General features: G+C 41.5%; 4 protein-coding genes across 8 annotated transcripts in view; 3 read left to right on the plus strand and 1 right to left on the minus strand.

Moving 5' to 3' along the window:
* The first annotated feature begins 2,538 nt into the window (after positions 1 to 2,538).
* Positions 2,539 to 22,906, plus strand: entpd3 (ectonucleoside triphosphate diphosphohydrolase 3). Its single transcript, XM_062992222.1, has 9 exons — positions 2,539 to 2,658; positions 10,018 to 10,135; positions 12,198 to 12,339; positions 14,134 to 14,293; positions 15,202 to 15,429; positions 17,282 to 17,554; positions 19,343 to 19,453; positions 20,745 to 20,876; positions 22,715 to 22,906. The coding sequence occupies exons 1-9, from the start codon at positions 2,539 to 2,541 to the stop codon at positions 22,904 to 22,906; spliced, it is 1,476 nt and encodes a 491-aa protein (XP_062848292.1).
* A 3,581-nt stretch (positions 22,907 to 26,487) lies between these two features.
* On the plus strand, positions 26,488 to 75,062 carry gask1a (golgi associated kinase 1A). The gene is made up of 7 exons (XM_062992324.1): positions 26,488 to 26,515; positions 27,631 to 27,820; positions 27,993 to 28,098; positions 53,470 to 54,756; positions 71,007 to 71,129; positions 73,093 to 73,196; positions 74,864 to 75,062. The coding sequence occupies exons 1-7, from the start codon at positions 26,488 to 26,490 to the stop codon at positions 75,060 to 75,062; spliced, it is 2,037 nt and encodes a 678-aa protein (XP_062848394.1).
* A 21,886-nt stretch (positions 75,063 to 96,948) lies between these two features.
* On the minus strand, positions 96,949 to 110,996 carry pomgnt2 (protein O-linked mannose N-acetylglucosaminyltransferase 2 (beta 1,4-)). Of its 4 annotated transcripts, none has more exons than XM_062992223.1 (4): positions 110,606 to 110,996; positions 110,270 to 110,499; positions 110,064 to 110,151; positions 96,949 to 98,981 (listed from the first exon to the last, which is right to left on the minus strand). In XM_062992223.1, the coding sequence occupies exon 4, from the start codon at positions 98,947 to 98,949 to the stop codon at positions 97,189 to 97,191; it is 1,761 nt and encodes a 586-aa protein (XP_062848293.1). In that variant the 5' UTR covers positions 98,950 to 98,981; positions 110,064 to 110,151; positions 110,270 to 110,499; positions 110,606 to 110,996; the 3' UTR covers positions 96,949 to 97,188. The 4 variants fall into 4 exon arrangements, 2 of the variants coding, with proteins under 2 accessions (XP_062848293.1, XP_062848294.1); XR_010011324.1 differs by lacking the exon at positions 96,949 to 98,981 and adding an exon at positions 109,872 to 109,946; XR_010011323.1 differs by lacking the exon at positions 96,949 to 98,981 and adding an exon at positions 109,872 to 109,951.
* Positions 110,997 to 119,339: 8,343 nt separating this feature from the next.
* Positions 119,340 to 144,179, plus strand: part of snrka (SNF related kinase a) — a 62,090-nt gene continuing 37,250 nt past the window's right edge. The window contains exons 1-2 of one of the 2 annotated variants that reach the window (XM_062991441.1): positions 119,340 to 119,397; positions 137,093 to 137,800. In XM_062991441.1, coding sequence (XP_062847511.1) covers positions 137,212 to 137,800 — 589 coding nt within the window. In that variant the 5' untranslated portion in view covers positions 119,340 to 119,397; positions 137,093 to 137,211. Of the gene's footprint in view, positions 119,538 to 137,092; positions 137,801 to 144,179 lie in introns of both variants that reach the window. The other variant, XM_062991440.1, reaches the window with a different exon arrangement.

Below are 144,179 nucleotides of genomic sequence, written 5' to 3' on the forward strand. Positions count from 1 at the left end.
CACCATTTTAAGTAGGGAGCGACGCTTCATGACTACACCGGAAGCTGGCTGGGACATTTACACATTGCGTGTGTTGTGGGTTAAGACGGCCGGAGCGTTATTAGAGAGCAGAAAATGACACGATCAGAATGATGTCGGATCATATATACAGTATATATAATTGTCACACGTAACTAATGTTAACACATGCTGACGCTAGGGACTCTTGTTGTCCACAAGTCATTTTATGCGAGTCACGAGTCGAGTCCGAGTCATTTGAAACGAGTCAGAGTACGTGCGACTTGGACTCGAGTCCCCATCTCTGCGCTGTAATAATGATTTTATTTCTACAGATAGAACACCTTTATTTGTCATATATACAATATATATATATGTTTGTATATATATGTATATATATGTTTGTTTGTTTGTTGGTTTATTAGGATTTTAACGTCATGTTTTACACTTTGGTTACATTCATGACAGGAACGGTAGTTACTCATTACACAAGATTCATCAGATCACAAATTTATATCGACAATTGGACAATTTTGTATCTCCAGTTCACCTCACTTGCACGTCTTTGTACTGTGGGAGGAAACCGGAGCACCCTGAGGAAACCCACGCAGACACTGGGAGAACATGCAAACTCCACACAGAAAGGACCCGGACCACTCTACCTTGTATATATATGTGACCACTTGTATATATATGTTTATATCTAACCTTTGCATGGGGCGGCACGGTGGCTCGATGGGTAGCACTGGCACCTCACAGCAAGAAGGTCCTGGGTCTGATTCCCAGGCGGGGCGGTCTGGGTCCTTTCTGTGTGGAGTTTGCATGTTCCTTCACAGTCCATAGACAATCAGTCAGGTTAACTGCGAATACAAAATTACCCTGTGATGGACTGGGTGTTTCCTACCTTTTGCCCAGTGAATTGCACCCACCGTGAGCCTGACCAGGATAAAGCAGTAGACAATGGTTAAATGAACCTTTGCATGTGTTTTCTTTCACTTACTTTATTAAAATATCTATTAACTATCTATTAAAATTAATTTTTTCTTTAAGTATCTAGCCCCACCTTTACCCACTGTCAGGTTGCAACTGTTGGACCCTTGAGTAAGGCCCTTAACCCTTAATTGCTTAGACTGTATGTCACTTTGGATAAAAGCATCTGCTAAATGTTGAAAATGTAAATGTAAATCAATATAAGAATCAGTATATGAATGAATGAATGAATGAATGTGCATTAAAAACCATTATATGCATTTTAATGCGTTTTTAATTTAATAATGCCTCATTCAGCAGTTGGGTGAATGCTGCTCGGGTTCTTGCTTTCACTCGACTGTGTATAGAGGTTTTTTCTATGTCTGCAGATGTTTCCCTATGGCACATTAGTAGAAACATGCCGGTAGGTGAACTGTCTGCTTTATATTGCCCTTTTAAATTAATAATGCCCACGATGAGCTTGATTACATTCTTAGCTTTTGTAAGCAGACATTGTATGACGCCCCTGGAGCAGACAGGGTTAAGGGCCTTGCTCAAGGGCCCAACAGTGACTGCAAACATTATGACCATCCATTTTATCAGCTTCACTTACCATATAGAAGCACTTTGTAGTTCTACAATCACTGACTGTGGTCCATCTATTTCTCTGCATGCTTTGTTAGCCCCCTTTCATGCTGTTCTTCAATGGTCAGGACCCCCACAGGACCACCACAGAGCAGGTATTATTTAGGTGGTGGATCATTCTCGGCACTGCAGTGACACTGACATGGTGGTGGTGTGTTAGTGTGTGTTGTGCTGGTATGAGTGGATCAGACACAGCAGCACTACTGGAGTTTTTAAACACCTCACTGTCACTGCTGGACTGAGACTAGTCCACCAACCAAAAATGTCCAGACAACAGCGCCCTGTGGGCAGCATCCTGTGACCACTGATGAAGGTCTAGAAGATGACCGACTCAAACAGCAGCAACAGATGAGCGATCGTCTCTGACTTTACATCTACAAGGTGGACCAACTAGGTAGGAGTGTCTAATAGAGTGGACAGTGAGTGGACACGGTATTTTAAAAACTCCAGCAGTGCTGCTGTGTCTGATCCACTCATATCAGCACAACACACACTAACACACCACCACCATGTCAGTGTCACTGCAGTGCTGAGAATGATCCACCACCTAAATAATACCTGCTCTGTGGTGGTCCTGTGGGGGGTCCTGACCATTGAAGAACAGCATGAAAGCAGGTTAAAAAAGTATGTAGAGAAATAGATGGACTGCAGTCAGTAATTGTAGAACTACAAAGTGCTTCTATATGGTAAGTGGAGCTGATAAAATGGACAGTGAGTGTAGAAACATGGAGGTGGTCATAATGTTATGTCTGATCAATGTATATTAACAGTTTATTGTGTAGTATCTTGCCTGAAGGTTTTCATCCACCTTTGAGTTTCTTCCTTGTTTATTTAAACACATTTTATTGGCAAAGCTCAGCAGAAATCGTTTTAGAAATCTATCAGCTCTTGATATTCACCTCACGCTGTTTCTACACTTTGTAGGCGATGACGACTAAACTGGGAACGGCTCTGGCTGCTTTCTTCCTCTTGGCCGGCATAGCGGTCATCATAGCCATAGCTACGGTTCAGGTGAAGCGAAGGACGTACGTCTCCTCCGGATTAAAGGTAAGGTTCTTCACCTCGGCCAAACAGTTTAGAGTGTGTCAGAGTAACGTAGTAATATCACATCCCAGACATGTGCTCGTTACTGGCAAGAAAGCATGAAATTACACAGGAGAACCTGACCAGGTGTATTTAAGACGGGAGACGAGGTGGGAATGAGGGTGTAGGAGCTCCTAGAGTCATGTCATACTGAAACCACACTGTTATTACACTACGTTGAAGTAAAACTCTAGGAATAGGTGAGCAGCACTAGGCGAGGACTGCTAGAGAAATGCTTTTAGAACAAAATAAGAGCAATTAAATGTTCGTGCAGTTTGTCTTCCACGTCTTTACGTAACTGGTAAACAGTTACATAACGGGTGTTTTTTTAGCACACTTTGAATACACATTATTATCACTTAATCCCACGGACACAGACATAAAGGGTTTTTAAATGTCACGAAGCTAATTCTCAGAGGAGCCGAACGTATTCCTGTTAGTGCTGCACATGTCGGTGCAGGTAGTGCAGATCGACCTGCTCTGACATGTGCAATATGTGTGACATGAGACATGTGAACACTAAGATATACAGTCAGGCAGGATACTTCCCTTTCACCTCCACGTTTTATTACATTTCAGACTCATTCTATAATAGATTGAGTTCCTTCAGCCTTAAGTGAAAGCAGTTTTTTAAGCATTTGTTCTAATTTATTAAAAATTAGAATGTAAAATATCATACTGTATGTACACAAGTGTGCACACCCTTCGATACGACACCCAAAATTGAGCTGAGGTGCATTTTGTTTTCACTGATCCGGCTCCAGATGTTTCTACAATGTAATTAGAGTCCACCTGTGGTCAATTCAATTGATTGGACATGATTGGGGGATTGCAAACACCTGTCCATATAAGGTCCCACAGTTGACAGTGCATATCAGAGCAAACTCCAAACCATGGGGTCAAAAGAATGATCTGCAGACCTCAGAAAGAGGACTGTGTGGAGGCACAGATCTGGAGAAGGGTACAGAAAAATTGCTGCAGCTTTACGGGTCCCAAAGAGCACAGTGGCCACCAGCATTCCTAAATGGAAGAAGTTTGGAACCACCAAAAGTCTTCCTAGATGAAAATGAACAATCGGGGAAGATGGGCCTTGGCCAGGGAGGTGCGCAGGAACCTGGTCGTCACTCTGACAGTTTATGATTATGGTAGAGTGGCCAGACGGAAGCCACTCCGCAGTAAAAAGCACATGACAGCCCGCTTGGAGTTTGCCAAAAGGCACCCAAAGGACTCTCAGACCATGAGAAACAAGATTCTCTGGTCTACTGAAACCAAAATTTAACTTTTTGGCCTGGACACCGAGTGTCACGTCTGGAGGAAACCAGGCACTGGTTAATGCCATCCCTACAGTGAAGCATGGTGGTGGCAGCATCATGATGTGGGGATGTTTTTCAGCAGCTGGACCGGGGCAACTAGTCGTGATAGAGGGAAAGATTAATGCAGCTCAGTACACTGAGATCCTTGAAGAAAACCTGCTTCAGAGCGCTCTGGACCTCAGACTGGGGTGAAGGTTTACCTTCCAACATGTCAACGACCCGAAGCACACAGCCAAAAGAACAAACAAGTGACTTCAGCCTAGCCAGAGCCCAGACCTGAATCCAATCAAACATCTGTTAAAGGAGCTGAAAATGGCTGTGTACAGAAACAAGTGTGCCAAGCTTGTAGCTTCTTTCTCAAAACGCCTTGAAGCTGTAATTGCTGCCAAAGGTGCATCAACTAAGTATTAGACTGAGGGTGTGTACAGATATGTAACCCCTAAATAAACCTTTTTTTCCAGTAAAATAAAATTGCAGGAATATAAAACAGCATTGTGTTTTGAATTTTAAAAGGTTTTGTTTACCCTGTTTTCCAACCTACTAGAAACTACAACTAATATGAAACCAAAACTAAAATAAAACCAACATTTAAAAGTTCCCACTATTTAACACACATTCATGGATCAATAAAATAATTAACACGCAGTGACATCATGAAAATGTATTCACACTAAATGGGGAAAGTATTGGGACACCCCTTCTGATTACTGAATTCATGTGTTTACAGGTGTAATAATTTGAAGAAAATTACATGCTTCCAACTTTGCAGCAACAGTTTAGGGAACGCCCTTTCCTGTTCCAGCATTACTGTACCCCAGTGCACAGGGCGAGCTGGGGCGAGCTACCCCAGTGTCCTGCTCAGAGCCCTGACCTCAGCGCCACTGACAGATGAACAAATTCAAAGCCTTGTTTTTGTTATTTTATATATATTTCAGTGCTTATATCAACCTCACAGAATTACACACATTACGTCTTACTGAATCTTTAATGTAATATGAATAAAGAGTATAAATTTATGAGCATTTTCATTAGTTTCATTATAAACCACGTTGCCATCAGTTGGGAAGATACAGACCCAATTGCATTTTGCTTTCTCTGTTACTGCTGTCCTTCACTCCACTTCTTATTCACCTACATGAGGCAGGTACATATACTGTTTATAACAGTTTATCACAGGGCATACACAAACACAGGCCAGGGGATCGAACCCAGGCCCAGCGCTACACCCTGCACCACCGTGTTCATAGTGCCAAGTCAAAACATATTAAGTGTGTACGTTTGAGAAGATCATGCACTGATGAAATCTGTGGTTTTCTTTAACAGAGGAAGAATTTCAAGAATGTAAATTTACTGCTTAAAACACTCGTAATTCATTCTGGTTATCAGCAGCTCTGACATGTAGACAGCAGAGAGAAAGTTGTGATAATCACAGCAAGATTGATCTTTTTTCCCCAATTTTCTCCCTAATCTAGTCGTATCCAATTACCCTGATTGCGTTACGCTTTACCTCCACCGGTACAACCCTCCACTGCTGACTGAGGAGCTTCGCAACTGACACACGCCCCCTCCGACACAAGGCGAGTTCATATGCGGATCAGCTTTGTGTATGGAGAGCCACACCCTGATCAGCATTATTCCTCGCCATCAATCAGCCAGCAGAGGTCGTAACTGCACCAGTTATGAGGTACCCGGTCCGGCTTTTCTCACCCTGTGAACAACAGCCAATCGTGGTTCATGTAGTCGCCCAGCCCAGCCAGATGGCAGAGCCGAGATTCGATTCGATGTACTCGAAATCCCATCTCTGGTGTGCTAGCGTGTTTTACCGCTGTGCCACCTGAGCACCCTCAAAGCAAGACTTATGAATGACCAGGATGATTTAGGACAGGTGTGCACTCTTTAATTGCATTAAAAGTGAATTCTTATACTGAGTTTACACGTGCACTCTGTAAACAAAACGTTATCATTTAAGGTGGTAGGTTAAATTATAAAATGTTAAGAGAAAATCTGACTCAGACATTAAACTACTAACAATAAAATAAAAGGGCTTAACTTTATTCTTTGGAAATATATTTAAAATAAAACTTTTTTAAGGAAATATGGAAATACTTATTATTTGCAGACAACCACACTGAGAAAACTTAAAGAATTAAAAAATACTTTTATTAATACCTTATACTGTATATTTATTCCATGGATTATATATCAAGAAATGATTGAGGCCTGAGTATTAGAAGGTTTTTACATTTACTTTAACTAATAACTCATTCATTCATTGTCTGTTTTACCATCACTTCATCCTGGTCAGGGTCAAAGTGGGTCTGAATCAATGGACAAAAAATAAGAAACACCCCGGACAGGTCGACAATCTATCACAGAGCACACACACACACACACACACACACACACACACACACACATACACACATACACACTTAGTATCTCTAATCAAGTCAAGTCAAGTCAACTTTATTTATATAGCGCTTTTTACAATAGACATTGTCTCAAAGCAACTTTACAAAATCCAGGACCAACAGATACAAAAACCCCTGTTGAGCAAGCCGAGGGCGACAGTGGCAGAAAAAACTCCCTGAAAATGACAGGAAGAAACCTTGAGAGGAACCAGACTCAGCAGGGCCCATCCTTCTTGGGTGGTCTGGAGGATACTTTAAATAAATAGGATTTACACAAATCATACAAACACAGAATTAAATGAACTAAAAGTTATAACTGGCAATAAATAAAGAAATAAAGAAATAATAATAATAGCGTTTTAATTGTCTTGATTGTATGTCTGTGGACTCACAAAGTAGAATCAGTTCATCTGGACACAAGTTTGTTGTAGAGATACGTTTCATCACTCATCCAAGTGACTTCTTCAGTCTGAGCTGGTGGTGAATACCCCAACCTTATATGCAGAAGATTTGCATAACAATGGAACCGGTGATCAGGTCCCTATGCAAATCACAATGAGCATTAATTACAATAATAATAATAATAATAATAATAATAAATTTTATTTATAAGCGCCTTTCATAACACTCAAGGACACTTTACAAGAGTTTTTAAAACAAACATACAAAAGGACACCAAACATACAAAAGGACACAAAACATACAGGGACAATAAAGTGGAAATTACAGAGAATAGGCTATTTTGAACAGGTGAGTTTTGAGTCTAGATTTAAAAAGAGGAAGAGAATGGATGTCGGGTGGGAGGGAGTTCCAGAGTTTGGGAGCAGAGCGGCTGAAGGCTCTGCTCCCCATGGTACTCAGACGAGCAGTAGGCAAAGAGAGATGAGTGGAAGAGGAGGATCTGAGCGAGCGGGAGGAAGATGCGATACTGAGAAGATTTGATATGGGGGGGCAAGATTATGGATGGCCTTGAATGTATAGAGAAGAATTTTGAAATTGATTCTATATTTAACAGGAAGCCAGTGGAGTTGTTGAAGGGCAGGTGTAATGTGATGAAATGAAGGAGTTTTAGAAATAATACGAGCAGCTGCATTCTGGACCAGCTGAAGCTTATGGAGGGATTTATGAGGAAGGCCAAAGAGGAGAGAATTGCAATAGTCAATACGGGAGGTAACAAGACTATGAACAAGAATAGAGGCAGTATGGGGGGTGAGGGAGGGGCGTAGACGATTAATGTTACGGAGATGAAAATATGCAGACCGGGTTATATTACTGATAGTGAGAGTGAAAGGATAAAGAGCTATCTAGGATGACACCCAGACTCTTAACCTGAGGTGAGGGGGAGACTGAGGAGCTGTCGATCGGGATAGAGAAACTGTCAACTTTAGATAGTGTGGATTTTGAACCGCAAAGCAATATTTTAGTTTTATCACTATTGAGTTTTAGGAAGTTAGAGGTGAACCATGTTTTTATTTCAGATAAACAGTTTAAAAGGGATAAGGGTGGGAACATAGTACTTGGTTTACTAGATAGGTAGAGCTGGGTATCATCCGCATAGCAGTGGAAATCAAAGTTAAATGTGCGAAATATATTACCAAGGGGCAGAAGGTAAATGATGAAAAGATGATGAAAAGGAGGGGCCCCAGCACAGAACCCTGGGGCACACCAGATAAAACAGGAGAAAACTGAGATCTGAAGGATTTGAGTTGAATGAACTGAGTGCGGCCTGAGAGATATGAATGAAACCAGTCAAGTGCGATATGGTTAATGCCTATGGAAGATAGTCTATTTAGAAGAATAGTATGAGAAATAGTGTCAAAGGCTGCGCTCAGATCGAGAAGAATGAGAATGGAAAATAAACCGGAATCAGCTGCCATAAGAAGGTCATTTGTGATCTTAATAAGAGCAGTTTCTGTACTATGGAGGGGGCGAAAACCAGACTGGAATTGTTCGTAGAGGCAATTTTGGGATAAAAAGGTATGGAGTTGAGTGGCAATAACTTTTTCAAGTATTTTGGAAATAAACGGGAGGTTAGAAATGGGACGGAGGTTATTAAAATTATTGGGATCAGAGCCAGTTTTTTTCAAGATAGGAGTAATAGCTGCTGTTTTAAAGAGTGTAGGAACAATTCCACTAGTAAGTGAGGAATGAATAATGGCAGTTATGAGGGGGAGCAGAGAGGAAAGACAGGATTTGACTAAAACTGTAGGGAAAGGATCAAGCTGACATGTAGAAGGCTTTGATTTGATAATAAGATCGGAAATGATAGATGTATCTGGGAGTTGAAAACAGGAGAGAGACTGACTGTGTGAAAGAGGTGCAAAAGAAGAGAGAGGCAGAAGATTGGGACAGATGTTCTGGTGGATTTTACAAATTTTTCACTAAAGAACATCATTAGAGAATTACAGATGTCAGTTGAATAAAAATGGGAGGGGAGGGGGGCTATGGGTTGAAGAAATTTGTTAACTAAAGAAAACAGTGTTTTAGTGTTCCCTTCATTAGAACTGATTAGACCAGAGTAGTATAGCGATTTTGCTTGAACAATTGTATCCTTATAATGTAGGATGTGAGTTTTGTGCATTTCTTTGTGGATAGTTAGACCAGATTTTCTATAGAGTCGCTCGAGTTGACGAGCTTTAGCTTTCATTAGCCGGAGTTCAGGGGTGTACCAGGGGGCAGAATGAGAGAAGGAAACAGAACAATGGCCATGTGTGCCTTTCACATATGATTGGGGTATAGCTCCTATTGTAAGATGGTGATGGATGTACTCTCAGGTCCCCGCCTTGGTTCAGGGATGATCGTTCCCTCTTCACATAGATGACTCTTTGACTCCTCTGTCAAACCAGCGTTCCCCCTTGTCAAGGATCTGCACATTGTCATCATTAAGTGATTGGCCGCTGGTTTGCAGGTGAGTGTAAACAGTGGAGTCCTGGCCAGAAGAACTCGATCTTCTATGTTGGGCCATCCGTTTCACCAGTGGCTGTTTAGTTTCCCCGATGTACAGTTCCCGGCAATCCTCCCGGCACCTAACAGCATACACTACGTTACTCTGTTTGTGTCGAGGCACCTGATCAGGGTGAATTAGTTTCTGGCGTAGCGTGTTTTAAGGTTTGAAGGCAACTGAGACGCTGTGTTTGGAGAATATGCATCTCAATTGTTCTGCTACTCCCGCCACATACGGAATCAACACTGGTTTGCACTTGGACAGCGGTCGTTCTTGTCTGAAAGTTTTAGAACAGAACAATGCTATTGACAGAGCTTTGTACTACAAATTATATCCGGGGGAGGTTACCGCCCCAAGGAATGAACTGTGTTTCTAAATGAAAGGTTTATTCACTTACATTTGCAGTTTTACACAAATGTAAATATGTAAATATACAAATTTAAATGAATTTATATACATATTATGGACATTTGGTTTATTAGTGTCTGCTTTCAGCTTCACACAGTAAAATAATACTCAAAAAGCATCTTTTAGTGAGCAGATACTTTAATTATATCAGACTGATAGAGCTAATGTGCTGCAAATAAATGGGACTGTGAATGTAAAAGCATTTGAATGAATCTCTCTCTCTCTCTCTCTCTCTCTCTCCCTCCAGTATGGAATTGTATTGGACGCCGGTTCATCCAGAACTACCGTGTATGTTTACCAGTGGCCAGGGGAGAAAGAAAACAACACCGGAGTCGTGAGCGAGACCACCAAGTGTTCGGTTAAAGGTGCGAACCACAGGAACCAGCGTTCCCATCCTAACATAGCTTAATGCATCGTTCAGAGCTGTGGGGAGAGAGTGCATTTTTTAGTGGGCTTCCGCCCAACACTAAAACTGATCCTCCAGGCCTTTCTGATGGAGGTGGATATTAAACAGTGAAATAAGACTTTGCAATCTTTACAAATTCGATTATTACCTGATACAGCTAATGAACAAGGATTGGATTCCCGCTGAACTAAGAAAGCAGGAGTTTTTCACACCATACTGGCATTTTCAGCATTATAGTCAGTTCCGGGAAAGCTAATTGGATAAGAGCAGCTCGCTGCTTTTAGACCGTATGAAGGCGTCAGCTGAGGAATTAATACAACAGAGATCTGGATGAAAATTTATTAATACAAAGCTGAAGTCCTCTTATTGACCCTATTTATATGTTCCTACTTATTATTGCTTCTGAACAGTGGCGCCCCCAGAAATTTTGCATGGGGGCGCCAGATGGGGCCACTGAAAATCTTGGGGGTGGCACACCAAAACGAATATGGTACAATTAACATTTTACTGTACAACAACAATCCTGTTTTATTGTGTAATGTATCTGTATATACACCAATCAGCCATAACATTAAAACCACCTCCTTGTTTCTACACTCACTGTTCATTTTATCAGCTCCACTTACCATATAGAAGCACTTTGAAGTTCTACAATTACTGACTGTAGTCCATCTCTTTCTCTGCATGCTTTGTTAGCCCCCTTTCATGCTGTTCTTCAATGGTCAGGACCCCCACAGGACCACCACAGAGCAAGTATTATTTGGGTGGTGGATCATTCTCAGCACTGCAGTGACACTGACATGGTGGTGGTGTGTTAGTGTGTGTTGTGCTGGTATGAGTGGATCAGACACAGCAGCGCTACTGGAGTTTTGAAGGTCTAGAAGATGACCGACTCAAACAGCAGCAATAGATGAGCGATCGTCTCTGACTTTACATCTACAAGGTGGACCAACTAGGTAGGAGTGTCTAATAGAGTGGACAGTGAGTGGACATGGTGTTTAAAAACTCCAGCAGCGCTGCTGTGTCTGATCCACTCATACCAGCACAACACACACTAACACACCACCACCATGTCAGTGTCACTGCAGTGCTGAGAATGATCCACCACCTAAATAATACCTGTTCTGTGGTGGTCCTGTGGGGGTCCTGACCATTGAAGAACAGCAAGAAAGCAGGCTAAAAAAGTATGTAGAGAAACATATGGACTACAGTCAGTAATTGTAGAACTACAAAGTGCTTCTATATGGTAAGTGGAGCTTAGGTGGTTTTAATGTTATGGCTGATCAGTATATATATATATATATATATATATATATATATATATATATATATAATATATATATATTAGGTGATTCATTGTTCTTCAAATGGGCTAGTTAGACCCAGATCAACCAAACAGCAGTATAAAATTATAACTGCTGCTTACCTGAGCTTCTCTTCTTCAAATTGAGATCAAATCTATACCCGTGTGGTATTTCATTAAGGATAAAATTCACTTTTTTCTAAATGTTTTCCTTTATGTTTCCAGAATATTTCCAGAATATTTATATCCATATTTAATGGATAATTTATTCTCTTAACTGTTTAAACTGATTAAACACCGAGACTGGTCATTTGTTAACTAAGCTGTCACTTATAATTCTACAACCAATGAAGAGAGAGTTTTTCACTGCCAGCCCACCCGAATGGAACAACTGAAATCCCGCCCAAAATCTGAATTTGGAAGCTCTGAATAGTTTGAGTGTAATAGGTGGCTGCCTGCATTTTTATTTTTACATGAACTATTGTAAAAATATACATTATTGACTGAAATAAACAGCACCTATTGAAATATATCAGAAAGAAGCATATTATGCATATGTGAATCAATTCTCAGAGGGGGGGGCGGGGGGGGGGGGGGGGGGGCACGGCCACCCTTACAAAATCGCTGGCTCTGCCTTGACGGCGCCACTGCTTCTGAAGTAAACTACTCAGTCATTGTTATGAATAAAATATAACATTATTATGATGTTTGATGGCAGGTCCTGGTATCTCAGACATGGATGCAAAAGCCTGGAGTAGTCTTAGAGAGTGCATGGTGGAGATAACCAAGACCATACCAGCCAACCAGCACAATTCCACACCAGTCTTTCTGGGGGCCACTGCTGGAATGAGACTGCTCCAGTAAGCTCCTTTATTCTATTATTTATTTACTAATATTATTTACAAATTTTTAGCTTAATTATAAGGATGGTTTGTATTAATTAATGTTTGTCATACATTGACGTTACCTTCATTTGGACCAGTTTATTCAATAAAGCAACTATACTGGGCGTTCAGGCTAACTCACAATCACATTAGCACACCAGAGCTGACATCTCGAACTTGTCGGTTCGAATCTCAGCTCTGCTACCGGCAGGCTGGGCGCCTACACAAACAACGATTGGATTCATCAGACTGGGTTCATCATAACTGACGTAATTACGACCTCTGCTGGCTGGGTGATGGTGCTGCACACAGACGAGACAAGGGATAACGTGGACATGGTGGGATTCTCCGTACACAAAGCTGATCCACATATGAACTCACCTCATGCAGGTGAAGAGATGCAGTCGGGTACTGCACACGTGTCAGTCACAGCTCTCCTCAATCAGAGTGGACGTCAACATCAGTATAAAGGAAGCGTAATGCAATTGGGTAAATAGATACGATTAGATTTGGAGGACAATTGGGGGAAAAACTACTATATTTACTAAATTATTATATTTTACAGTTGCAATCAGAAATATTGACACACCCGCCCCACATACACACCTTAAAGGTGTTATGATGATGTGAATAGAATTAAAATCTACAACAAGAAGTCTCAGTAATCTGAGAAATACAATTTATTGATACAAACAAGCAATTTTAATAATAATAACTACTTGATGGATCGTAATTTTACCTTGATAACCACTAATAAGTGATTTCTGTAAGTGCTAACAAGCTTCTGAAGCCTCTCTTGAGGAACCTTCACCCATTCCTTCAATGCAAAAGCTTCCAGATCATTGAGGTTTGATGGCTTTAGTGCTGCAACTGCTTTCTTTAAACTCCCTCAAGCAGCCAGTAGAGGTCGTTATTGCAGCACTTCACAGACAAGCCTACTGTAGTCAGCCTCGCGAGTTTAAAATCTCTGCTCTGGTGTGCCGGGTGTTTTACTACTGCGCCACCCGAGCACCCAAGATAGTGGGTGGTACCTCTTTCAACAGGAATGTGTTAAAAAAACACACAGCAGCGGGATATTCCACTAGCACACCAGCGCCGAGATTCTGAACTCCTCGGAAACTCTGTGTTGCCACTGGTCGGCTGGGCGCCATCTAACGGGCATAATCGGCAGTGCCTTTAGCAGACACTAATTGGCCACCGTGTCTGCTAGGGCGGAATGACCGGACTATGTGGGTGGGGTCTTCAAACGCTGTGTAAGGACCCTGGTTAACAGATAGAGGCGCCTGTGCAGAATGCATGGGCGTAAATAAGGAGTCCGCAAGGATTGCGCACGGGTCGGAGGAGGCAGGGATTCCCCAGCAGCGGAAGACAAATTGACTACGCTAAATAAGGGGGAAAAAATGGGAGAAAAGGCAAAAATAAATAGAAAAAAAAACTACTTTTTAATTTTTAAATTATTTTTGTCAGACATTAAACCCCTTGGATAAATTATAATGCAATATTATTTATTTAGACTTTTTCTGCAAAATTGTTTACTTCTTGTATTATGTATTGACCAAAGACGTGCTCAGAATTTTTATTTATTTATTCATTTATTTAATTAAATTATTATTGTGCTGTATGTCCAGCCTTACAAAATGTAATTTATAAGTTAATCAGATTTTAGATAATTAGAACCTTTCTTACTTTTGATGAAGTAACTCTTGTTTATCACATTCAATCTTTATTATGCACAAATAACAAGCAATATATATAATTATTTCTCCACAGCCAAAAGGATGAACAGAAGTCCAACACTATCCTGTATGAGATCCAGGAGTATCTTCGTTCCTTACCCTTCGTCTTCCACAATGCCTCCATTATTTCGGGCCAGGAAGAGGGGCTGTACGGGTGGATTACAGTCAACTACCTAATGGGAAACTTTCTGGAGGTCAGATCAAGAATCTTTACCTGTTATATTAACGTTTTTTTTTTGTTCACAGATGGAAGAAAAGTATATACACTGATCAGCCATAAGATTAAAACCACCTCCTTGTTTCTACACTCACTGTCCATTTTATCAGCTCAACTTACCATATAGAAGCACTTTGTAGTTCTACAATTACTGACTGTAGTCCATCTGTTTCTCTACATACTTTATTAACCTGCTTTCACCCTGTTCTTCAATGGTCAGGACCACCACAGAGCAGGTATTATTCAGGTGGTGGATCATTCTCAGCACTGCAGTGACACTGACATGGTGGTGGTGTGTTAGTGTGTGTTGTGCTGGTATGAGTGGATCAGACACAGCAGCGCTGCTGGAGTTTTGAAATACTGTGTCCACTCACTGTCCACTCTATTAGACACTCCTACCTAGTTGGTCCACCTTGTAGATGTAAAGTCAGAGACGATCGCTCATCTATTGCTGCTCTTTGAGTCGGTCATCTTCTAGACCTTCATCAGTGGTCACAGGACGCTGCCCACGGGCGCTGTTGGCTGGATATTTTCGGTTGGTGGACTATTCTCAGTCCAGCAGTGACAGTGAGGTGTTTAAAAACTCCAGCAGCGCTACTGTGTCTGTGTCTGATCCACTACAAAGTGCTTCTAGATGGTAAGTGGAGCTGATAAAATGGACAGTGAGTGTAGAAGGAGGTGGCTTTAATGTTATGGCTGATCAGTGTATTATCTGTCTCTATTGTGATAAGATACCGTTTACATTGTTCTGTTTGCACTATTCAACCATGTGTAAAAATCCATCTTGGTTTCGTGGGTGAGTCAGACCCATTAAAAAATAAACAACACCAGCACATTAGCATTGTTTAAACGTAACTGAATTGTTTCCTTCGATCTGTTCTACAGAGAAACGTGTGGAACGCTTGGATTCATCCTCACGGAGCGAAGACGGTCGGGTCATTAGATCTAGGCGGAGCGTCCACTCAGATCGCCTTCATGGCCCCCGATGATGCCAGAGGACAAGATCTGATCAGAGTTTCACTGTACGGTTACGAATACAACGTCTACACACACAGTTTCCTGTGCTACGGCAAGAACGAGGCAGAGAAGAAAGTTTTGGCGGATCTTGTGAAGGTAACGTTCGCTTATCCAGTAATCCTCCTGGCCTTTACGGTTCTTTGTTAGAGATCCTCACATGTAGAGGCACGTGTGGGTGGTGCTGAAGCAGTTAAAGGTGCATTAAAGCATTACTGTATTGATCAGTCCATTTGTCGTCTTGTTTTGATCCTTAGACTAATTACAAGTGCAGACTGGAGCAAAGCACAACGCTAAATCCCTGTCAGCTCTCTTTCACTAATATAATAATGTGCACAGTCCATTTTAACCAGCGGCGTGAGCTTAAAGTCCAGTAATGATGCTGCTTCCTCAAGACTGTCATTAGCAAAGTGTTGCTGAGAAATAGGAGATGAAATTCCATTAGAGATCATTACTGTTCCTTTATTTTTAACATTTCTTAGCTAAAAAGAGTGCTTTATATTACATTCGCTGTATGGGCAAAAGTATTTGGACACCTGACCATGAGCTTGTTGGGCATCACGTTAAAAAAAATGAATATTAAAAAAATTAAGTGACCTCTTAAGTAATCTTTACAGCTCTAACAACAGAATAATGTCTTTTTCTTTTTGTTTAATTATATAGTACAACCCCAAATCAAAAAAAGTTAGGACAGTATGGAAAATGCAAATAAAATAAAAAGACACAGAGTTTCTTACATTTACTTTGACTTTTATTTGATGTCAGACAGAATGAACCTGAGATATTTCATGTTTTATCTGCTCAACTTCATTTCATTTATTAATAAACATCCAAAAAAAACTAAATAATGATGTGATTCCAAACAGGTGATTGTAATCATGGTTTGGTACAAAAGCAGCATCCAGAAAAGGCTGAGAGTCTCTGATGAGTAAAGATGATCAGAGGATCCAGTTTATCCACAAATGTGTGAGAAAATGATTGAAATGTTTAAAAACAATGAACCTCAAGGAAAGATTGGAAGGGATTTGCATATTTCTCCCTCTACAGTGCAGAATATCATTAAACTGTTAAGGAATCAGGAGGAATTTCAGTGCATAAAGGCCGAGGGTGCGAGCTTAATCTGAACGCCCGTGATCTTCCATCCCTCAGACGGCGCCGCATCAAGAACCTCCACTCAAGCCGCTCAGGTGGCGCAGCGGTAAAAAGAAACGCGCTGCAACCAGGGCTGGATTCTGAGAGCGTGGTATCGAATCCAGCCTTGCTTTACCGGTTCGAAGCTGAGTGGCTATATGAGCAACGATTGGCCGGTTGCTCATGTGGGGGGTGGGACAAAGAACCGGATGTGGGTCTCTCTCTGTCAGAATGCGATTGCGTTCTCTGCCGGCTGATTGGAGGCGCTTACACAGAGATGGGAGAGGGTGCCCTTAGGGTGTGTCTCTCCGCATGCAACGCTAGGTGGCGCCAAACTCGTCAATGTGTGGGTGGCAAAGATGCATCTGGCTGCTGCTCGTGTTTCGGAGGGGATACGGGTTAGCTTCAATCACCTCCGTCAGGGCAGGGTTCGGCATAGACAGAGAGGAAGCACGATGCTAATTGAACAATTGGATGCGCTAAAAAAAAAGGGGAGAAAATGGGGTGAACATTTATAAAAAATAAAAAAAAAGAACCTCCACTCAACACTAGCTGATATAACCACATGGGTGAGGGATTAGTTTATCAAACCTTTATCAAGCTCTACAATACAGAGTTATTCATGAACACATGAATTCAAAAATTAGAAGGGGTGTCCCAATACTTGTGTCCATACAGTGTACCACATACTGTATATAGATGATGAATCATCTCATCCCGAGTTAACACGCTGTGCCTTTTCTAATTTAATAAAACACTCAGTCAGGATTTCTCAGAGTGTAAAAATTGTAATAACTGAATTATCTGTTGTGTGTCTCAGCGCTCTCCTGACTCACAGCGTATTAACCACCCGTGCCTCCCCGATGGCTACAACACCACCATCCCCGGCAAAGACATATTTGACAGTGAGTGCACGAAGAACACGAGGCCGTCTCGCTTTAACCCGGACAGGAACATCACTTTCCTCGGACTGAGTGACCCGGCTGGATGCAAATCCCTGGTCAAAAAGATTTTCGACCTGAAGTCCTGCAAAGGAAAAGCAAACTGCTCGTTTGATGGAGTTTACCAACCACCAGTTACGGGCGACTTCATGGTACGCACTTTTATTTAGTGTAAACAGATTCTATACTTATATTTACATACAGTCATGTGAAAAAGTTAGGACACCCCATGAGAACCTTTGTCTTTTTGAACATATTTAAACATACAGACATTTGAGCTTCATTTGAACAGTACTGAGAGATGGAGCTTATATCATTAAACAAATAAAACTGAAAACATTACTTTTAAACACAAGTTGTAAAATGTAATGAACAAAAATGGAAATTTATCGTGAGGAAAAAGTTAGGACACCTTATACCCTAATAGCTGGTATTTCCCTCTTTGGCTGAAATAACCTGAATTAGACGTTTCCTATAACCATCTACCGTCTCTGACATCGACTGGGAGTAAGTTTTTCCCACTCCTCCATGCAGAATTTCTTTAGCTGTGTGAGGTTTGAGGGGTTTCTTGCATGCACAGCCGGTTTCAAATCACCCCACAGCATCTCAATATGATTAAGATCCGGGCTTTGATTTGGCCATTCCAAAACTCTCCATTTCTTTCTTTTGATTCATTCCTTGGTGGATTTACTGGAATGTTTTGGGTCGTTGTCATGCTGCATGGTCCACCTCCGCTTTAGCTTCAGTTTTTGGACAGATGTTCTTACATTTTCCTCAAGCACCCTCTGATACAGTGAAGAATTCATCGTGGATTCTATAATGGAGAGCTTGCCAGGCACTGCTGCTGCAAAGCAGCCCCAAACCATGACATTTCCACCTCCATGCTTCACAGTTGGTATGAGGTTCTTGTGCTCAAATGCTGTGTTTGGTTTGTACCAAACATGTCTTCTGTTACTGTGCCCAAATAATTCAGCTTTGGATTCATCTGTCCAAAGCACATTGTTCCAGAAGTCCTGGTCTGTGTCTAGGTGTTCTCTGGAAAACTTTAGTCCTGATGTTTTTTTTGACAGTAAGGGTTTCCACCATGCTCACCTCCCAAGAAAATCAAACTTGTGCGTCTCTTTCTGATGGTAGATGCATGAACCTTGACATCAACTGTGGCAAGAGCTCCTGTAGGTTCCATGATGACATTGTAGGAGACTTCTTTACACATCTTGCGCTCTGCTCTGGGGCTGAACTTGCTAGGACAGCCTGACCTGACCATGTTGGCAGTTGTTTTAAATGTTCTCCACTTGTAAATGATTTTCCGGACAGTGGAACGGCTGATTTCTAATTGTTTTGAGATCTTTTTAAATCCCTTCCCAGACTCATATGCATCTACAACCTTCTTTTTGAAGGCCTCAGAGAGCTCTTTAGATCTCACCATGGTGATAACACTCAATTTAATAATTGAGAGCAAACCAAACTAATGTCTGAGGTTTAAACTCCAATGTCCTAATCATTGCAGCTGATGTGGTGACCGGATTCTAATTTTAGACATTTTAAGTAGTAATAAATGTGGTGGGTGTCCTAACTTTTTCCTCACAATCAATTTCCATTTTTGCTTATTACATTTTACAACTTATATATATTTATACTTTTAAATATATATATATATATATATTAGATATATATTTTTATAACTTTTAAAGTTGTTATTAATGTTTTCCTAATTTCCATTGAATCATTTGCATTGTGTTTAACGTTGGTGTACTCCAGCACTCTTAGTACCCACAAACCCACACCCTTTTCTTTACAACTTAATCTATTTCTTTTAACAAGGGTTTTAATACCTATAACTCTTTACTTAGATTGGAGTAGATCACTTTATTTTTTAGGTATTTTTAAATCACTTACTTAGCATCACTGGAATTAAAATCGCATCATTTGTTGGTTCTTAGGCCTACGCAGGGTTCTACTACAGCGTTTTACCTCTGGATCTTCCGGGTTCCAACAGCCTGGAGAAGTTTAATAAAAGCATGTGGTCGATGTGCTCCAAGTCCTGGAAAGAAGTGAGTATCTCTGTCATACACAGACGAAATGGCTCATTTTATATATACACACTGATCAGCCATAACATTAAAACCACCTCCTTGTTTCTACACTCACTGTCCATTTTGTCAGCTCCACTTACCATATAGAAGCACTTTGTAGTTCTACAATTACTGACTGTAGTCCATCTGTTTCTCTGCATGCTTTGTTAGCCCCCTTTCATGCTCTTCTTCAATGGTAAATTTTAAAGCCATTTTCAAATTGGTGTTTTAAACCAGGTATTATTGTGGTTCTATTGTATGGCTGCAAAAACTAAAGTAACTCTTACCCTGTAAACATACCTAAACTAGTGGTGTGTGATAATGCAAAATTTGGTATCCATGCAATACCAAGTAAATACAGGGCCAGTATCGCTGATACCAATACCAATAACGATACTTTTTAATAATTAATGTAGATGCACCATTAAACTGCTAAAACTGAATGAATGTTCATGACCTTTAAGTAAGTAGCTGCTCTCAGTAGGGTTGTAAATAAATTCAGATGTTTAAAGCTCAGATTTCTTGTTTCTGGTGCTTTACTCTCACAACATTACCATCATGACGTATCACCACAAAGCAGCTAATTCATACCACACGTGTCCTTGTTAATTTAAAATAAAAAATCAATGCTATTCTGTTTACATTTATAAGCACAAAGTCAAAAGTAAAGAGCTCTCATTCACCAAAACACAAACACACAGGGCCGCTCAGGTGGTGCAGCGGTAAAAACGCACGCTGGAACCAGAGCTGGATCTCGAATACATCGTATCGAATCCCAGCTCTGCCTGCCGGCTAAGGCTGAAAGGCCACATGAACAACGATTCATTTGTGCAGGGTGCTCAAGGTGTGTCCGTACTTTAGTTTACACTATTATTTCCATAAATTGACCCTATTTCTGTATCTGCAAAGCAAAGTATTCAAAAACTTACAATCTTCCAATGCCTACTAATGTACAGTACTGATGTACAGTATGTTAGGATTATAACAACGTGACGGTACCACAGCAAAACACAGCAGAGCAGGAGGAGAGGAGCGAGGTGAGCATGTAAGATGTGAGAAGAGCGGAGACTGTCTGTACACACATGATCTTTATGTTCTGATTAAACAGGAGAAACGTGCTGAATGTAGCGGAGAAAAACTAAAGTATCAATCCCATCACACTAGTATCGATCCGATACCAATACCAGCGTTGGTATGGATAATATCTATATTTGGATCGATCCTCCCACCACTGACCTAAACTAACATCCCACGTTTGTTCCTCTTCTAGCTTCGGAGTGGAAACACCCCAGAGAAGTTCCTAAAATCCTACTGTTACTCTGCAAACTACGTCCATACACTCCTCGCTGATGGATACAAGTTTAATGCTGCCAACTGGGAGAGTCTCGATTTTCAAAAAGAGGTACAGTTTTATATCGAGGTACACAGTATAAAGTACAGCACAGTGGTTTCATTTATTCTACATTTGCATATCAGTAGAGAACAAATCATTCTAATGTCCAGATATTTACTGGAATGATACACTTACGCACTTACTTTCTTAACCGCTTATCCAATCAGGGTCATGGGGAGGGGGTGGCTGGAGCCTATCCCAGCTTTTTAATGGGCACAAAGCACACAGTAACACCCTGGACGGGGCAGCAGTCCATTGCAGGCTAGACACACACACACACATACATACACATTCACCTATAGGGCAATTCAGTGTCTCCAAATAACCTGACTGCATGTTTTTGGACCGTGGGAGAAAACCAAAGCACCCGGAGGAAACCCACACAGACACGGGGAGAACATGCAAACTCCACACAGAAAGGACCCGGACCGCCATGCCTGGGTATTGACTGGGTATTCTTGCTGTGAGGCGACAGTGCTACCCACCAAGCCACCGTGCTGCCCTGGAATGATACACAAATCTACACAAGTGTATTTATTTTTTAATATATATGATGTATCCTTCTGACAATAACAATCTAGGAGTCAAACCTTTTACTAGACTTTCGGCACACTGTTCAGATAATTCCCCAGTTATATATTGATATATTGATATATTTATATATTGGTATAAAGATAAAAGTACCTTGACATGTTTGACAGCTGTTAAATAAATTATATCAGGGAATCACGGTGGCCTAGCTGGGTTAGCGTTGGAAATGCACAGGTCCTAGGAACCTGCATTCGAGACTTGGACAAAAAGTAGAAAACACCCCGGACAGGTCACCAGTCCATCACAGGACACACACACACACACTTAGGGCAGTTTCTGGTATCTCCAGTTTTTCTGACTGCATGTCTTTGGACTTTGAACTCTTGAGTTCGAACCTCCGCTCTGCTACAGGTCGGCTGGGCGCCCTCTAGCGGGCAATGCCTTCAGCAGTCTGCCGGGTGGGAAAAAGCGGGTGGGGTCTTCGATGCTGTGTGAGGACCTTGGTTAGTAGCTCGAGGCGCCTGTACAGAAAGTGGACTGTGTACTCGTCGGAGGGAGCGTGAGGTAGGCGAATGTACCCTCCTCGGACACGACCGGAGTCTCCAGCAGCGGAAGATGAATTGACTATGCTAAACAGGGAGAAAAGGAGAAACATGCATAAACAAAATAGCAAATATATATACATACTGATCAGCCATAACATTAAAACCACCTCCTTGTTTCTTCACTCACTGTCCATTTTATCAGCTCCACTTACCATATAGAAGCACTTTGTAGTTCTACAATTACTGACTGTAGTCCATCTGTTTCTTTGCATGCTTTTTTAACCTGCTTTCATGCTGTTCTTCAATGGTCAGGACTTCCACAGGACCACCACAGACCAGGTATTATTTAGGTGGTGGATCATTCTCAGCACTGCAGTGACACTGACATGGTGGTGGTGTGTTAGTGTGTGTTGTGCTGGTATGAGTGGATCAGACACAGCAGCGCTGCTGGAGTTTTTAAATACCGTGTCCACTCACTGTCCACTCTATTAGACACTACTACCTGGTCCTGTGGGGGTCCTGACCATTGAAGAACAGCATGAAAGGGGGCTAACAAAGCATGTAGAGAAACAGATGTACTACAGTCAGTAATTGTAGAACTACAAAGTGCTTCTATATGGTAAGTGGAGCTGATAAAATGGACAGTGAGTGTAGAAACAAGGAGGTGATTTTAATGTTATGGCTGATCAGTATATAGGGTAAAAGGGTTTTTAATGAGTCATTATGAACAGACAAACTCTGAACTGTTTGTATTTGCTGTTGTGTTTTTAGGTTAATCATACTAGTGTAGCCTGGTCGCTGGGCTACATGCTCGCCCAGTCAAACATGATCCCTGCAGAGGCCAAACTTCTGAAGCTTCCCATCTCCAACAGTTTGTTCGCCGGGCTGCTCTTCCTCTTCTCGGCTCTGGTCATCATCACCCTCATGTTCCTCATCATCGCGCTGGTGCGCTTCTGTTACTGAAGCCTCTGAAAGCCCTGCTCAGGAACCCGGCTTTGCCCTTGAAGCACTAGAGAGGCGCACGAATCGAAAAGTGGGGAGAGAGACGTTTGTTTACCTTGCTGTCTGTGCCACTGTTTGAGCAGTTCCTGACTGGGCCTGCAGACAGGTTCACACCACGACATTCACTGCCTGAAGTACAGCCGAAAAGATCAAATGCACAATAGCACATGTAGCCTCTGATGTATCATAGCAGCTAAACGAGGGGTTCCTCATTATTTTTGGAATGCAGTGTATCATAGGATGGTCGAAGGACTCGTAAGGTTGAAGGCTTTGTAAAGAAGATGTCTGAACAGTCCGTTACTGGCTATTTTTGTTGACCGCTTTAGATTTTGTTAGAGAGTTTGGAAAGAAACAATATTAAAGTTTTACAAAAGATTTTACACTTAAAGCACAATAAAATGTGACCGAATTAATGTAACTCAGTCTTAACAAACTGGTTCAATACGACAGACGACATGGTGTTACATCCAGAGATCTGGATTCATAACCAGTTTGCCAAAATAGCACATTTTAGTCTTAATAACGTTGCACATTGAACAGATTTTTCTTCAGGAGCGATGCACTATTCCTTAAATAAAATAAAATGCAATGCACTGTTTTTAATATGCAGTTTACACGACAGTAGAAAGATGTGGTTCAGAAGTGTAAGATTGTGCTAAATAGATACCGAAGCCTCTTTAAATGTGTGCATATTATGCATAATACATATCGTAGCTCATGTACATTAATACTCCTACTAAAAATAATAATGACAACAATAATAAGAAGAATTTAAATAGAATAAACAAATGTAAATAGTATTTACAAATGCATTTGTTGAGATATAAACTGCTAACCTGCTCATCTGTAACCAAAGCACTTCTATATTCCCCATAAGTCGCATAACTTTTCTGTTTTAAACGTATTAAAGTGCAAAGACCCTTAGCCAAATTCATAAATGACGACTTGTAAATATCTACAATAATGTTTGAATGTAAAATCCTATGCAGTTTACACCTAAGCCTCCCATTGAGCACAAAATATGTATCCCTTAATCCTAAATGATAATACATCAATCGGCCTCCTTGTTTCTACACTACTGTCCATGTTATCAGCTCCACTTACCATATAGAAGCACTTTGTAGTTCTACAATTACTGACTGTAGTCCATCTGTTTCTCTGCATGCTTTGTTAGCCCCCTTTCACCCTGTTCTTCAATGGTCAGGACCCCCACAGGACCACCACAGAGCAGGTATTATTTAGGTGGTGGATCATTCTCAGCACTGCAGTGACACTGACATGGTGGTGGTGTGTTAGTGTGTTGTGCTGGTATGAGTGGAGTTTTGAAATACTGTGTCCACTCACTGTCCACTCTATTAGACACTCCTACCTAGTTGGTCCAACTTGTAGATGTAAAGTCAGAGACGATCGCTCATCTATTGCTGCTGTTTGAGTCGGTCATCTTCTAGACCTTCATCAGTGGTCACAGGATGCTGCCCACGGGGCACTGTTGGCTGGAAATTTTTGGCTGGTGGACTATTCTCAGTCCAGCAGTGACAGTGAGGTGTTTAAAAACTCCAGCAGCGCTGCTGTGTCTGATCCACTCATACCAGCACAACACACACTAACACACCACCACCATGTCAGTGTCACTGCAGTGCTGAGAATGATCCACCACCCAAATAATACCTGCTCTGTGGTGGTCCTGTGGGGGTCCTGACCATTGAAGAACAGCATGAAAGGGGCTAACAAAGCATGTAGAGAAGCAGATGGACTACAGTCAGTAATTGTAGAACTACAAAGTGCTTCTATATGGTAAGTGGAGCTGATAAAATGGACAGTGAGTGTAGAAACCAGGAGGTGGTTTTAATGTTATGGTTGGTCAGTGAATCTACATAATTAAAATCAGCTCCACTCGTACTGATCCATTCCTTCATTTAGGAAATATTTAAGGGTTCATGCAGGTTGTATTGTTGATTCAGCATGACCACATGAAGGCCCGTCGGTGCTGTGGGAGATGATATTGTTCCTGGACATGGACTCACAGGCCCAGGCACTCGTACATATCCTCATGGTACTTTTTGTTTATTGAAGAATTGAATGTGCACTGATATTTCAGGATTTTATTGTTCTTGCCGTTGAAGTACATGAAGATGAAGATTATTGTTGTATGACTGAGCAGAGTTTGTCTGGCTTGGTTTCGTTCCTCTCACTAGAGCCCAAATTCTACCCCCCTGCACCCTGTACTGTCATGCATTACATGTTTAAAATTAATGACTGCATGTCATCTTTCACAACACGTATTTTGGGTGAAATATGAAGTTGTATTCCCAGTAAACGTAATGAATGTTAATAAACAGCACCGTTTCACCAAAACGTTCAGAAGTTCTTTTTTTAACAGACATAAAAGAATAAAAAAAATAATGGACAGACTGAAAAAAGGAGGGAGGGAGGGAGGGAGGGAGGGAGGGAGGAAAGAAAAAAGAAAGAAAGAAAGAAAGAAAGAAAGAAAGAAAGAAAGAAAGAAAGAAAGAAAGAAAGAAAGAAAGAAAGAAAGAAAGAAAGAAAGAAAGAAAGAAAGAAAGAAGTTCGAACCTCCGCTCTGCTACAGGTTGGTTGGGCGCCCCCTAGCGGGCATAATTGACAGTACCTGCAGCAGACAAAATTGGCCATTAAAGTCTGCCGGGTGGGAAAAAGTGTTTGTGGTCTTTGACGCTGTGTACAGACCCTGGTAAGTAGCTCGAGGCGCCTTTACAGAAAGTGGAGGAGCACGGACATCAGGGCGTGGCTCTTTGCACACAAATACCGGCCTCATTCACGAATTCACAGAATGTGTGGCCGAATAAAAAGGGGTGGGTGCGCTCGGCAGCATGAACAAAGATTGGCTGTTGTTCAGGGTTAGAGGGTAAGAAAGTCGGATCATAGGTCCTCATAACTGGTGCAACTGCGGCCCCTGCTGGCTGACTGATGGCGCCTGCACAGAGCTGAGGAATAATTCTGATGGGCATGTGGCCCTCCATACACAGTGCCCGTCGGTGTATGAACTCGACTCGTGCAGGTGAAAAATGCAGTCTGTACTGACTGTATGTGTCGGAGGGGGCGTATGTCAGTTGAGAGGCGTCCTCAGTCAGCGGTGAAGGGTCGAATCAGTATAGAGGAGCAACCAGGGTAACTGGACACGACTAGATTAGGGGGGAAAAATTGGGGGAAAAAAGGGGTCGGTGGACTGCGCACATGTCGGAGGGAGCATGAGGCAGGCAAAAAATACCCTTGGACACGACTGGAATCTCCACCAGTGAAAGACGAATTGACTACTCTGGGGTATTTGGAGGCCAAGTCAACACCTCAAACTGGTTGTTGTGCTCCTCAAACCGTTCCTGAAGCATTTTTGCTTTGTGGCAGGGAATAGCGTCTCCATGAGAGGGTGAACACGGTCTGCAACAATGCTTAGGTAGGAGCTACGTGTCAAAGTGACATCCACATGGATGGCAGGTCCCGAGGATTCCCAGCAGAACGTCACCCAAAGCATCACACTGCCTCCGCCGGCTCGCCTTCTTCCCATAATGCATCCTGGTGCCGTGTGTTCCTCAGGTAAGAGACGCACACGCACCCGGCCGTCCACGTGATGTAAAAGAAATCGTGATTCATCAGACCAGGCCACCTTCTTCTATTGCTCCGTGGTCCAGTTCCGATGCTCACGTGCCCATTGTTGCTGCTTTCGGCGGTGGACAGGGGTCAGCATGGGCACCCTGACTGGTCTGCGACTATGCAGCCTCATACACAACAAACTGTGATGCTCTGTGTATTCTGACACCTTTCTATCAGAACCAGCATGAACTTCTTCAGCAGTTTGAGCTACAGTAGCTCGTCTGTTGGATCGGACCACACGGGCCAGCATTCGTCCCCCACGTGCATCAATGATCCTTGGCTCCCATGACCCTGTTGCTGGTTTACCACTGTCCCTTCCTTGGAGCACTTTGATAGATACTGACCACAGCAGACCAGGACACACCCCACAAGAGCTGCAGTTTTGGAGATGCTCTGACCCAGTCGTATAGCCATCACAATTTGGCTCCTGTCAAACTAATTTTTCCTGCTTCTAACATCAACTTTGAGGATAAAATGTCACTTGCTGCCTTATATATCCCCCCCACTAACAGGTACCGTGATGAAGAGATAATCAGTGTTATTCACTTCACCTGTCAGTGCTCATGATGTTATGCCTCATCGGTGTATAGGTAGGTAAGAATCATTGAATTTCAACAATAATGCAAGTTCACAACTTTACCTGTAGAGAGCAGTATGGTACCGTATTATGTATAATATTTACACAGGTTATAACGTACTGCTCAATATGGTTCTAATAGAATAGCTACTGGGTTTGTCCTTCATTCTCCAGCCTTTCACAAGTATGTATGCATTTATGCATTTATGTATTAGAATCAGAACATCGTGCTTGCATGCCTGCTCCCACACAGTACTGTTTATATTCTGCATATTAATATAATCATATTAACAAGCTGCTCACAGGGTACAAATCCAAATTCAGATCCCAGTATGAGCTTTGGTGAGGGACTGCAAATTCAACTTTGCCCCTGCCAGCATAACAAAAGTATTTATGGGTGAATTAAACAGCACACACATTGGGCTTGTTTATTCTGCAGTCTGTAAGCAGGCGAGTTCTGTTCTCTCTGGAACTGGTGCAGAATTTCGGTCCCTCCTGCAGAATCCTGGATCCTCGTGTGGATTAAAGCAGGACGCTTGTGTGCAGCTCTCAAATTTCACTCTTCACCAGGAACCAAGGGATCCGGGGGGGATTGTCTTTGTGCAGCAGTCCAGCCTGTGTGCTGAGGCTCAGTCCTTCAGGAGGAATGTGAACTTGTGGAAGCTGGAAAGGTGCACGGTGCAAAAAAGGTGCGCTGCACAAAAGCGCAGTGGAAGCGAGCGCGGTTGTGCAGCCGCAAAATTGCGTTTAGATCCCGCACATGCACAGAGAGAGTGTGGGGTGGTGTGGACCGGTTGGCGTGCGTGGACCGCGGTACTCTGGTGCTGCTGCTTCATGCCACAGGAATGAGGATGATGATGTGGCGAAGAGGGAATATGCGCGGTGCATGAAGGAATGCGTGCACATGAGAAACCAGTGCAAACACCAGACCAGCCGCAGCACCATCATGGTAAGAATGGAAAGCCTGATCGTTTCTGCACCTTATTAATCCTTGCTTAACTTTTTCTAAACTTTCTCTTTTTTGTGCAAAGTGGTCTGCTTCTCTCTGCGCCCAAACGAAACAAAACCTGCAATAAGTATCTAAAAATGTGCATGTTTGCAGTCCAGGTCTGTTGTTTTGTTTGTTTGTTTTCGTTGTCGGGTTGTGTCTCATATTGCATCTGCTCTGCATTGTTTTGCACACTTGCATGTATACTCATGTTGCACATTATTACTGAACATAATAAACACATCAGTTATGCGTTTCCATCATATGCACGCATCTGTTGCACTGCAGAACAACACACACTTGACACAAACTTGTTAGGGTCTTGTTGAGGTTCCTTTCCATTGATAAATGGGGTACAGGGGCTGCGAATACGCACCGAAGGATTGTTGGTCTAGCCTATTACAATTATTTATTGTATCTGTCAGATATATTGCATATATTCACATATGCATACTAAAATACACACTATGCATAACACACATAATTACACATGCATACTAAATACACACTCCCACATGCACACCTCATATAGTTAAATATGCATATTCCACGTAATTACACATGCCACACAGTCTCACAGTCACTTATGCATATTACTCATATTTACACATGCATACTAAACTACACTCTTCCACATGCATACCATACGTAATTACACATGCCACACAGCCTCACAGTCACTTATGCATATTACTCATATTTACACATGCATACTAAACTACACTCTTCCACATGCATACCTCACATATAGTTAAATATGCATATTCCACAAACCTATACACACATACAAATCTACACACTGATATATACACATATTAAACATACTTTACACATGCATACGATACTACACAGTCCCACTTGCATACCTCACATCGTCACATATGCATATTCACCCTACTATATGCATATTCTACATACTTGCATATGCGTATCAAAATACGCACGGTGGCTAAGTGGGTAGCACAGTCGCCTCACAGCAAGAAGGTCGATCCCCAGGTGGGACAATCCAGGTCCATGTTCTCCCCGTGTCTGTGTGGGTTTCCTCCGGGAGCTCCGGTTTCCTCCCACAGTACAAAGACGTGCAAGTGAGGTGAATTGGAGATACTATTGGAAATTGTCCATGACTGTGTTTGATATAACCTTGTGAACTGATGAATCTTGTGTAATGAGTAACTACCGTTCCTGTCATGAATGTAACCAAAGTGTAAAACATGACGTTAAAATCCTAATAAACAAACAAACTGTGATTACTTGATTACTGTATGTTCATTTACTGTTGCCATTAATTGCTTAACTAAGATGATGATTTATCAGTGACAAAGCATACTTCAGATATTAATAATCTTAAAAGACTCCAATCTTTTACACCAGACTACAGTGACTTGACTTATGAATGTAATTGGTTCTGAAGGGCTGTTCTTAAGTCAAAATGTTCGTTAGTTAAACCTGTTTTTCCCATAAGAAATAATGTAAATAGAATTAATTCGTGCCAGACCTCCCAAACCCCCCCCCTTACCTAACCTTTCTAATGTCTTAAATGCTCTTTTTTGTTATAAATACAAGTATATTTTCCCTTAATCTTAAATTATAGAATAGTTACATTACTGTAATAAACAATAATAAACAACAATACACAGAAGTACTGTACATAAACACACATCACATTTCAGTACAGTACGTGTGCTGTACCATACACCATAATACATTTCCTTCTTTTTATATAAAATGTATCTACCAGAAACAACAATAACTCTCATATTTCTCTATTATTTCCTTTATTTCAGCAGTGTTGTATTTTGTAAGTGTAATTGCACGAAAGAAAGAATACTTTACTGAGCCGAGTTCCTTCTTCTCTCTCTCTCACTGTCCCCTCTGTCTGATACACAGTGACACCTACTGGCAGGAGTAATTATACAACAACAAATAGTAATAGATTTGTTCATTTTCTCACCACTAAGCTTTCTCTGCACATTCTTTGGGGACATTTTAATATAGAATTTTATAAATATAAAGAAAACACCAGAAAAACACCGTCCACTGTCCGAATGTTTGCTTATTGTATATATATATATATATATATATATATATATATAGAGAGAGAGAGAGAGAGAGAGAGAGAGAGAGAGAGAGAGAGATGGTTGGAGTCAACTTGTTCGTCACGTGTTTCACGAATTTCTGTTCGTAATCTGAAATTTGTTTGTACGTTAAGTTGAATATGGTAAAACGTTTGTAACTCAAGGGTCCACTGTATTAAACACAAAACTAATGAAGAAAAACTCCAACTTCAGGGGTTCTGAATGCATCGAATCGAATCTCGACTCTACCTTTCCGACTAGGCTGGGCGGCAGCATGAACTGTTTGTTCAGCAGATTGGCTGTTGTTCAGGGCTAGGGGTAAAAAGTCGGATCATAGGTCCTCATAACTGGTGCAACTGCGGCCCCTGCTGGTTGACTGATGGCGCCTGCACAGGGCTGAGGAATAATGCTGATGGGGGTGTGGCCCTCCGTACACAGCGTCCATTAGTGTATGAACTCGACTCGTGCAGGTGAAAAATGCAGTCTGTACTGATTGCGTACCGGAGGGGGCGTGTGTCAGTTGAGAGGCGTCCTCAGTCAGCAGTGAAGGGTCGAATCAGTATAGAGGACGCAATCAGGGGAATTGGACACGACTAGATTAGTGGAGAAAAATTTGGGGAAAAAAGTGGAGAAAATAGAAAATTAAAAAAAAAAAAAAAAAGCATCAAATCCGGGCACAGATCCGGATCAAATGCAAAACACAAATGTTTTTAATTCTGATTTTTATACAGTCCCCCGGGGGATGAGATGATCACCCCTATTTTCTCTTACAAAACAGTTTTTTAGGTTAACCACAATTATATTCAAAACTACTCAAAAGAACGTTGAGGACACTCTCGTAATAAGCTAATTCAAAACTGTCCAGTATCAGAAAATCGGCCTTAAAGCTTTTACAACCGATACTGAAACTTTCCATTCCATGACTGAGAAACTCTCCACTCCAGGTCTAAACGTTTCTGATACTATTTTATACAGGCTATAATAAAAGGGATTAAAAAATAGTCTTAAGTTACTGATCTAGTAATCAGAAGGCTGTCAGTTCAAGTCTCACCAATGCCAATTTGCCACCATTGGGCCCCTGGGCAAGGCCTTTAACTCTTAATTGCTCAAATTATATTCAGTCAATTGTAAGTCACTTTGAATAAAAGCGTCTGCTAAATGCCGCAAATAAATAAACAGGTCAGTGCAAATATTTAGCTGTTCCTCTGTGTTTGTATTCAAAAGTGCTACAACACTTAAGTGCTTCAAGGCCCAACCTATGAATTCAGTCTCTTACACAAACAAGTTGCTCTCTTATAAAAACTCCTGCATGTGCTACACACACTTACACATGTGATATTACTAGGGACGTAACGATGCACCACAAGACAGTTAAAAATCGGTGCACATGTGCCACGATTTGAATCGGTTATTCATTTAAGATGAATTGATATTCACTTTAAACAGCAGAGGGCGCTGGCGCTATTCACCTCGCCTGGTTGACGGCACTACAGGGTTGCCAGATAGGGGATTTTCCAGCCAAATGTATTTATGTGAGGATACTGTCTTTATTTGTATTATTCATTTATTTATTTAATGTTGGATTTGTTTTACATTTCATTTCAGTTTTTTTTACACAATAAGCATTATTTGTCATAGTTTGTACCTACCTCAGAAATAAAAGGACATTCATTATTTAGATAAATAAAAGATAAGCACAAATACAGTTTTTTATTTTATTTAATAATAAAATAATAAATAATAAAAGGAAACTTTCTCATAAAAAAAAATCTGGAAAAAATCATATTGTGAACCCAGTATCGTGACTCACATCACATTGCATCGTGGGTAGAGTGCATCGTTACATCCCTAGTTATTACTGTGTGAATTTATATGCAAAACAAAGATCTTCATTAACGTTTTCATTTCAGGGTGTCTGGAACAGCTCACAAAGCAGGAATGCACTCCAGACAGTGTGCCAGTTAATCACAGGGCATAAAACACATACCCTTATAGTTAATTTTCTGTATAAACAATGTCATGTCATGCTTTGGGGCAGTTGTAGCCTAGCAGTTAAGGTTCTGGACTTGTATTCACGAGGTTGCCAGTTCAAGCCCCACCACTACTAGGTTGCCACAGTTGGGCCCTTGAGCAAGGCCCTTAACCCTCAATTGCTTAGTCTCTATACTGTTATAGTTCTGTAAGTCACTTTGGATAGAAGCGTCCGCTAAGTGCTGCAGATGGTCCAGCTTTCTCCGATGCCCTCTGTCTGGTGTCGCTTGTGCTGGACGCTTGTAATAATGCGATCCACTGCGTCATGTTGTCAATCCAGCTTGTTTTTGGTCTCATGTTTTTGGATTTTGCAGAAAAGCAGAGTACCCACTCATTTAATGTCAGGCAGAAATCCCACACATTTATGAGAAGAACATTTCTTACAAACTCCTCACAAACGTTTAGCCAAAGGCGGTGATTCATGTGCTCTGTGTTTTCATCTTTATTTAATATCATTTTACTGGAGAGTTAAATTCCACCGGCTGATTGGACGGAACATGTTGTAAGATCAGAACCTGTTTCATCATGTCTCGTTTCATTCGTTCTCTGAAGAGTAAAATGATCGCTTTGTTTTTTACATGAACGTATATGATGGAAGTTTAATCACATGAGTTCAGGTTTGTGCACGTTTGGGTATAAAAAGAGGATCCACCAAAAGTCTAAATGTTAACAAGAAAAGGGTCACGGTTCAAATCATTTAAAAAAGTCCATCCGTCTGTCTATCCATCTGTCTGTCTATCTGCCTGTATATCTGTCTGTCTATCTATCTCTCTATCTGTCTATCTATCTGTCTGTTTATCTGTCTATCTGTCTGCCTGTCTATCTATCTATCTATCTATCTATCTATCTATCTATCTATCTATCTATCTATCTATCTATCTATCTATCTATCTATCTATCTATCTATCTGCGTCATGTTGTCAATCCAGCTTGTTTTTGGTCTCATGTTTTTGGGTTTTGCAGAAAAGCAGAGTACCCACTCATTTAATGTCAGGCAGAAATCCCACACATTTATGAGAAGAACATTTCTTACAAACTCCTCACAAACGTTTAGCCAAAGGCGGTGATTCATGTGCTCTGTGTTTGCATCTTTATTTAATATCATTTTACTGGTGAGTTAAATTCCACCGGCTGATTGGACGGAACATGTTGTAAGATCAGAACCTGTTTCATCATGTCTCGTTTCATTCGTTCTCTGAAGAGTAAAATGATCGCTTTGTTTTTTACATGAACGTATATGATGGAAGGTTAATCACATGAGTTCAGGTTTGTGCACGTTTGGGTATAAAAAGAGGATCCACCAAAAGTCTAAATGTTAACAAGAAAAGGGTCACGGTTCAAATCATTTAAAAAAGTCCATCCGTCTGTCTATCCATCTGTCTGTCTATCTGCCTGTATATCTGTCTGTCTATCTATCTCTCTATCTGTCTATCTATCTGTCTGTTTATCTGTCTATCTGTCTGCCTATCTATCTATCTATCTATCTATCTATCTATCTATCTATCTATCTATCTATCTATCTATCTATCTATCTATCTATCTATCTATTAATCCATTCATCTATCTATCTATCTATCTATCTATCTATCTATCTATCTATCTATCTATCTATCTATCTATCTATCTATCTATTAATCCATTCATCCATCTATCTATCTATCTATCTATCTATCTATCTATCTATCTATCTATCTATCTATCTATCTATCTATCTATCTATCTATCTATTAATCTATCTATCTATCTATTAATCCATTCATCTATCTATCTATCTATCTATCTATCTATCTATCTATCTATCTATCTATCTATCTATCTATCTATCTATCTATCTATCTATCTATTAATCCATTCATCTATCTATCTATCTATCTATCTATCTATCTATCTATCTATCTATCTATCTATCTATCTATTAATCCATTCATCTATCTATCTATCTATCTATCTATCTATCTATCTATCTATCTATCTATCTATCTATCTATCTATCTATCTATTAATCTATCTATCTATCTATTAATCCATTCATCTATCTATCTATCTATCTATCTATCTATCTATCTATATATATATCTATCTATTAATCTATCTATCTATCTATTAATCCATTCATCTATCTATCTATCTATCTATCTATCTATCTATCTATCTATCTATCTATCTATCTATCTATCTATCTATCTATCTATTAATCTATCTATCTATCTATTAATCCATTCATCTATCTATCTATCTATCTATCTATCTATCTATCTATCTATCTATCTATATATCTATCTATCTATCTATTAATCTATCTATCTATCTATTAATCCATTCATCTATCTATCTATCTATCTATCTATCTATCTATCTATCTATCTATCTATCTATCTATCTATCTATCTATCTATCTATCTATCTATTAATCCATTCATCTATCTATCTATCTATCTATCTATCTATCTATCTATCTATCTATCTATCTATCTATCTATCTATCTATCTATCTATCTATCTATCTATCTATTAATCCATTCATCCATCTATCTATCTATCTATCTATCTATCTATCTATCTATCTATCTATCTATCTATCTATCTATCTATCTATCTATCTATCTATTAATCCATTCATCTATCTATCTATCTATCTATCTATCTATCTATCTATCTATCTATCTATCTATCTATCTATCTATCTATCTATCTATTAATCCATTCATCTATCTATCTATCTATCTATCTATCTATCTATCTATCTATCTATCTATCTATCTATCTATCTATCTATCTATCTAACTATCTATTAATCTATCTATCTATCTATCTATCTATCTATCTATCTATCTATCTATCTATCTATCTATCTATCTATCTATCTATCTATCTATCCATCTGTCTATCTATCTATCTATCTATCTATCTATCTATCTATCTATCTATCTATCTATCTATCTATCTATCTATCTATCTATCCATTCATCTATCTATCTATCTATCTATCTATCTATCTATCTATCTATCTATCTATCTATCTAACCATCTATCTATCTCTGTCTCTATTTATTTATCTGTCTGTCTGTCTATTTGTCTGTCTGTCTGTCTATCTATCTGTCTATCTATTCGTATATATATATATATATATATATATATATATATATATATATATATATATATATATATATATACAGGTCCTTCTAAAAAAATTAGCATATTGTGATAAAGTTCATTATTTTCCATAATGTAATGATAAAAATTAAACTTTCATATATTTTAGATTCATTGCACACCAACTGAAATATTTCAGGTCTTTTATTGTTTTAATACTGATGATTTTGGCATACAGCTCATGAAAACCCAAAATTCCAATAAAAGAAAAGTGTTTTTAATACAAAAAAAGTCAACCTTCAAATAATTATGTTCAGTTATGCACTCAATACTTGGTCGGGAATCCTTTTGCAGAAATGACTGCTTCAATGCGGCGTGGCATGGAGGCAATCAGCCTGTGGCACTGCTGAGGTGTTATGGAGGCCCAGGATGCTTCGATAGCGGCCTTAAGCTCATCCAGAGTGTTGGGTCTTGTGTCTCTCAACTTTCTCTTCACAATATCCCACAGATTCTCTATGGGGTTCAGGTCAGGAGAGTTGGCAGGCCAATTGAGCACAGTAATACCATGGTCAGTAAACCATTCACCAGTGGTTTTGGCACTGTGAGCAGGTGCCAGGTCGTGCTGAAAAATGAAATCTTCATCTCCATAAAGCTTTTCAGCAGATGGAAGCATGAAGTGCTCCAAAATCTCCTGATAGCTAGCTGCATTGACCCTGCCCTTGATAAAACACAGTGGACCAACACCAGCAGCTGACATGGCACCCCAGACCATCACTGACTGTGGGTACTTGACACTGGACTTCAGGCATTTTGGCATTTCCTTCTCCCCAGTCTTCCTCCAGACTCTGGCACCTTGATTTCCGAAAACAGTACTTTGGACCACTGAGCAACAGTCCAGTGCTGCTTCTCTGTAGCCCAGGTCAGGCGCTTCTGCCACTGTTTCTGGTTCAAAAGTGGCTTGACCTGGGGAATGCGGCACCTGTAGCCCATTTCCTGCACACGCCTGTGCACGGTGGCTCTGGATGTTTCTACTCCAGACTCAGTCCACTGCTTCCGCAGGTCCCCCAAGGTCTGGAATCGGCCCTTCTCCACAATCTTCCTCAGGGTCCGGTCACCTCTTCTCGTTGTGCAGCGTTTTCTGCCACACTTTTTCCTTCCCACAGACTTCCCACTGAGGTGCCTTGATACAGCACTCTGGGAACAGCCTATTCGTTCAGAAATTTCTTTCTGTGTCTTACCCTCTTGCTTGAGGGTGTCAATGATGGCCTTCTGGGCAGCAGTCAGGTCGGCAGTCTTACCCATGATTGCAGTTTTGAGTAATGAACCAGGCTGGGAGTTTTTAAAAGCCTCAGGAATCTTTTGCAGGTGTTTAGAGTTAATTCGTTGATTCAGATGATTAGGTTAATAGCTCGTTTAGAAAACCTTTTCATGATATGCTAATTTTTTGAGATAGGAATTTTGGGTTTTCATGAGCTGTATGCCAAAATCATCAGTATTAAAACAATAAAAGACCTGAAATATTTCAGTTGGTGTGCAATGAATCTAAAATATATGAAAGTTTAATTTTTATCATTACATTATGGAAAATAATGAACTTTATCACAATATGCTAATTTTTTGAGAAGGACCTGTATATATATATACAGTGTATCACAAAAGTGAGTACACCCCTCACATTTCTGCAAATATTTTATTATATCTTTTCATGGGACAACACTATAGAAATAAAACTTGGATATAACTTAGAGTAGTCAGTGTACAGCTTGTATAGCAGTGTAGATTTACTGTCTTCTGAAAATAACTCAACACACAGCCATTAATGTCTAAATAGCTGGCAACATAAGTGAGTACACCCCACAGTGAACATGTCCAAATTGTGCCCAAAGTGTCAATATTTTGTGTGACCACCATTATTATCCAGCACTGCCTTAACCCTCCTGGGCATGGAATTCACCAGAGCTGCACAGGTTGCTACTGGAATCCTCTTCCACTCCTCCATGATGACATCACGGAGCTGGTGGATGTTAGACACCTTGAACTCCTCCACCTTCCACTTGAGGATGCGCCACAGGTGCTCAATTGGGTTTAGTCCATCACCTTTAGTTTTCGAAGGGAGGGGATCATGCTCTGTTTCAGAATGTCACAGTACATGTTGGAATTCATGTTTCCCTCAATGAACTGCAGCTTCCCAGTGCCAGCAACACTCATGCAGCCCAAGACCATGATGCTACCACCACCATGCTTGACTGTAGGCAAGATACAGTTGTCTTGGTACTTCTCACCAGGGCGCCGCCACACATGCTGGACACCATCTGAGCCAAACAAGTTTATCTTGGTCTCGTCAGACCACAGGGCATTCCAGTAATCCATGTTCTTGGACTGCTTGTCTTCAGCAAACTGTTTGCGGGCTTTCTTGTGCGTCAGCTTCCTTCTGGGATGACGACCATGCAGACCGAGTTGATGCAGTGTGCGGTGTATGGTCTGAGCACTGACAGGCTGACCTCCCACGTCTTCAACCTCTGCAGCAATGCTGGCAGCACTCATGTGTCTATTTTTTAAAGCCAACCTCTGGATATGACGCCGAACACGTGGACTCAACTTCTTTGGTCGACTCTGGCGAAGCCTGATCCGAGTGGAACCTGTCCTGGAAAACCGCTGTAAGACCTTGGCCACCATGCTGTAGCTCAGTTTCAGGGTGTTAGCAATCTTCTTATAGCCCAGGCCATCTTTGTGGAGAGCAACAATTCTATTTCTCACATCCTCAGAGAGTTCTTTGCCATGAGGTGCCATGTTGAATATCCAGTGGCCAGTATGAGAGAATTGTACCCAAAACACCAAATTTAACAGCCCTGCTCCCCATTTACACCTGGGACCTTGACACATGACACCAGGGAGGGACAACGACACATTTGGGCACAATTTGGACATGTTCACTGTGGGGTGTACTCACTTATGTTGCAGCTATTTAGACATTAATGGCTGTGTGTTGAGTTATTTTCAGAAGACAGTAAATCTACACTGCTATACAAGTTGTACACTGACTACTCTAAGTTATATCCAAGTTTCATGTCTATAGTGTTGTCCCATGAAAAGATATAATGAAATATTTGCAGAAATGTGAGGGGTGTACTCACTTTTGTGATACACTGTGTATATATATATATATATATATATATATATATATATATATATATATATATATATATATATATATATATATATATATACTGTATATATACGTATATATATAGGCTACGGCTTGGTTAAGGCACAGGACTAGTAATCCAAAGGTTGCTGGTTCAAGCCCCACCACTGCTAGGTTGCTGCTGTTGGGCCCTTGAGCAAGGCCCTTAACCCTCAGTTGCTCAGACTGTATACTGTAGCTGTAATGTAAGTCGCTTTGGATAAAGGCGTCTGCTAAATGCTGAAAATGTAAATGTAAATATATATATATACAGTGTATCACAAAAGTGAGTACACCCCTCACATTTCTGCAGATATTTAAGTATATCTTTTCATGGGACAACACTGACAAAATGACACTTTGACACAATGAAAAGTAGTCTGTGTGCAGCTTATATAACAGTGTAAATTTATTCTTCCCTCAAAATAACTCAATATACAGCCATTAATGTCTAAACCACCGGCAGCAAAAGTGAGTACACCCCTTAGTGAAAGTTCCTGAAGTGTCAATATTTTGTGTGGCCACCATTATTTCCCAGAACTGCCTTAACTCTCCTGGGCATGGAGTTTACCAGAGCTTCACAGGTTGCCACTGGAATGCTTTTCCACTCCTCCATGACGACATCACGGAGCTGGCGGATATTCGAGACTTTGCACTCCTCCACCTTCCGCTTGAGGATGCCCCAAAGATGTTCTATTGGGTTTAGGTCTGGAGACATGCTTGGCCAGTCCATCACCTTTACCCTCAGCCTCTTCAATAAAGCAGTGGTCATCTTAGAGGTGTGTTTGGGGTCATTATCATGCTGGAACACTGCCCTGCGACCCAGTTTCCGGAGGGAGGGGATCATGCTCTGCTCAGTATTTCACAGTACATATTGGAGTTCATGTGTCCCTCAATGAAATGTAACTCCCCAACACCTGCTGCACTCATGCAGCCCCAGACCATGGCATTCCCACCACCATGCTTGACTGTAGGCATGACACACTTATCTTTGTACTCCTCACCTGATTGCCGCCACACATGCTTGAGACCATCTGAACCAAACAAATTAATCTTGGTCTCATCAGACCATAGGACATGGTTCCAGTAATCCATGTCCTTTGTTGACATGTCTTCAGCAAACTGTTTGCGGGCTTTCTTGTGTAGAGACTTCAGAAGAGGCTTCCTTCTGGGGTGACAGCCATGCAGACCAATTTGATGTAGTGTGCGGCGTATGGTCTGAGCACTGACAGGCTGACCCCCCACCTTTTCAATCTCTGCAGCAATGCTGACAGCACTCCTGCGCCTATCTTTCAAAGACAGCAGTTGGATGTGACGCTGAGCACGTGCACTCAGCTTCTTTGGACGACCAACGCGAGGTCTGTTCTGAGTGGACCCTGCTCTTTTAAAACGCTGGATGATCTTGGCCACTGTGCTGCAGCTCAGTTTCAGGGTGTTGGCAATCTTCTTGTAGCGTTGGCCATCTTCATGTAGCGCAACAATTCGTCTTTTAAGATCCTCAGAGAGTTCTTTGCCATGAGGTGCCATGTTGGAACTTTCAGTGACCAGTATGAGAGAGTGTGAGAGCTGTACTACTAAATTGAACACACCTGCTCCCTATGCACACCTGAGACCTAGTAACACTAACAAATCACATGACATTTTGGAGGGAAAATGACAAGCAGTGCTCAATTTGGACATTTAGGGGTGTAGTCTCTTAGGGGTGTACTCACTTTTGTTGCCGGTGGTTTAGACATTAATGGCTGTATATTGAGTTATTTTGAGGGAAGAATAAATTTACACTGTTATATAAGCTGCACACAGACTACTTTTCATTGTGTCAAAGTGTCATTTTGTCAGTGTTGTCCCATGAAAAGATATACTTAAATATCTGCAGAAATGTGAGGGGTGTACTCACTTTTGTGATACACTGTATATATATATGTCTATCTGTCTAAATATCTGTCTGCCTGCCTGTCTGCCTGCCTGTCTATATATCTGTCTGTCCATATATCTGTCTGTCTTCATATCTGTCTGTCTTCATATCTATCTATCTGTCTGTTTATCTGTCTGTCTATCTCTCTATCTGTCTGTTTATCTGTAAATCTATCTATATATACAGTATGTCTATCTGTCTGTCTGTCTAATCTAATGAGAAATTAAATTAGCTTATTATAGATTATAGATAAATTAAACTAAGATTATAGATCTTTTTTACACCACCACGTTATTTATCCACTTTGCTTTATGTTTTCTTTTAACACAGCAGATTTTTTTTTCCCCTGAACATTGATTAAAATCTCAGGACGATCATGACAAACGTTCTTTATGATTGTGTGTAAATCTTTGACGTGAGCTGTAGTTTTGGAAGCTGATGAGCTCTGTACACGCTTACCACAGAGGTTTGGTGAACGACTAACTTTGAGTGATGAAGCTTAAGTGAAGCTGTAGTTTTGGAAGCTGATGAGCTCTGTACACGTTTACCACAGAGGTTTGGTGAACGACTGCAGGAATTTGAGTGATAAAGCCTGAAAACGCCGAGGCGGTACTCAGCTGGAACGCCGTGCATCATTAATGACACGTGTGTTACTCACCTCTCGGACTGGAAATCACACTTAGTCACATAGCTGCTCCAGCGATGTGCTCATTTACTGGAAATGCATGTTTTTAGATGGAAAATAATAACATTTTATAATGTGTCACGCTAATGTTTTGTAGTAAAAATTAAACTGAGAGCAATTTAAACGTGCCAAAGCAAAAAAATATCCATATTTAGTGAAATAAAGGATGACAATAATAATCGAGGCCAGATAGGACGCCTTTATCAAATTCTTTATTCGCATATCTCAGCTGGGATCAGTCATTATACAGCGAGGTTAAGGGCCTTGTTCAAGGGCCCAACAGTGGCTGCATAGCAAAGCTGTGATTCAGACCCACAAGTTTCTAACAGCTTTGCCCACTAGGCCACCACTGTCCCGTCCACGATATATTTACATTTACATTTTTAGCATTTAGCAGACGCTTTTATTCTAAGTGACTTACATTATACAGTCTAAGCAATTGAGGGTTAGGGGCCTTGCTCAAGGGCCCAACAGTGGCAACCTGGCAGTGGTGGGGCAACCTGCTGCTTACTAGTCCAGTACCTTAACCGCTAGGCTACAGCTGCCAACGATAAAAGCTCATCAAACATACATGATATGAAGACCTTCCTCCAGTCTGGATCCAGTGCAGCTTATTCTGCAAAGTACAGCAGTTTCATAAGAAATATCAGTAAACCCCAAATCAGAAAAAGTTGGGACAGTATGGAAAATGCAAGTAAAATAAAAACACAGAGTTTCTTTCATTTACTTTGACTTTTATTTGATGTCAGACAGGATGAACCTGAGATATTTCATGTTTTTCATGTTTCATGTTTTCATGTTTTTCATTCCTGCATTTCAGGCCTGCAACACATTCCAAAAAATGTTGGGACGGGGGCAGTTTAGGGCTAGTAATGAGGTGAAAACACTAAATAATGATGTGATTCCAAACAGGTGATGTGAACAGGTGATTGTAATCATGATTTGGTACAAAAGCAGCATCCAGGAAAGGCTGAGAGTCTCTGATGAGTAAAGATGATCAGAGGATCCAGTTTGTCCACAAACGTGTGAGAAAATGATTGAAATGTTTAAAAACAATGAACCTCAAAGAAAGATCAGAAGGGATTTGCATATTTCTCCCTCTACAGTGCAGAATATCATTAAACCATTCAAGGAATCGGGAGGAATTTCAGTGTGTAAAGGCCAAGGGTGCGAGCTTAATCTGAGCTCAGGTTCATCCTGTCTGTAATCAAATAAGTCAAAGTAAATGTAAGAAACTCAGTTTTTATTATCTGCATTTTCCATACTGTCCCAAGTTTTTATGATTTGGGGTTGGAAATAAACAATATGAATAAAAATCCTCCTACTGTTTGCCAGGACGTTTTGACTGATCAAGTGAAGGAAAAAAAAAACGAGCAAAAATGCATCTGGATAAAATCAGCTGATCAGTTTATTAGCAGCACATGTGGGTAAAGTTAAAAATAAGATAAAGATATAAAACTGCACACATTAAACAGCTCCTCTCTAAACGCTTCTGCTTTATAGATAATAAAAAATATCTACTGTTAGCACTGAATAGAAATGAAATGTACACTCAAAGGATTTAGTATTGAAATACATTTGAATACAAATTCTATATTTGAATAAAGTTGGATTACTGTGTAAAACGCAGATCTGTGATTTGTTAATTTTCTTAAATCTTTATTTAACTGGCAAAAGTAGAAAAAAAAATTCAAAGTTTTCATTATATACAATAATAATAATAATATACAATAATAATAATAAATAATAATAATATACAATAATAATAATAATAACATACAATAATAATAATATACAATAATAATATACAATAATAATAATAATATACAATAATAATAATAATATACAATAATAATAATAGATAATAATAATAATAATAATAATAGACAATAATAATAGTAAAAGACAATAGCAACAATAAAATAATAACAATAAAATATTAATAATATAATAAAGTTTAATAAAAATAGAAGCAGGTGCACAGTGACTCGGTGGGTAGCACTGTCGCCTCACAGCAAGAAGTCCTTTCTGTGTGGAGTTTGCATGTTCTCCCTGTGTCTGCGTGGGTTTCCTCCGGGAGCTCCGGTTTCCTCCCACAGTCCAAAAGCATGCAGTCAGATTAATGAATTGGAGAATTGGAGAATTGTCCTACAGGTGAATGGGTGTGTGTATGAGTGTGTGTGTGTGTGTGTGTGTGTGTGTATGTTTGTCTGCCCTGCGATGGACAGGCTCCCCGTCCAGGGTGTTGGTATGGTAATAATATTAATAATATACGATAACAATAATAATAATCATTATAAATGTTAATAGTAAACAATAATAAATAAAAGCACAATATAAGCATGCAAAAATATTTGTTATTTATTTATTTATTATTAATGTTGATTAAAGGTTTTTAGTGTGATTAAGATCTTAAATCTGAGCTACTGGCAACAGAACAAACACAGGAGGATTTTACTGCATAAAATTATTTATTACTGAGGTTGTTCAACAGGGAACCTGATTTATGCAGCAGAAGAGAGTCTGCAGGCTCTGTAACACACACACACACACACACACACACACTCAGGAAGGGACACAGTTGCATGTATTTTTGACTCTGAGATGAAACAGAAGCATCAGTTTTACTTTCCTCATTCACTCTTCATCATGATTATTCTCTTACACACACACACACATTCTTGTACACGTCACACTGTTGATCAAAGACCTTACCGTTTTCCCTTGCATCTCGTTAACCTATTTTACTAACCGCTTTATTCTGTAAGGGGCCACGCTGGACAGAGCTCCACAAACTTACACATTTGTTCAATAACTCACAAATTACACTCACTCTTATTCACTTTCTTAACCGCTTATCCAGTCAGGGTCACAGGGGGTGCTGGAGCCTATCCCAGCTTTTCAATGGGCGCAAGGAACACAGTAACACCCTGGATGGGGCGCCAGTCCATCCCAGGACAGACACACATACACACACGTTCACCTATAGGGCAATTCAGTGTCTCCAATTATCCTGACTGCATGTCTTTGGACTGTGGGAGGAAACACACGCAGACATGGGGAGAACATGCAAACTCTACCTGAGAATCGAACCCAGGACCTTCTTGCTTAGATTAACTTAAATTAACGTACAGACAGACAGAGATTATAAAGAGACAGATAGACAGACAGACAGATCATCTGTTTTTTCATTAACGCTCACAAACGAGTGTCCTGCGCTGGCTGTTTCTCGACTGTCTCTACTTTCCTCAGAGTACGAGAACCTGTGTTAATCATGAGCGCGTCCGTGAGTTCTAGCTCTAAGCCAGAGGCGATGTAATTATTCCGCTCCGGCAGCTCATCAGAAGGCCCGGATCATTATCCTTGAAATTGAGTCTGACCTCTCGAGTCCGACGCCTTAATCGTCTCCTCGGTGGGTTCTGCCGTAACCTGTCCCCGCTGCCTCTTTAATACCCTCCATGTTTAATGAGCTTAGCTTCTCTGGAGGTTTGCCTGGATAAAATAAAGTAAATGATCTCACCTGTAGACGGACCTGGATGTTTATAGAGACGGCAGAATTTTCAGTTGTCCGAAAGAAAATGATACTGTTTTATTTCTTAAGTATGAATGGATTGCCAGGCTTTTGACCATATAAGTAATGTAAGCGATTGCTCAGGATTGGCAAAGTAATTGTATGTAAGTGGTGGCACCATGACAATGTGTATATATTTAAGTTTAAATATTTGACAAATATATTAATATTGCAGCTAAGTTATTGAACTTCAATAAATAAACAGCATATCTTAAACAAGACAACTAACAAACACCTTTATGGTCAGAAAATCGTATTACTTTCCATTCAGCGTTTGGCCCTAAACAATAAAAACAACAGGGGTGGCTCGGTGGGTAACACTGTCGCCTCACAGCAAGAAGGTCCTGGGTTCCATCCCCAGGCGGGGTGGTCCGGGTCCTTTCTGTGTGGAGTTTGCACGTTCTCCCTGTGTCTGTGTGGGTTTCCTCCAGGTGCTCCGGTTTCCTCCCACAATCCAAAGAGAATGAATTGGAGATACAAAATTGTCCACGACTGTGTTTGATATAACCTTGTGAACTGAAGAATCTTGTGTAATGAGTGACTACCGTTCCTGTCATGAATGTAACCAAAGTGTAAAACAAACAAACAATAAAAACAACAAACAGTTCATCAGTAGAGCTATTCCGCCGGAATGTGTCTAGGTACGTGCATTTGGAAATGTTCACCCTTTTCAGAATCAGGGAGAGACGTTTTAACAAGGCAGCCGTGCAGCAATCCGTCGATCTGTAGCTGTTGTGATGCCTCCTGGTGTGAAATGCAAAAGCTCCCTCTGCAGCAGGAACATCATCTTCTGTGTTACTCTGTGTTTACCTGACGAACTCATCATGAAGCTTCCCCCAATATTCACAGAGCTATAATAAACATTTCATGTTAAAATATTGGGAAATTTGACAAATTATCGAGCACCGTTCCGAGGCTTTAGGCTGAGTAGGCTAGGCTTACATTAGGCTACCGTGGTACTGTCTTTGATTTATGATATTTTCAGCTTATGATGAGGTTATTGGAATGGAACACCATGGTAAGTGGAGGAGCACCTGTATGTGCTATCTTACTGTTGATAAACTGTTCAGAGTTGCAGCGTTTACGTCGCAACTGGACCATTTTGTGCTGCATTGAAAATTTGTAAGTGTCCGACCTCAGAGGGCGTTTGTGCTGTGCCTCATGTTGGGAAACTCGTTTTTCCCATAAAAGCGACACCACTTGAAGGCAGCATCAGTTACACACTCCTGTGTTCTGTGATTGGAACCGACGTTCTGTGTAATGTATCACTATTCTTGAGAGGACAATAAAACCAAAGCAATGAAAAATATCACCTGGATTGAATTTGACATGAAAATTTCACACGTGTGATTTTTATAGCTGGAGGTGGAGATAAATCCAGCTGGGACGTATAAATCTAGTACAGGATAAAAGGTGGGAGAGAGTTTCTCTTTACTGCTGCTGCAACAGAGAGTCCGGCCATCACGTGTGTGTGGTGTGTGGGGGGGGGGGATTTTTACACACAGGGCACAGCGTGATTGTCTGTGAGAATCTACCACTGGCTGGTGTTAAATAAATAAAAGAGCTGGCAGCTTCATGTGATGGGTGGGTGGGTGATAGATGCCAAAAAAAACAAGAACAACTGGTGACGGTTAGTCATGATGGTGAGCATGCTAACACGCTGAGAGATTACAGTCACGTTATGTAGATACGTATTCTATTTTTTAAATAGATTAACGTACAGACAGACAGACAGATTATAGAGAGACAGATAGACAGACAGACAGATTATAGTGACAGACAGACAGACAGACAGATTATAGAGATACAGATAGACAGACAGACAGATTATAGAGTGACAGACAGATAATAGACAGATAGACAGACAGACAGACAGACTATACAGTGACAGACAGACAGACAGACAGATTATAGAGAAAGAGATAGACAGACAGACAGATTATAGATAGATAGATAGATAGATAGATAGATAGATAGATAGATAGATAGATAGATAGATAGATAGATAGATAGATAGATAGATAGATAGATAGATAGATAGATAGATAGATAGAGAGACAGACAGGCAGATAGATAGATAGATAGATAGATAGATAGATAGATAGATAGATAGATAGATAGATAGATAGATAGATAGATAGATAGATAGATAGATAGATAGATAGATAGACAGACCAATTATATTTAGACAGACAGGCAGACAGAGAAATAGATAGATACACAGACAGACAGACACAAAGATTATAGACAGACAGACTATAGATAGACAGACAGATTGTAGGCAGACAGACAGATTATAGATAGACAGACAGATTATAGATAGACAGACATATAGATTATAGATAGACACAGATAGATAGATTATAGATAGACAGACAGACCATTATATATAGACAGACAGATTATAGATAGACAAACAGACAGATCATAGATAGAAAGACAGATTATAGACAGACAGATAGACAGACAGACAGATTATAGACAGAAAGATAGACAATGCAAATGGTATTACAATGTATTTCAGAGATTTACTGGAGTTGAGGTCAGGACTCGGGCTACTGGAGCTCCTAAACACAGTCTCAACAGACCTCATGGAACTTGCTTTGTGCACAGGGGCACAATCATCCTAAACATGGAAAGAACCCCAATTTAAACATCTAAACATAATAATTAGTTGGGGTATCCACATACTTTTGGTCATGTTGTGTATATTTGAATATATTTCATAAAACTTTCTACACAAATGAAATGATTTTCTTTCTTTCTGTGTGTGTTCTGAATGGTTCTTCACTCGTGTGTACTAGTGGACACATCACCAATGCATTCCTCAGCTTGTGTTTTTTCAAGTGTGCCTGGTTAACCACAAAGCCAAACTCCATCCCTCACACTGCCCTTAAAATCTTTACAACTGCCCTTTCCCATAGATTAAGCTAAAAACCTGTCCCTGCCGACTGTGAACCGTCCGCAAAGCCCCCCTTCACTCCCCTGACAGACAAGACTGTGCATTAGATTCCTCAGAGGCAGGAAAAGTCATCCCTGAAAAAAACCTACAGGCACGACATTCTTCAACCTGCCACATAATAATAGTGTTTCTTAGGAGCTGTCTGGACGTCGTAAAAACATTCAACTACATCCGAGGATCCTACAGAGCCGGGACGATCCCTTCCTTTTTACCTAAAAGCTGGGATTATGGGGGGATTACTTTTTCATATGGGTGATATAAGTGTTGAAAACAATGACCATGCATAACATTATGAGCACTGACAGGTGAAGTGAATAACACTGATTATCTCTTCATCACGGCACCTGTTAGTGGGGGGGATATATTAGGCAGCAAGTGAACATTTTATCCTCAAAGTTGATGTTAGAAGCAGGAAAAATGGGCGAGTGTGAGGATCTGAGCGAGTTTGACGAGGACCAAATTGTGATGGCTAGACGACTGGGTCAGAGCATCTCCAAAACTGCAGCTCTTGTGGGGTGTGTCTGCAGTGGTCAGTATCTATCAAAAGTGGTCCAAGGAAGGAACAGTGGTAAACCGGCAACAGGGTCATGGGCGGCCAAGGCTCATTGATGCACGTGGGGAGCGAAGGCTGACCCGTGTGGTCCCATCCAACAGACGAGCTACTGTAGCTCAAACTGCTGAAGAAGTTCATGCTGGTTCTGATAGAAAGGTGTCAGAATACAAAGAGCATCACAGTTTGTTGTGTATGAGGCTGCATAGCCACAGACCAGTCAGGGTGCCCATGCTGACCCCTGTCCACTGCCAAAAGCACCAACAATGGGCACGTGAGCATCGGAACTGGACCACGGAGCAATAGAAGAAGGAGGCCTGGTCTGATGAATCACGTTTTCTTTTACATCACGTGGACGGCCGTGTGCGTGTGCGTCTCTTACCTGGGGAACACATGGCACCAGGATGCATTATGGGAAGAAGGTGAGCCAGCGGAGGCAGTGTGATGCTTTGGGCAATGTTCTGCTGGGAAACCTCGGGTCCTGCCATCCATGTGGATGTTACTCTGACACGTAGCTCCTACCTAAGCATTGTTGCAGACCGTGTTCACCCTCTCATGGAGACGGTATCTCTGATGGCTGTGGCCTCTTTCAGCAGGATGATGCTCCCTGCCACAAAGCAAAAATGCTCCAGGAACGGTTTGAGGAGCACAACAACGAGTTTGAGGTGTTGACTTGGCCTCCAAATTCCCCAGATCTCAATTCAATCGAGCATCTGTGGGATGTGCTGGACAAACAAGTCCGATCCATGGAGGCTTCACCTCACACCTTACAGGAGTTAAAGGATCTGCTGCTGACATCTTGGTGACATCTTGATACCACAGCACACCTTTAGGGGTCTAGTGGAGTCCATGCCTTGACGGGTCAGGACTGTTTTGGCAGCAAGGGGGGCCAACACAATATTAGGAAGGTGGTTATAATGTTATGCCTGATCGGTGTAAATGGAACAATTATTGGAAAGGTGCATTTTGTGTTTACTCATGTTGACTTTATCTTCTATGTGTGAGGGGCAAATACTTTTTCACAGCACCGTATTTAATTTTTAATTTCAGATTCAATATCAGCTGATTGATGAATCCATCCTAAATCATCACACACTTTATAGCAGCCAGTCCACCTTCTGCATGGGAGGTCAGAGGAAGCCGTAATACTCACTCACTCACTCACTCACTCACTGTCTTAACTGCTTATCCAATCAGGGGGGTGCTGGAACCTATTTCAATGGGCGCAAGGCACACAGTAACACCCTGGACGGGGCGGCAGTCCATAACAGGGCAGACACACAGACACACACATTCACCTATAGGGCAATTCAGTGTCTCCAGTTAACTTGACTGCATGTTTTTGGACTGTGGGAGGAAACCGGAGCTGCCGGAGGAAACCCACGCAGACACGGGGAGAACATGCAAAATCCGCACAGACAGGACTCAGACCGCCCCGCCTGGGGATCAAACCCAGTACATTCTTGCTGTGAGGCGACAGTGCTACCCACAGAGCCACCATGTCGGAAACTGTAATACCTGGGGCTTAAATCTGTGTACACACTGTAGGACTAGAATCAAGCTTCGAACCTAGGTCCCCAGGACCCATGTTGCTGTGCATCACCCACTCTACCACTCAAAGTTAAAATGCACCCAAACAATAAATCTTTGATGTAAAGTAAATAACCTTCTATTTAGATCTAGTTCTCTTTGCTTCATTCCATGTTTTAAAATATACATTGTTGGACAATTACAGGCGTTTGCCGCCCCAAATTACAGCTCAGTGCTCAGGAAAAGGCTATATTTTGGACATCGGTTAAAGTAAGCCGGTGAAATAAAAGGCTAAATACATGGTGTAAAGCTTCCACTCAAAACAGAGATTCGGGGTGTGTATGAATCATGTAGATCATCTCAAACGTTTACTGTAGTGAGACGAACATCATTCAGATTATAGACAGACAGACAGATTATACATAGACAGACAGATTATACATAGACAGACAGACAGATTATAGATTGACAGATAGATAGATTATAGATAGACTGACAGATTATAAATAGATAGACAGATTATAGACAGACAGACAGACAGACAGACAGACAGACAGATAGATTATAGATAGACGGACAGATTATAAATAGACAGACAGACCAATTATATATAGACAGAGAGATTATAGATATACAGACAGACAGATTGACAGACAGACAGATAGATAAATAGATGGATGAATAGATAGATAGACAGACAGATTACAGACAGACACAGACAGATAGATTATAGATAGACAGACAGATTATAGATAGATAGACAGACAGATTATAGATAGACAGACAGACAGACAGATGATAGATAGATAGATAGATAGATAGATAGATAGATAGATAGATAGATAGATAGATAGATAGATAGATAGATAGATAGATAGATAGATAGATAGATAGATAGATTACAGACAGACAGACAGATATTATAGATAGACAGACAGATTATAGATAGATAGACAGACAGATTATAGATAGACAAACAGACAGATTATAGATAGATAGACAGACAGATTATAGATAGACAGACAGATTATAGATAGACAGACAGATAGATTATAGATAGACAGATTATAGATAGATAGACAGACAGATTATAGATAGACAGACAGATAGATTATAGATAGACAGACAGATAGATTATAGATAGACAGATTATAGATAGATAGACAGACAGATTATAGATAGACAGACAGACAGATTATAGATAGATAGATAGATAGATAGATAGATAGATAGATAGATAGATAGATAGATAGATAGATAGATAGATAGATAGATAGATAGATAGACAGACACAGACAGACAGACAGACAGACAGACAGATTATAGATAGACAGACAGATTATAAATAGATAGACAGATTATAGACAGACAGATTATAGATAGATAGACAGACAGATTATAAATAGACAGACAGATTATAGATAGATAGATAGATAGATAGATAGACAGACAGACAGACAGACAGATTATAGATAGACAGACAGATTATAAATAGATAGACAGATTATAGACAGACAGATTATAGATAGATAGACAGACAGATTATAAATAGACAGACAGATTATAGATAGATAGATAGATAGATAGATAGATAGATAGATAGATAGATAGATAGATAGATAGATAGATAGATAGATAGATAGATTATAGACAGACAGATTTAGAAGGAAGAAAAAAAAAGGGACCCACCCCATTACACTGTATTTTACAAAATGTCTCGTTTTTTCTGAATATTGGTTTGTACATTTAATTAGATAAACTAGACAGGCCACTGATTAAGTACTTTGTAAAGCCACCTTCTGCATTAATCCCATCAATCAGCTTTGCATGCCTGAATTGGGGAATATTGGCTCGTTTTTTCATGTAGAATTGCACGAGTTCTACCTAAATTTCATGGTGACCGATAGTGCACTGCTCTCTTCAGGTCCATCCACACATTTTCTGTCAAATGTACTGTAGGTCAGAGATCTGATTTGGCCACTGATTTGTGTTTTGGCAGTATGTTTAGGGTGAATCTCCAGCCCATCTTCAGCTGTCTCTGAGTTTTTTGTCTAGTTTGTTTTTTTGTTCTTTAGTATTTTGATGTACTTGGCGTGAATCATTTACCTCTAAATGCTGACCACTAGGTCCCCGGGACCCAGGTTGCAATTCCAGGGATGTGCCGCCCCAAATTACAGCTCACTCCTCAAGAAAAGACTAGATTTTGGTTGACAGTTAGCCTCGTTTGTGATCTGAAAGGTGATTGGTTGTATCTGAGCAAGAATATAATGGTTATAAGGGGCTGGTTTTCAGTTTGGTGAAGAGGGATAAAATTTGATTCACGGACCTCGTTTTTCAAAACTCACAGATTTCATGGATGTTTAAAGAAAAGAGCCACATTTCACATCAGTCATTAAATTACACTCACAAACTGAGTGATAGAATAAATGGAGCTACAAAACGCAGCACAGCTTCCTTAATAGTTGAATGTAAACCCAGAACATCCAGCGACGGTGCGAGGCTTCATGTTCTGTCTCAAATACGAAAATTCTCATTCGTCCATGTTTTGACCCCCCGCGTCCACAGAATTGGTTGGGAGTTTTCCAAACTCAGTTACCCGAGTCGTGTTTTTAGCTGATTTGCTAACTAAATTGCTATAGGATTGCTAGGACACCTCATAGTGCAAATTAGCCAGCAAATGTGTGTAACAGTTGGGCTAAGACGAGACACAGGGCGGACACACACGCGTAGATGGGTTTAACAAAAGTTTAATAATGAGCAAACTACAAGACAAGTATAAACAAGACAAGACAAACAAACACAAGATCTATGATAAATGCTAAGCTAAATGCTAATCTAAACTAATCACACATAACGTGACTAAACCTACACCCTAAGCTAAGAACTAACCTGAACACCAACAAGAGCATGGACTGATGACAAACAAGAACAAACAGGGGCAAATAGAAGCAAACAGGCACAAGCAGGATAAACAGGATAAAACAAACCAAACAAACCAAATCAAAGTCAAAAGATACCAAACAAACATGAGGAAGCAAAGACATGCAAAGGGGAAAAACCAAAAAGACAAACCAGACAGACAGACAGACAGACAGACAGACAGACAGACAGACAGACAGACAGACAGACAGACAGACAGACAGACAGACAGACAGACAGACAGACAGACCAAAATCACTCGCTGAGGTAAATTCAAGGAAAACCAAACCAACAGAACAGTCACATCAAAATAGCCTCAAGTGAATGGTCCCCAGCTGCTATCTTAAATCCCTGTAGGTGATTAGCAAGGGACCAATCACAGTGAGGGGCGTTGGCTTCAGCTTGTGAGTGCTCCTGGAGAGAAGGGCGTGGCACCTAGGCACACTCCAGGAGCAGAGAGGCTTGATTCGTGACAACGTGAGATGTTAAATCACTGAACACAAACCTCAAATTGCATATTTCACGATTTGTGACACGATTTACACAACCATGAATTAGATAGGGCCTGAGCTATAATGTGTAAATACAGACAGTTTGAGGATATCATATGAATGGTTTAATATAATGAAGGGCAGGAATGAAAGCAGCATGTAGGGCTGATAGATTTCTTTCCGTTTAATGCAGAACTCTTTTGCTCTACTTTGCAAACTGAGCTTTGCTTTCTTTACATCTTGTGCCCAGACGCTTTGTTATTCTAGTGATTTGCTGACATTGACCCCAAAATAGTTATGCACTATTTCTCTGCTCTGTCTGGCAGGCTCTAAAAGCAGGGCTGAAGCTAAAAGTGAAGCGGTGCTACATCCTGGCACTTCTGTCTCTCCTCACCTTCTCGGCGGTGATGATAAACACATATTCACCCTTCCCCTCTGAACAGACAGGATTGCCCTCTCACGGGCCTCAACAAAAGCGACCCACTGAGCTTCTCCGTCGGCTTCCTTTAAATGTTCACAGTGGAGACCGGAAGCTTTCCAGAGTTAAAGATTCAACCAAGCACACACCGGTGGGTCACGGCTACCAAAACCGAGGCATAAAAATACAGAAAAGAGTTCATAAACCAACTAAAGGCAACGCAAAGGGGGCGAAAGGGGGAAAAAAGAAACACTCCCTCCAAACATTTGTAGTCAATATGAAGGAAATGCTGGCCAACCAACCAGGCAATGGGAACGAATCGAAATCTAAGCACGCTATCCAGCTTCTGCCCAGGCATGACCAAATTATGACTCAGTCCGCCAGCACGGGTTCCTTCCAGCCCAGAATTAAGCCATGCAGACACAAATGTTCTCCAGATGCGCCCAAGCCAGAGCGGTTTATGGGGAGTACTGGTTCACTGCGAGTGAATCTTAAAAATACCTCAGGAACCAAAACACATGAAAGACGATCAGCGTCCTCGCCGAAGAAAAAGCCCCAATCTGTGCTGGAAAACAACGTCGTCTCTGGGGAAGGGGCTGATTTGCCGGACTTTATGACTCGCTGGTGTCAAATTTCACATGATGACATTTTCAGCGAGAACTGGAACCAAACCCAAGCTGATTCCCTGCCCTGGTTTAGTAGGGATGATGTGGAGAAGATCGATTTGCTGGCCAGGGGCACCGTGCTGACTAAAGCCAGACTCTCAGGTCACGGCCAAGTGCTTCAGGTGGGACTCGGCGAGGATAGTGAACGCAACCACACCAGACTCTGCCAGGAAGGAAACTGTGCCCTGATCAAGCGTCCCGGTGACTGGATCGAGGTGCTTGCGTTTCACCTGGACAGGATTCTGGGTCTGAACCGCAGTCTTCCAGCAGTGATGAGAATGTTTAACAGTAGTCTTCTACCATATAAGTACACCAGCGGTTCTGGGAGGCCTGTGGTGTGGTGGGATCCTGATATTCAGCATTTAGCTGATGATGATAATGACCAGAATTCTTTTCTGCTCACTTGGACCCAGTATCAGACTCTTCTAAAAGCCAGATGTGGGATTCAGGTACCTCTAGATTCAACGATGTGTGTAGGCGTGCACCATTCGGAGTGGGGGCGACTGGCGTTGTTCGACTTCCTGCTGCAGGTAAGAAGATGTTAGGAGTCTGAGAGTGTTCATGATTTCATTTTTTATTTCATTTTCTTTAATTGTACACACGCGAGACAGATACTGTCCAATTTATCAGCTCCACTTACAATATAGAAGCACTTTGTAGTTCTACAATTACTGACTGTAGTCCATCTATTTCTCTACATTCCTTTGTAGCCTGCTTTCACCCTGTTCTTCAATGGTCAGGACCACTACAGAGCAGGTATTATTTAGGTGGTGGATGCATTCTCAGCACTGCAGTGACACTGACATGGTGGTGGTGTGTTAGTGTGTGTTGTGCTGGTATGAGTGGATCAGACACAGCAGCGCTGCTGGAGTTTTTAAATACCGTGTCCACTCACTGTCCACTCTATTAGACACTCCTACCTAGTCGGTCCACCTTGTAGATGTAAAGTCAGAGACGATCGCTCATCTATTGCTGCTGTTTGAGTCGGTCATCTTCTAGACCTTCATCAGTGGTCACAGGACGCTGCCCACAGGGCGCTGTTGTCTGGATATTTTTGGTTGGTGGACTATTCTCAGTCCAGCAGTGACAGTGAGGTGATTAAAAACTCCAGCAGCGCTGCTGAGTGTGATCCACTTCTATCAGGATTTGTTTCACCCAAGAGGATTCCATCCTACCAGCTCCAGCTCTTAATAGCATCATTAACTGTAATTGGTGAATTAAACATGCCTTAAACTGTCACAGTGAAGGTTTCACTTCAACACAAACCCTCACCCCATCCCAGACGAATCAGGGCACGCTGGGTAATTAAACCAAGCAGATAAATCACCCCTGTAATTACACGTCTTATCATTAAGGTACACGTTTCATAAACCACACAGCAGGGAAACCCTGTGGCTCACAGAAGAATGAACGTCTAACAGTCCAACAGTGATGGAGTGGGGATTAAACGTCTAACAGTCCAACAGTGATGGAGTGGGGATTATGGTGTGGGGGTGTTCTTCAGGAGTTGGGCTCGGCCCCTTAGTTCCAGTGAAAGGAACTCTTAATGCTTCAGCATACCAAGAGATTTTGGACAATTTCATGCTCCCAACTTTGTGGGAGCAGTTTGGGGATGGGCCCTTCCTGTTCCAACATGGCTGCGCACCAGTGCACAAAGCACAAGCTCCATAAAGACGTGGATGAGCCAGTTTGGTGTGGAAGAACTTGACTGGCCTGCACAGAGTCCTGACCTCAACCCGATAGAACATCTTTGGGATGAATTAGAGCGGAGACTGTGAGCCAGGCGTTCTCGTCCAACATCAGTGTCTGACCTCACAAATGCTCTTCTGGAAGAATGGTCAAAAATTCCCATAAACACACTCCTAAACCTTGTGGAAAGCCTTCCCAGAAGACTCTGTTGATGCATGCTCAATAATCCAGGTACACAAATCCACAAAGTTGAATCAGTTCATCTGGACACAAGTTTGTTGTAGAGATACGTTTCGTCACTCAATCCGAATGACTTCTTCAGTCTGAGCTGGTGTTAAATACCCCGATCTTATATGCAGTTGATTTGCATAACGACTGATCACCACCCATTGCATAACAATGGAACCGGTGATCAGGACCATATGAAATTCACAATGACCATTAATTACAATGGTCATGTGTGTCTTTCACACATGATTGGGGTAAAGCTACAATTACGGCATTGTAAGATGGTGAGAGATGTATTCTCAGGCCCCCTCCCCGGTTCAGAGATGGTCCCAGAAGAGTTGAAGCTGTTATAGCTGCAAAGGGTGGGCCCACATCATAGTCACTCAAGTTCATGTGTGTGAAGGCAGACGAGCGAATACTTTTGGCAATATAGTGTATTTAAACCATACACTTAGTGTTTGTTTATTTAGCACATATAATAGACAGGCTAATGCTGATTGATTTGATGGTCACACTGCCACCACACAGTTGTTTAGTTGGCAGCCCTGTGTGTGTATTTTTGCCTCCCAGTGTTTTCAGGACCTTGACCAGGATAAATCAGCTATTAAATATAAATGAATACATTAATGAAAACCCAGCTAGGCTACAGAGAAGTTCGATGTAAATAATAATAAATGTGTGTGTGTGTGTGTGTGAGTCAGTGTGTGAGTGTGTATTAGAAAGAAAGCCATTAAAAAAACATCAGAAGAACCTGTTAAGAAGTGGATAGGTGTAATCTGTCCCTCAGCTAATACAGTGTATCACAAAAGTGAGTACACCCCTCACATTTCTGCAGATATTTAAGTATATCTTTTCATGGGACAACACTGACAAAATGACACTTTGACACAATGAAAAGTAGTCTGTGTGCAGCTTATATAACAGTGTAAATTTATTCTTCCCTCAAAATAACTCAATATACAGCCATTAATGTCTAAACCACCGGCAACAAAAGTGAGTACACCCCTAAGAGACTACACCCCTAAATGTCCAAATTGAGCACTGCTTGTCATTTTCCCTCCAAAATGTCATGTGATTTGTTAGTGTTACTAGGTCTCAGGTGTGCATAGGGAGCAGGTGTGTTCAAATTAGTAGTACAGCTCTCACACTCTCTCATACTGGTCACTGAAAGTTCCAACATGGCACCTCATGGCAAAGAACTCTCTGAGGATCTTAAAAGACGAATTGTTGCGCTACATGAAGATGGCCAAGGCTACAAGAAGATTGCCAACACCCTGAAACTGAGCTGCAGCACAGTGGCCAAGATCATCCAGCGTTTTAAAAGAGCAGGGTCCACTCAGAACAGACCTCGCGTTGGTCGTCCAAAGAAGCTGAGTGCACGTGCTCAGCGTCACAGCCAACTGCTGTCTTTGAAAGATAGGCGCAGGAGTGCTGTCAGCATTGCTGCAGAGATTGAAAAGGTGGGGGGTCAGCCTGTCAGTGCTCAGACCATACGCCGCACACTACATCAAATCGGTCTGCATGGCTGTCACCCCAGAAGGAAGCCTCTTCTGAAGTCTCTACACAAGAAAGCCCGCAAACAGTTTGCTGAAGACATGTCAACAAAGGACATGGATTACTGGAACCATGTCCTATGGTCTGATGAGACCAAGATTAATTTGTTTGGTTCAGATGGTCTCAAGCATGTGTGGCAGCAATCAGGTGAGGAGTAAAAAGATAAGTGTGTCATGCCTACAGTCAAGCATGGTGGTGGGAATGCCATGGTCTGGGGCTGCATGAGTGCAGCAGGTGTTGGGGAGTTACATTTCATTGAGGGACACATGAACTCCAATATGTACTGTGAAATACTGAAGCAGAGCATGATCCCCTCCCTCCGGAAACTGGGTCGCAGGGCAGTGTTCCAGCATGATAATGACCCCAAACACACCTCTAAGACGACCACTGCTTTATTGAAGAGGCTGAGGGTAAAGGTGATGGACTGGCCAAGCATGTCTCCAGACCTAAACCCAATAGAACATCTTTGGGGCATCCTCAAGCGGAAGGTGGAGGAGCGCAAAGTCTCGAATATCCGCCAGCTCCGTGATGTCGTCATGGAGGAGTGGAAAAGCATTCCAGTGGCAACCTGTGAAGCTCTGGTAAACTCCATGCCCAGGAGAGTTAAGGCAGTTCTGGGAAATAATGGTGGCCACACAAAATATTGACACTTCAGGAACTTTCACTAAGGGGTGTACTCACTTTTGTTGCCGGTGGTTTAGACATTAATGGCTGTATATTGAGTTATTTTGAGGGAGGAATAAATTTACACTGTTATATAAGCTGCACACAGACTACTTTTCATTGTGTCAAAGTGTCATTTTGTCAGTGTTGTCCCATGAAAAGATATACTTAAATATCTGCAGAAATGTGAGGGGTGTACTCACTTTTGTGATACACTGTAGCACCGTATCGATTGGGAGAAGCTGCTGAGTGGATCCCTGAACACTTGTTCCCAGCATCTCGAGTGCGAGTCGTCACCCGATAGTGTGGAACAGCGTGAAGGACAATTTTACTGTCACGACCGGAGCCAGAGACCATCAGAGTGCTGGAGATAAACGTTTTAATACGGTTCCTACTCCTTTAAAAAGGGGGTTACGTCTCCTGAGAGTGGAGGAAAATACTAATAAACCTTCTAAACCGTTTTAGACCCTTAATACGTTTATATTTCAGTTTCTTCCTGTTTATCTTCTCAATCACTCACTCACTTTCTTAACCGCTTATCCAGTCAGGGTCACGGGGGGGGGGGGGGGGGGGGGGGGGGGTGCTGGAGCCTATCCCAGCTTTTCAATGGGTGCAAGGCACACAGTAACACCCTGGACGGGGCACCAGTCCGTCGCAGGGCAAACGCCCCGCCTGGGGATCAAACCTAGGACTTTCTTGCTGTGAGACGACAGTGCTACCCACCTACCCACCGTGCCCTACCCTATTTATCTAACTGTTTATTGTCATTTCATGTATAATTAAAAATACACTATTATTGTTACTTTGGTCAGGGTTGTGGTGGGTTTGTGCCAAACTCACACACACACACACTCACACACTCATTCACTTGGACACTCATATCTAGTAGTTGATTTATCTTTTGGGTGGCAGGATGGCTCGGTGGGTAGCACTGTTGCCTCACAGCAAGAAGGTCCTGGGTTCGATCCCCAGGTGGAGAGATCCGGGTCCTATCCATATATGTTCTGTCTGTGTGGGTTTAATTATTATTATTATCATTATTATTATTATTGTTATTATTATTGTTATTATTATTACTATTATTATTATTATCATCATTATTATCATTCATTATTATTATTATTATTATTGTTATCATTTTTATTATCATTATTATTATTTATTGTTATTATTAATATTATTATATAATTTTAGTTTGGCGCATAGGGCTCAGTGGGTAGTGCTGTCACCTGACAGCAAAAAGGACCTGGGTTCAATTCCCTGGCCGGGTGGCCAGGGTCCTTTCTGTGTGGAGTTTGCATGTTCTCCCTGTGTCTGTGTGGGTTTCCTCCGGGTTTCCTCCCACAGTCCAAATTTGGAGCTAATTGGAGCTACTAAAAATTTCATTTTACTAAGAGATTACAGTTGAATTTTTGATTGCTAGTCCTTAACCACTAGGCTACACCTGCCCTAATTACCCATGTTACTGTGGGAATCAAACCCAAGACCTTCTCACTATGAGGTGACAGTGCTACCCACTGAGCCACTGTGCCACCCAGCTGAACAATGAAGCTTTACTTTTGTGCTACCATGACCCATCAAGTAGCGACTCCTTGACTAGCCTTTAACGTGATCTAAACCATCAAGGACTTGTTGTTTGACTTGTTTGTTTGGTGGCTTGTTGTTTGGTGGCTTGTTTTGGTGTCGTGCATAGAGAATGTGTTGTATTCTAGCTCATGTAGCATGCTTTGGACTCTTGCTTATGGGAAGCATATTTTAATTTTATAGCCAAGTTCATGTTTAGCATTAGCATTGTGGAATCTTTCAGGGTGTGGCTTAGGGTTGAGGATTGTTTAGGATCATGTTTCATGTTGGTTCAGATTAGCATTTGGCATAGTGGTTGGCATAGGTCATGTGTTAGTGTGTCTTGTAAAATCATGAATAAACGATATGTAATCTCGGCTTGTGTGTCCGCCCTCCCCTCTCCTCATGAGCCCTGTCCAAATAAGTTTCTGAATTAGATTGTGTGAACTGTATATTTACATTTACATTTTCAGCATTTAGCAGACGCTTTTATCCAAAGCGACTTACACAATGAGCAATTGAGGGTTAAGGGCCTTGCTCAGGGACCCAACAGTGGCAACTTGGTGGTGGCGGGGCTTGAACCGGCAACCTTCTGTTTACTAGTCCAGTACCTTAACCACTGAGCTATCACTGGCTAGGGCCAGTGATAGCTGATTGGGCCCTAGCCACTGGTATATTGATAAATGCTAGTTTCTAATTTTTGCCTAAGGTTAGTATAGCTAACTAACTTTTTTTTTTTTACCTCTTGTCGGTGGTCCAAGTATTAAATAGGAGGGCTAGGACCATGGCTGGATTACTGACCGGGCCAGTGGGGCCAGCGCCCAGGGGCCCTTGAGGTCAGGGGGTCCCGGGGGGGCCCTGGCCCAAAACATTTTGCGATGTCTATCAACATTTATGATACAATATATTTTTATTTCCGAGGGCCCTCCATTTTAAGGATCCTCTGACTATTAGGGACTTTGACCCCAGGGCCTCTTGGGGGCCCTAGCCATGCTTTTGGGGCCCCTAGCCATGCTTTTGGGCCCTAGCCATGCTTTTCGGGGCCCTAGCCATGCTTTTGGGCCCTAGCCATGCTTTTGGGCCCCTTATGAAAATGGATGAGGCGTTGTGGCACTGCTCTGACTTCGACTTCTGGCTATTAGGGGTCCTAGGAAAGAGGGCGGCATATTTTTAGAGGGCCCTGGTTATGAGAGCCCCTACCAGGGGGCCCTAGAGAAGAGCAGGGCATACCATTAGAGGGCCCTTGATCACGAGGGCCCCTGCTATGGGGCCCTTGACTTCCATAGAAGTCGTTTACCATGGCTCCTTGACTTTCTAGGGACCTACAAATTGCCAGGCAAGCTACCATATTTCATAACAGACGTTTTGTTGCAAATATGCGATTCAGGCCCTTACTTAATGTTTCTGAATTTGTATTGTTTCAAAATTATTATGTTCAATTTCTCTTAAGCGCAGAGACACAAATTAATTTAGCAATTTTGCAATTATTTAAATTTAAGACAAGCAATTTCAAGCAGTTTGAATGCATACACACACTTAACTGAGCTATTTGATGTTCTTTTCATGCCTGACAATATGTCCAACAGTGAGCTCACTTTAAAGGCTAACTCACTCGCCCAGGGGCCCAGACTATCCTTAATCCGTCCTTGGCTAGGACTCGCTAATTCCCCCCCTGTTATTCAAACCATGAGCTATTCAACACATATAGATTTTTTCTTATTTAAAATAAAAAAAAAAGAACAGAAACAAGGTTTAGGCTTTTCTCACCCTGTATCCAAAACACAGCAGAGGAAAAATGTCTCGGGCTGTATTCCAAACCACAACTGCACTATTGTACTAAATACACTCTGTAAACTAAACTACTGACAATGACATCAAATTAATCACCTTTTATTTTCTATGTTGTGTGAGAATCCTGAGTGTGAACTCCTCACAGTATGTAACAAACATTAAGTTGAAATTATAAACAAGTAAACACTTGTACATTAAATATACACACACTTTTACAAAATGACAGATTATATACACCTGTACATATATAAACTCAGGTTATACTGATACTATTATAAGCTGTACAAAGAAAAAGTTATGTTCAGGTGTAGCTGTGAAATAATAATAATAATAATAATAATAATAATAATACATTTATTTTATAGAGCGCTTTCCCAGATACTCAAAGATGCTTTACAAACGATATCAGGAAGACAACACAAAACTGTGGCAATAAATTATGACTAAATAAATAAATCAAACAAAATTACAGGTGTTTTACACAGGTGAGTCTTAATCAATGATTTGAATTTTACTAAATCAGAAAAATTTAGAAGAGAAAATCAGAAGAGAATTCCAAAAGACGGAAGCAGCAATAGAGAAAGCTGCATCACCCCAGGTCCGATATCCAGCCCTTAAAGGTGGGGACACAAGACTAGTATCAGAAATACTGTTTACTTTTATTCGCTCTCAGCTAGCACTCATCCACGTAGATACACTTTGAAACCATGATGCCGTCACCTTTACGGAGGTTTTCACAACCACGTGTGATGTAACAGAAACGTGTGAAATCCGCAGTGCAGAGTACAGAGTGTTAAATCAGAGGTCCTACAAAACACACATCTCAACCACAATCAGTACACTTCATCCAAATCTACCACTTGGTGACTTTGTTGACTGCTTGGTGACTTGTTTGTTTGATGACTTTGTTGACTGGTGACTGTTTGTTGACTGTTTGGTGACTTTGTTTGGTGACATGTTTGTTTGGTGACTGGTGACTTTGTTTGGTGACTGTTTAGTGACTGTTGACCGACTTTGTTGACCGACTTTGTTGACCGACTTTGTTGACCGACTTTGTTGACTGTTTTGACTGTTTGGTGATTGTTTGTTGACTGGGGACTTTGTTTGGTGACTGTTTGTTCGGTGGCTGGTGACTGTTTGTTTGGTGACTTTGTTTGGTGACGTGACTGTTTGGTGACTTTGTTTGGTGACTGTTTGGTGACGTGACTGTTTGGTGACTTTGTTTGGTGACTGTTTGGTGACTGGTGACTTTGGTGACTGTTTGGTGACTGGTGACTTTGGTGACTGTTTGGTGACTGGTGACTGTTTGGTGACTGGTGACTTTGGTGACTGTTTGGTGACTGGTGACTGTTTGGTGACTGGTGACTTTGGTGACTGTTTGGTGACTGGTGACTGTTTGGTGATTGGTGACTTTGGTGACTGTTTGGTGACTTTGTTTGGTGACTTTGGTGACGTGACTGTTTGGTGACTTTGTTTGGTGACTGTTTGGTGACGTGACTGTTTGGTGACTTTGTTTGGTGACTGTTTGGTAACTGGTGACTGTTTGGTGACTGGTGACTTTGGTGACTGTTTGGTGACTGGTGACTTTGGTGACTGTTTGGTGACTGGTGACTTTGGTGACTTTGGTGACTGTTTGGTGACTGGTGACTGTTTGGTGACTGGTGACTTTGGTGACTGTTTGGTGACTGGTGACTGTTTGGTGATTGGTGACTTTGGTGACTGTTTGGTGACTGGTGACTAGTGACTGTTTGGTGACTTCGGTGACTGGTGACTTTGTTTGGTGACTGTTTGGTGACTGATGACTTTGTTTGGTGACTTAATTTAGTGGCTTGTTTGTTTGTTTGGTGACTGTTTGGTGACTGGTGACTTTGTTTGGTGACTGGTGACTTTGTTTGGTGACTGTTTGGTGACTGGTGACTGTTTGGTGACTGGTGACTTTGTTTGGTGACTGGTGACTGGTGACTTGGGTGACTGTTTGGTGACTGTTTGGTGACTTTGTTTGGTGACATGTTTGCTTGGTGACTGGTGACTTTCTTTGGTGACTGTTTAGTGACTGTTGACCGACTTTGTTGACCGACTTTGTTGACCGACTTTGGTGACTGTTTTGACTGTTTGGTGATTGTTTGTTGACTGGGGACTTTGTTTGGTGACTGTTTGTTCGGTGGCTGGTGACTTTGTTTGGTGACTTTGTTTGGTGATTTTGGTGACTTTGTTTAGTGACTGGTGACTTTGTTTGGTGACTTTGTTTGGTGACTGTTTGGTGACTGGTGATTTTGTTTGGTGACTGGTGACTTTGTTTGGTGACTGGTGACTTTGTTTGGTGACTTTGTTTGGTGACTGTTTAGTGACTGTTGACCGACTTTGTTGACCGACTTTGGTGACTGTTTTGACTGTTTGGTAATTGTTTGGTGACTTTGTTGACTGGTGACTGTTTGTTGACTGTTTGGTGACTTTGTTTGGTGACATGTTTGCTTGGTGACTGGTGACTTTGTTTGGTGACTGTTTAGTGACTGTTGACCGACTTTGTTGACCGACTTTGTTGACCGACTTTGTTGACTGTTTTGACTGTTTGGTGATTGTTTGTTGACTGGGGACTTTGTTTGGTGACTGTTTGTTCGGTGGCTGGTGACTTTGTTTGGTGACTTTGGTGACTGGTGACTTTGTTTGGTGACTTTGGTGACTTTGTTTGGTGACGTGACTGTTTGGTGACTTTGTTTGGTGACTGTTTGGTAACTGGTGACTGTTTGGTGACTGGTGACTTTGTTGACTGTTTGGTGACTGTTTGGTGACTGGTGACTGGTGACTGTTTGGTGACTGGTGACTTTGGTGACTTTGGTGACTGTTTGGTGACTGGTGACTGTTTGGTGACTGGTGACTTTGGTGACTGGTGACTTTGGTGACTGTTTGGTGACTTTGGTGACTGTTTGGTGACTGGTGACTGTTTGGTGACTTCGGTGACTGGTGACTTTGTTTGGTGACTGTTTGGTGACTGATGACTTTGTTTGGTGACTTAATTTAGTGGCTTGTTTGTTTGTTTGGTGACTGTTTGGTGACTGGTGACTTTGTTTGGTGACTGGTGACTTTGTTTGGTGACTGTTTGGTGACTGGTGACTTTGTTTGGTGACTGGTGACTTTGGTGACTGGTGACTGGTGACTTGGGTGACTGTTTGGTGATTGGTGACTGTTTGGTGACTTTGTTTGGTGACATGTTTGCTTGGTGACTGGTGACCTTCTTTGGTGACTGTTTAGTGACTGTTGACCGACTTTGTTGACCGACTTTGTTGACCGACTTTGGTGACTGTTTTGACTGTTTGGTGATTGTTGACTGGGGACTTTGTTTGGTGACTGTTTGTTCGGTGGCTGGTGACTTTGTTTGGTGATTTTGGTGACTTTGTTTGGTGACTTTGTTTGGTGACTGGTGACTTTGTTTGGTGACTGGTGACTTTGTTTGGTGACTTTGTTTGGTGACTGTTTAGTGACTGTTGACCGACTTTGTTGACCGACTTTGGTGACTGTTTTGACTGTTTGGTAATTGTTTGTTGACTGGTGACTTTGTTTGGTGACTTTGTTTGGTGACTGGTGACTGGTGACTTTGTTTGGTGACTGTTTGGTGACTGGTGACTTTGGTGACTGGTGACTGGTGACTTTGGTGACTGGTGACTTTGGTGACTGTTTGGTGACGTGACTGTTTGGTGACTTTGTTGACTGGTGACTGTTTGGTGACTGTTTGGTGACGTGACTGTTTGGTGACTGGTGACTGTTTGGTGACTGTTTGGTGACTGGTGACTGTTTGGTGACTTTGTTTGGTGACATGACTGTTTGGTGACTGGTGACTTTGGTGACTTTGGTGACTTTGGTGACTGGTGGCTGGTGACTTTGGTGACTTTGTTTGGTGACTTTGGTGACTTTGTTTGGTGACGTGACTGTTTGGTGACTTTGTTTGGTGACGTGACTGTTTGGTGACTTTGTTTGGTGACTGTTTGGTGACGTGACTGGTGACTTTGTTTGGTGACTGTTAACTGGTGACTGTTTGGTGACTGGTGACTTTGGTGACTGTTTGGTGACTGGTGACTGGTGACTGTTTGGTGACTGGTGACTGGTGACTGTTTGGTGACTGGTGACTTTGGTGACTGTTTGGTGACTGGTGACTGTTTGGTGACTGGTGACTTTGGTGACTGTTTGGTGACTTTGGTGACTGTTTGGTGACTTTGATGACTGTTTGGTGACTGGTGACTGTTTGGTGACTTCGGTGACTGGTGACTTTGTTTGGTGACTGTTTGGTGACTGATGACTTTGTTTGGTGACTGGTGACTTTGTTTGGTGACTGTTTGGTGACTGGTGACTTTGTTTGGTGACTGGTGACTTTGTTTGGTGACTGGTGACTTTGGTGACTGTTTGGTGACTGGTGACTTTGTTTGGTGACTGGTGACTTTGTTTGGTGACTGGTGACTTTGTTTGGTGACTGTTTGGTGACTGGTGACTTTGTTTGGTGACTGGTGACTTTGTTTGGTGACTGGTGACTGGTGACTTTGGTGACTGTTTGGTGACTGGTGACTTTGTTTGGTGACATGTTTGCTTGGTGACTGGTGACTTTCTTTGGTGACTGTTTAGTGACTGTGGACCGACTTTGTTGACCGACTTTGTTGACCGACTTTGGTTACTGTTTTGACTGTTTGGTGATTGTTTGTTGACTGGGGACTTTGTTTGGTGACTGTTTGTTCGGTGGCTGGTGACTTTGTTTGGTGACTGTTTGTTCGGTGGCTGGTGACTTTGTTTGGTGACTTTGTTTGGTGATTTTGGTGACTTTGTTTGGTGACTGGTGACTTTGCTTGGTGACTTTGTTTGGTGACTGTTTGGTGACTGGTGATTTTGTTTGGTGACTGGTGACTTTGTTTGGTGACTGGTGACTTTGTTTGGTGACTTTGTTTGGTGACTGTTTAGTGACTGTTGACCGACTTTGTTGACCGACTTTGGTGACTGTTTTGACTGTTTGGTAATTGTTTGTTGACTGGGGACTTTGTTTGGTGACTCTTTGTTCGGCTGGTGACTGTTTGTTTGGTGACTTTGGTGACTGTTTGGTGACTTTGTTTGGTGACTGGTGACTTTGTTTGGTGACTGTTTGGTGACTGTTTGGTGACTGGTGACTTTGGTGACTGGTGACTTTGGTGACTGGTGACTGGTGACTGGTGACTGTTTGGTGACGTGACTGTTTGGTGACTTTGTTTGTTGACTGGTGACTGTTTGGTGACTTTGTTTGGTGACGTGTTTGGTGACTGTTTGGTGACTTTGTTTGGTGACGTGACTGTTTGGTGACTGTTGACTGTTTGGTGACTGTTTGGTGACTGTTTGGTGACTGGTGACTGTTTGGTGACTGTTTGGTGACTGTTTGGTGACTGTTTGGTGACATGACTGTTTGGTGACTGGTGACTGGTGACTGGTGACTTTGGTGACTGGTGACTGGTGACTTTGGTGACTGGTGGCTGGCGACTTTGGTGACTGTTTGGTGACTGGTGACTTTGGTGACTATTTGGTGACTGGTGACTTTGTTTGGTGACTTTGGTGACTGGTGACTTTGTTTGGTGACTTTGGTGACTGATGACTTTGTTTGGTGACTTAATTTAGTGGCTTGTTTGTTTGTTTGGTGACTGTTTGTTTGGTGACTTTGGTGACTTTGTTTGGTGACTGGTGACTTTGTTTGGTGACTGTTTGGTGACTGGTGACTTTGTTTGGTTGGTGACTGGTGACTTGGGTGACTGTTTGCTGACTGGTGACTTTGGTGACTGTTTGGTGACTGGTGACTTTGTTTGGTGACTTTGGTGACTGGTGACTTTGGTGACTGATGACTTTGTTTGGTGACTTAATTTAGTGGCTTGTTTGTTTGTTTGGTTACTGTTTGTTTGGTGACTTTGGTGACTTTGTTTGGTGACTGGTGACTTTGTTTGGTGACTGTTTGGTGACTGGTGACTTTGTTTGGTTGGTGACTGGTGACTTGGGTGACTGTTTGCTGACTGGTGACTTTGGTGACTGTTTGGTGACTGGTGACTTTGTTTGGTGACTTTGTTTGGTGACTGATGACTTTGTTTGGTGACTTAATTTAGTGGCTTGTTTGTTTGTTTGGTGACTGTTTGTTTGGTGACTTTGGTGACTGTTTGGTGACTGGTGACTTTGTTTGGTGACCGTTTGGTGACTGGTGACTTGGGTGACTTTGGTGACTGGTGACTTTGGTGACTGTTTGGTGACTGGTGACTTTGGTGACTGTTTGATGACTGGTGACTGGTGACTTTGGTGACTGTTTGGTGACTGGTGACTTTGGTGACTGTTTGGTGACTGGTGACTGTTTGGTGACTGTTTGGTGACTGGTGACTTTGGTGACTGTTTGGTGACTGGTGACTTTGGTGACTGTTTGGTGACTGTTTGGTGACTGGTGACTGGTGACTTTGGTGACTGGTGACTGTTTGGTGACTGGTGACTGGTGACTTTGTTTGGTGACTTAATTTAGTGGCTTGTTTGTTTGTTTGGTGACTGTTTGTTTGGTGACTGATGGCTTGTTTGTTTGTTTGGTGACTTTGTTTGGTGGCTTGTTTGTTTGTTTGGACCTGTGGGAGGCTGTGAGGCGACAGTGCTACCCACCAAGCCACCGTGCCGCCCTCAAACCACAACAATATTATTAATAATAGTATGTGTGTATGTATGTATTGGTCAGACTAAAAGACTGGAGAGGTCAGGAAGGAGTTTATTAGAGGGACGGCACAGAATGTATTGGGGATAAAGTGATGGAGGAGAGATGAACTGAGCATGTGCAAAAGAGGGATGAGAGTTCTACAAAACACACATCTCAACTACAATCTGTGCACTTCATCCAAAATCTACTGCTGTCTGAGCTCTTCTCAGAAGAGTGCACTCACACATTTACTCACTCGTATTTAAGGGTGGTTTAAAATAGATGCTTCAACGTTAGCGTGTTTTTGTTAGATGGGAGGAACCCTTAAAAGAAAATATGCTCGCAAACTCCTGCCAAATAGAGACCAGAAGCAAGAATTAAACCCAGAACCTCCATGATTTATTAAATATACTCACAATAATCTCTGGCTGTGTACCAAACCACACTGTAATGAAGGAGAGTGGGTGGCAGGGTGTGTTTATTTCTCAATAATCTAGATTAGAATACAATAGCCGCACCAAAATAAACGTACCAAATTCCAGAAGGAACAAAATGTCAAACAGGGTGATGTAGCAGCAGATAGTAAAAGGGTCAGAGAAGGGTCGTACACAAAGTACACAAATCAGCTAGTCCTAATTATATCTATCTATTATGTTGCTGGCCATCCTCCTCCTCTTTTACCTTCAACTCTTCCAAGCATACTTTTACATTCTCACAAGGTGTCATTAATGTTACATAATTATGAATTAGACTATTTACAATAATCTCTGGCTGTGTACCAAGCCACACTGTAATAAAAGAGAGTGGGTGGCAGATTGTGTTTATGTCTCAATAATCTAGATTAGAATGAAATAACCGCGCCAAAATAAACGTACCAAATACCAGAAGGAACAAAATGTAAAATAGGGTGATGTAGACCAGGGTTTATCAAACTTTTTTTAAGCGACCCACATGTTGTCCATGATTTTTACCGCAACGACGCAAAAACCAAAAACAAAACTAAATATACTGAATTAATAAAAATTGTGAGAATCTGGTCCCACTGTGGATTACAAGGTGTAACGTAAAGCCTCCACTAGGGGGCGTTTGTGTACAAGTTCATTTTATGTTTATGTGCCTGTTAAAATTCTTATTAAATTATTATTATTCTTCTCCATGAGACCCTTGGATGAGGGTTTGAAAAACCCTGATGTAGCGGATAGTAAAAGGGTCAGAAAAGGGTCATACGCGATGTTCGTAAATCAGCTAGTCCTAATAATATCTATCCATCTTGTTTCTGGCCATCCTCCTCCTCTTTTACCTTCAACTCTTCCAAGCATAATAGTCTTTTCCAGTGTATTTACATTCTCACAATGTGTCATTAATGTTACATATTTATGAATGAGACCATTTACAATAATCTCTGACTGTGTACCAAACCACACTGTAATGAAGGAGAGTGGGTGGCAGGGTGTGTTTATGTCTCAATAATCTAGATTAGAATCAAATAACTGCACCAAAATAAATGTACAAAATTCCAGAAGGAACAAAATGTCAAAAAGGGTGATGTAGACCAGACTTTTTTTAAGTGACCCACATGTTATCCATGATTTTTACCACAACGATGCATCACAACAAAACACAAAACGACTTAAACTTAATTAATAAAAATTGTGAGAATCTGGTCCCACTGTGGATTACACAGTGGCGTTTGTGAACAAGTACTTTTCGTGTTTATGTGCCTGGTAGAATTCACTCACTCACTTTCTTATCCGCTTATTCAATTAGGGTCGCGCGGGGGGTTGCTGGAGCTTATCCCAGCTTTTCAATGGGCGCAAGGCACACAGTAAGACACACAGACACACCCATTCACCGATAGGGCAATTCAGTGTCTCCAATTAACCTGACTGCATGTTTTTTGGACTGTGGGAGGAAACCGGAGCTCCCGGCGGAAACCCACGCAGACACGGGGAGAACATGCAAACTCTGTACAGAACGGACCCAGACCGACCTGCATGGGGATCGAACCCAGGACCGCACGGTGGCTCGGTTTTTTCGGTGTGGTTTGCATGTTCTCCCCGTGTCTGTGTGGGTTTCCTCCAGGAGCTCCGGTTTCCTCCCACAGTACAAAGTCTGCCCTTAGGTGTGTGTGTGTGTGTGTGTGTGTGTGTGTGTGTTAAGGTGTGAATGTGTTCATGTGTGTCTGCACTGCGATGGACTGGCGCCCCATCCAGGGTGTTACTGTGTGCCTTACGCCCATTGAGAGCTGGGATAGGCTCCAGCACGGGGGGTGACCCTGATTAGGATAAGTGGCTTGGAGAGTGAGTGAGTGAATAATCATGTCAGACTGGTGTTGCACAGCTGGGTTATAACCATGCAATACATACCATATGAGGGATCTTCAAAAAGTTTCCTCACTGTTATATTTTGGTTATAAGCGGTGAGGGTGGGAGGAGTAATTGGTCGTTCCTGAGAGACTGAGAGACGCTTATAGTTCGGATTTAGCTCCATCTGATTTCCACCTTTTTGGACGCTCAAAGAAGCTATAATTAAGGGGAAGAAGATTTTCATGCAATGATGATGGGAAAGCAGCGGCGCATCAGTGGCTACACGCTCAACCAAAACGTACTGTGTCTTGTTGTGTGTTTACAGGTGAATGACAGACTGGACCGATACTGTTGTGGATTCCAGCCCGACCCCACTGAAATGTGTGTGGAGAACCTGCTCAATGTCAAATGTGCAAACTCCAAAGATTTAATGCTGGTGCATATTCTGGTAAATTGATTTCCTTCTTTATGCAGAAGAAATGTACCTAACCCCAAATCAGAAAAAGTTGGGGAAGCATTTACTTTGACTTTTATTTGATGTCAGACAGGATGAACCTGAGATATTTCATGTTTTATCTGCTCAACTTCATTTCATTTATTAATAAACATCCATTCCTGCATTTCAGACCTGCAACAAATTCCAAAAAAAGTTGGGACGGTAAAGCATTTAACATTTTGTAATGTTGTTGTTCCTTTTCACCACACTTAAAAGAGGTTTTGGCTTTGAGGAGACCAAGTGACCACCCCATACCATGACAGACCCTGGTACTGACACACCCCCATACCATGACAGACCCTGGTACTGACACACCCCCATACCATGACACACCCTGGTACTGACACCCCCCCATACCATGACAGACCCTGGTACTGACACACGCCCCATACCATGACAGACCCTGGTACTGACACACCCCCATACCATGAGAGACCCTGGCACTGACACACCCCCATACCATGACAGACCCTGGCACTTACACACCCCCATACCATGACAGACCCTGGTACTGACACGCCCCATACCATGACAGACCCTGGTACTGACACACCCCCATACCATGACAGACCCTGGTCTGGTACTGACACACCCCCATACCATGACAGATCCTGGTACTGACACACCCCCATACCATGACAGACCCTGGCACTGACACTGCCCCATACCATGACAGATCCTGGTAGTGACACACCCCCATACCATGACAGACCCTGGTACTGACACACCCTCCCATACCATGACAGACCCTGGCACTGTCACACCCCCATATCATGACAGATCCTGGTACTGACACACCCCCATACCATGACAGACCCTGGTACTGACACGCCCCATACCATGACAGACCCTGGTACTGACACACCCCCATACCATGACAGATCCTGGTACTGACACACCCCCATACCATGACAGACCCTGGTACTGACACACCCCCATACCATGACAGATCCTGGTACTGACACACCCCCATACCATGACAGACCCTGGCACTGACACTGCCCCATACCATGACAGATCCTGGTAGTGACACACCCCATACCATGACAGACCCTGGTACTGACACACCCCATACCATGACAGATCCTGGTAGTGACACACCCCATACCATGACAGATCCTGGCTTTTGGACTTGTTGCTGGTAACAGTCTGGATGATCCTTTTCGTCTTTGGTCCAGAGACCAAATGCTGACCTGGAATGCTAATTCATCTGACCACAATACACGTTTCCACTCTGTGATGATCCATCCTCGATGCCCCCGAGCCCAGAGAAGTCGACGTCGCTTCTGGACATGGTTAACATAAGGCTTCTTTTTTGCACAGTAAAGTTTTAAGTATCATTTGTGCAGTAACTCTGTATTGTAGAGCTTGATAAAGGTTTGATAAACTAATCCCTCACCCATGTGGTTATATCAGCTATTGTTGAGTGGAGGTTCTTGATGCAGTGCCGTCTGAGGGATCGATCCTATCCGGGGTGTTTCCTGCCTTTTGTTGTATAAATCTGTGATTCTGGATATTTTAATGGTTAAAATTAGCTCACAGTTGGGTCTTATAGAATATTATTAAATTATTATATGCCATTTATTTCTTCTTGGAGGAACTGGGGTATCATATGCAAAACAAAAACAATGATTTCACTAAATTGGAGTCTGGAGATCTGAAAGAACCCCGTGTATGAATAATAGGAATTTATTTCCACTCACAGACAGTTCTCAGATATTTAATCACCGTTATTACCGCGTGTTCGTGGTTATCGTTGTGATTTGAGAGGATTGATGAGGGATCAACTTGGCTGCGTTTTCCACGATTGCAGATATATTCTACATTCCCCCTGAGCCAAAAGCTTTCCAACATGATTTGATTTTTATTATTATTAAACGCTTTTTAATGATTTCTATATTTATTTTCTCCCCAGGTTCGGAGGACTGATCCCTCCAGACTGGTTTTTATTGATAATGCGGGCAGGCCTCGTCAACCACATCACAATCTCAACTTCAGGCTGACGGAAAGCATCGATGAGTAAGTACTGATACCATATCATCACAGGATGTGATAACGCTAACCTCTGTAAAATATCTGTACATCTCCATTTATACTCAGGTGCCAATTTATCATTTACCATTATGGCACCAAATTATTATTATTATTATTATTATTATTATTATTATTATTAATATTATTATTATTATTATTATTATTATTATTATTATTATTATTATTATTATTATTACTTTAAATGTTATTATTATTACTTTTATTATTATTATTATTACTATTTTTATTATTATTATTGTTATTATTATTATTATTATTGTTATTATTACTAACATTATTATTATTATTACTTTTATTGTTATTATTATTTCATTGTTATTATTATTATTACTTTTATTGTTATATTACTATTATTATTATTGATATTATTATTATTTTATTGTTATTATCATTACTTTTAATATTTTTATTATGATTATTATTATTATTATTATTATTTATCACATTTATTATTATCCTTATTATTATTACATTTATTATTATTATTATTATTATTATTATTATAATTACATTTATTATCATTATTATTGTTATTATTATTATTACTGTTGTTGTTAATGTTATTATTATTTTATAATTGTTATTATTAATGTTATTATTATTGTTGTTGTTGTTATTACTATTAATATTATTATTTTATAACTATTATTAATTTTATTTTATTATTATTGCTATTACTATTATTAATAATATCATTATTTTATTATTATTATTTTATTATTATTATTAATATTATTTTATTATTATTTTTATTAGTAGTATTATTACTATTATTATTATTAATATTATCATTATTATTGTTATTATTATTACTTTTAATGTTATTATTATTGTTGTTATTATTACTATTATTAATAATATTATTGTTTTTTTACTATTATTATTATTATTATTTTATTATTACTATTATTATTTTTATTATGTTATTATTACTAATATGATTAATGTTATTTTATTATTATTACTATTATTATTAATATTATTATTTTATTAATATTATTATTACTATTATTACTAATATTAATTACTATTAACTAATATTACTATTATTAATATTATTATTATTAGTATTATTATTATTGTTTTGTTTTATTATTATTATTATTATTATTATTATTATTATTATTATTATTATTGTAGTAATTATTCAGAAGGTTGCAGACAGTTTGCTATACAGGGTCAGAATTTCCAGAAACACAGTTACTGTGGTACACAGTTTAAAGCTTTTCCCTGGCATCATGTTTACTACAGTTACCGGCAGTATTAAGTCCAGTGCCAGGTCGCGTTTTAGCCAGTATAAATCCCTCACTGTTAGTGTTAAATGCATAAAACATTTATAGACATTTTTATCCAAACCTTGCACAACTATTGCAAATTACATTCTACACTGATGATGAAATGTAGAGTGATGCTGTAACTTTTCTGGCACACTCATCCCTGTCCCAAGATCATTGATTTTTACATCTCAGGATGTAACTTTGCAGACCAGAATGAACCATTGTGGCGACCCCTTAATACGGGAGCAGTCGAATGACACAAAGAAAGAATCATGCATATAATCTAGATATTTAAATGATATAGCGTGAACAAAGTCCAAAACGACAAGTCCAAATGATGTTTGTGATCGGCAGGTTTCCAGAGAGGGCAGTGTCAGTGCTGCGGTCAGGCTGTCTGGAGCGCCTGCTCCTGCGCTCGCTGTCTGTGGATAAAGAACTGTGGAGGAGTCGAGGAGGAGCCGCCGGCCTCAGAGGAACCGTCCACACCATACAGCACCGAGCCCAGATTCTGCTGCAGCGCATCCAGGACAAGAGACTGAACCATGATCTGTGAATCAACACACATTAAAATGTACATACAGTGTATCACAAAAGTGAGTACACCCCTCACATTTCTGCAGATATTTAAGTATATCTTTTCATGGGACAACACTGACAAAATGACACTTTGACACAATGAAAAGTAGTCTGTGTGCAGCTTATATAACAGTGTAAATTTATTCTTCCCTCAAAATAACTCAATATACAGCCATTAATGTCTAAACCACTGGCAACAAAAGTGAGTACACCCCTAAGAGACTACACCCCTAAATGTCCAAATTGAGCACTGCTTGTCATTTTCCCTCCAAAATGTCATGTGACTCGTTAGTGTTACTAGGTCTCAGGTGTGCATAGGGAGCAGGTGTGTTCAATTTAGTAGTACAGCTCTCACACTCTCTCATACTGGTCACTGAACGTTCCAACATGGCACCTCATGGCAAAGAACTCTCTGAGGATCTTAAAAGACGAATTGTTGCGCTACATGAAGATGGCCAAGGCTACAAGAAGATTGCCAACACCCTGAAACTGAGCTGCAGCACAGTGGCCAAGATCATCCAGCGTTTTAAAAGAGCAGGGTCCACTCAGAACAGACCTCGCGTTGGTCGTCCAAAGAAGCTGAGTGCACGTGCTCAGCGTCACATCCAACTGCTGTCTTTGAAAGATAGGCGCAGGAGTGCTGTCAGCATTGCTGCAGAGATTGAAAAGGTGGGGGGTCAGCCTGTCAGTGCTCAGACCATACGCCGCACACTACATCAAATTGGTCTGCATGGCTGTCACCCCAGAAGGAAGCCTCTTCTGAGTCTCTACACAAGAAAGCCCGCAAACAGTTTGCTGAAGACATGTCAACAAAGGACATGGATTACTGGAACCATGTCCTATGGTCTGATGAGACCAAGATTAATTTGTTTGGTTCAGATGGTCTCAAGCATGTGTGGCGGCAATCAGGTGAGGAGTACAAAGATAAGTGTGTCATGCCTACAGTCAAGCATGGTGGTGGGAATGCCATGGTCTGGGGCTGCATGAGTGCAGCAGGTGTTGGGGAGTTACATTTCATTGAGGGACACATGAACTCCAATATGTACTGTGAAATACTGAAGCAGAGCATGATCCCCTCCCTCCGGAAACTGGGTCGCAGGGCAGTGTTCCAGCATGATAATGACCCCAAACACACCTCTAACACGACCACTGCTTTATTGAAGAGGCTGAGGGTAAAGGTGATGGACTGGCCAAGCATGTCTCCAGACCTAAATCCAATAGAACATCTTTGGGGCATCCTCAAGCGGAAGGTGGAGGAGCGCAAAGTCTCGAATATCCGCCAGCTTCGTGATGTCGTCATGGAGGAGTGGAAAAGCATTCCAGTGGCAACCTGTGAAGCTCTGGTAAACTCCATGCCCAGGAGAGTTAAGGCAGTTCTGGGAAATAATGGTGGCCACACAAAATATTGACACTTCAGGAACTTTCACTAAGGGGTGTACTCACTTTTGTTGCTGGTGGTTTAAACATTAATGGCTGTATATTGAGTTATTTTGAGGGAAGAATAAATTTACACTGTTATATAAGCTGCACACAGACTACTTTTAATTGTGTCAAAGTGTCATTTTGTCAGTGTTGTCCCATGAAAAGATATACTTAAATATCTGCAGAAATGTGAGGGGTGTACTCACTTTTGTGATACACTGTACATCGATTAAACGTAAGCACTAGCTAATCTGGACTGTGCTACCGGCAGGCCGGGCACCTATACAGACGACGATCGGCTAGTACTGAAAGGAATTCCTCATAACTGCTGCAGCTACGACCTCTGCTGGCTGATCGATGGGGGATAATGGAGATCAGTGCGTGACTCTCCGTACATGATACGGATCTCCGTATGGAAGAGAAGAGGTCGGGACTGCACACGTGTCGGAGGGGGCGTGTGATAGTCTCGGGTCTCCTCGGTCAGGATCGGAGGTCTGCAGCAGCAGAGAGGAAGTGAAATGCGATCGGGTTATTAGATACGACTAGATTGTGAGGAAAATTGGGGGAAAGGACGCTGGGTAAAGTTCTTTACCATCTCGATCCCTTCATGCTTGATTTTAAAAGAAATAAAAGAGATTTGATTAAAGCTTTGGTTTTGAAATTGCTGTGTTGATAGAATAAAAATTATACAGCATTAATCAGCCCTATTTTGCTCTCCCAACGCTCAGTAATCCAGGTACTCAATCATGCGCTGTTGAATCAGTTCATCTGGACACAAAGTTTGGTGTGGTGAGACGTTCCGTCACAAGGACCGGAACTGGCACCATTGCCCAATGGAACAGGTGATCAGGGCAGTTGTAGCCTAGAGCAGAGGTCCCCAACCACCCACAGAAAGAATGAATAATTAGAGATCGCTAGAAAAGCAATTTGCACTGCTTCTACAGAGTGAGTCAAAAGTTGCAGGACACTATTTTATTTCAGAAACAAAAGGGAAAATGACATATCTGAATACCCCAGCAGGTAATTTAAGCCATCTTGAAAGCTGCCATACATGATACTGTCATGTAGCATATCAGAGACCAGAATTTTCTCAGAAATCGATTGCCACAATCAGATTTGCAATATCTCTCATGGCTCAAAAGTTATCAACACAGAGAGTTGCAACAACAACCGGGAACTGAAGGTGGTGTTTGTTGCGGATTTGTTAGAGACCCCAGAGATAAAAGTCGAGTGGTGTGAGGTCGGGTGATCTGGGCGGCCATTCCACAGGATCACGACGGCCAATCCAATGACCAGGGAATTGAATATCCAGCCACTGACGAGCACCTGCTCCGTAGTGTGGTGGAGCCCCATCCTGTTGGAAATAACAGGGGACACTGCCATCTTCGGTCAGTATGGATGGAAACACTGTTTCCTGTAGCATTGTCAGGTAGTGCTGAGCATTTAGGGTCTGGTCGATTAAAATTGGTCCGATTACACGGGTGCCCCATATTCCACACCTCATCATAACCTTTACATCACCTACGACTTCGGTGTCTGCCGTCCAGTGAGGGTTTTCGTACCTCACGTTCTGGCGGTTGACCTCGACACTGACATAAAAATTGGCCTGGTCACTGAACAGAATGCCCTGTGCGAATGCGTTGATGTTGGTCTAACGCCCAGGTGCAGAACTCTGATTGCAGCAATCGATTTCTGAGAAAATGCTGGTCTTCTTTGATATGCTACATGACCACCTTGCCATTGGAAAAAACTTGCCCTTGATCCAATATCCAAAAAGATAGGCCCCCTCACCCATTACTTGCTGTGGTATTCAGATATGTCATTTTCCCTTTCGTTTCTGAAATAAAAGAGTGTCCTGAGACTTTTGGCTCACCCTGTATTTCGGGTGTTATTGTCTTATTGTCACCCCTAGGTGGGAGCAGCGTCTCGTTGCAATGAAAAAAGCTCATTTTACACCGTTTGTAAGCAATATTATTATATCTTTCTGCCCCCGCCGGTCTGTGAAATTATATCTTATATGAAATCGGTCCGTGGTGCAAAAAAGGTTGGGAAACGCTGGCCTAGAGGTTAAGATACAGGACTAGTAATCAAAAGCTCACTGGTTTAAGCCCCACCACTGCTAGGTTGCCACTGTAGGCCCTTAACCCTCGATTGCTTAGACTATATACTATCACAGTACTGTACATTGCTTTGGACAAAAGCGTCTGCTAAATGCTGAACATGTAAATGTAATGTAAATGATCAGGTCCATATGCAAATCACAATGGCCTTTAATATCACTGACCATGTGTTCTATTCATTGGGGTATAGCTGTAATCATGGCATTGTAAGATTGCCATGATTCTTCCTCAGTTCAGGGATAGTTGTTCCCTCTTCACATAGATGGGCTCATAGCGAAGTCCTCTTTGATGCCCCTATTTTGCCCTCAGTACTGCTCTAACAACAGAAACAGTTGTTAACCCACCGCTCTACCTCCCACTGTCCCACAAAAAATGCCCTATACTGTTAGAGTCTGCCCGGCTAGGCTTTATTTATTAACCCTTTCCTATCTGACAGCCAGCCCTGGTGGATCCAAATGCCCAAATGCAACCTTTCGACCCATGGGTGGAACTCCCTACATATTTATCCATAGGTCAATGCTGCTGGTCCAGACCGATCAATAACGCAAATCACGTCTACAGAGGTGTGTCCTCCCTGTCCCTGGGAAGATTGGCGGTTCAAATCCAGGCTCTGCTATGCAGCCACTGTTGGGTCCTTGAGCGAGGCCCTTAACCCTGCCTGCTCCAGGGGCGCCGTACGATGGCTGACCCTGCGCTCTGACCCCAGCTTCCAAACAAGCTGGGATATGCGAAGAAAGACAAATAAAGAATATCTATATCTATATACAGTGGACCCTTGAGTTACGAACATTTTGGGTTACGAATGATCTGTTTCAACTTAACGTACGAACAAATTTCGGATTACGAACCGAAATTCGTGAAACACGTGACATCACGAACAAGTTGACTCCAACCGTCTCTCTCTCTATATATATATACAGTGAGCGAACATTCGGACAGCGGACTGTGTTTTTCCAGTGTTTTCTTTATATTTTGTAAAATTCAATATTAAAATGTCCTCAAATAAGGTGCAGAGAAAGCGCAGTGGTGAGAAATAAAAAAAAAATCTATTACATTTGTTGTTGTATAATTACTCCTGCCAGTAGGTGTCATTGTGTATCAGACAGAGGGGACAGTGAGTGAGAGAGAAGAAGGAACTCGGCTCAGTAAAGTATTCTTTCTTTCGTTCAATTACACTTACAAAATACAACACTACTGAAATAAAGAAGGAAATAATAGAGAAATATGAGAGTTATTGTTGTTTCTGGTAGATAAATTTTATATAAAAAGAAGGAAATGTATTATGGTGTATAGTACAGCACACGTACTGTACTGAGATGTGATGTGTGTTTATGTACAGTACTACTGTGTATTGTTGTTTATTATTGTTTATTACACAAATGTAACTATTCTATAATTTAAGATTTAAGGGAAAATATACTTGTATTTATAACAAAAAAGACCTTTTAGGACATTAGAAGGGTTAGGGGTAAGGGGGGGTTTGGGAGGTCTGGCACGGATTATAATCCGTCGCCGCTTTATTGTAATAAGGATTTACCTAGAAAACTCTGGGCAGGAGGCGTAAATACATCACTGATAACATTCACTCACAGTGCATAACACGCCCAGTTGCTCATAGTAGCCAATCTACTTTCTAGCATGTTTATGCAAGGTGGGAACCTGAGTGTTCAAAACACACACACACACACACACACACACACACACACACACACACATGCACACACAGTGGGTCAGGAGAACGTACTGTACCAAACCCCCAACAGACACTGACCGGAGGAGCTGCCAGAATTGGGTGCAGCCATGCATTATTTTATTTATTTAAATGCAGAGGAACCAACCAACCCTACCCCCCCCCCCCCCCCCCCCCACACACACACACACTGCGTGTCTCCTGTTTAATGCCATTAATTAGGTTTTAATCAATACTTAATTAAGCATGAAGCTCAATCAATCTACAGTCCTGAGAGACACCGAGATAAATGTCTCACTTTCAGTTTTCATACCTTAGACCTGAACAATTAATTCATTTATTCATTCATTGTCCGTTTTACTACTGCTTTATCCTGGTCAGGGTCACGGTGGGTGAGATTCATTGGGCAAAAAGGTAGGAAACACCCTAGACAGGTTGCCAGTCCATCATAGGGCAAACACACACACTAAGCACTGAGCACATTCAATGCCAGAACTGTCTGTTAAACCCTTTAGGGTTTAGATGGGTCGCTAGAAGGGCCTGGGTTCGACTCCCTAGCCGGGCAATTTTCAGTAGCTCAGATTGCCCTGACCGCATGTTTTTGGACTTGTGGGAGGAAGCCCATGGGGTAACAGGGAGAACATGCAAACTCCACACAGATAGGACCCTCGGGAATCGAACCCAGGCCCTTCTTGCTACCCACTGTGTCGCCATGCCCCCACTGAACACTATTAAGTGGTTATGACCTAGCCACCCATCTAAACCCTTAAGAGTTCAACAGACAGTTCTTGTATTGAGTGTGTGTGTGTGTGTGTGTGTGTGTGTGTGTGTGTTTTCTACCTTTCACCCAACGAATCGGAACCACCGCAACCCTGACCAGGATAAAGCAGTGGTAAGACAAACAATGAATGAATGAATGAATGAATGAATGAATGAATTGAGTGTGCCGGGGTGATGTGAGCCTACGATTGAGTCCTGAAGGTCCTCATCCTAGAATGTTGCCATGACAATACCAGGTGTCCACATATTTTTGGTCATAGGATGTATTTACTGAGAATGTCCGTGCAGCTTAAGTCATTATGGATTATAATGTCTGATAAATGTTGTAGAGACACGACGTGAGCTTACGATTGAGTCCTGAAGGTCCTCACCCCCACAATGTTGCCATGACTATAGCGGGTTTGATGCAGAACGGCTCTCGGCTCTGTCGTGATGATGTAATTATCGGAATAGCGGCTGTGTAGCCGACGCAGAGGAGGTAATGAGCGAGCTCTGATCCTCTGAGATTGGAACGACAATCGGCGCCACTTCTTATAACATTTATTAGACATTTTAATCCATAATGACCTGAGCTTTGTTTGGCTATTGTGCTCCTGTTGTGACTATAACAGCATCTACTCATCTAGGAAGGCTTTCCACTTATTCCACAAGACTATGTCTGTAGGAACTTGTGCCTGTTTAGTCAAAAGAGCATTTGTGAGGTCAGGTACTGATGTCACATCTCAATTCATTCCAAAGATGCTCAAAGGTAAAACACGCTTAAGCTTGAATGTCAGCTGTGCTATCAGCCGGCCGGGCACCCACACAGACTCACGATTGGCTGCATGTCTGTAGAGAGGATGGACAGTGACTGACACGGGACTGAAATGACAGCCTCTGCCCCTTGATCTGATATACACAGATCAGCCATAACATTAAAACCACCTCCTTGTTTCTACACTCACTGTCCATTTTATCAGCTCCACTTACCATATAGAAGCACTTTGTAGTTCTACAATTACTGACTGTAGTCCATCTGTTTCTTTACATACTTTGTTAGCCCACTTTTCACCCTGTTCTTCAATGGTCAGGACCCCCACAGGACCCCCACAGAGCAAGTATTATTTAGGTGGTGGATCATTCTCAGCACTGCAGTGACACTGACATGGTGGTGGTGTGTTAGTGTGTGTTGTGCTGGTATGAGTGGATAAGACACAGCAGCGCTGCTGGAGTTTTTAAACACCTCACTGTCACTGCTGGACTGAGTATAGTCCACCAACCAAATATATCCAGCCAACAGCGCCCCGTGGGCAGTGTCCTGTGACCACTGATGAATGTCTAGAAGATGACCGACTCAAACAGCAGCAATAGATGAGCGATCGTCACATCTACAAGGTGGACCGACTAGGTAGGAGTGTCTAACAGAGTGGACAGTGAGTGGACACGGTATTTAAAAACTCCAGCAGCGCTGCTGTGTCTGATCCACTCATACCAGCACAACACACACTAACACACCACCACCATGTCAGTGTCACTGCAGTACTGAGAATGATCCACCACCTAAATAATACCTGCTCTGTGGTGGTCCTGTGGGGTCCTGACAATTGAAGAACAGGGTGAAAGGGGGTAACAAAGCATGTAGAGAAACAGATGGACTACAGTCAGTAATTGTAGAACTACAAAGTGCTTCTATATGGTAAGTGGAGCTGATAAAATGGACAGTGAGTGTAGAAACAAGGAGGTGGTTTTAATGTTATGGCTGATCAGTGTATATGCAGGTGTATTTTATAAAAGAACAAAAACAGTGCAAATAGTAACAACCCTATTACAGCGGTACCTTGAAACTCGATGTCAGTTGGTTCTGGGAGTGGCATCGAGTTTTAAAAGTGTTGAGTTTCAAGGTTTTAAAAACACTGAAATACAATTAAAAAAAGATAAAATCAATAAAAATACATTAAAAGATGCACTTTACCTTTACCTCTTTATTGTTTCCTTATTCTTCTTATTCATGGAGATGCTTGATCTTGGAATATTGTATTCCGTTTAGTACCGGCGCATTCACATGAGAAGTGACAAAATCAGACTTTTGCGCTGCTGTGCCGTTATTTACTAAACTTAATGTGACTTAATGTAGTAAAACAGTGAGTGAGGAATTTGATTAGTGGAGGAACTTATGATCAGTAATAATGAAGAGAAGTTTAGTGCTCCTGTCTCCTTCTTTTACTACATTAAACCACGTTAAGCTTTATTTAGACTCTGGGAGAAGCTGATTCTGATTCTCACAATTTCTCAGAAGCTCGAGCTGTAACACAAGTTTAAAAGTGAAACTGTGAGGAAAATCCAGATAAACACAGATACATGTGGCAGTTTCAGACTGGATCTGGTGGTTATTCCACACAAATACAGATTCGTTTCATTTTCACACTTTGATGACCACACCGCAAACAAAGCGGCTGTTCATTGTTAATTTGAAATTAAATAAATACATTTTTTTTTAAAAGCTGAACAACTTAAGTTTATGGGAAACGTCGAGTTTAAGGGTACAAATTTCTCCATGAAGGGCATCGAGTTTTAAAGATTTCGAGTTAGGGGACGTCGAGTTACAAGGTATCGCTGTAGTAACATTGATAGTAATAATACAAAATGTAAGTAGTAATAAGAACACAAATTTGGCATGTGTGTCACATGATCACTTTCTGTCCCTCACCTGGTGGCAGGTGTGTGTATGTAGTGCTGCTAGATCCTGCAGTAGGTCGGGCAGTTTGTTGGGGTCTGGGAGGGAGTTATAGTTGGGGATGATGGTGTTAAATTTGGGGAAGAATGTGGTCACTCTCTGTAAGGGCGCATTCTCATGAGAAGCACTTTGTAGTTCTACAATTACTGACTGTAGTCCATCTGTTTCTTTACATACTTTGTTAGCTCCCTTTTCACCCTGTTCTTTAATGGTCAGGACCCCCACAGAGCAGGTATTATTTAGGTGGTGGATCATTCTCAGCACTGCAGTGACACTGACATGGTGGTGGTGTGTTAGTGTGTGTTGTGCTGGTATGAGTGGATAAGACACAGCAGCGCTGCTGGAGTTTTTAAACACCTCACTGTCACTGCTGGACTGAGTATAGTCCACCAACCAAATATATCCAGCCATCAGCGCCCCATGGGCAGCGTCCTGTGACCACTGATGAATGTCTAGAAGATGACCGACTCAAACAGCAGCAATAGATGAGCGATCGTCTCTGACTTTACATCTACAAGGTGGACCGACTAGGTAGGAGTGTCTAACAGAGTGGACAGTGAGTGGACACGGTATTTAAAAACTCCAGCAGCGCTGCTGTGTCTGATCCACTCATACCAGCACAACACACACTAACACACCACCACCATGTCAGTGTCACTGCAGTACTGAGAATGATCCACCACCTAAATAATACCTGCTCTGTGGTGGTCCTGTGGGGTCCTGACAATTGAAGAACAGGGTGAAAGGGGGTAACAAAGCAAGCAGAGAAACAGATGGACTACAGTCAGTAATTGTAGAACTACAAAGTGCTTCTATATGGTAAGTGGAGCTGATAAAATGGACAGTGAGTGTAGAAACAAGGAGGTGGTTTTAATGTTATGGCTGATCAGTGTATATGCAGGTGTATTTTATAAAAGAACAAAAACAGTGCAAATAGTAACAACCCTATTACAGCGGTACCTTGAAACTCGATGTCAGTTGGTTCTGGGAGTGGCATCGAGTTTTAAAAGTGTTGAGTTTCAAGGTTTTAAAAACACTGAAATACAATTAAAAAAAGATAAAATCAATAAAAATACATTAAAAGATGCACTTTACCTTTACCTCTTTATTGTTTCCTTATTCTTCTTATTCATGGAGATGCTTGATCTTGGAATATTGTATTCCGTTCAGTACCGGCGCATTCACATGAGAAGTGACAAAATCAGACTTTTGCGCTGCTGTGCCGTTATTTACTAAACTTAATGTGACTTAATGTAGTAAAACAGCGAGTGAGGAATTTGATTAGTGGAGGAACTTATGAGCAGTAATAATGAAGAGAAGTTTAGTGCTCCTGTCTCCTTCTTTTACTACATTAAACCACGTTAAGCTTTATTTAGACTCTGGGAGAAGCTGATTCTGATTCTCACAATTTCTCAGAAGCTCGAGCTGTAACACAAGTTTAAAAGTGAAACAGGGAGGAAAATCCAGATAAACACAGATACATGTGGCAGTTTCAGACTGGATCTGGTGGTTATTCCACACAAATACAGATTCGTTTCATATTCACACTTTGATGACCACACCGCAAACAAAGCGGCTGTTCATTGTTAATTTGAAATTAAATAAATAAATTTTTTTTAAAAAGCTGAACAACTTAAGTTTATGGGAAACGTCGAGTTTAAGGGTACAAATTTCTCCATGAAGGGCATCGAGTTTTAAAGATTTCGAGTTAGGGGACGTCGAGTTACAAGGTATCGCTGTAGTAACATTGATAGTAATAATACAAAATGTAAGTAGTAATAAGAACACAAATTTGGCATGTGTGTCACATGATCACTTTCTGTCCCTCACCTGGTGGCAGGTGTGTGTATGTAGTGCTGCTAGATCCTGCAGTAGGTCGGGCAGTTTGTTGGGGTCTGGGAGGGAGTTATAGTTGGGGATGATGGTGTTAAATTTGGGGAAGAATGTGGTCACTCTCTGTAAGGGCGCATTCTCATGAGAAGCGGCTAAACCGCTTTGTTCAGCGCTCGGCTTGAACTGTGTGGTAAAACGTCATCAGTGTGTGGAATAAGCATCAGATCCAGGGTTACAGCTCCACATGTATCTGTGTTTATCTGGATTCTCCTCCCTGTTTCACTTTTAAACTTGTGTTACAGCTCCAGCTTCTGAGAAATGGTGAGAATCAGAATCAGCTTCTTCCAGAGTCTAAATAAAGCTTAACGTGGTTTAATGTAGTAAAAGAAGGAGACAGGAGCACTAAACTTCTCTCCATTATTACTGATCATAAGTTCCTCCACTAATCACATTCCTCACTCGCTGTTTTACTACAATAACTCACGTTAAATTTTGTTCACGTTAAGAGTTGTTCGTACGGCCTGGGTCACTTTTCCACGTCGTATCAAACAGTTCATCTCGTTGGAGGAGCTTTAAAAAGGTCAGCGGTCCTAAAATATTTGCATGTTTGCTCTATGGGTTTCTTCTGGGTGCTAAACCCTCCCTCTTCCCCAAAACATAGAAAAGGTGGACTGGCTTCTCAGAATTTCCATTATGTGTGTGGTATCGAGGGCAGGGGGTTGTTGTGTGATAAACTCTCACTTTGTCCAGACCAGAATGAAGCAGGTGCTAATAAAAGGAATGTCTGGATTAATCCTGCATGACTTTGTGATCTGTGTGAAGAAGCTTAAAATAGTCGATGAGGTATAAATTCATCTTTAAACACAGGAAGCTTGACTTTGCTCCTTTTCCTCTCGCCGTCTGGGTTATTTTTGCGAGCATAAAGGCCAATTAGTGATTCACACTTGCCTCTGGAGGAAGAGAATACGCCTGTCAACGCTCCCGATAAAAGCCAAAGAATAAAATTAAATCCAAGCTCAAGGTCACAGACTGTAAAAGTCTAATGCAGAAAGAAAATCTGTTGAGAGACGCGGTTTTACATTTCATTTATTTCATTAGATTAATCACATGACTCATTATTATTAAATCTGACTGTGTAGTTACAGTCATATTTCAATACACACTTACTTTACACTGTTTTCCTTCAAAGTAGATTCCAGTAACATTTGGAATGACCAGAAGCATCAGTCGAGATCTTGACCAACATCAGCACCCAGCCATACCTTAACACTGTCATCTTTGACTGAATGGGTGCAAATTCCCACAGACATGCTTCAAAGTCTTGTGAGAAACCTTTTCAGAAGAGCGGCTGTTGTTGTAGCTAAAAAGATCACACAAGTTGTTACTGAAAGTGCTCCACAGTCTGACTAGCAGGTCCTGGAGGGGGAACTAAAATGATCATTATAGTTCAAGGGAACAGAAATGATAATAAAGTATAGAGCATCTATTGATTGGCTTTTTTAAGCAGGTAATTACTGCCTCACCACAGCGGGACCATGGTGCACGTGAGAGTGTGATGGAAATATCTTATCTCACCCCAGCAGAAACTAGGACACTGAAAAGAGGACAAGAGGACACAAAGCTAGAAACGTGCCGGTTCCTCCTTAACAACAACAGGGAGATTCAGCCATTTCTCTCTATAGAAGCCACTCAGAGGGTGTGTTCGAAAAGCTAGTGATCTCTCTACATAGGCAGCATTTTACGTCATCCTGTGCGCGCTCCCGAGAAGGAGGCTGTTCGAAATCCTAGATGCCTTAAAATCCACACTTCTGAGGCATCTTATTATTTCAATGTTATTTTGGCTCAAGAACGAGTGAGCATCGAACGCTGCCTTAGTGATCAAGACAATCCCAGCATTCATGGCTGACGGGGCGGAGAAACGAATGGAGTTATTTTCAAACGTAAATAAAATATTACTGATTTTTAACTTGTATAAACTTGTACCGAGTGTTTTTATTTGCAAGTTCGGGCTTGTCAGGAAATTTAACCGTTATCGGTACATGAAGGGAGATGTTATTGACGTTAGCGTGCTGTGCTACCTCAGTTTATTGGTTTTAATGGCGAGATGCTAAATGCTAAACGCGAAATGCTAAACCCGATGGAATCGCTATCTAAGTAGTGCGTTCGAATAACCTGCCTTTTAAGTCACTAACTTATTAGAATCCTCTCTACTAAGTCAGCTGCCTATGTAGACAGTAAGACAGCAAGGCAGCTCCCTAGGTTTTCGAACACACCCAGATTCTTGTCCACTCACTTGTAATCTTATGGTTGGACAACTGCAACTTCCTCCTGGCAGGTTCTCCCACGTCCACTATTTTTAATCAACCTAAACACTGCCACATCACCTTACTGCTGCGTTCTCTTCACTGGCTTCCTGTAGCTTCCTGCATTTAGTTTGAAAAACTGATGCTCGCCTACAAAGCCAAAAATGGACCAGCCCCAAGCTACCTGTAACAAAGCTAATGTTGTTTCAAGGGTTATATGGACTGTAATGTACAAACACCACAATCATTTACTTATTAAATCATTTACTGATTATTTAATTGAAGGGGAATGAGGGTAAAACGTGGAATAAATGTTTGTAGGGTTAGTAGTGTTAATTTTTAACCAAAAAAGGTTTGGTTCAAGTAAGTTTACTTACAGGTTTGCACCAGGCATGCAGGCAGCTGTGCTGGGAGTCAAAGGACCGGAGCACTGATGGTTGATGGGATTTGAAGTCCTTGGACTGCACCATTTTGGGAATGGACTATTTTGTAACTATGGTGGAAGGTTTTTTTTTTTATCCTTTGTTTGGTGTTTTCATATAATTGTGATTGTGACACTGTCTCAATGTAATTAATATAAACTGATGTAATGGTATAATTATACCATGTCTTTGTTTGTCATAGACCAATGACTTTTTGATAGTGGTGAACTTAGGAAATGTTATGTTACCTGTAGTTGGTTTAGTCCAATCCCTCATGAGTATTTAAGGGGGGGAAAAAAAAGGAGTTTGTTTGTGGAAAACCCATATTCAAAAAATTGGGGATAAGTGCAAAAGTGGCTTAAACATACTCAAATGCCTGGCAGGATGTGACTGGGGGGCTGATAGAGCTTGACTTCTGTATATCTATAGAGCATTAATGAGATCTGTTTTTGACTATGGGTGTGTGGCATATACCGTAGATCAGCAGCTGTCTCAAATTTGAGAGCACTGGATGTAATACAGGCTCAGGCTCTGAGAATGTGTATTGGGGCGGTCAAAACATCACCAGTTGTGTCCTTACAGGTAGAATCAGGGGAAATGCCATTGAAACTGCGTAGAATAGCTTTATCAATAGTATATTGGGTCAATATAAGAGGACATGATAGAAGTCATCCAGTGGCAAGTGTTGTACAGGACGGTATGGACCAATCACACTATATTAGTAGGAGCTTTGGTTATTTGAGTGAAAGGGAAGCTGAGAGCATGGGTCTGCGGATTCTGGAGTTTTGCAAGACAGTACCAATGCCAGTGACTCCACCTTGGCTGTTTCCTGAGCCTTATGTCGACTTAACACTACATAAAAAACTATCTGTAAAGGATGGTAGGCCAGCAGACTATATAGTGGTAGACCAGTATTTAGCTCGGCACTATTGTGGTGTACTGCAACGGATCTAAGCACCCAAATGGTGGAACTACAGCAGCAGCAGTTTTTATTCCTGAATTTCAGGTCAATATAGGAAAGCGGTTATCAAATAATATTTCAGTGTTTGCCACTGAACTTGTGGCAATTATGTTGGCATTGCAATGGGCTGAGGCTGTGTGCCCTATGCACTTAGTAATCTGTTCAGACTCTTTAGCTGCTCTAGTTAGTCTCCGAAGTGGGCAGTCATCTTGCAGGCTGGATCTAATATTAGAAATATATCAGACATTGTTTAAGCTTCAAATGCAATGCATAAGTGTGAAATTCCTATGGGTCCCAGCACATGTGGGAGTAGATGGAAATGAAACAGCTGATAGGATAGCGAAACAATGTTTGAAAAGATCCAGATGTGAAATGGCAATTCCTCTCAGTAAGGCAGAGGTGAAGTACTCATTAAGAGGCATGTACAAAACCTATGGCAGATTGAGTGGGAACAAGAAAAAAAGGGCAGACATCTGTATAATATCCAGCCTAGGATAAGTTCAGGAACAATAGAGGGATACGGGAGAAGACAAGAAGTGGTTTTGACTGGACTACGAATAGGTCACACCTTATTGAATGCATCACTACCTCTCATACTGAAAAATGACACAGGGCTTTGTAGATATTGCATGAATAGGGAGACTCCTGAACATGTACTTCTTCATTGTGAGGAACACGCTATACATAGACAACACCTGTTAGAATTACTTAAGATAAAAGGTCTCAAGGAATTTTCTTTAAAGGGATTACTGACTCGAGGGACAGGGATGAGTCTGATACATAAGCAAATTATTCTGTTTCTAAAGAACATAGGGATGTACCAATTCATATAGGGTTATTAAACAGATCATTATCCTGAAGTCTCGCTTCACACCCCAGTACAGTAGGTGGCGGGAATGCACCTGAAGTTGGTCTGCCAACCGCCATAAAGCCGAAAGAAGAAGAAGAAGAAGAAGGAGTTTGTTTGGTGGGGCATGTGGGAGTTGTAATGGTGGTGCAATAATTGAGATGCACTGAAGTTTAGTTTAAAGTTTGTTTATTAGTTTAGGTTGGGTTTGAATGTATGAATATCTCAGTGAAATTATGTTTAATATTTTGCACCTGTTTTTTTTTTGGATTGGGAGAAATAAATCAACACAACTGCATCCTAAGTTCCTGATTCTGACTCAGTTTTTCCATCACTGATCGAGTATCCTGTAACACTACCTTAGAGATTTTATAAAACCCCGCTCTGTACCACGCAACCTTTAAACCACTCGTCTCGCTCGACTTGATCCTCCACCCAGGACTCAAAGAAAACAGGCATCAAGACTCTTCTCTGCACCAGCACCCAGGTGGTGGAATGAAGTTCGCCCGTTTATTTGAATATCAGTCCTCCACTGTCTTCAAAAAGACGATTAAAGACCCACTTCTTTACTAAACACTTAGGCTGAGCAATAACATATTACTCTACTTAAGAGTAAGGCAATGTTCACTATGGAAGCTCTTCTGTAATCGCTCTGGATAAGAGCATCTGCTAAATGTAAATAAAACAACCACGTGAGACACTGGAACGTTTCTCCTGTGTCTAAAACAGAATTTTAAAAGCTGATCACCTGAGGATCATAGAATGTACAGTCGACCCTTGAGTTATGAATGTAATTGGTTCTGAAGGGCTGTTTTTAGGTCAAAATGTTCGTTAGTTAAACCTATTTTTCCCATAAGAAATAATATAAACAGAATTAATCCATGCCAGACCTCCAAACAACCCCCTTACCTAACCATTCTAATGTCCTAAATGCTCTTTTCTGTTATAAATACAAGTATATTTTCCCTTAAATCTTAAATTATAGAATAGTTACATTCGTGTAATAAACAATAATAAACAACAATACACAGTAGTACTGTACATAAACACACATCACATTTCAGTACAGTACGTGTGCTGTACTATACACCATAATACATTTCCTTCTTTTTATATAAAATGTATCTACCAGAAACAACAATAACTCTCATATTTCTCTATTATTTCCTTCTTTGTTTCAGTAGTGTTGTATTTTGTAGGTGTAATTGCACGAAAGAAAGAATACTTTACTGAGCCGAGTTCCTTCTTCTCTCTCACTCACTGTCCCCTCTGTCTGATATACAGTGACACCTACTGGCAGGAGTAATTATACAACAACAAATGTAATAGATTTGTTCATTTTCTCAACACTGTGCTTTCTCTGCACCTTCTTTGGGGGACATTTTAATATTGAATTTTACAAAATATAAAGAAAACACAGAAAAAACACCGTCCGCTGTCCGAATGTTTGCTCACTGTATATATATATATATATATATATAGAGAGAGAGAAAGACGGTTGGAGTCAACTTGTTCGTGACGTCACGTGTTTTAGCGAATTTCGGTTCGTAACTCAAGGGTCTACTGTACTTAATTCCCAAAAGGCTGCATGCTGTGAAGATCATTACACCCCCAAACTGTGACGTATGCACACCAAATACCCCAGAATCATTTATACATGTATTGGGAAAATGCGAAAACGTGGCTACACTTGGGAAGCAAATATCCCTGATCTTAAGTAACATGCTTGAAGTTTGGGTCCCACTGAATAATGACTTCTCTCTAGATCTGTTTCTCCAAAAGAGACATGTGCTGGCCTCATTGCCACCAAGAACAGGTGGACCATTAGATGTTAACAGCAGGCCAAGTCCTTACCTGAAACTGTTTTGATGGAGGGTTCATGTAAAGTTGGATTCTGTGAAGCGGCTTTAAGACAAACTTTACAGAAAGTTTTAACTTTGTCCCCTCTCCATTGTCATGCTTGATCGCAACAATTTTAACATAACATAATATATAAAATACATTTAAAAAATTTTTAAATTTTGGTTGTGGGACAGCCTACTTTACACTATTCAAACATTAAATCATGCCGCTCAGGTGGCGCAGCGGTAAAATACACTAGCGCACCAGAGCTGGGATTTCGAGTACATCGTATTGAATCTCAACTCTGCCATTCGGCTGGGCTGGGCGGCCACATGAACAACGATTGGCTGTTGTTCAGGGTGGGATGAGCCGGACCGGGTCCCTCATAACTGGTGCAATTACGACCTCTGCTGGCTGATTGATGGAGCCTGCGCAGAGCTGGGGAATAATGCTGATCAGGGTGTGGCTCTCCGTACACAAGACTGATCCGCATATGAACTCGCCTCGTGCAGGTGAAAAGATGCAGTCGGAATTTCAATTGGATACGACTAGATTAGGGGAGGAAATTGGGGGGGGTGGGGGGATCGGAGAAAAAGAGTAAAAATAAATGTAATCAAAAATGTACATTTTTGGCAGAGACGCTTTAATTCAAAGTGACTTAGAGTTGTGGCAGTATACAATCTAAGCAATTGAGGGTTAAGGGCCTTACTCAAGGGCCCAACAGTAGCAACCTTGCAGCGGTGGGGCTTGAACCAGCGACCCTTTGATTACTAGTCCCGCACCTTAACCACTAGGCTACCAAAAGAAAAGAATCACTCACTCAAGCACTCACTTTCTTAACCGCTTATCCAATCAGGGTTGCAGGGGGGTGGCTGGAGCCTATCCCAGCTTTTCAATGGACGCAAGCCACACAGTAACACCCTGGACGGGGCGCCAGTCCATCGCAGGGCAGACACACGCACTCATACACACACCCATTCACCTATAGGGCAATTCAGTGTCTCCAATTAACCTGCATGCATGATTTTGGACTGTGGGTGGAAACCGGAGCTCCCGGAGGAAACCCACGCAGACACGCCCCACCCGAGGATTGAACCCAACACCTTCCTGCTGTGAGGTGACAGTGCTACCCACCGAGCCACCGTGGAAAAGAATCATATTTTATCATGATTATTACACAGTGAATAAAAAGACACAAAATTTCAGTCAGTTTTTTATTATTCAACACATTAAAACATCAGACAAACTTTTCCCACAAATCTGAATTATTTCACCCTGAACGTAAAGTTAAAACCAACCAAACAATTTTATTTTCCCAGTTTCCTCCCAAAGCACAACACACACACACACACACGTGCATGTCTGCATTACAACATCGGCGTCCAGCTCGTGGTGCTGAATCATTTCTGCCTGGCACCTCCGTTTGTTTACGTCCCCTGTTTACAGAGCACGGGTCAGCCACTAATTATTTTGTTTTATCTGAACGTCCATTTCATCATCTCCCAAAATATCATAAATAAGAACATACAAATCTGAGTACACGGTACAAACCACATTTCATTCAGCTAAACCACCGGAGACACAGATCCGTTCCACAATACTAACTCTTATATTATAACCGTCCTACATCCTTAGAGCTTTGTTTTTATTTTACTTCATGTTTATTTGTACAGCGTGAGTCGTCTGTACACTCACGTACATACTGCGCCAAAGTTTGGACACCATTTCTTGTTCTGTTGATCCTCCGGGTGAAAATAAGTCAACACGCCTTTCAGAAATGAACTAATATAGTTTCACAGCTGTACAAGAGGCTGATATGTATAAACAGAGATTACAGTCTCCACCTCCTTGTTTCTACACTCACTGTCCATTTTATCAGCTCCACTTACCATATAGAAGCACTTTGTAGTTCTACAATTACTGACTGTAGTTTGTTACCCCCTTTCACCCTGTTCTTCAATGGTCAGGACCCCCACAGAGCAGGTATTATTTAGGTGGTGGATCATTCTCAGCACTGCAGTGACACTGATATGGTGGTGGTGTGTTAGTGTGTGCTGTGCTGGTATGAGTGGATCAGACACAGCAGCGCTGCTGGAGTTTTTAAATACTCTGTCTACTCACTGTCCACTCTGTTAGACACTCCTACCTAGTCGTTCCACCTTGTAGATGTAAAGTCAGAGACGATCGCTCATCTGTTGCTGCTGTTCGAGTCGGTCATCTTCTAGACCTTCATCAGTCGTCACAGGACGCTGCCCACGGGGCGCTGTTGGCTGGATATTTTTGGTTGGTGGACTATTCTCAGTCCAGCAGTGACAGTGAGGTGTTAAAAAACTCCAGCAGCGCTGCTGTGTCTCATCCACTCATACCAGCACAACACACACTAACACACCACCACCATGTCAGTGTGTTAGTACCTGCTCTGTGGTGGTCCTGTGAGAGTCCTGACCATGAAAGAACAGCATGAAAGGGGGCTAACAAAGCATGTAGAGAAACAGATGGACTACAGTCAGTAATTGTAGAATTACAAAGTGCTTCTATATGGTAAGTGGAGCTGATAAAATGGACAGTGAGTGTAGAAACAAGGAGGTGGTTTTAATGTTATGGCTGATCAGTGTATTTTCTATTACGCTACTTTATTTGTTCATTTAACTCTTTTTTTTAACCAAAAACACACACTTCCATGTCTAAAGAAACAAGAACTACAAGTTAGTGCTCTTTCATTATCACGCAGGTACAATATCAAATTAGGTGAACGTATTTAACCTTTCTATTATAAAGTTCAAATTAGTACAAATGATCACACAAACAAAAAATAACCTGAAATTTACTAAGAACATTTCCAGTGCTATCTGTATGCAATGTTAGACAGTGGCACGGTGAGTCAGGAAAACGTTTCCTAGAATGGGACGGACCCAGAATTACATAAAAGTTAGTAAGGTAAGTCCTCTAGATACGAACCAGTTCCATTCTGAGAGCGGGTCCAACATCATCCTAACATCCAGCTTATAAGCCTCTGACATCTGTCATACAGCTTATAAAATGCTTATATAATTAAAAAATATTAATTAAAAACTAAAGAAAAAAATCTTAAATTGTAAAGTAGGTGGTTTTGCTCATGTCATAGGTACGAGAAATTTTTTCGCCTCGTTCCACTTTCTATTATTATCATTTTAGTGTCCATTGTTCTCGCTTGCTGCTTTTACACATGCAGACCAGTCAGGGTGCCCATGCTGACCCCTGTCCACCGCTCAAAGCACCAACAATGGGCACGTGAGCATCGGAACTGGACCCTGAAGCAATGGAAGAAGGCGGCCTGGTCTGATGAATCACGTTTTGTTTTACATCACGTGCACGGCCGGGTGCGTGTGCGTCTCTTACCTGGGGAACACCAGGTAGGACCAGGATGCACTATGGGAAGAAGGCGGGCCGGCGGAGGCAGTGTGATGCTTTGCGCAATGTTCTGCTGGGAGACATCGGGTCCTGCCATCCATGTGGATGTTACTCTGACACGTAGCTCCTACCTAAGCATTGTTGCAGACCGTGTTCACCCTCTCATGGAGACGCTATTCCCTGATGGCTGTGGCGCCCTGCCACAAAGCAAAAATGCTGCAGGAACGGTTTGAGGAGCACAATGACCAGTTTGAGGTGTTGAGATCTCAATCCAATCGAGCATCTGTGGGACGTGCTGGACAAACAAGTCCGATCCATGGAGGCCCCACCTCACAACTTACAGGAGTTAAAGGATCCGCTGCTGATATCTTGGTGCCAACACTTTCAGGGGTCTAGTGGAGCCCATGCCTCGATGGGTCAGGGCTGTTTTGGCAGCAAAAGGGGGGCCAACACAATATTAGGAAGGTGGTCATAATGTCATGCCTGATCTGAGTATGTTTTCAGTCTTATATTATTGAAGAATTTGAGGATTATTTCTGTTTTATTGTTGGGTGAGGATTGAATGTTTTGGGCATGTGTTGTCTTTGTCTTTCTCTGTTGTACTTTCAGGATATTCAGGACATGTTTTATGGTGATGGGTGTCTGACATTCTTTACAAAGTCTGGGCTCTTCTCCTAGTATTAAGTGTCGGTGTGTCAATCTGGACCGGCCTATTCTACATCTAGTGTACTTCTAGATAACTTGATGTGGTCTGGACATTGTCCATAGTGTATTTTTGATTTATTCCTGAATAAACAATAACAACGCTCTGCTCACAGTACCAGAAATGCTAACTATTTATTTTATCTGGGTTTTATGCCACTTCATACACATGATTGTGTCCTTTATAGCATGATGTGTTATTTTTCGTTCTTCTTCTTAATTCTATTTTATTCTCGTTCCTACTTGTCCATTTATATTGTTGTCGTTTTCATTTTTGTTGAGATTTGAAATTCTGCCACTAATTTAAATCTTGCAATATTTTTTGTATTTCTTTTTCTTTATGCATTTTCTCCCCAACTTTTAGGGCGTCCAATTGCCCGATTGCGTCACGCCTCCTCTCCACTATTGCCGATCCCCGCTCTGATTGAGGAGAACGAAGCTAACCCACGTCCCCTCCGACACGTGGGCAGCAGCCATATGCATTTTTTCACCTGCACTAGGTGAGTGCTAATGCGGATCAGCACTGTGTACGGAGAGACACACCCTGATCAAAGCATTCCTTCGCCGCCCCTGTGCAGGCGCCATCAATCAGCCAGCAGAGGTCATAGTTACACTACATCAGTTACGAGGAGACACAATCCGGCTTACCACTATTCCACCTCTCGCCCTAAATCTTGCAATATTTTTAATTTACTCCACACGCACGGCTGAATCTTTGAAAGTTCGCAAGTTGAAGGTTCGCATCTAGAGGACTTACTGTATTCTAATGACTATAATTCTACTCAAAAAGCAGCAAACACTGAAATATTAGTGCAGTCAGTAGCATACAAACACTGGTACTAACACACTTTAATCTCATCAACTGATAAATAAAAATAAATTACCTTACAACGTTCTTATAAATAAATCAGAAATGGAAAACGTTTTAGTTGCAGTTTATTCAGGACAAAGTTTCAGTCGTTCTCAGAGTCTCTTGGCAGTTTGGTTGTCGTCTTTGCTCCTCAGAGAGTCGTTCATCTTCACAGTATTTATAATCAGAACTTCCCTGACACGGCTCACCCCACAAATTTCAACCGTTTCAGGTTTTACAAACGAGAACGTCTGCGAAAGGTCCCAACAGGTTCTTGTTGAAGATACAGCGCACCCACACCAGATACGTGGTGAAGGGCTTGATGTTTTCTGAGAAGGTGTAGTTCTGCTGCGGGAGAATATAAGGCATGTACGTGTTCTCTCCCTGCTCCTGGATCCACACTTCATATTTCACCTCCCGTACCTTCAGGTACTTGAGGTTCCAGGGTATCTGCCAGGACACCGAGAGCTTCGCTTCCCTGGCGGCTTGGACCGAAGTCTGACACTTGGCTTCTCTGACTCGCCCGGGGTGTACCGTACTACCCGGCTTGATCTTTTTTAAATTAGGCTTAGCTTTGAGACCGTCTTTAACCGCTTGGAGAAAGGATGGAACGTCTACAATGGTGTCTTGATAAATCCGAAAGAGCCACTCGGGGTTGCGACAGCAGAGGTGCCTCGGAACCTCCTTGCTGGCTAGGATGCGTTCCTGTTCTTCGTCTGTCAAGTGTTTGATGCCTCCTTGGTCCCAGGGGCGGTCGGGGTAGGCCACAGAATTCTCCTCGATGCTGTTTCTCCAGGCTGTGTACTGAAGATCCATTCCTGGCAAGGAGGCCAGGGTTTTGTACGGGGTGTAATGTTCTGGATTGACTCCGTAGGGGAAGAGTTCTATCACTGCGGCCCCTCGTGGCAAGAACATGGAGGTGATCAGCTGGGCTCCGTGCATGCTGACCAGCATAGATGCCCCGGAAAGTACCTGGACTATGCTTTCAAATGTCTGGTCCTCCAACGACACGGTAATCGTCCTCATCTTGAACTCCTGCGCCAAGGCAAGAATCAGCTCAGCCTCGTTGAGGATGAGCCTGTTAGAGGTACGGCTGAACACGACTATATAATCATCGTCCTCAGACTCTTGGGCTTTCGTAACGTTGAGCCTTTCCATCACAAAGGAGGCAAACTGGCGGATCTCGTTTCCTGACACCAGAATATTGGCTTTGGGGCCTTGAGGCTGCACAAATCCATACTGATACCAAGTGGTCATCTTTGACAATCCGATGTAAGACTTTGTAAAGCACATGAGCTTCCCAAAGTTCCTCAGGTGGTCTTTTAGAAGAGGTTGTTTGCTGCTGAGCAGACGGTACAGATTGAAATGATTCCCCTCTCCACGTCCTTCCATGAAGACCAACCTGGCTTCATCGTCTAGGTCCGAGTACTGCTGCATGGTATAGAATATCGGAAGAAGGTCGTCATGGAAAACGTGCATCAGGTTATCGGGATTGAAGCGATTCAGAATCAGGGTGGCATCCGGCACAAACACAGGCTTTGGCATGTACTTGAGGGCAGCAGCGGGCAGTTCCAGGAAATTAAAATACTGAGTATTGTGATCCTCAACCGACGACAGGTCCAGTAAGGCTGGTTGGAAGCGCCGAGGCCCCAGATTCGGCAGCATGACCGAGGCGTTACTGTGGAAGAACACGAACTCATCCGCCTCTGTGCAGTAGCAAAGGTAGTCGAAGCGGCATATGCGGTCGGTGTGCATCTTGCCGGTGCAGACCATCCTCGTCCCCTGTTCCTGGAGCGCCTGCAGGGCAATGTGGTAGTCTATTCGGACCTGCGACAGCTCCTGAGACTGGCGGGTGAGGTGTAGCTCCTCCTCCAGCTGGGCCGTGTGTTCGTTCAGCCGGACGTACTTCCACAGCAGTGCGGCCACCAGCGACACCAGCAGGCCGTTCAGCACCGCCGCCAGGTTCATCCTACAACCTAATGCTCGCATTGTAGAACTTCAGCACCAAACTCATGCTTGACCTGCATCAAAAAGAGAAGATACAGATGCATTACACAGGCTAAACTGTCTACTGTTGAGCATACAATTGAATCACCCCAATTACAATTAATGAGCAGTTGTTATGAAGGCAAACTAGTCAACTCTCTAGTGCTGCCTGGACTTCTGGACTTCTACTACTTCTAGTTTCTAGATTCTCCCCCTTTATCTCACAATGTAGTCATGCCCAATTCCAAGATATCTACCAAGACGCCAAGAGTGTCAACACCAGAGGTGCCTTGGAACCTCCTCACTGACTAGGATGCGTTCTTCTTCTTCTTTGTTTGTCAAGTGCCTGATGCATCCTTGGTCCCACGGGTGGTCGGCTAGGCCAGAGAATTCTCCTCAATGTTGTTTCTCCAGGCTATATGCTGAAAATCCATACCTGGCAAGGAGGTCAGGGTTTTGTAATGGGTAAAAGGTTCTGGACTGAGAAGAGTTCTATAGAGGGGGAGAGTTCTATCACGGCAGCCCCTCCTGGCAAGAACAGGGAGGTGATCAGCTGGGCTTCATGCATGCTGACCATTTAATTCATTACAATCAACCTTCTAGTGCTGCCTGGACTTCTGAACTTTACTTCATGTATATAGATTCTCCCCCTTTATCTCACAATCTAGTCATGTCCAATTCCAAGATATCTGCCAAGACGCCAAGAGTGTCAACACCAGAGGTGCCTTGGAACCTCCTCGCTGACTAGGATGCGTTCTTCTTCTTCGTTTGTCAAGTGCCTGATGCATCCTTGGTCCCACGGGTGGTCGGCTAGGTCAGAGAATTCTCCTCTATGCTGTTTCTCCAGGCTATATACTAAAGGTTCATACCTGGCAAAGGAGGCCAGGCTTTTGTTAAGGGTGTAATGTCCTGGATCGACTCCGTAGGGGAAGAGTTCTATCATGGCAGCCCCTCGAGGCAAAAACAGGGAGGTGATCAGCTGGGCTCCATGCATGCCGACCATTTCATTCATTCCAATCAACCTTCTAATGCTGCCTGGACTTTATTTTTACTTCTTGGATCTGGATTCTCCCGCTTTAACACCCAATCTAGTCATTTCTGATTCCCAATTGTGAACCTGCTGCCACCTGCACAACCCCCAATAGTCATGTATCCTTATCCATGTATTTTTATCATCTGCCAGTGTTGGGTTCCTCAAACAGAGCCGTATTCAGAGTCCATATTGCATATGGACAGCCATGTAGTTGCCCGACCAGTCCCAGAGATTGCATATCCCCGTCTGACCTTCCCTCTCTCAAACACGGCCAACTGTGTTGGCGTGGACGCCTGGTGAAGTCGGTGGTTCTACTGTGATTCAAACTCACGAGTTCAAACACTCCACAATGGTGCGCTAGAATGTTAGATCTCTGCGCTACCCTCGATACTGACTTACAAAGGAAAATGACAGAAGCTTAATCTTGCAATAAAGGCGTGGCTTAACTCCATGCAACTGTACAAACTACTCTTTAGTAGTAAAATGACCAGTCTTCCAGACATCACAAGAAGGGATTATGATGCTGTGCTTTCCTGTTGATGTATTCCTAGACTTTTATTTCCTTTACTAGTAAATGGATCTGTCTGAAAACCTAGTGATCTTTCTACATAGATGCATTTTACATCTCCCGAGAAGAAGGCATGTCTAAATTCCTAGTTGTCTTGAATGCTGCCTACTGAGGTGCCTAATTCTGACCCAATAACGAGGAGCTCCGAGTGCCTTCTCACCTGAAATCCAATCTAATATGCTGGATGGAAATGGAGCAGCGAGTGGAGTTACTGATAAATGGGAGTAATTTTCATAAATTTTTTTTAATTTATTTGTAAATTTGGGTTTGTCAGTGACAATTTCACATTTTACATGAAGGGAGACATTAGCCTGCGTCGCCTAAGCCCGTGGTTTAAACAGCCTGAGGCTAAATGTGTTAGCTTATAAACCTAAAACTGTGGCAGTGGGCGGGGACAGCCGGTGGTGTAATCGCTGTCTAAGTAGAGCGTCTCAATAATCGTTTATAATTTGATTTCTTATTAGAATCCTCTCTACTGAGGCAGCTGCCCAGGCAGGCATTGGTCAACAAGGCAGCTCACTAGGTTTAGATTCCAGCTCTTAACAGGCCAGAGTGCTCATGGTCTCATGCTAATTTTACATCAGGGGTCTTAGTTTTAGTTTTATTCACAAATTCAAAGTCAAATTTGGTCAGATTAGGCACCATTAGACTCTGGATCAGCAGGAACAGACACCACTGCTTGTAATGTGCCTTATTCCTTCTAACTAAACAGAGGAATCAATGAACCATACACAGTCTTCGTCAAGTACCCCCCAACCGGCGCTCCGCAAAATGTCAGACGGGTAATGAAATTATGTAATAATTACTTGCTGGATTAGTCTTAGACTAACATCATTGTTTAAGGATGAACGCACAACAGTTTCTGCTCGCAGGAAAGACTCTGGAAATGATATTCATTTCAGCATGGTGTAACCACAAACACTCGGGCCCCCGGAGGCAGGAGTGTTATGATCTATGATCGTAACAGCTTGTTGTTACTGCATAAAACGATACAAACGAGTCCTGTTGATTCAAATACTTTGGATACGTTAAAAGAGCTCGGCTTGCTACGCTCACCTGGAGAGGCCTGTACAACACCGACAACTCCTACCAACGCTGCCCGTTTTCGGAGGAGACGCAGACGGTGTACGCGGAGGCGCAAGCGGGGTACCCGCGGAGGAGCTAGCGCTAGGCTAAGAGCTAACCCATGCAGAACACCGATGCCGTCTATATTGCTGGCCAACGTCCGCTCCTTGGAGAATAAACTGGACTACCTCAGACTGGATTTAACAAGAAAACGGGAGGTGAGGGACTGTTGTGCTTTAATCTTTACCGAGACCTGGCTTAACGACGCGGTTACGGATGACGCGATTAGCATGGAGGGGCTAACCATCTTCCGAGCAGACAGATCTGGAGCTCTGAGTGGTAAAACCCGTGGCGGTGGAGTGTGCATTTATATAAATAAAAGATGGTGCAGAAACGCTGACAGGATCTATTCTTATTGCTCTCCGGACATTGAACTTTTGTCAGTTAAATGCCGTCCCTTTTATCTCCCAAGGGAATTTTCCACCATAGTCATCAGCGCTGTTTACATACCCCCCGACGCAGACGTAAAGGCAGCCCTAAACACCCTCTATGTTTTAATGAATGACTGGCAAACCACCTATCCTGAGGCAGTATTTATTGTTGCTGGAGATTTTAACCAAGCAAACATGCGGAAAGTTCTCCCTCACTTTTACCAACATGTGGACTTTGGGACAAGAGGTGACAATCTATTGGACCATGTGTACACTAACATCAAGGGAGCATTCAAAGCATCCCCCCGCCCCCACCTTGGCTCTTCTGATCACATAACTGTGATGTTAACACCCGCATACAGACCCATGCTCACCAGAACTAAACCTTCCACAAGACAGGTGAGGATCTGGCCTGAGGGAGCCACAACAGCTTTGCAGGACTGCTTTGACTGCACTGACTGGTCTGTTTTTAAAGATGCTGCCACCAAGGACCAAATCACAGATGTCAGTGAGTATGCTGAAGTAGTCTCAGATTACATACAAAAATGCATGGACGACGTCAGTGTCACAAAAAACATCACTGTCCGGGCAAACGAAAAACCATGGATGACTACTGAGGTTCGGGCTTTGCTGAAAGAAAGAAACTCAGCTTTTAAATCTGGCAACACTACTGCCCTCAGGTCTACCAGGGCCAATCTGAACAAGGCTATCAGAACGGCAAAAAGAGCCCATGGGCAAAGAATTCAAGGACACTTTCAGGACCACAGAGACACAAAGAGCTTGTGGCGGGGAATCCAGTCTGTCACAGACTACAAGTCTACTCCTCAAACCTGGGATGACAGCACTGACTTTCTAAACAACCTCAATAACTTTTTCAGTAGGTTCGAAGCTCTTAACAATACACCTGCAGTAAAAGTCACACCGCATCCTGACGACCCAGTGTTAATTCTGGACCCATCGGACGTCCGTCGAACACTAAGGAATATAAATCCTCGAAAAGCTGCAGGTCCTGACAAGATACCTGGTGGTATGCTCAAGAGATGTGCGGATCAACTGACTCTTGTCCTAACAGACATATTTAACATCTCCCTGAGTCAAGCTGTTGTTCCATCATGTTTCAAAACCTCAGCTATTATCCCAGTTCCAAAAAAATCCACAGTAACTAGTCTAAATGACTTTCGACCAGTAGCACTCACCCCCATAATAATGAAGTGTTTTGAAAGACTAGTCAAGAACCATATAACATCTGTCCTACCTCCATCACTTGATCCTTTTCAGTTTGCCTACCGCCCTTGCCGGTCTACTGATGACGCAATTTCAACTGCTCTTCATCTAAGCCTGGAGCACCTGGAGAAAAGGAACTCACATGTACGGATGCTGTTTGTCGACTTCAGTTCGGCTTTTAACACAATAATCCCCCAGCATCTGGCCAGCAAACTGGTCACACTGGGACTAAACACCACACTGTGCAATTGGATTCTGGATTTTCTCACAGACAGACATCAGTTTGTGCATGTAGGCAACAACACATCAACCACGGTCTCACTGTCTACTGGATCTCCACAAGGATGTGTGCTGAGCCCTCTACTGTTTACTCTGATGACCCATGACTGTCGTGCTAAGTCCAACACAAATCACATAATAAAGTATGCAGATGACACAACAGTTGTGGGACTCATTCTGGACAACAACGAGACTGCATACAGAAAGGAGGTGAGACTCTTTGTGGAATGGTGCAGCAATAACAACCTGGTCCTGAATGTTGATAAAACCAAAGAGATGGTGATTGACTTCAGGAAAAAACAGCCCATTCACACCCCGACCTACATCAATGGCACGCCGGTTGAAATTGTCCAGAACACGAAGTTCTTAGGGGTTCACGTTACGGACAACCTGACCTGGTCCTTGCACACCTCCTCTCTGGTCAAAAAGGCTCACCAGCGATTGCATTTCTTACGCCGATTGAGGAGGGCCCATCTCAGTCCACCCATCCTCACTACTTTCTACAGAGGCACAATAGAGAGTGTTTTAACCAGCAGCATCTCTCTCTGGTATGAGAGTTGTAACATCTCAGAAAAAAAGGCCCTCAGGAGAGTGGTTAGGACAGCAGAAAAGACCATAGGGGCCAGACTTCCACCTATTGAGGATCTGGCTCAAAAGCACCTCTTGTCAAAAGCCAGGAGCATCATTAGTGACTCCACTCACCCCTGTCACAGACTGTTCACCCTTCTGCCCTCGGGTAAAAGGTACAGTAGTCTACGCTGCAACACGGACCGGTTCAGAAGAAGTTTCTACCCAACTGCCATCAGACTTCTGAACAGAACAAATTAACCCAAATCTGATAAATATTTTCATCTATGGGTATAACATGTGCAATATCCTTAAATCTTAACAAGCAGTAACAAAATGTGCAATAACAAAATGTGCAATAATTATCATTATGTATAACCACTGTGAATTTTTCTGCATGTGCAATACTTTAACTACAATGTGCAATTTTCGTAATGTCAGTATTATTATTAGTAGTATTATTTAACTTTACTATTCTATTACTATTCTATATATATTTCTTATTTTTTAAACCTGTGGTGTTTTTAACGTGAACCAATGCACGTAATCTCGTTTTTTCTGTACACTTCGGTGTACAGTAAAATGACAATAAAGTAAATCTTGAATCTTGAATCTTGAAAGGAGATGATGTTCTCATGACTTTTAAAACAACCGACGCATTAGCATTCTGACGCGCTGCGTATTTTACTTCCTCCGCTACTTCTATAGATACTCTGTAGAGTGTTCCACTGGAAAACTTTACCACCTCGTTCTTTCAGATTCTAACAACTACAGAATCTTCATTCCAACATAATCAGTAAATCAGAATTAGAAATGATATATAAAAAACAAATACAGTGGTACCTCGACGTCCCCTAAATAGATAGATAGAGAGACAGACAGATAGATAAACAGACAGACAGATAGATAAACAGATAGACAGATAGATAGATAGATAGATAGATAGATAGATAGATAGATAGATAGATAGATAGATAGATAGATAGATAGATAGACAGACAGAGACAGACAGACAGACAGACAGATAAACAGAGAGATAGACAGACAGACAGACAGACAGACAGACAGACAGACAGACAGACAGACAGACAGACAGAAAGTTGAAATAAAAAGGAAGAAAATGCAGAAATTAAAAAGCTGTCATTGTCTGGTAAAAGCTCTTTGGCCAGTATGGGTGTTGTGCATGCAAAAAAGCAAAATAAAGTGCAATTAAAATAAGTAAACAAATGATGTGCGTTTTAAAAAGCTCAGTCATAAAGTCAGTAATTACGTTCAGTTGTATTTCTTAAATTATTCATCATCTGGATCCATTCTTTGAATTTAAAATCTAATCAATTCGAGCTTAAATCGATCATTAATGTGTATTTATTCCCATCACTAACTCTGACTGACACATTAAAGAAACATCGAGATGGGTAAATTGACACGAATTTGTTAAAAGCACTAAAGACTCTTCGTGGATCTGGCACTAATGGAGCCGTTCAGACGTCGTACTGTTAACGACTCTCTGATCGAGAGCGCGGGCCACGTCCTTGAGCCGCTCTTCTACCTGCCCTTGTAACGAACGGTAAGCTAAAGCACAGATGACAGGGTTCCCGAGGCACCGGCGTATACAGCTGTGCTGTTTGCTGTGAGGATGATAAGCACCATAATGATGGGGGGAAGGCGGCCCGGCGCTTCTAATGCATTTTAATCAGGCTATTGGAAAGACGCCGCTCTCAGTCGCTTCCTGGCCCTGACGCGTCCCGTAAGGACAACGGAGGAGATCCTCACTCGGTTCTACAACAGCTCGCTTTAATCATTTTCACCAAACAATAAACAAAATGCACCAAACTATAATCCTCATGGGCCACAATGTTATTGTGTTATTTATTTTAAATTCTTGACCAGTTGTGACAAGGAAGTTTTGCATTAACCAGTAATATACACCGATCAGCCATAACATTAAAACCACCTCCTTGTTTCTACACTCACTGTCCATTTTATCAGCTCCACTTACCATATAGAAGCACTTTGTAGTTCTACAATTACTGACTATACTCCATCTGTTTCTCTGCATGCTTTGTTACCCCCTTTCATGCTGTTCTTCAATGGTCAGGACCCCCACAGGACCACCACAGAGCAGGTATTATTTAGGTGGTGGATCATTCTCAGCACTGCAGTGACACTGACATGGTGGTGGTGTGTTAGTGTGTGTTGTGCTGGTATGAGCAGATCAGACACAGCAGCGCTGCTGGAGTTTTTAAACACCTCACTGTCACTGCTGGACTGAGAATAGTCCACCAACCAAAAATATCCAGCCAACAGCGCCCCGTGGGCAGCGTCCTGTGACCACTGATGAAGGTCTAGAAGATGACCGACTCAAACAGCAGCAATAGATGAGCGATCGTCTCTGACTTTACATCTACAAGGTGGACCAACTAGGTAGGAGTGTCTAATAGAGTGGACAGTGAGTGGACACGGTATTTAAAAACTCCAGCACAACACACACTAACACACCACCACCATGTCAGTGTCACTGCAGTGCTGAGAATCATCCACCACCTACTGTAAATAATACCTGCCAGGGCTCTAGACTAACTTTTTGCACTGGTTGCACTGGTGCGCCTAACTTTTTTTCTTAGGTGCACCAGCACAAAAGTTAGGTGCACCCTAATTTTCAACTGCATCGCATTTAACACCTTAGTTTTACAGGTTCACTTGTTTTTTCGCTGTCCATATAGGCAATATTGACTTGTAAATGATTAAATAACAGTCTGGTCAACATGGCCTCGTCTGTTGATGTTTGTTGCTGTCTGCCGCTGAAAGGCAGTGGGGAGAGGGGACCCATGGGCAGTGCATTTACTGCGGCATGTAATGTGTTTTATAGATGCATTGTGCTTTTCATCCTTTCAATTCAAAATGTATTAGAACCAGTCACAAATACAATTTTGACGGCCATGGTTTTCCCATGCTCTTTACAGTTAATTATAGTATTATAATCTCATTATAGTACACTATTATAAAAATTATAACAATAATAATAGAGTATATCTATTCATGTATGTATGTATGTATGTATGTATGTATGTATGTATGTATGTATGTATGTATATATATATATAAATTATTATTTTTTTTATTATTATTATTTTTTTGTGTGTGTGTATGGGGCTCTAGTGTTAGAGTGTAATCTTAAATAAAGTGCATTATATTATCGGCTTTACTGGATCTTTTACACAGATTCCCAAAATCGATTGCGGTGCACTCACTGTGTATTTTGATTACATGTATTCTAACACTTCACTGTCTTTTAGTTATTTTTATATTTTACTTAACGAAAATATTATTGTGTTTTTACTTTCGCTATCGTCGCACTTAACCGCTAGCATTAGCCGATTGCTACTAGAGGGTCGGCTCACCACTGTTACGGGTCTCTTGCTGTGTGGTGATGAATGTGTGGGAATAAAAGCACACGACAAGGTAGACTTCACTGTAACGGTTTAGTCAGGACTTCAGTAAGCGTTACAACACTTTAAACTGCCTAGCTCCAGAAACCGAACTTTTATACTTTGGCCGTCCGGCGAGTCTCATATACAAAACTAAACTAACTGAACGTCCGGTGCTGCATTCTGATTGGTTGAGCTGAATGTCGCTCACATATCACCGATACAATATTGTCCCGCTCTTCACTGTCTCTGATTGGTTTAGACCATGATATGGGCCTGATGTGTGTCTGTTGTTGAACCACAGGGAGACTTTCAGAGTAGCGGAGACTTTTTTCCCCTTGAACTGCTGGTCGCACCGGTGCGACCTGAGATTTTTTTTAGTCGCACCATTGAGAAATTAGGTCGCATGTGCGACCAAATTGGTCACACTCTAGAGCCCTGTCTGCTCTGTGGTGGTCCTGTGGGGGTCCTGACCATTGAAGAACAGGGTGAAAGCAGGCTAAAACGGTATGCAGAGAAACAAATGGACTACAGTCAGTAATTGTAGAACTACAAAGTGTATATGCAGTTCTACGGGACCATGGAACGCATTAACAGGTTTCCCAAACATTCTTACAGGAAAAAATACCTCAAAACTCAACGCCTTTAAAACTCAACGCCACTGTTTCAGCAGTGCTGAGGGACGCGTCTCATATCATACACGTTTCAACAAAGTGTGGTTGGTTGGTCAAGAATCAGGACATTTTTTCTAACAATATGAACAAGAACTGAACTGTTTAAGATGAGAGACGTTCCAGAACTGAGGTTCCACTGTGTTTTTAAATCAAGTTCAGTACTGCTGTTTAAAGGTCAAGTGTAGCTTGTATTGTTTTTACAGCCTAATTCTCACCACCCCCATTTAATGCACAGCTATAAACCTCCCACTGTTCTGCAAAACAGTGAACGTGCTGGATTTTAACATTCATTTCAAGCAAGTCTATCAGCCTTTCTAAAGCAGGACGATCCTGCAGCAGGGGTTACAAGAAACAGTGTCACTCAGCCTCATGAGGAAAAGCATCCTACATAAGTCTGCAGCATATATATGCACTGATCAGCCATAACATTAAAACCACCTCCTTGTTTCTACACTCACTGTCCATTTTATCAGCTCCACTTACCATATAGAAGCACTTTGTAGTTCTACAATTACCGACTGTAGTCCATCTGTTTCTCTACATGCTTTGTTAGCCCCCTTTCATGCTGTTCTTCAATGGTCAGGACCCCCACAGGACCACCACAGAGCAGGTATTATTTAGGTGGTGGATCATTCTCGGCACTGCAGTGACACTGACATGGTGGTGGTGTGTTAGTGTGTGTTGTGCCTGTATGAGTGGATCAGACACAGCAGCGCTGCTGGAGTTTTTAAACACCTCACTGTCACTGCTGGACTGAGAATAGTCCACCAACCAAAAATATCCAGCCAACAGCGCTCCGTGGGCAGCGTCCTGTGACCACTGATGAAGGTCTAGAAGATGACCGACTCAAACAGCAGCAATAGATGAGCGATCGTCTCTGACTTTACATCTACAAGGTGGACCAACTAGGTAGGAGTGTCTAATAGAGTGGACAGTGAGTGGACACGGTATTTAAAAACTCCAGCAGCGCTGCTGAGTTTAACAAGCAAAAGAAGAGAAGGAAGTAAATAAAGTGCATTTATACAGCATATGGTATGCAACAGAAAAACAGTATGTGCAAATTGTGCATCTGGTACATGTAATAGAAGCAGTAGTGTATTTATTCTTATAAACCATATATACAGATATATAAGAATAAATATAGAGATAAGGATATTGTTATAGTTATAAATATATACAATGTAAATATATATATATAGTAATGCCTGTATATAGCCATATAGTTTGTATGTTTTTGTGTTTAATGTTTAATGTTCTTGTGCACTGTCTGCAACTTGTACATTGCTTGTATACTGTATTTATACTAGAGAGATACCGGTACGGTACCATCATACATCATAGATCATACATACTTGGCCAATAAATCTGATTCTGATAGAAAGGACCCGGACCGCTCCACCTGGGGGATGGAACCCAGGACCTTCTTGCTGTGAGGCGACAGTGCTACCCACCGAGCCACCGTGCCACCCAGATAAACAATAAAATGATGAATGATGAACTACTATTAGTGTTATTATATTATAGACAGGTCATTTTCAAATGCAACCCAAATTTAACTCAACTGCAACCCAGCTCTCAAGACTACTTCCAGCCATTCTGAGCAGGACACAATAGTAAAATGACACAGAAATAAGGTAAACATAGATATAATAAGCATTATATCATAATATAAATCCTTCTTTATTTGATTATATCCATGTCACTCTATATGAGCATCTTTCAGCATCTCACCTGCACTTCAGTCATAAAGGAATCATAAGGAAATCATTAGTGATTGTTTATTACATACAATCAGACTTTTTTCCAGACATTTATGCAAAAAAACACCTAAAATAAGACGATACTCACCAGAATGCATGTACAGCAGGGCTGAACGTGAGAAGTCGGTGCGTTTCCAGTGTTCCAGTATCAGACTGACTGCAGTCACTGGTTCACACTGTTAAAAGCAGCATTTGAAGCATTAATTCGAACCCACAGCCGAAGAATCGTGCAAAATATGCTTAATTCATTCTGCTTTTATCTGCACTGCAAACAGACGGAACCACTTCACGCACCGTGAGCCCGAACAAAACCGAATCCAGCCGAACAGTCTCCGCCTCCACCCGAGCTCGTCCGAAATCTCGCGATATTTCGGCGTAATCTCGCTACACAGCGCTCCTGATAGGAAGGAGGCTTTGGCTGGTCAGTCAAGTTGGTTCATCCTCAGAGTTGCCAGGTTCGTGGTTTTACAGCCAAATCGGACTTGTTTGAAATTGCATTCATTCATTCACTGTCTGTTTTATCACTGTGTGGGAGAAAAATGTATATTTACACTAAAAATGTAGATATGCTTAGGGCATGTTTGCCAGTAGTCATATTCCAAGAATACTGCTACAATAGAAAAAACATACGCTGGAACCAGAGCTGGATCTCGAATACATCGTATCGTATCGAATCTCGGCTCTGCCTGCTGGCTAAGGCTGAGCGGCCACATGAACAACGATTGTCCTGTTGTTCAGATAAGGGTGGGACTAAAAGCCGGATGGGGACTCTCTCTCAGACTGGTGCGATTACGACCTCTGCTGGCTGGTTGGTGGCGCCTGCACGGAGATGGGAAAGGAGTCGGTAGAGGGTGTGGCTCTCCGTACACAGCGCTGTACCGTACTGCACTCGTCAAGTGTAGGTAATAAGATGTTCGATTGCTGTGCACGTGTCGGAGAGGGGCGTGGAGCAGCCTCGTCCTCCCCAATCGGGAGCGGGGACCAGCATTAGTGAGAGGATGATTGACGGGTAGAAATTGGATGCGCTAAAGTGGGAGAAAAAGGGAAAAAAACAAAAAGAATGTTATTAGATGGGTAGAGCGGTGCAGTCGCTCAGTGGGTAGCACTGTCGCCTCACAGCACGAAGGTCCTGGGTTCTGGGTTCGATCCCCCGGGTCCTTTCTGTGTGGAGTTTGCTCATGTTTGTTCTCCCCGTGTCTGCGTGGGTTTCCTCCGGGTGCTCCGGTATCCTCCCACACTACAAAGACATGCAGTCAGGTTGATTGGAGATTGAAAGCAACCCTGGTATGAGTGTGTGTATACACTGAGATGGATGAATCGGACCCACCGCGACCTTGATTAGGATGAAGTGGTGGTAAAACAGACAATAACTGAATGAATCAATTTAATCGAATCTTTTGGTTTTGTTCTGTCGTTTAATGCTTTTTCTTGCATTAGCACAATTTTCACTAGATGGCAGTCGTTCCTCATTCTTTTTTTAAGAGACTTAAACGTCTTACTTTCACTTGTTATTAGTGTGTTCATCAAATAGTAAAAATTCAGGTCAGATAAGGGCAGGAAAGCCAACAAGACATTTCTGCAGTGTTTACCTCTAATGGGCTTCATCAGAATATTCTACTCAGTGTAGGTTTACTCAGACTCAGACTCAGCTTTATTGTCATTCTACCAGTGGCATAACTAGGAGCTCATGGGCCCCAGTGCAAAAAAAAATGTTGGGCCCCCTCAACAAATGTCAGATATATATATATATATATATATATATATATATATATATATTATTCCATATTTATTAGAGTTTGCTGTATATTTACTGTTTGGCTTGCCATTATACATACATAATACCTGCAGCCAATGGGGAGGGTAGTGAGGTGGGTGGTTGAGTTCATGTCGGTGTGTGTGACATGAATAAAATAAGAATAGACTAAGATAAGTATTAAAATAGAATAAACTAAGAAACTAAAAAAGTACAAGTGAAATGTATTTACATTTTAAAGTATTGCACAAAAAACTGCAGCAGCTTATGTTGTCTAAAGTGCATAAATGCAAAAAGTATATCAGCAAAACTAAGCAGCAACAAATCACGAGGGCGGCACGGTGGCTAAGTGGGTAGCACTGTCGCCTCACAGCAAGAAGGTCCTGGGTTTGATCCCCAGGTAGAGCGGTCCGGGTCCTTTCTCTGTGGAGCTTGCATGCTCTCCCCGTGTCTGCGTGGGTTTACTCCGGGTGCTCCGGTTTCCTCCCACAGTCCAAAAACATGCAAGTGAGGTGAATTGGAGACACTAAATTGTCCATGACTGTGTTCGATATAACCTTGAGAAGTGATGAATCTTGTGTAATGAGTAACTACCGTTCCTGTCATGAATGAAACCAAAGCCGTCAAAAATGACGTTAAAATCCTAATAAAAAATAAACAAACAAATCACGAGATGGTTAAAGCGACAGTGTGCCAGTTGTGCAGTATTATGTCATGTATAAATTAAAAACTTCTAAAATCTTTTATTTGTGGGTGCCTCATGGTACTAGGGTGATGGAGGCCTGACTTTAAACCTCACCTCCGGCCTGTCTGTGATGGTGTTTCTCTGGGTAGTTTTGTTTCTGTCCACCTTCTGAAAACATGCAAAAGGTGGATTGACTGCTCTTAATTATCTTTAGGTATAAGTTAGTGACTGAATAGATAAGTATGTGGTGTCCCACAATGGATCAGACGCCGTCCAGGGTGTTTTTTTGCTGCTGGACTAAATCAAGCTAAACAGAATTGTAATTATTAATGATTGACACTTTCATTTCTCTGTGCAAATGTTTACCTGATCAAAACATGTTGTCATTGAACAATTTTGTAAATAAATCATTTCAGAACAGATGACAGGAACCCAATCGTATAGCATATGTGTGATTTTCTGTAAAGAGAGCAGAAAAGCAGTGATTTATAACAGAAACTGTAAAATGGCACTTTTCCATTTTCCACTGCACACTACTTTATGGAATTGTACTTTTAAAAGCTGTGATTACTTTTTAAGTCCCACACTTAACTGTTTTTTTTTTTATTACCAAGAGACTCATCCTGTACCTAAGTAACCATGCTACTGTTCTTGAGTAGGGACCAGGTGAGTAGGGACCAGAAGTGTGCCATATGGATGGGGCAAGAAACAGTGCAGGATGGTGGCGACCTGTCCGGGGTGTTTCCTGCCCTTTTCCTAGTGCATCAGACCCTACACAATCCTGACCAGGATAAAGCAGTGGTAAAAAAAAAAAAGACTGAATGAATGAATGAATGCATGTATTGTACTTTAGGGTACTGTGCAGTGGGAAATGGGCTTAAGATTTGTGCCTGAATCATTTGTATCCAAACCAAAACCATGCAGACCAAAGGTGAACACGCCATTGGAATACCATTACATAAAGCTTTTACTGAAGACAGAACAACAACTTCTGCTCAGACATAGAACAATGTACTTAAAAATAAGCAAACAACTCCAATCAGCAAAAGTACGATTGAAAGAACACTGGTCTCTTAAGACTCTCTCAATCCACTTCTTAGTAAGTAAACAAAAAACATAGTTTATTATTTATGGCAGTAACAAAGGGGTTTCTCTGGGGAGATTATAAATAGAGATATAGTGTATAGTGTAGAAATAGAGATATACATAAATAGTGTATTAATACCACAAAACAATAGTAAAGCATGGTGGTGGGAATATTCAAGGCTGGCGGTGTTTTACCTACTTGAGTGTTTTACCTAGAGTTGGGCACCTGTAGAATCAACAAGACCTTGACAAAAGAGAAGTACCACTACATTCTTCAGCAGCATGCTATGCCCTTTGGTCTGGTTCTTTGTGGAGAAGGATTTATAATGCAGAAGTATAATGACTAAAACATACCTTATATGTTTGCAACAAATACTTGAAGACCAAAGATCAATGAGTGCTGCCTCTTAACAATCAAACAATTATGGGGACACATAAAGACAGAAAAAGTTAAGCATTCAGTCACATCACAAGATGCTTTTTGGAATATTGTAAAATAATTTTGGGATAACATGAGTTATATTTTACACACATTTGTGGAGACCAGGCCATGCTGACAGAACAAATACTACAAAATCTAAAATGTATGTACATTTTTTAAATATTCAACTTTTCAAGAGTAGAACCCAAACTGACATTGGGATGAACCCAAAATGTCATTTTATACTGTGAGGAAATTTGTCTGGATGATTAGTTGTAACCCTAGAAGCATAAAAAACCCAGAAAAGGTTTTTGCTTGATTGTTTGGCTTGTTGGGCATATTTATGCAGACATAATTTACTATGTCTAGGATGGATAGCCAAGGCCCACGATGGATTAACATCCTGTCCAAGGTGTGCACCCAGTGATTCTGGGGAAGCTGGGCCCACTGCAAACCTGACCAGCATAAAAGAGTGGTAAAACATAACATGAAATTCTATTACTCTAAATCAAGTTTTACCTCTTTATAAATGTAACCTAATCTGGTTCAGGCTTTACTGAAAGGTTTCACTCACCAATTACTGTCATGATCAGGGTTTTAAAATAGAGTATCCCACTCTTTAAAAAGTGGCATAAGCATGGCACCTCACTAATTTAATTTTTTTGTGTTTATGCAATGGATAACATTTTTATTCATATTTGTTTTGTTTAGCAGACACTTTTATCCAAAGCGACTTACAATTATGACAATTTGAGTAGAGCAGTTGAGAGTTAACAACTTTGCTTAAGGGCCCAACAGTGGCAACCTGGCAGTTGTGGGGCTCGAACCATCAGTTGACAACTGGCTACCACAGCTCCTAAACACCTCACAGCGAAAAGGTCCTGGGTTTGGTCCCCAGGTGGGGCGGTTCGGGTCCTTTCTGTGTGGAGTTTGCATGTTCTCCCCGTGTCTGTGTGGGTTTACTATGGGTGCCCCGGTTTCCTCCCACAGTACATAGACGTGCAAGTGAGGTGAGTGGGCGATACAAAATTGTCCATGACTGTGTTTGACATTAAACTTAAACTGATGAATCCTGTGTAACCAGTAACCAGTGTGTAAAACATGATGTTAAAATTCTAATAAATAAAAAAGTCTACCATAACAATGGATAACATTGTTATTTATGTTTATGGTGTTTAGCAGACACTTGTATCCAAAGCGACTTACAATTATGACAATTTAAGCAGAGCAATTGAGGGTTAATGACTTTGCTCAGGGGTCTAATAGTGGCAACCTGGCAATGGTGGGGCTTAAACCATCAGCTGGCAACCGGCTACCACTGCCCCTAACAGTGGCCCCTACTACATACATACATACTACATACTACATACTACCGAGACGCTTATCATTAAAAAATAAAGCTTAACGTGGTTTAATGTAGTTTGTTTGTTTATTAGGATTTTAACGTCATGTTTTACACTTTGGTTACATTCATGACAGGAACGGTAGTTACTCATTACACAAGATTCATTAGTTCTCAAGGTTATATCGAACACAGTCTTGGACAATTTAGTATCTCAAATTCACCTCACTTGCACGTCTTTGGACTGTGTGAGGAAACCGGAGCACCCGGAGGAAACCCACGCAGACACGGGGAGAACATGCAAACTCCACACAGAAAGGACCCGAACCGCCCCACCTGGGGATCGAACCCAGGACCTTCTTGCTGTGAGGCGACAGTGCTACCCACTTAACCACCGTGCCGCCCGTTTAATGTAGTAAAAGAAGGACACAGGAACACTGAACGTCTCTTCATTATTACTGCTCATAAGTTCTCTCCACTAATGAAATTCCTCACTCGCTGTAAGTTTTGTGCACCGCCGTCACACTTCATAGGAAATAACGGCACAGCAGCACAAAAGCGGTTTTGTCAGTTCTCATGTGAATGCGCCGGTACTGAATGGAATTCGGTATTCCAAGATCAAGCATCTCCACGATTAAGAAGCATAAGGAAACAATAAAGAATTAAAGCTAAAGTGCATGGTTTATTGTATTTTTATTGATTATTGAACTGGTTTTATTTGTATTTCAGTGTTATTTCAGTGTATAAGTGTTAAAAACATTATTTTACATTATACTAAAATATGTGCACTTCCACGAGACCATGGACGCATTAACAGGTTTCCCAAACATCCTTATGGGAAAAAGTACCTTAAAACTCAACAGCAGACCCAGAACCAACAGACGTCGAGTTTCAAGGTACTAAGATAATATTAGGAGAAGGTTGACGACATAAATCATAATTTAAATTATGGTTAAATTATGGTATTATGGTTAAGTGAATAAGGGATTCATGAGGCCGCTAATTAGCATTGTAACAATATTTATAATGCTAATTAGCCAACAGACGTCGAGTTTCAAGGTACCACTGTATTAAGATAATATTAAGAGAAGGTTGACGACATAAATCATAATTTAAATTATGGTTAAATTATGGTATTATGGTTAAGTGAATAAGGGATTCATGAGGCCGCTAATTAGCATTGTAACAATATTTATAATGCTAATTAGCCAACAGACGTCGAGTTTCAAGGTACCACTGTACTAAGATAATATTAAGAGAAGGTTGACGACATAAATCATAATTTAAATTATGGTTAAATTATGGTATTATGGTTAAGTGAATAAGGGATTCATGAGGCCGCTAATTAGCATTGTAACAATATTTATAATGCTAATTAGCCAACAGACGTCGAGTTTCAAGGTACCACTGTACTAAGATAATATTAAGAGAAGGTTGATGACATAAATCATAATTTAAATTATGGTTAAATTATGGTATTATGGTTAAGTGAATAAGGGATTCATGAGGCCGCTAATTAGCATTGTAACAATATTTATAATGCTAATTAGCCAACAGACGTCGAGTTTCAAGGTACCACTGTACTAAGATAATATTAAGAGAAGGTTGACGACATAAATCATAATTTAAATTATGGTTAAATTATGGTATTATGGTTAAGTGAATAAGGGATTCATGAGGCCGCTAATTAGCATTGTAACAATATTTATAATGCTAATTAGCCAACAGACGTCGAGTTTCAAGGTACCACTGTACTAAGATAATATTAAGAGAAGGTTGACGACATAAATCATAATTTAAATTATGGTTAAATTATGGTATTATGGTTAAGTGAATAAGGGATTCATGAGGCCGCTAATTAGCATTGTAACAATATTTATAATGCTAATTAGCCAACAGACGTCGAGTTTCAAGGTACCACTGTACTAAGATAATATTAAGAGAAGGTTGACGACATAAATCATAATTTAAATTATGGTTAAATTATGGTATTATGGTTAAGTGAATAAGGGATTCATGAGGCCGCTAATTAGCATTGTAACAATATTTATAATGCTAATTAGCCAACAGACGTCGAGTTTCAAGGTACCACTGTACTAAGATAATATTAAGAGAAGGTTGACGACATAAATCATAATTTAAATTATGGTTAAATTATGGTATTATGGTTAAGTGAATAAGGGATTCATGAGGCCGCTAATTAGCATTGTAACAATATTTATAATGCTAATTAGCCAACAGACGTCGAGTTTCAAGGTACCACTGTATTAAGATAATATTAAGAGAAGGTTGACGACATAAATCATAATTTAAATTATGGTTAAATTATGGTATTATGGTTAAGTGAATAAGGGATTCATGAGGCCGCTAATTAGCATTGTAACAATATTTATAATGCTAATTAGCCAACAGACGTCGAGTTTCAAGGTACCACTGTACTAAGATAATATTAAGAGAAGGTTGACGACATAAATCATAATTTAAATTATGGTTAAATTATGGTATTATGGTTAAGTGAATAAGGGATTCATGAGGCCGCTAATTAGCATTGTAACAATATTTATAATGCTAATTAGCCAACAGACGTCGAGTTTCAAGGTACCACTGTACTAAGATAATATTAAGAGAAGGTTGACGACATAAATCATAATTTAAATTATGGTTAAATTATGGTATTATGGTTAAGTGAATAAGGGATTCATGAGGCCGCTAATTAGCATTGTAACAATATTTATAATGCTAATTAGCCAACAGACGTCGAGTTTCAAGGTACCACTGTACTAAGATAATATTAAGAGAAGGTTGACGACATAAATCATAATTTAAATTATGGTTAAATTATGGTATTATGGTTAAGTGAATAAGGGATTCATGAGGCCGCTAATTAGCATTGTAACAATATTTATAATGCTAATTAGCCAACAGACGTCGAGTTTCAAGGTACCACTGTACTAAGATAATATTAAGAGAAGGTTGACGACATAAATCATAATTTAAATTATGGTTAAATTATGGTATTATGGTTAAGTGAATAAGGGATTCATGAGGCCGCTAATTAGCATTGTAACAATATTTATAATGCTAATTAGCCAACAGACGTCGAGTTTCAAGGTACCACTGTACTAAGATAATATTAAGAGAAGGTTGACGACATAAATCATAATTTAAATTATGGTTAAATTATGGTATTATGGTTAAGTGAATAAGGGATTCATGAGGCCGCTAATTAGCATTGTAACAATATTTATAATGCTAATTAGCCAACAGACGTCGAGTTTCAAGGTACCACTGTACTAAGATAATATTAAGAGAAGGTTGACGACATAAATCATAATTTAAATTATGGTTAAATTATGGTATTATGGTTAAGTGAATAAGGGATTCATGAGGCCGCTAATTAGCATTGTAACAATATTTATAATGCTAATTAGCCAACAGACGTCGAGTTTCAAGGTACCACTGTACTAAGATAATTTTTTAGAGAAGGTTGACGACATAAATCATAATTTAAATTATGGTTAAATTATGGTATTATGGTTAAGTGAATAAGGGATTCATGAGGCCGCTAATTAGCATTGTAACAATATTTATAATGCTAATTAGCCAACAGACGTCGAGTTTCAAGGTACCACTGTACTAAGATAATATTAAGAGAAGGTTGACGACATAAATCATAATTTAAATTATGGTTAAATTATGGTATTATGGTTAAGTGAATAAGGGATTCATGAGGCCGCTAATTAGCATTGTAACAATATTTATAATGCTAATTAGCCAACAGACGTCGAGTTTCAAGGTACCACTGTACTAAGATAATATTAAGAGAAGGTTGACGACATAAATCATAATTTAAATTATGGTTAAATTATGGTATTATGGTTAAGTGAATAAGGGATTCATGAGGCCGCTAATTAGCATTATAACATTATTTACTTTATGTGGGTTAGCAGGGCTAGGCTAACAGTTGTGCGCTAGCATAATGAACGAGGCCGCTAATTAGCGTCTTGACGTCTACGTCGGTGTGACGCAGGCAGGGAGATTGCGCATGCGTGTTGGGGCGCGCCGCAGCTGTCGGGGAGGAGAGAGCAGCAGCAGCAGCAGTTCGGCGGTCTGTCGGCAGCGAGAGCAGGAAACTGTGAGTGCGAGCGCCGCTGTACTCCATTCACACGCCCTGTGCTTCACTCTCACGGTACTGGATCGAATCACCCGAATTATTTCATTCCTTGTGGATATATTCGAACATTTACGCGGCGTTGATGCTCGTCGGAGAGAGAGGTGAGTCGAACTAGCGCGGTATCGCTAGTTAGCTAGCGGCTGTTAGCACGGGCTGCGTCCCAAACCGCACACTACGGTACTAAATAGTATGTCTATATTATATATGTAGTGTATGTACATGAGTGGCTGTTTAGTGGTTTCACACATTATTTAGTACCTAACGACCTAACGTTGGACGGTGCTTGGGTGTTGTGCTTTGAACATGGCTAACATTTTAGCTACATGGTTAATAGTAGTGCTGTAGATGACTAGCCGATATTTGTTTACATTTACTACATTATTAGTGTTTAGCAGACGCTTTTATCCAAAGCGACAGTGTACAATCTGAGCAATTGAGGGTTAAGGGCCTTGCTCAGGGGCCCAACAGTTGCACCCTGGCAGAGGTGGGGCTTGAACCGGCAACCCTCTGATTACCAGTCCAGTACCTTAACCACTAGGAGTTTGCTTTCTATTTTATATTAAACGTGTAAGATTTGGCTGGCATGGTGAGATATGCCACATGAGGCCTGGCAAAGAAGTAACTGAAAGTTACATTTATACAGCGGTGCCTTGAAACTCGACCTCATTTCATCTCAGTTCTGGGAGGGGCGTCGAGTTTCAAGGTATTTTTTCCCCATAAGGATGTTTGGGAAACCTGTTAATGTGTCCATGGTCCCGTAGAACTGCAGATATTTCAGGCTAATGTAAAATAATGGGGTTGATTTTGGCACTTATACACTGAAAATAACACAAATATAATATAGACAGACAGACAGACAGACAGACAGACAGACACTTTATTAATCCCATAGGGGAAGTCAGTTATTACAGCAGCTCAAGATACATTAAAGCAGAAGTATTAGAGTACACGAGTAATGTTGTACACACTATGTAATTAAGTACATAGAATAAAAATGTAGTATGTAATATAAAAGCTTTAAAAGTATCCTAGCAGAAAATATTGTTAGATGAGATATGTAATATACTAAACTGTTGTTCATAATTACTGTAGTAAAGTGGTAATCATTAACTAAAAGTTACATATATACAGAGGTACCTTGAAACTCGACGTCTGTTGGTTCTGGGAGGGGCGTCAAGTTTTAAGGTATTTTTTTCCCCATAAGTATGTTTGGGAAACCTGTTAATGCGTCCATGGTCCTGTAGAACTGCAGATATTTTAGTCTCATGTAAAATAATGAGTTTGATTTTGACACTCATACACTGAAAATAACACAAATATAGATAAATAGAGAGATAGGTAGGTAGGTAGGCAGGCAGGTAGGCAGACAGACAGTTATTACAGCAGCTCAAGATACATTAAAGCGTACACAAGTATTAAAATACAAAGTATTAAAGTACACAAGTACAGTAGTATATATATAAAAACTTTAAAAGTATCCTAGCAGAAAATATTGTTTGATGAGATATGTAATATACTAAACTGTAGTAAAGTGTGCTAGAGTGCTAGATCATGCTCCATGAGTCTATCCTGAACACTGAAATACAATCAAATACAATTAAAAACAATTGTTTCCTTACGCTTCTTAATCGTGGAGATGCTTGATCCTGGAATACCGTAATCCGTTCAGCACCGGCGCATTCACACGAGAAGCGACAAAACCGCTTTTGCGCTGCTGTGCCGTTATTTCCTATGAAGTGTGACGGCGGTGCACAAAACTTAACGTGACTTATTGTACTAAAACTTATGATCAGTAATAATGAAGAGAAGTTTAGTGCTCCTGTCTCCTTCTTTTACTACATTAAACCACGTTACGCTTTATTTAGACTCTCTGGGAGAAGCTGATTCTGATTCTCACAGTTTCTCAGAAGCTGGAGCTGTAACACAAGTTTAAAAGTGAAACAGGGAGGAGAATCCAGATAAACACAGATACACGTGGAGCTGTAACCCTGGATCTGACGCTTATTCCACACACAGCTCAGATTCACACTTTGATGACGTTTTACTGCACCGCTCAAGCTCAAATATGAGTTTATTGGTACAAGTTTCTCGACAATGGGCGTCAAGTTTTAAAGATTTTGAGTTTAGAGGACATTGAGGTACAAGGCACTACAGTACATTAAAGTTAAAAGCTAGCTTGGGCGATAAATTAGGCAATAGTTACAAACAGGGCAAAACAATTCAGAGCTGTAAAGAAGCTTAATCATGAAAATCTTTGGGAATTCTGTGCTTATGTAAACATTTGATGGTGGATTTTATATTTTGGGGGAAGTCAGAACCTCTGTGACAACATGAACATATATAATGGACTAAAATAAAAAGACAAAGTTCTTTTTGCCATAAAGAAAGAAAGAAAGATATCCTTTATTTGTCATATATACATATACAGATGTACAGTACAATGAAATTCTTTCTTCGCATATCCCAGCTGGTGTTGGAAGCTGGGGTCAGAGCGCAGGGTCAGCCAACTTACGGCGCCCCTGGAGCAGACAGGGTTAAGGGCCTTGCTCAAGGACCCAACAGTGGCTACATAGCAGAGCCAGGATTTGAACCGCCAATCTTCCGGTTGATAGCCCAAAGCCCTACCCACTAGGCTACCACAGGCCCTGGCATGCATGAGCCTGCACTTCACACACAGCTATAAAGCTACGGTGTGCAAATGCTTCGCAGGCAGCAGTTATTCCTCTGTGCACTTTCCCCAGCACGATAGTCCTTATTCAGCACGTTGGGTGGCCGAATGCCAGATCGCCTTGCGCTGCCAACGAGCAGAACTGTAGCTGAGCTGTGTGATTTTACCAGCTCATTGCTATTGATCTAGTTGCCCTCGATGTAAGCTCCAGAATGACTGGCACACTCGGTATGCATTTGGTAAACCACATCACCGATTGCCGTCATGATCAGGGTTTTGACGTAGAGTATGGCATATCCAAAGTGATCTACAATTGAGACTGTATTAGGGATAAGGGCCTTGCTCAAGGGCCCAACAGTGGCGACCTGGCAGATGTGAGGCTTGAACAAGTGACTTTCTGATAACCAGGCCTGTACTTTATCCAAAGCAACGTACGGTACTGTGACAGTATACAGTCTAAGCAATTGAGGGTTAAGGGCCTTGCTCAAGGGCCCAACAGTGTCAACCTGGCAGTTGTGGGGCTTGAACCAGCGACCTTTCGATCAGTAGTCCAGTACCTTAACCGCTAGGCTAGAGCTGCCCCTTTCTGTGTGGAGTTTGCATGTTCTCCCCATGTCTGTGTAATGGGTGTCACAGTGGTTCGGTGGGTAGCGCTGTCGCCTCACAGCAAGAAGGTCCTGGGTTTGATTACCAGGTGGAGTAGCTCAGGTCCTTTCTGTGTGGAGTTTGCATGTTCTCCCCGTGTCTGCGTGGGTTTCCTCCGGGTGCTCCGGTTCCCTCCCACAGTCCAAAGACGTGCAAGTGAGGTGAATTGGAGACACTAAATTGTCCATGACCGCGTTTAATGAATCTTGTGTAATGAGTAACTACCGTTCCTGTCATGAATGTAACCAAAGTGTAAAACATGACGTTAAAATCCTAATAAATAAATAAATCTAAGACTTATTGCATGTGTTTTAATTAATACAGTAATAATACAGAGATGAGTTAACAGAAATCACCTTGTCTCTTTTTACCTCACAGTTCCCCTGTTCCATGTAAATGTCAATTAATTTAGTCTGAATAAAGTAGTCTGATGTCGCTACTTGCCATTTTTTTCAGCTGTCTCATTTTAAGAGGACTCCAACCTTTAATTAAAGTCATTTTATTCCAAAAAAACAAACTCATCTTGCCAGTGTAACAGCACTAAATCACATAAAGTAATTACAGCTGAGATTGACGAGCACAGAGCCCGCGGCATAGATGAACAGAGCCGTCTTTAATATTATATAGTTTTATACAGCAGTTAGTTCCGACCTTACAATCTGATTCAATACAAGCGTTCTAACCGTTTTCAACCGTTAACCTTTTCATACCACAACTGTATTACTCCGCTGACGCGTTGCCATTAACGACTTTAGCTTTAACGTTTTAAATCCATTATCTGATACACAATCTAGTGCACTATGTAGGGAACATAAATCCGTGATCTGATACACAATCTAGCGCACTGTGTAGGGAACATAAATCCGTGATCTGATACACAATCTAGTGCACTGTGTAGGGAACATAAATCCGTGATCTGATACACAATCTAGTGCACTGTGTAGGGAACATAAATCCTTTATCTGATATACAATCTAGTGCACTGTGTAGGGAACATAAATCCGTGATCTGATACACAATCTAGTGCACTGTGTAGGGAACATAAATCCGTTATCTGATACACAATCTAGTGCACTGTGTAGGGAACATAAATCCGTTATCTGATATACAATCTAGTGCACTGTGTAGGGAACATAAATCCGTGATCTGATACACAATCTAGTGCACTGTGTAGGGAACATAAATCCGTGATCTGATACACAATCTAGTGCACTATGTAGGGAACATAAATCCGTTATCTGATACACAATCTAGTGCACTGTGTAGGGAACATAAATCCGTTATCTGATACACAATCTAGTGCACTATGTAGGGAACATTAATGTTATCTGATATACAATCTAGTGCACTGTGTAGGGAACATAAATCCGTTATCTGATACACAATCTAGTGCACTATGTAGGGAACATAAATCCGTGATCTGATACACAATCTAGTGCACTGTGTAGGGAACATAAATCCGTGATCTGATACACAATCTAGTGCACTATGTAGGGAACATAAATCCGTGATCTGATACACAATCTAGCGCACTATGTAGGGAACATAAATCCGTGATCTGATACACAATCTAGCGCACTGTGTAGGGAACATAAATCCATGATCTGATACACAATCTAGTGCACTGTGTAGGGAACATAAATCCATGATCTGATACACAATCTAGTGCACTGTGTAGGGAACATAAATCCATGATCTGATACACAATCTAGTGCACTGTGTAGGGAACATAAATCCGTGATCTGATACACAATCTAGTGCACTGTGTAGGGAACATAAATCCGTGATCTGATATACAATCTAGCGCACTGTGTAGGGAACATAAATCCGTTATCTGATACACAATCTAGTGCACTATGTAGGGAACATAAATCCGTGATCTGATACACAATCTAGTGCACTGTGTAGGGAACATAAATCCGTGATCTGATACACAATCTAGTGCACTATGTAGGGAACATAAATCCGTGATCTGATACACAATCTAGCGCACTGTGTAGGGAACATAAATCCATGATCTGATACACAATCTAGTGCACTGTGTAGGGAACATAAATCCATGATCTGATACACAATCTAGTGCACTGTGTAGGGAACATAAATCCATGATCTGATACACAATCTAGTGCACTGTGTAGGGAACATAAATCCGTGATCTGATACACAATCTAGTGCACTGTGTAGGGAACATAAATCCGTGATCTGATACACAATCTAGTGCACTATGTAGGGAACATAAATCCGTGATCTGATACACAATCTAGTGCACTGTGTAGGGAACATAAATCCGTGATCTGATACACAATCTAGTGCACTATGTAGGGAACATAAATCCATGATCTGATACACAATCTAGTGCACTATGTAGGGAACATAAATCCGTGATCTGATACACAATCTAGTGCACTGTGTAGGGAACATAAATCCGTGATCTGATACACAATCTAGTGCACTATGTAGGGAACATAAATCCGTGATCTGATACACAATCTAGCGCACTATGTAGGGAACATAAATCCGTGATCTGATACACAATCTAGCGCACTGTGTAGGGAACATAAATCCATGATCTGATACACAATCTAGTGCACTGTGTAGGGAACATAAATCCATGATCTGATACACAATCTAGTGCACTGTGTAGGGAACATAAATCCATGATCTGATACACAATCTAGTGCACTGTGTAGGGAACATAAATCCGTGATCTGATACACAATCTAGTGCACTGTGTAGGGAACATAAATCCGTGATCTGATATACAATCTAGCGCACTGTGTAGGGAACATAAATCCGTTATCTGATACACAATCTAGTGCACTATGTAGGGAACATAAATCCGTGATCTGATACACAATCTAGTGCACTGTGTAGGGAACATAAATCCGTGATCTGATACACAATCTAGCGCACTATGTAGGGAACATAAATCCATGATCTGATACACAATCTAGTGCACTGTGTAGGGAACATAAATCCGTGATCTGATACACAATCTAGTGCACTATGTAGGGAACATAAATCCATGATCTGATACACAATCTAGTGCACTATGTAGGGAACATAAATCCGTGATCTGATACACAATCTAGTGCACTATGTAGGGAACATAAATCCGTGATCTGATACACAATCTAGCGCACTATGTAGGGAACATAAATCCGTGATCTGATACACAATCTAGCGCACTGTGTAGGGAACATAAATCCATGATCTGATACACAATCTAGTGCACTGTGTAGGGAACATAAATCCATGATCTGATACACAATCTAGTGCACTGTGTAGGGAACATAAATCCGTGATCTGATACACAATCTAGTGCACTGTGTAGGGAACATAAATCCGTGATCTGATACACAATCTAGTGCACTATGTAGGGAACATAAATCCGTGATCTGATACACAATCTAGTGCACTGTGTAGGGAACATAAATCCGTGATCTGATACACAATCTAGTGCACTATGTAGGGAACATAAATCCATGATCTGATACACAATCTAGTGCACTATGTAGGGAACATAAATCCGTGATCTGATACACAATCTAGTGCACTGTGTAGGGAACATAAATCCGTGATCTGATACACAATCTAGTGCACTATGTAGGGAACATAAATCCGTGATCTGATACACAATCTAGCGCACTATGTAGGGAACATAAATCCGTGATCTGATACACAATCTAGCGCACTGTGTAGGGAACATAAATCCATGATCTGATACACAATCTAGTGCACTGTGTAGGGAACATAAATCCATGATCTGATACACAATCTAGTGCACTGTGTAGGGAACATAAATCCATGATCTGATACACAATCTAGTGCACTGTGTAGGGAACATAAATCCGTGATCTGATACACAATCTAGTGCACTGTGTAGGGAACATAAATCCGTGATCTGATACACAATCTAGTGCACTATGTAGGGAACATAAATCCGTGATCTGATACACAATCTAGTGCACTGTGTAGGGAACATAAATCCGTGATCTGATACACAATCTAGTGCACTATGTAGGGAACATAAATCCATGATCTGATACACAATCTAGTGCACTATGTAGGGAACATAAATCCGTGATCTGATACACAATCTAGTGCACTGTGTAGGGAACATAAATCCGTGATCTGATACACAATCTAGTGCACTATGTAGGGAACATAAATCCGTGATCTGATACACAATCTAGCGCACTATGTAGGGAACATAAATCCGTGATCTGATACACAATCTAGCGCACTGTGTAGGGAACATAAATCCATGATCTGATACACAATCTAGTGCACTGTGTAGGGAACATAAATCCATGATCTGATACACAATCTAGTGCACTGTGTAGGGAACATAAATCCGTTATCTGATATACAATCTAGTGCACTGTGTAGGGAACATAAATCCGTGATCTGATACACAATCTAGTGCACTGTGTAGGGAACATAAATCCGTTATCTGATATACAATCTAGTGCACTGTGTAGGGAACATAAATCCGTGATCTGATACACAATCTAGTGCACTATGTAGGGAACATTAATGTGTTTGTAATGTGAACAGTTAGCTTAATAGCTCAGTTAGCAGCTCATAAAAGTTCTGTTATCACCCATAATCCTTTGGTGTGTGCGAGAGGTTTTTTATTTCTTTTTTCCCTTCGGAGGTTCTTGCCTTTTTCTTCTTGTTGTTCTTACCTCCCTGAAATGAGTTTTTGCAACTTGATGTCTGCTTTGTAGTGTTAAACTTTATATTGGTTGTGGAACTACTTTTTGGAGGAAGGTATTGTCAATATTAAAGCATATTTATTATAAAATTCAGGGCTTCTTTTATTTATTTTCTTTCTTTATTTTGTAAAAACTCTTGTATAAAAGCAGTAGAACACGAGAGGTCGTGTGTTATCTCGAATAACATCACGGCTGTGAGCCATTTTAATATAGAATTTTACAAAATATAAAGAAAACACCGTCCACTGTCCGAATGTTCGCTCACTGTGTGTGTGTGTGTGTGTATATATATATATCGTTCGTAACCCAAAATGTTCGTATAGTAAACCGTTCACAACCCAAGGGTCTACTGTATAATGAAATTCTTTTTTCATCGTATCGCAACTTGTTTTCGGAGGCTGGGGTCAGAGCGCAGGGTTAGCCGTCATATGGCATCCCTGGAGCAGAGAGGGTTAAGGGCCTCGCTCATGGACCCAACAGTGGCTGAATGGCAGAGCTGGGATTTGAACTCTCAACCTCTCGATTGATAGCTCAAAGCTCCACCCACTAGGCTACCACAGTCCCAGATTGATCTAGTTGCCCTCACTGTAAGCTCCAGCATGATTGGCACACTCGGTGTACATTTGGTGAAATAATCATTGTTCTTAATGAGCTCTGTCTCATTTTAAGAGGACTCCAGCCTTTAATTAAAGTCACTTTTCAGGACTATTTTCCTGCTTGGAGATTTGGACAAGGCTTTTGGAGGAATATAATTATAATTATAATGCATAATCCAGTGCAAATTTGTTGTATATACACGGATCAGCTATAATATTACCATATAGAAGCACTTTGTAGTTCTACAATTACTGACTGTAGTCCATCTGTTTCTCTGCATACGTTTTAGCCTGCTTTCACCCTGTTCTTCAATGGTCAGGACCCCCACAGGACCACCACAGAGCAGGTATTATTTAGGTGGTGGATCATTCTCAGCACTGCAGTGACACTGACATGGTGGTGGTGTGTTAGTGTGTGTTGTGCTGGTATGAGTGGATCAGACACAGCAGCGCTGCTGGAGTTTTTAAATACCGTATCCACTCACTGTCCACTCTATTAGACACTCCTACATAGTCGGTCCACCTTGTAGATGTAAAGTCAGAGACGATCGCTCATCTATTGCTGCTGTTTGAGTCGGTCATCTTCTAGATGTAGATATTTTTGGTTGGTGGACTATTCTCAGTCCAGCAGGGACAGTGAGGTGTTTAAAAACTCCAGCAGCGCTGCTGTGTCTGATCCACTCATACCAGCACAACACACACTAACACACCACCACCATGTCAGTGTCACTGCAGTGCTGAGAATGATCCACCACCTAAATAATACCTGCTCTGTGGGGGTCCTGTGGGGGTCCTGACCATTGAAGAACAGGGTGAAAGGGGGGAACAAAGCATGTAGAGAAACAGATGGACTACAGTCAGTAATTGTAGAACTACAAAGTGCTTCTATATGGTAAGTGGAGCTGATAAAATGGACAGTGAGTGTAGAAACTAGGAGCTGGTTTTAATGTTATGGCTGATCGGTGTGTTTTGTAGGTGTTATCGTACAATGAAATTCCTTATTCGCATATTCCAGAGAAGCTGTGATCAGTGATCAGAGAGCAATCATGCTCAAGGGTCCAACAGGGGCTGTATGGTACAGCTGGAATTCAGACCCACAATCTTGCAGTTAGTAACCCACAGTTTTACTGACTAGGCTACAACTATCTCATCAACCCAAACAGTGAATGTAGGTTCTTTATAATTCTAACATATTTTCTTTAAGTGTTTGTTGCCAAAAGCACTTTTTTTTTTACTTTATTACAACATGCAAGTCCAGATACTTGTTTGTGCTTGGTAAAAGCATTTCCTGTGGCTTGTCTTTCAAATAGTTTGTTGTCACAGAGGTTCTGTCTGCCCCCAAAATATAAAATCCACCATCAAACGTTTAAATAAGAACAAAATTCCCAAAGATTCTCATGATTAAGCTTCTTTACAGCTCTGAATTGTTTTGCACCGTTGTTATATGGGTGTTTGTTCAGCAGTGTAGCCGTTTTCATGTAACTATTGCCTAATTTATTGCCTAAGCTATTTATGCCAGCACACAGGAGACATTTTCACAACTGCAAATACTTCTGACTCAAGTTTTTGTGTTTGTTACAAATGTAGATTTTTTTTTCTGTAATGTGTAAATGTGACTTTTATTAAAGGTTAAAATTCTCTTACACTTGCTATATAACATCAGACTTTATGACCTGTACTTATTATCACCAGTGGCGCCAATAATCTCAGACATCATGATTAGTTGCGATTAGTTTATGTAAGTGTACGTTTAAGAATCTATACATTAATGAGGTTCTTAACTATTACAGATGGTTAAGGCTTCACACTTATTTTTCGTGGCCACATTTTGATTTTATGTTCTATATTAATTTTAACTCACTTCTAAAACCTTTGTGGGCAGTTTAATAAAAGTGACATTTAAATCCTTAACAACAAAACAAAACAAGCATAAATAATATTAAATCTGAAATCAGTGTTACACATTTTAGTGGAGGGCGGCACGGTGGCTCGGTGGGTAGCACTGTGTCCTCACAGCAAGAAGGTCCTGGGTTCGATCCCCTGGCGGGGCGGTCCGGGTCCTTTCTGTGTGGAGTTTGCATGTTCTCCCCGTGTCTGTGTGCGTTTGCTCCGGGTGCTCCGGTTTCCTCCCACAGTACAAAGACGTGCAAGTGAGGTGAACTGGAGATACAAAATTGTCCATGAGTGTGTTTGATATTAAACTTGTGAACTGATGAATCTTGTGTAATGAGTAACTACCGTTCCTGTCATGAATGTAACCACAGTGTAAAACATGACGTTAAAATCCTAATAAATAATAAACAAACCACATATGTTAGCTGTAAGGTGATATATTATTATTACATACATGTATCCTCTGGGTATATGTAGATGTAGCTTTATAACATATATGAAATTCCCGTAATTAAATGTGTGTATGTACATACTAAGGGTGGGTTTATAAAATCAATTTTTCAATCCAAATCGATGCTGTTTAAAGATTTAGGCAAACACACACACACACACACCAGATCTACCTCATCTAGAGACACAATCCTGACCGATTTTTATCCCCCTACAAACACCACAAAACCTCCCAACTAAATATTAAAGCTTTATGTTCTGCGTGAGCTGTAGCTGAAACTTTGAGTTTTGAAAGTTGCACAAATTAGAGGCTTATGTTCATGTATTTTTGTTTATTATTATTTATGACTTGATGACCTGATGTTTCAGGTTGCCTGTTTACATTTTAAAAGTAAATTGATTTATTTTTGATTTATTTATTTTTGCATTTAAAAAATGTTAAACTGTCCTGTATGCAAGGGATACAAATGTACAGTTTGGTTTAAGAAACACGTCTTATTTAATCTAATATGTATTTGTTTTTGCTCTTTGTTAAAGCAAAAGTATTTCTTTTCCGATTACTCGATTAATCGCTGGAATAATCGATAGAATACTCGATTACAAAAATAATCCATAGTTGCAGCCCTAAAGCTGTGCAACATGCAGGTGAAATATTGTGGGAACCATTTAACGAGACACCACCCTGATATTCGAAAAACGCCAGACCCCAAACAACCTCCACTAGAGAAAGCATTTGCGATAAAATTACCCCGAAGTTCTCTCCGTGCCAAAAAAATAACGGAGGCTCTGGTAACTTTAATATGTAAGGATATACGTCCATACAGCGTCGTCGAAAACGATGGCTTTCGAAGCCTCATTAATACTCTGGAACCACGTTATGTTTTACCCACACGCAAACATTTGAGTGAAGTGGCCGTTCCAAACCTGTACGCAGACGTGAAACACCTCGTCACGACGTCACTTAGGTCGATAGAGAGGGTTTACGTTACATGTACACTGTTGTAGCGTGTCGGACATGTAAAATAATAATAAAACATTTATGTTACTGTTTTCTCTTTTGGATTAATTATTTATGTAAACACAAATATTTTTAATAATGAGTGTTCTGAACTTCTTTGTTCTCTGAACATCTGTACATATTTAAACCAAACCTGTTAATGTAACTCAAATATGCCTAAATGTGTTGAATCGAAATCGAATTAGAATCGGGAATCGAATCGGGACCTTGTGAATCGGAATCGAATCGATCCAGGAAATTAGTGGTGATACCCCAGGGCTCTAGACCAGAGCCGTAGATAGAGAGAGTTGCGACACTCCTTGATCTCGCCGCTACGCGGTCACGTGGTTCATGTAACCCTCCAATAGTTCCAAACAAACCCGGCGCTGTCGTGTTCTCATATGGGACCGGCAGCAGTGAGTGAAATATTAAACGCTAAATAATAAACATTTGTACAATTTCTGGGTATTTTCAACTGCGTTTACATTTACTGCATCTGCTTTAATATCAATTTGGTATATAAAGTGGAAGCTTGATGTTTATAATGACTTGTTAATAGGTCGTTCTTGTTAACACACAGTACATTATATTAGCGTACAGTAGTAGAGACAATATACAGTACAGAGATTAAAGTTTTATTATGTTTTGTTTTTTACATAAACTATAATCTCCCTTCACTTTCCTGAGGATTCATAATAATAATAATCATTTTGGCTAAACACTAAGTCATGTGGCTGGATTCATAAGGTTTACCTGCACTGAATGAACAGATTCATAAACACACTCCCGTACCTTTAACATTATAGTGCAGGTACATGAAAAAGCTTCATTCATCTCTTATTTCATGAGTGATTAATCATTGATTCCTACATGTAATACATGAATGAATTCATTATGAATATGCACTAGTTCATTTTGTCTAATGTAAGTGGTGGACAAGGTACACAAACCATGTAGGTGAGTTAAAGTAGAGATATCCAGGGTAAAATATTACTCCAGTAAAAGTAGTAATAAAAGTAAAAATACTCTTTACCTCCACTAAAGTACTAAACTAAATTTACCTTCAAATGTATTTAAGAATGAAAGTAAAAGTAGCATGATTTATTGTGGTTCTAATGTTTTATGATCATTTCTGTAACAAGACTCTTGATTAATCAACTTATTTTAGGTGAAAAGACTCGTGTGGCATTAATTAAGCTTAACTGACTAAGCTAAATTCAGTTATACCTATTAATTAAGATAAACATGTAACATTTAGTGCTGAGCAAATGCTAAACAATAACAGTATTAAGTATATTAATGACATCAAATTCATTATTTTTTTAAAACAAAGCAACAAACAGCTAAAAATGTTTGATAAGTAGTGGAAATGAATGAGGCTCTATGGGATGTTTGGAACTATACAGAGCTCCACAACCCGGAAGCTGCGCAGAAAATATGTCCCGCCCCCTTTCCAACTAGAGATGGACCGATCGGGTTTTTTGGCATCGATTGCGATCTCCGATCTCCTTTCAGGGCAATCGGCCGATAGTCGATTTCGATGGGGGGGTGACATGCAATTTTTAGCGCAAAATCAGCAGTAAATAATAAAGTATCCAAACAATTATTTTTTTCACCCACAGGAGACATATCTTATTAGTCTAACTGACCACACACACACACACACACACAGGTTTAATGTTATCCAGTTTAGTCTGAAAAAAACTTAAAAGATAAACCGAAAGCAACAGCGTGTGTGTGTTTCTTTAAAAAAAACGCTTTGTTCAGAGTGTCGCTTTAAATGATTCTGATTCAGGAGTCGAATGTGACGCGTAAGTTTCTCTCTCCGTTTTTACTGTTATTAATAAATGCTGTGGTTTTAAATAAACACCAACTACTACAGAACATTCTGTGTGACTTTCTTACATTAAAAAGCTTCATTAAACCGCTATTACCACAGAGCGGTCACCGAGTCAGACTCGTTCCGCCTGTGGAGCTAAAAGTTCTGATTACCCTAAAAGTTTAGCAGATGATCCTGAACTAACGAATTTGGTAATAAATAAACTTTTGCCTCTGATTGGCTCTGTAACGTTTCTGTTCTCATTTACATCAAAAGCAAGAACCACTTACGAGTTACCAAACTGAACACGAGTTTGAATAACGTGCTGATAGAATCGGCTCAGATGTGACCGGGTTGAATTATCTTTTTAAAGTAAATATTTCAGTCAGCAAAATTGCATCGTATGTATGATGCACAACGTTAATTCTGTTATTTTAGGTCGTGAAGAGCTTTCACTGTGGTTTCTGTACGATGGTTGATGAATGGTGATGTGATGGTTCGTGTTTTGCATTAATTTAAAGCGACTTACAGTATTCAGTCCAAGCAGTTGAGAATTAAGGGCCTTGCTTAAGGGCCCAACAGTGGCAACCTGGCAATGATGGGGCTTGAACCAGCAACCTTTGAATTACTAGTTCAGTATCTTAACCACTAGGCTACAAGTGCAGGCTGTAGGCTATTTTTCTGACCCAACACTCCTTTTTCATGCCCTATTATTCAGAAACCCTTTGTTCCGCAAATGTATGTAAAGCATGCTGCATAACACGTTCATTGTGTTATGAAGCCTCATTGTTGCACCATTGGACCAGAGGTTACCGATAGTAAACAACTCCCAAAATCAGTAAAGCTCTAATGAGTGGAACAAGAGTCACTTTTAATTGGTTATTCATTTAAAAAGCAAAGCACCATTAGTCAACAAAATGGCAAATAACATCCATATTCACTCCACATCACTTACACATGATTCATTAAACACAGTGTTATTTGGTTTACCATATAGAAGCACTTTGTAGTTCTACAATTACTGACTGTAGTCCATCTGTTTCTCTGCATGCTCTGTTAGCCCCTTTCACCCTGTTCTTCAATGGTCAGGACCCCCACAGGACCACCACAGAGCAGGTATTATTTAGGTGGTGGATCATTCTCAGCACTGCAGTGACACTGACATGGTGGTGGTGTGTTAGTGTGTGTTGTGCTGGTATGAGTGGATCAGACACACTGTCCACTCTATTAGACACTCCTACCTAGTCGGTCCACCTTGTAGATGTAAAGTCAGAGACGATCGCTCATCTATTGCTGCTGTTTGAGTCGGTCATCTTCTAGACCTTCATCAGTGGTCACAGGACGCTGCCCACGGGGCGCTGTCGGCTGGATGTTTTTGGCTGGTGGATTATTCTCAGTCCAGCAGTGACAGTGAGGTGTTTAAAAACTCCAGCAGCGGTGCTGTGTCTGATCCACTCATACCAGCACAACACACACTAACACACCACCACCATGTCAGTGTCAATGCAGTGCTGAGAATGATCCACCACCTAAATAATACCTGCTCTGTGAGGGTCCTGACCATTGAAGAACAGCATGAAACAGATGGACTACAGTCAGTAATTGTAGAACTACAAAGTGCTTCTATATGGTAAGTGGAGCTGATAACATGGACAGTGAGTGTAGAAACAAGGAGGTGGTTTTAGTTTTCATTTTAGTTGCTAGTCTACATATTTTTGTGTATCATCCAGTTTTAAGGTAAAACAGAGGTCCTGTTATTGGTTATGAGAATTTGGCAGCATTTGAATTCCTCATCTCGAGACCTAAGCTGTACGAATGACTCTTTAATGAAATTATAAATATCATCGCATGGTTCACCTTGGGTACCATTAAGGCCGTCGAGCTTTTCCACTGAAGCTTCTGGATCGTTTGCTTGTTCATTAAATGTCGATTTTACCATATATGGTCGTAGCCGTCGTCTTTCCGTGCAACAAGTTTGGTGACAATCTTGTGTCTGGTGGTGACGAGCGGAAACGATACTCACAAGCCTTTAGTCTCGTCTTCTTAGGTACGAGCATGAGCTTTACATCATGCGGAAGGAATTTCATTACCCAAGAGCGTGTCTGATACTCACACATGCCAGTAAATCCAGTGGAATTAAATTCTTTCACTGTTATGATGATGGCACTGGGTGACTGGGTTTTTTTTTCCTGTGTTAACACACACTAGTATCTAGTAACACCCACACTTCACTACTCAGAATCTCAGCCACCTTTGTTTCATTTCTACAAGGTTACAAGTGGGAGATGATCGTATACGAGTAACAGGACTGAGTTTTTAACCTAGAATTAGTCAATACGTGAAATATAGCAGCATGGAGAACATGCTAAAGCACCAGAACACAGAGCACAGTCTAGTGATTTATCACAAAATGTTCTTAACAACTAAGAATAAATGTAGGTAACAGGAATGAACGTGGAGATGAATCTACTCAGTCAGAGTTACAATATTATCAAACATACAGGGGAATAAAAAGGAGAACCTACTAATGCTCTTCCCAATACAGATAATGAACATTTCTGATCAGGTGAATATGTGAGGGTAACAGGACTGAGTGATTATATTGCCAAAAGGATTCGCTCGTCTGCCTTCACACACATATGAACTTGAGTGACTCCCATTCTTAATCCACAGGGTTTAATATGATGTCGGCACCCTTTACAGCTATAACAGCTTCAACTCTTCTGGGAAGGCTTTCCACAAGGGTTAGGAGTGTGTTTATGGGAATTTTTGACCATTCTTATAGAAGCGCATTTGTGAGGTCAGACACCGATGTTGGACGAGAAGGCCCGGCTCACAGTCTCCGCTCTGATTCATCCCAGAGGTGTTCTATCTATCGGGTCGAGGTCAGGACTCTGTGCAGGCCAGTCGAGTTCTTCCACACCAAACTGGCTCATCCACGTCTTTATGGATCTTGTGCTTTGTGCACTGGTGCACAGTCATGTTGGAACAGGAAGGGACCATCCCCAAACTGTTCCCACAAAGTCGGGAGCATGAAATTGTCCAGAATCTCTTGGTGTGCTGAAGCATGAAGAGTTCCTTTCACTGGAACTAAGGGGCCGAGCCCGACTCCTGAAAAACACCCCCACACCATAATCCCCCCTCCACCACACTTTACACTCGGCACAATGCAGTCAGACAGGTACCGTTCTCCTGGCGACCGCCAAACCCAGACTCGTCCATCAGATCGCCAGACGTAGAAGCGTGATTCGTCACTCCAGAGAACACGTCTCCACCGCTCTAGAGTCCAGTGGCGGCGTGCTTTACACCACTGCATCCGATGCTTTGCATTGCGCTTGGTGATGTGAGGCTTGGATGCAGCTGCTCGGCCATGGAGACCCGTTCCATGAAGCTCTACACTCTGTTCTTGAGCTCATCTGAAGGCCACATGAAGTTTGGAGGTCTGTAGTGATCCTAAATTCAATGATTTGGATGGCAGTATAGTGTGACGTGATCTGGAGTCACCGAACGATGCAGGATCAAAGGGTTTCTGACAGATTTTACTCTTATATTTCATTATAAAGTGCTGTGTTAGAGAGCGGGGACGTGAACAAATACTATTTTTCAGTCTTATAGAGTTTTTTTATGAACGTTTTAAGTTATAAATCCTAAATTTGCGAATAAATGAATGTGCAGGAGACTTTTCTCAATTAAAAATGCATTTTAAAGTTAATTTTCTTATACATTAATACAAATAATGTCCTGGGGACGGAAATGGCACAGATTCGGCATAATGGCTCGTTTGCGTTTGTCACTATTTGTTTAATGTTTTATTCATTAATGATGAAAACAATGTCTGATGTTTATATCTCTCGCTCTGATTGGCAGGAGCCTGGCACGATGGGTCTCCTGTTACAGGTGCTAAAGTAAGCCGTCCTCTGTAGACTCCTCACCCTGGCGTGAACCCCCCCCCCCCTTTCTCCCAGCCAGCGGGGGGAGCAGCAGGCATGGCGGGCATCAAGCGCGGCTACGACGGCAAGATCGCCGGTCTGTACGACCTGGACAAGACGCTGGGACGGGGGCATTTCGCCGTGGTGAAGCTGGCGCGGCACGTCTTCACCGGCGAGAAAGTGGCCGTCAAGGTCATCGACAAGACCAAACTGGACACGGTGGCCACGGGCCATCTCTTCCAGGAGGTGCGCTGCATGAAGCTGGTGCAGCACCCCAACATCGTGCGCCTCTACGAGGTCATCGACACCCAGACCAAGCTGTACCTGATCCTGGAGCTGGGCGACGGCGGGGACATGTTCGACTACATCATGAAGCACGAGGAGGGCCTCACCGAAGAGCTGGCCAAGAAGTACTTCGCCCAGATCGTCCACGCCATCTCCTACTGCCACCGGCTGCACGTGGTGCACCGCGACCTCAAACCCGAGAACGTGGTGTTCTTCGAGAAGCAGGGCCTCGTCAAGCTCACCGACTTCGGCTTCAGCAATAAGTTTCAGCCCGGGAAGAAGCTCACCACCAGCTGTGGCTCCTTGGCGTATTCGGCCCCGGAGATCCTGCTGGGAGACGAGTATGACGCACCTGCAGTAGGTGAGTACTTGGTGAAATTTAGCTACCCCAGAAATAACCATCAAATCCAGTCTGAACGCTCCACATGTATCAGAGGTACCTTGAAACTCAACGTCAGTTGATTCTGGCAGTAGTGTCGAGTTTTAAGGTAGTTTTTCCCCATAAGGATGTTTGGGAAACCTGTTAATGCGTCCATGGTCCAGTAGAACTGCAGATATTTTAGTCTCATGTAAAATAATGAGGTTGTTTTTGACACTTATACACTGAAAATAACACAAATATAATATAAAAACACTGAAATACAATAAAAGCTGCACTTAAGTTTTAGTTCTTTATTGTTTCCTTATGCTTCTTAATCGTGGAGATGCTTGATCTTGGAATATCGTATTCCCTTCAGTACCGGCGCATTCACATGAGAAGAGACAAAATCAGCTTTTGTGCTGCTGTGTCGTTATTTCCTGTGAAGTGTGAGTGCGCTGGTGCACAAAATTTAACGTGACTTATTGTACTAAAATCCCCGTAACAGATATCAAGCCATCAATAAATAAATACTGTACATCGAGGCAAAATGGCAAACAGACAACAAACAAACTACATGAGATGCATCCAAATATAAGCAACAAGCCAAGAACACACCAAGGAAGACGAGTGGACCAAGTTATATACAGAAGATGCAGAATAGGTCATACAGAAATCACTCACCAGTACTTAATAAAAGGAGACAAACTCCTAACATGGGAAAGATGTCAGACACGGCTCACAATAAAGCATATTCTGGGATATATCGAACGGCCCAAATACACCAGAGAGAGACGACAACTACACGTACCTGGAACTGTTAAAGAAACCCTCAACCAAGAAAACACAAGAGCCGTCCAGAAACTGTCATGCCATAAATAACACAATCAAGTGTAAAAAGTGGCAAAAAAATAAAATAAATAAATAAATAACGTGACTAACGTGTGTGAGTGAGGAATTTCATTAGTGGAGGAACTTATGATCAGTAATAATGAAGAGAAGTTTAGTGCTCCTGTCTCCTTCTTTTACTACATTAAACCACGTTAAGCTTTATTTAGACTCTGGGAGAAGCTGATTCTGATTCTCACCATTTCTCAGAAGCTGGAGCTGTAACACAAGTTTAAAAGTGAAACAGGGAGGAGAATCCAGATAAACACAGATACATGTGGAGCTGTAACCCTGGATCTGACGCTTATTCCACACTAATGCAGATTCAGCTCAGATTCTCACTCTGATGACGTTCTACCGCACCGCTCAAGCCGAGCGCCGAACACGGTGACGGTCGCACACGTCGAGTTTAAGTGAACAAATTTCTCCATGAAGGGCGTCGAGTTTCAAAGATTTTGAGTAATTGTGAGAATCAGAATCAGTTTTTCTGAGAGTCTAAAATGCTTCTGGTTAAAAGCGGTAAAAACACACGCTGGAACCAGAGCTGGGATCTCTAATACATCGTATCGAATCTAAGCTCTGCCCGCCGGCTGAGGCTGAGCGGCCACATGAACGACGATCGGCCTGTCGTTCAGATATGGGCGGGATTAAGCCGGATAGAGTCTCTCTCCCATGACTGGTGCGATTACGACCTCTGCTGGCTGATTGGTGGCGCCTGCACAGAGATGAGAAAGGAATGCTGTCAGGGTGTGTCTCTCCGTACACAACGCTGATCCGCACTGCACTCGTCAAAGTGTAGGTGACGAGATGCATACGGCTGCTGCCCACGTGTCGGAGGGGGCGTGGGTCAGCTTCGTTCTCCTCAATCAGAGCGGGGATCGGCATTGGTGGAGAGGAAGCGTGACGCAATCGAGCAATTGGACGTGATAAATAGGAGAAAATGCATAAATAAATAAATAAATGAAGCTTAACGTGGTTTAATGTAGTAAAAGAAGGAGACAGGAGCACTAAACTTCTCTTCATTATTACTGATCATAAGTTCCTCCACTAATCACATTCCTCACTCGCTGTTTTACTACAGTAAGTCACGCTAAGCTTTGTTCGTACGGCCTGAGTGGCTTTTACAGCGTCATATCAAACAGTTCGTCTCATTAGAGGAGCTTTGAAAAGGTCTTTGCAAGCACGAAAGTCACAAACCCTGCACAGCCAATGCCCACGTAGGTGCTGTAGCCTAGTGGTTAAGGTGTTGGTCCAGTAATCATAAGTTTGCTGGTTCAAACCTCACGACTGCCAGGTTGGTGTTGGGCCCTTAACCCTCAATTGCTTGGATTGTATACTGTACCTGTACTGCAAGTCACTTTGGATAAAGCGTCTGCTAAATGCTGAAGATGTGAATGCCCAAGCGGTTTTGCCGCTTCTCATGTTGATGCGCTGTAAGTACACGGTGCACAGAAGCTTTAATGTCATGGTGCACAGGTACTGCATACTGTGAATTCACAGAAACATGTGCATGTCGGTAACTGGGGTGTTAAAGCAGGTTGCAGCATGATAAAGAATCAATTATCACCATAGATACCACGTTCGTCTTGCTAGGTTTCACTGTCCCGTCTCCCAACCGTGTGATTCACACGTCCGGAAACTATTCTCATGTCGTTCTTCACTTTACTATTCTTAATCACAGGGCGTCTCCGTGCTGCCACAGATGAAGGCTGAGTCAAATCCACGAAATATGAATTCATTTCTGTTATTTGGCTTCATTCTGTTGGGTAATGTTTGGGTCACATCTCCTTTCGTTCTATATGTGAGGTCACAGATTCCCGACTAACGCAGCTCCTACGTAAAAAGCTCATTGTGGGTTTAAGACGTGACCAATGTCATTAATTGATGGAACCTAAAGTATGAATCATTAAACTCTACTGCTGATCATCACTGTGTGTGTGTGTGTGATCGAAAATTTTAGTGATCTCTCTACATGGACTCATTTTTACGTCATCCTACGCTCGCTCCCGAGAAGGAGGCTGTTCGAAATCCTAGATGCCTTAAACGGAGCTGCCAACATGTACGCATTTTGCGTAACGGGCGCGCATTTTGACCTCCTAGTACGCCCGTACGGTTCCATGTTCTAAAGTACGCATATCGTTTGATCTCGCATTTCGTCAAGTTGTCACCGAAGTCGATTCCGCCGCTGAGCCACAGAGATCTTCATCAGAGCTAGGGCCGTCGCGCTAACCGCAATTTTGAAATACCGCGGTATAGACCAGCCAACCGCAGGGCATGCCAAGCTTTCTTTTTTTTTTCTTCTTGTTGCAGGGTCCATCTTGTTTTATACGCTTACATTCGGGCGTAATAAATGTTAAATAAATTCATAATGAAAATGAGCTAAGAGCGTCATTTTCCCGCCAACTGTTCTCATGCGTTGCTGCTGAGTGTCAGGCTTTGTGTTTTAAGAGGGAAACAATGGCAACATTAATTACAGGCAAGTTTATTAATGATAAAATTGAGTTCACACTCAATAAATACTTGTAATTTAGACTATATTCAAACCTTAAAAAAGCCTTGGTGTACTAAAACACTTAATGACGGTTAATATGGCATCGCAGCCTGCAGATATTCTCTTGCTGGCTTGCTGGGATGATTTAAATGTATTTTTGCGTTGAATAAAAATGTATTGAAAAGAATAATAAATTGAAACGTAGTATATATTGTTATGTTAATTATACCTACTAAATAGATGGTTAATAGTGGCGCGACAACCAGGCTAGATTTCCTCTGCTGTGTGAAGTCGCATGCAGGTACAGTACACGTGTATTAGTGCATCGAGCACCATCAGAGAGACTGTTAGTGCCGCCGGGAACATCGCTACCCCACTCGGATCCTCTCTCAAACCACATGTACTCATAAAATCTTTTCAAGGTTGGCAGGTCTGCTTAAAACGCTCCCTAGTCTATTTCCTCGGCTGCTCCCGTCAGGGGTCGCCGGCGGATCGTGATCCGCGTTATTGATCTGGCACGGTTTTTACGCCGGACGCCCTTCCTGACACGACCCTCCCTATTTATCCGGGCTTGGGACCGGCACTACAGTGCACTGGTTTATGCTTCCTAGTAGCTGGTACCTATAGGACAAATCAGTGTCTCCAATTAGCCTGGCTGCATGTTTTTGGGATCGAACCCAGGACCTTCTTGCTGTGAGGCAACAGTGCCGATGCGGCCTTAGCGCTGAAGGCGATCCCAGCGTTCAGTGCGGCACAATTTATTTTTAAGTGTAAATACATTTTCATTGGTTTTTAATCTGTATAAAGGTGCACAAGTGTTTTTATTTGTAAATTCAGGCTCGTCAGTGACAAATCAACCGTTTTCGGTACACGGAGGGAGACGTTAGTTGACATGCTAGCGCATTGTACCACCTCATCCCATTGGTTTGAATGGCATCATGCTAACTGTGTTAGCTTAGTAAGCAAAAATCGGTGTAATCTCTGTCTAAGTAGTGCGTTCGAATAACCTGCCTTATGAGTCGATGACTTATTAGAATCCTCTCTACTGAGGCAGCTGCCTGTGTAGGCAGTAAGACAGCTCAGTAAGGTAGCTCACTAGGTTTTCGAACACACCCACTGTGTGTAAATAAATAAAAAACCTGCAAAGGTAAAAGACGCTGCTGCTGCTGTTTGCATTTCCAGTCCCAGTTTCAGTCCGCTGACTGGTGCGACAGTTAATCCTCTCTTTGTTGGAACTGAGCCCTCGGTGCTGGAGCCCTGATTAAACATTATTTATTGACACTGTCGGTGTGATCGAATAGACCCGGGTGCTCTCAGCTCTCACCACCTGATCAATAAAACTCCATTTTTCTTACCCATGCTTGTGAAACTGCACAAAAACATCCCAACGAATCACCGGGTTTAGGGTCATTTTATATAGAATCGTTCTATTCTGTTCTATAAGTTGTGATACCTGGGAAACACTGATCCACCAATCATGACCCAGCCATGCTTAGACTCCCGGGCAGCCGACAGCACTGCCGAGATTCGAACCCGACACTCGGGGGTTGTGGGCTAGCGCGATAGACCGCTGTGCCACCCGAGAGCCCTTTATTAAAGACTCGGCGGGTAGCACTGTCGCCTCACAGCGAGAAGGTCCTGGGTTCCATCCCCAGGCGGGGCGGTCCGGGTCCTCTCTGTGTGCAGTTTGCATGTTCTCCCTTTGTCTCTGTGGGTTTCCTCCGGGAGCTCCGGTTTCCTCCCACAGTCCAAAAATGGAAAAATGAAACATATTGTGAAACCGTCAGAATATCGTGATACAAATTTTTGCTCGTACCGCCCAGCCCTCCCTACATTAAAGCCTTTGAAAAGTTGAGTTCATTCACAGGTTACCAGCAAATGGAGCAAGTTCTTAACCGGTAGCAGAAGCTCGTCTTCGGTTCGATGTTCTCAGACTGATTCTGGTGACTTGAGGGAGAGACTGTACTGATTGTACAGATCGGTCAGTAACACCACGACACGTGTACCCACAGTGAGCGAAGCTGATCTTGGTTTGAATATCGGTAACGCTGGCGGAAACTGAGCGCTCTGGTTTAGCCCACGTTTGTACAGGTTTCATGAATCTGCTTGGTGATGAGGTACCATGATTCCACACATCACACTGCGCACTTTTATCTTCCGTCCCTGATGGAAAGATGAGTGGCCGCCCGCCCGCAGCGTTTATGTTTCGTTCCCCATCAGTGACGCCGCTCGTCTGTTTTCTGACCGTCCTGTACGACCGGAGGGTATTCTGTTACTGTATGACTATGACTTTCACTATGACGGGTGAACATTTTATCCTCAAAGTTAGTGCTGGACAATAATTCGATATCGATATATATCGCGATAGAAAATGTTTCAATAACGATGATATGATTTTTAAACAAATTCGAACGATATATATTACGCCAGCTTTGCCGGTGTTACTTTTTTGCGGAAGCATTTTTGCACGCAGGTGTTCCCACAGGGACGCAATTCAACAGCACACCTTAAGTAGTTCTCCATCAAAACAGTGCAGTAATACACTCAACATAAATGTCAACCACCAACACAATTACAGAAGAAGTACTACTACTGAGTACTAATGATACTTAGTAGTTATACTAAGTTATAATACGTATTAGTTGTGGCGCGCTAAGAGTAAAGGCACCAACGGGCTGCTCTGCGTGTTCCACTGTTGCCAGTTTGGGCGGTTTTCCTCTAAATTGGGCGTTTTTTTTCCCGAAAAACAATTTAATGGAATTTAAATAACACTTATATCTAAAAGAAAATCTTCCGTTTTAAGAAGCACCAGCATTGTAGAAGGCTATTAAAAGTAAAGTCAATTTTCAATGCTGATTTGGCTTAATAGTGCTGGTCAGCATGTGTCATATTCTTGAAAGAAAATTAAAATGTGTTTTCCATGCATTCACACTGGCATGTTCTGGGGTTCAAATGAGTCTCATCAGTACACACAAGTTTAAAGTCAAATGATCAAGTATTGCA

Source organism: Trichomycterus rosablanca, chromosome 3 (assembly GCF_030014385.1).
Source record: "Trichomycterus rosablanca isolate fTriRos1 chromosome 3, fTriRos1.hap1, whole genome shotgun sequence".
In the NCBI taxonomy this organism is placed as follows: Eukaryota; Metazoa; Chordata; class Actinopteri; order Siluriformes; family Trichomycteridae; genus Trichomycterus; species Trichomycterus rosablanca.

What these genes read in the sequence shown, in the direction of transcription:
- pomgnt2 (XM_062992223.1), bottom strand. Translation starts at nt 98,949, where the DNA reads ATGCGAGCATTAGGTTGTAGGATGAACCTGGCGGCGGTGCTGAACGGC.
- gask1a (XM_062992324.1), top strand. Translation starts at nt 26,488, where the DNA reads ATGCATCCTGGTGCCGTGTGTTCCTCAG. An exon ending in AACTTGTGGAAGCTGGAAAG is followed by an intron (nt 27,821 to 27,992) that starts GTGCACGGTGCA and finishes TTCATGCCACAG; the next exon opens with GAATGAGGATGATGATGTGG. An exon ending in TGTTCGACTTCCTGCTGCAG is followed by an intron (nt 54,757 to 71,006) that starts GTAAGAAGATGT and finishes GTGTGTTTACAG; the next exon opens with GTGAATGACAGACTGGACCG.
- entpd3 (XM_062992222.1), top strand. Translation starts at nt 2,539, where the DNA reads ATGACGACTAAACTGGGAACGGCTCTGGCTGCTTTCTTCCTCTTGGCC. An exon ending in GCTGGAATGAGACTGCTCCA is followed by an intron (nt 12,340 to 14,133) that starts GTAAGCTCCTTT and finishes ATTTCTCCACAG; the next exon opens with CCAAAAGGATGAACAGAAGT. An exon ending in GCTCCAAGTCCTGGAAAGAA is followed by an intron (nt 19,454 to 20,744) that starts GTGAGTATCTCT and finishes TTCCTCTTCTAG; the next exon opens with CTTCGGAGTGGAAACACCCC.